Consider the following 135342-nt stretch of genomic DNA (forward strand, 5'->3'; position numbering starts at 1 on the left):
TGCCCCGATATTTTTTCCCGTGGGCATAAAACAAATTGTCATGATAACTCATCTGCAATAACCTGGAATTATTTTAATGCGGGACAGATATTTAAGAAAAATGCATCCCCTTTTCTTCAAGTTTAAAGAATGTTTTTTAAAAAATTGTTATTTTATACGGATATGAAGTTTTTAAAATTTTTTTAAAAGAAATGTAACAATATCATCTGATGAGGAAGAGAGTAACGAAACAAATAAGTCACAATCTCAGTCGATGTCGGCCCCAGCCACGCCAGCATCGGTACCAGAGTCCCCTAGTCATGCTGGGGACCAACCTGAATGCCCCGAATCTCCATTAATACTACGTACCTTTCATTGAAAAAGGAGAAAAAGCCAGGAAAAAAATGGGGAGGAGCTGTATGTTTTTGGTTTTTTTGGGTTTTTTTTTTTTTTTCTTTTTAATTTTCTATCTTTAATTTTTTTACCAAACCTTAATTTTTTGTAGAAGATTCAGATAATTTTAATTTCACTTTTAATACAATCTGTATCAGTTGTTTTCGAGTGTGTTAGGGGCTTATTGCCTGCAAAAAGACGTAAAATGTAGATTTTTTTTGCATTAAAAAGAAAATTTGAAAACAAAGTAGTTTTTTACTTCCATAAATATACTAAATCATATAACAGTATAAATTCTAAGAAGCAGAAAATGGTTCATTTAATTCAATAATTGGTAAATGAGTAACTTTTTGAAAAGTATTAAAGGACACCAAATATACAAGGCTTTTGAGAAAAAAACAAACCTTGAACATAAGAACCTTTTCAAATGTATATCATTTTCATATTTTAAAAATTATGCACCGGTATGTATTTTTTACATTGGAAATAAGTTGAATATAATTTTTTGTTTAGGAGGGTGCACCGGGTGAGTGTGGAAATCTCCATCACTACAGCTTAATTAAACGCCGGGACTGTACGGGTGGGCACATTCAGGGGGGCACCTGTAGAGCCTATACTTATCTCAAACTCTGGGCTTAACTTTTTTATTGAAGGTAATAAATGCATAATTTACATGCACAAGATGCTATGTCTTTTGTCAATTAATTGAGTTTTCTATCAAAATGGGTCTTTTATAATAGGCTGTAAAGTTTAAATGCAAGAACCAGTGTGTGTTTTCTTTTGTAATGTTTTTTTATGAATAAAAAAATCAATTCCTTTGCTATTCTCTTGAAGTTTATCTGTGAAATACCATTTAAATTTATATCCATCAGCGTGTTAACTATGTTACTCATATATGAAATTTTGTTGAAAATAGCTTGAAATAGGTTAAAATTTATTTTATATTCTTTCAATGTGAATTACATTAACCAGTAATTTCTTTGTTTTTTAGAATTCACTACATACTCCAGTTTATATTTGAAGTTTTTGTCTGTAACGTTATTCTAAATCAGTATTCATTTTTCACACATTAACATGTACATCTTCATAAATATAGTGGCATGATATTTCCATGTGAAGTTTTTGTATGGCAGGTGAAAAGGTGACTAACCATTGACTCTTAATCATTTTCAGGTGTTACTGGTACACACAGATTTCACATTTACCCACAAGAAATTCAGCAGTCTTTTCCAAGTTTGAAAGGCGAACTAATTTGATATTTTTTTTTTACAACACAAAGTTGTCAGTAAGAACAAGGGAAAAATTTAAAAGGGAAAGGTTGTAAACGCTGACCCAGTAAACCCCCCTGAACACTATTAGATCCTTTAGGAACAAAGGGGGGTTTTTACATGTTTGCCTAATTTTTTGCTTTTAAGTTTTTTAGCTCCATTTTTTCAACGAAAAAATACAGCTATTTTCATGACCGACTCAGCCACATCAGCATCCTAAATACGTTGAGTTTTTGCTTGTGGTCATAAACGTAAACTGAAACTTAATATGTGGATGCATCTTGATGAGTTTTTATTGGTCACACCCATTTTCATGTCAGAGGTTATGATCAGTGGTACCTGTGATAAATCAAAGCACAGAAGGCGCTGAATTTGTTTGGGTCTCAGAATGTCAGAAAGGTGAAGGTTGTGAGATTATAAACCAATTTGTTTTTGTATTAGTGCCACCAAAGCTTTCCAGTGTTTTAACTGTAGTAAATTGGCTATAAGACTAATTGCAACACTGATAGTCAATTCAATGTTTATTTGATTTAAAAAATGGGGAAAAAAATGAGTTGCCTCAACTGAGATTTGAACTTGAGCGAGCGTGCAAACCCCTCGGCCACGGTGAAATTATAAGTTAACGAGCTGAAGAAAACCCTATTATTCTAAATTAGGGTTTGTAACTCTTATTTTTTCCACGCTCAACACAGATGTAAATAATCATGGAGCTTACTGTAAGCATGTATATCTATAAAGAATGAAACAATATTAGAAATCTTCGACCATTCGGGAACTACTTTGCTTGAAAATGAATGCGCCTGTCATTTGACAATCTTTACGCATTTATCTCCCCTGATTTTTTTTCGGCGTTAGTGTACATATAAAGGGAAGTAACCGCTTCAAAAAAGTGGACTATAGGCATTTGCAATTAACAGCATTAGGCTCTGAAATTTCGCTACCATTATTTGTTTGGTCTGACGACCCAAACAAATAAAAAAAAACCCATAAAATTGGCCATTAATTAAATCAATGTACAATGTATAATAAAGTGTATATAACAAATTATGACAATTATAAATGCATATGGATAAATAAAGGAAACAAAATACAAGTTTTTTTTCCGTAGTTTATTTTATGTTGATATCATACAATGTATTTACGACATATAGAAGTCACAATACAAGTTTTATACACATCAGATACTCGGCATCAGATGATAACTATAGTGATGGACCAGTTACCCGTGGAAACAAGACTTGATTTCCAGAAGTATATGGAATTATTCAAGTCATGGGGGAAACAGGGAGATGAAGCATTCTTTATGGAACTCAGCAAGGAGGAGGCAGATGAGATATTTCGCCTGTCTGCTAGCACCCACAGGATACAACAGGGTGTGGCTACCTCAACCAAAGTCATGGATCATGGTTATAGTCAGGCAGAGGAAGATAGACAGAGTGACAGGTCACCGTCTCCAAAGATAGGCTTTGTTGGTCCTATTATCAAGTAAGATATTTGTTAGATTTTCATGGAACTTTGATATGATTTTGATTATATGATATTTTAAGGATATGTTTGATGTTATCATAATTTTAAAGATTCAGTAAAGTTTTTGATGGACAGTCAGATCTGTGAGCTAAGATTTAAATTTATATATTAACCCATTACTTTTGACCATTTTGTGAAAAATTGCTGTTTTCATTGAAAAGCCTCCTGTTACAAGTTCAAATTGGTATAAAACTATAAAAAAGACTTTAATACTGTTCAAACTTGGCACAAATGTTGACTGGACCATAGCCTTTGTAACGGTATACTCATTGTTAAATTTCCTGTTACCATGGCGATGATGGGACACCTCAAAATTGCCAAACATCACTATTCTGCGTTGATTTCAAAACTGACTTCAAAGTGCTGCAACTTCTCAATGGATTGAGATATAGTGAAAGGCTTTCCAGGGTCTGTTACACGTTACCTTAAGATTGACCTGAGGCCATTTTTAGCCTCTCTTAAATCCAAAATTTTCTTGGAGATTTCTTGGGGGTTTGCTTTCAACCTTCAAACTTCCAAGCAGAAGGGGCACATCCCCACTCTGACACTTCTTGAGGTATCTATTTGATATAGAATGGTGCCGAAAAAGTGATCACCTTTTTTAACACCATTTCTCAAACGAAAAAAGTGTTAGTGGTCTAAATAGGGCACTTTTTTTCACTATTTGAGGCCTCAAAGGGGGGGGGGTGAAAAGATGTCTAAATATGAAGTAATGGGTAAATACAATTTATACAGGAAACATGACATGACGGGCTTCTGTTTTATTTTTTGTCGAAGGAAAGTAAGAAATCACCACTGGACATAGACTCTAAGTCTTTTATATGATAGTGGAGTCCATCTTAATCAATGTTATGCTATAATGGAGACATTAAGGAATATGTGAATATGTTTAGGGAAACGGACAAAAAGCCTCCCGGACAAAAGCCCTCCCGTTAAAAAATACAGGCGGACAAAAGCCCTCCCGTGAAAATGACAGGGCGGACAAAACCCCTCCCGTGAAAATAACAGGGAAGACAAAAGCCCTCCCATGAAAATGACTGGCAGACAAAAGCCCTCCCGTGAAATTAACAAGGCGAACAAATGCCCTCCTGTAGCAAAAATGAATATGTATGTTGAATACCTGTGTTTTTTTTCATTGCACTAAACATATAAATCTTTTGTTTCAATTGGCTTTTTATGGTATGCCCTAGAACCACATTTTATTCCAAATATACCTTCCTGAAATGTTTAACGAGGTAACTTTTTACAGAAATTTGACTCATTAAAGGCTTTTAACTTTTATGTTAATAATTTTAATTATTTTTATCATTTATTATCAATAATATTACTTCACAGGGGAACCCTTCTTCTAGGGTGAATAAATAGACTTACAGATTTTGCACTAATTTTTTCAGATCCCGTCAGGAATGTGCTAAAGTCATACAAAACATTTTTTGCCAATGGAAAACAAAAATATTTATGATTACAATTTTAATTGTTGAGTGCATTGAAAAGAAAATTAAACTATTCAAAGTACATAATGTATTTACTGCGGGGGGGCTTTGTCCGCCCCTTTATTTTTACGGTGGGCTTTTTGTCCCCCAAGTCATTTTTACGGAGGGCTTTTCTCGCCTTGTTATCCCTCGCGAAAAGGGCGGGGATATAGAAATAGACCAGCCTTCCGTCCCACATTTTGTCCGGGGCATATCTCAAAAAATATTTTTAATTTTAAATTGAAAACTTAGATAGGTGGATAATCTCATTGAGGAGGAGTGCAGTGCACAAAAGATAACTTTACCCCGCAAATTTTTTTGTTTTTTCCCTTTGTTATTTTTCAAAAATTAATTTTGTTCAGAGATAAAATCAAAAAGCTTTTAGATTCAACTGAAACTTTTTAGGGGATAGATTCACCCGGAGGTGTTTTCAGTGCACAAGAATGATAACTTTCCTTTCATAATTTTTTTGTTATTCCCTTAGTTTTTTTTCATACTTAATTTTTCACCTGAGTGACACATAAAATCAAAAAATCTTGAGATGTCAACATGAAATTCTAGGGGGGATAGATTTATTGAAGAGGAATGCTGTGCACAAGAAAGTAACTCTTCCCATTATAAATTTTTTAGTTTTTTGCCCTTTGTTATTTTTAATATTTTTTCCGGAGCATTCTCAAAAGGTTTTATTATCAATTGAAAATTCATAGGTGGGAAACATATTTAGGAGGAGTGCAGTGCACAAATTGTAACCCAAATTGCATAAAATTTTTTAGTTTTTGCCCTTTGTTATTTTTTAAAACTTATTTTTGTCCAGGATAACTCAAAATGCTTATGAGATACAAAAAAAAATTTATAGGTGGATTTGGGTTTATTGAGGAGGAATGCTGTGCTCAAGAACGATAATCTTCCCATTATAATTTTTAGTTATTGCCTTTTTTTATTTTTCATACTTTTTGTCCGGGGCTTATCTCAAAAATGTTAGAGTTCAACTTGAAACTTCATAGGTGGATAGATCTCACTGAAGGAGTGCACACACAAAAATTAAAAACTCTACCCTGATAATTTTTTCAGTTATTCCCTTTGTTATTTTTCATGCTTAATTTTTTTTTTCCAGAGCATTTTTAAAAACCTTTGAATTCAACATGAAACTTCATAGGTGGATTAAGGTCTCATTAAAGGAGGATTTCAGAAAAACAAAATGACAACTCTCCCCCTGCATTTTTTTTTCAGTTTTTCCCCTTTTGGGTTATTTTTCTCCCTTTTTTTTTTGGGTCCAAAAGCATAACCTAAAAAAAACCCTTTTTGAGATAAAACCCTTAAAATTTTAAAAGGGGGGATAGATTTCTTTAAAGGGGGAAAGTGCAGCAACAAAGAATGAAAATTTTACCCTGAAAATTTTTTTTTCAGTTTTTTCCCCTTTGAAATTTTCAGCCATTGTATTCACATAAAAATTTAAAATTTCTGTAAACTTTTCAGCCATCAGTTTTCTTTTTACCAAAAACCTTTTAAAAAGGGAATTATTCTGCTTTACTACATATATATTTTTTCCAAGGGCCCAAACACATTCGCGGGGGGAGGGCCCATTTTGACAGGGGCTTTGTTATTTTTTTGAAGGGGGGGGCTTTTGTCCGGGGAAGGGCTTTTGTCCTCCCACTTAGGGTTTATTTAAAAACCAAGGATTAACAATAAAGAAAAATCCCAAGAGGGGTAAAAAAATTTTTTTAAAAATTCAGCCCTTTTAAAAAAGGGAAAATTTGGAAATTGTCAGTGACAAAGCAAAAAAATTTGGGAAAATGAACTTTTTCAGATTTTTATATACAAAAGTGAAAGCAAAGGGTTTAAATTTTGGGAATTTTTTTTGTACGGGTTTTTGGTCTTTGATTAAAGCCTGCAAGACATATTTTTGAAAATTTTATTTTTTGAAAAGTATTTGTGTTCATGTGTAACAGGGGGACATATAAAGTATTTGTTTTTATGTTTACAATGACATATAAAGTGTTTATGTTTACGGTTTAAAACATACCACCCCCTGCTAAGGGTGCATATCTATTAAAAATGAAGATTTTTATTGCCTCCAGGAAAGGAGAGTTCCTAATGACGTATCGTTGATTTTTCCTCAAAAATGATACTTAAAACCTTATATTTAAAAAAAAAAATTTTTTCCCCTATATAAACCATGTAATTCTTGTGCCCTTTTTGTTGATATTAAAGATAAGGTTCCCTTTTAAAATTAAAAAGAGAAAAAAATAAAATATTGATTTCAAAACAGTCAAAAAAATTTGGTTGTTGGGGGGCCGGGGGTTTAAATACATCGAAAAGGGAATCAAAAGCATTGCTGACCGTGTTTTTCAAATCCTGTCAGGGCAAGCCGTAGGTCCTTGAACAAGAAACTTTACATCATTACACACTTAGACGGGTTGATTCCGGGAACTGATTCGAGTGTTTCAAAAATCGTATAGCTTCCAAAAAAATTGAATATAATAAATTTATATAGACAAATATTTTTGGAAATTCGGGAGTCCTTTTATTTTTATTTGAGGTAAATTTTTAGGACTTTTGAGTCCTAGGGTTTTTCTTCAATGCGGTTCAAAATCTTGTGGGTTAAAAATTGGGTCATTCCCTTGAATCAAATTTATATTTTGGGGTTTTAAAACCATTTGAGATATGATAAAAAAAATGTTTTAAAAAATTAACATAAAAAAAAAACGTACTTGAAGTGTTATTTAATTGAGATGTTTTAACTTTTGAAATAAAGCAGAAATTTTGCTTTTAAAGAAAAAAATACGGCCATCAACAACCTGGGCCCCTCCCTAGTTTTTAAAGAATTTTATCTTTATTTTAGAAATAAAATTTTCTGGGTATTGTTTTTATCACACCCCCCTGCCATTTTTTGGGAGGGCATAAAAACCGTATAGCAGGGCCCCTTAAAATTTTTTTTTTAGGAATTTTGCTTAATAAACAGCTTTAAGGGGCCCCAAATTTAGTTTAACATAGGGCGTCAAAGAAATATGGTTTTTTTTCCTCAAAGACAATCCTTTTTTTTTTGGGTATGTGATAAATGGAATTTTTATTTTGTGTAATTTTAAAATACTGAAATTTTAAAAAATTTTAAAAAAAATTCGTTTAAACCCACACACATCCAATATCCATTATATGTTATAATCCAAAGAAAATTTTTTAAATAAAAATTTGGTTAGCGGATCATGTGTAAATTATTTTTCTTCTAAAAACGTTAACACAGCGATACGTGGCGCTCCCCTATAGATGAGATCCAAAAGTCACGTGAGAGTTTGACACTTATTTAAAAAAATTTCAAAAATTTAAATTTTTTTGATATAGTAAATACTGCTTAAATATTATTTCATATTTTTGGTATTTGTCTGGAAGTGGGATCAATTGTGCAATCATTTTTGGTTTTGAAAAGGGTGTATAACACACCTATTATCGAAGGTATAACAATTATCTGCCCCATCATGTAAAATACCCCCTGGATTTTCCCCTTATGAAGCATTAAATTACACTTGGGAACTGAATAAATTCTTCTATAGATAGTAAAAAAATAAAAAAAAATAACTAGAGGGTAGTGTTGCCTAGGGGTTAAGGATCGCCTTCAAGAAGGGGGTTTGAGCCCTTCTGGGGTAAACAAATATGATTCCGGGGTATGACAGTAGCACAATATAAAAAAAAAATGGAGAACTGCTTAAAATTTGCTCAATTTTCATGTAAATTGGAAAAAAAATTATATGCCCAAACAACATTTTTTAATAGCTAAGCACATTGAAATTTTTGGTTACAGCATGTTATCTTGTCTTGCTAAATTATATATTGAAATCTTTAAAATTCCTGTTCGGGAAAATTTTTAGAGAGCCTTGATAGATATATTCTATTTAAAAAAGTATGTGAATAAAAGACACACAGCTTTAAAAATGAATGTATATTAAAAAAATTTTTTTCAAAATGTTTTACTTTAAAAAAAGCACTTTTTTTTTTGGTATTTACAAATAAAAAAGACAACAATGAATAAAAGGGAAGCTATTTTGATTTATTCATTTTTCCTGAGTTTACGTAAAAAGGCATGCAGAGTGAAATTTGGAGTAATTAAAATTTTTTAAAAAACTTTTTGTTATCCTTAAAAAAACAGTAATGTTTTTTTTCTTATTGTTGGTAGTTGGTTAAAACTTGTTAAAAATTGGGTTTATCATTTTTGAAAAAAACCCCAAGTGTGAATTGTAGTGTAAAAGAAAGTGGAAGAAAAGTTAACATTTTGCCATTTGCATTTCATTTTAAAATTATAATTAACGCACTTTACTAAAAATTTTAAAAATTTTTTAATAATTTAAATTTGTTTTTTTTATTCTAAATATGTTAAAACTTGGTCAAAAAATTTAACATATTTAGATATTAAAAAAACCTTGACATATAATGCAATTAAATTGACGCAAAAAAAATAGGAATGAAATGTTTTTTAATTTGCTGTCACAAAAATTCAACATTACATGTACATATAGTTGTATGTTTTGTCATACTGAACAAACATTAATAACATTACATTTTTATCCACAGTGCCCACTGGTTTCTGGCCATTATCTGTTTCCCTGGTCTGGAGCAGCCAGTAGAAGTTCCCTACATTCCTAGACCAATGACCACACCTCTGATAGATCCCTCCAAGTGTCCCACACCTCCACAGCCAACTGATGATGGCGGAGAAGAAATGGATGCAGAAGAAAATGAGGTAAATTATCATATTCTTATCTCTTTATTCTTCCTCTGCTTGCTGGGGAGAGAGGGGATATTGATTTGCATTTGTCCTTACGTTTGTTCTGTCTGTAGACAGAAAGTATAGTAGGATGTAATGGTATCTTTGTCCTGGTTATATTTAGGCTACCAATATATAGACTGGCCAGTCTGTACATCTACATGCTGTAACATGTAAAAAGCTAGCTGAGTACGTTCAAACTCCCATCAGAGACGAAATTTTACATTCATTGCTCAGTACTGGTTGGTTCCAGGAACAGATTTGAGATTTTATCTACAAGCTTATAGCTTGCTTTCATACACAATTGAACTAAATTAAATTCTGTATAAAAAATAAGTTCTGATTTGGGGACAGTCCTTTAATCAAAGTTAATGACCGCTAGGATATTTGGGAATTTTGGAAAAAATATACCATGACCCCTTTTTTTTCAAGTTTAATTTTTTTGGAGCTTTTGTGAAAAGGGTGATTAATTTTATTTACATCTGTTCATTTCTAAAACAGCGGGAAAAGCCCCGTTTTGTAAAATGGCCTTTTACTATCAAAGTTTGTTAATTTCTGAATATGCTTTTTTCATTTACAGATTACAGTAATACTAATACATATACCTTTAAAAAAATTCCTTACTCATGAGTATTTAGATGATGTGATTAATTTTTTTTTTCAGGGCCCCTTTTCCTGACTTAACAAAAAAGCAATACAGAACAGAAAATCACCAAACTGATACAACAAATGGATCTCTGCAGTAGAAAAAACAGGAAAAGAAAAAAACTGAGTCACAGTCTGAATCAGTAACTGACGTGCAGGCTTGAGAATCAGTCTGAAAAATAATTTGAAAACACTGAGGAAAACACAGTCTAAAAGACTGAGTCTCAGACGGAAAATGCTGGGGCACAGTCGAAAATGCAGAACAAGTCTGAGGAAAGGGAAAAAAAGAACAGACTGGTTTGTACACCGGAGAAAAATCAGACATGGTCAGGGGGGAGTCTGGAATAACGGCAAACAAGATCTATGAAGACAATATTGAAGGTAGTTTTATATTTGTAGTGGAAAACTTCTCTTAATTATGTCGAGTTTGATGAAAATAATTTATTAAAAGTGATAGCTTTTAAAATATTTAAAACCTGGTTTTTTCCCCGAGGAACAAAACGGGGCTCTGTGATAGTGTGGGCCTTTTTCTCTCATGGCCCCTTTTTTTAGAAATATTTAAGGGTAAGTAGCTTTTCTCTTGTACAGAAATTGTATTAAATGGTTAGTTATCCCTTAAACTGGTTACAAAATGTAGGTGGGCCCACTGCCAAGATAAAAGGGAAAAAATTTTTGTTTAAAATAACCGTATAAACCAAACAAAAAATAAAAAAAAGATACTGTTTCTTTTTTTTTTATCAAACCCCTTAAAAGAATAAAAAACCATTTAGGAAATTGTTTATGTTGTATTAACCCCTTGTTAGTATATTACGATAATAAGATCAATTTGTTCATGCTTATTTAAAATAAAACTGGGTTGTAGGAGCTAAATTTTGTATTCAGTGCCACTTTGTTCTTGCTTCATGGGAAAAGCTACTGATTAAAAATTCTGGGGAAAGCCCCTTTCAAAAATTTTTGCCCCTTTTTTTCTTGAACTTAGTGAAACTATGAGATATCTTAATATTATTTTTAACAGTGTCAGTATTTCAATAAAAATTTTTTTGTTCATATGAGTGTGAAAATATTAATGTAATCTAATTGTAAGTAACATTAGAGCTGCACTTTAAAATCAACATATGAGAAAATACTTTTTTGAAATGTCACATCATATTTATTTAAAAACATAAATTCTGATTTTGAATAATATTAATGTCATTTTTGATACTACAATTTCTTGTAGAGTATACGAGGGAAACAGTTTCCCGAAGGGGAACCCATCCCGTCTGATGATAACTGGGGTCAAAAAAGGAAAAAAATTTTTTAAAAAAAGATTCAAATTCTCATTTTTCTCTGAATTTTGTATATAGGCTCATCCAACTTTGACAAGTTTTTTAAAATTAATTGTTATTTATAGGAGGGTTTGTTTGGGTTTTTTTTATGCCCCCGCAGATCTGCGATGCGGTGGCATATAGCGATTCACCTGTGTGTGTGGGGTTTTTTTTGTTGTGTGTTTTATAGATTATATAGTGAAATTAAAAAAATTTTTTGTGAAAACCACTAGTCCAATTTCAACCAAACTTGGCAGGATTGATCCTTGGGTGAAGGGCTTCCAATGTTGTTCAAAGAATTTCATTTCATGCATGCACCAAAAGGAATTATAAGAACAAATTTAAAAAATCTTCTTGTAAAGACCCAAAAGGCCTAGAGCTTAGATATTTTGCATAAGGCATTGTCTGGTAGACCCTGACCAAGATTGTTCAAATTATAGCCCTGGGGTTAAAATCAGCCCCAACCGGGGGCCATTGGTTTTCCTTATATGTATAGAGTAAAAACTTATGGTAAAAACTTTAAAAAAAATTCTTCTAGCAATTGACAAATGCTAGAGGTTAGATATTTTGCATGAAACATTGTGTAGTGAACCTCTACCAAGATTGTTCAAACTATAGCCCTGGGTTCAAAATTGCCCCCGCGCCAGGGGTCAATACATATAGTAAACAATCAAAAAATCTTATTGTCTGAAGGTACAAGGCTTAGAGCTTTAATATTTGTTAAATGATATCATCTATAGGTACTCTTCCAAAGTTGTTCAAATTTTGCCTCTAGTGTCAAAATTAGCCCCGTCCCAGGTTATATGTATATAGTAAAAACTTAAAAAATCATCTTCTCTAAATTTACAAAGGCTAGAGTTAAGATATTTTGCATGAAACATTGTGTAGTGAACCTCTAGCAAGATTGTACAAATTATAGCCCTGGGGTCAAAATTGGCCCCACCCCCAGGGGTCATTGATTTTCACTATGTACATATAGTAAAAAATTAAAAAATCTTCTTGTCTGAAGGTACAAGGCTTAGAGCTTTGATATTTGGTATATAATATCATCTATGGGTCCTCTACTAAAGTTGTTTTAATTATACCCCTAGTGTTAAAATTGCCCTGCCCCAGAGGCGATAGTTTTCCTTATATGTATAAAGTAAAAACTTGAAAAATCTTCTTCTCTGATGACAAAGGCTAGAGGTTAAATATATGGCATGAGACATTGCGAAGTGAACCTCTACCAAGATTGTTCAAATTATAGCTCTGGGGTCAAAATTGGCTCCGCCCAAGGGGTCATTGATTTTCATTATGTACATAATTTATAGTAAATAAATAAAAAATATTTTTGTCTCAAGGTACAAGGGATAGAGGTTTGATGTTTGCTATATAATATCATCTATAGGTCCTCTACCAAAGTTGTTCAAATTTTTCCCCTGGTGTTAAAATTGGCCCTGCCCGGGGGCAGTGATTCTCATTATGTACACATAGTAAAAACAGAAAATAAAACAAATGTTTTCTGAATGGGAGAAAGCTACAGCTTAGATATTTGACTTGAAATGTTGTTTGGTGGACCTGTATCAAGATTGTTTTGAATTAAACCCTTGGGTCAAAATTTTGCCCTGCCCAAGGGGGCAGTGACCTACTTTCTTGTCCTTTGATGCACAGCAATGAAATTTTGACCATGTGCACAGTTTTAGTTGTAAAATTGAACTTTGATATCAGGTGACCTAGATTTTGATGATGTGACCTACTTTCTTGTCCTTTGATGTACAGCTATGAAATTTGAACCATGTGCACAGATAAAGATGTAAAGTGAACTTTGATATCAGCTGATCTAGATTTTTACAAAGTGTTTTACTGTGTTGTCCTTTGATGTAGTCATGAAGTTAGACTGTGTGAAATAAGACCTTCACCACCAAATTCACTAGACTCAAGTGCATTGATATATTCCTACTCTGATCTTTTATTGGAATAACAATAGATTTAACCACTTATCTGATAATAAGAATTAGATAGGTCAGGGATCTATGCATTATGACAATCTTCAATTGTATAGAAAAAAAAATCTGTTCCTACACTACTATTTAGTGTTGTATTAATGCGGTGGCATAGCATTTTTCTCAAATGCAATCTTGTTTTTGTTTGTTTCTTTTTTGCAAAAACTATCATACTTGAGCAAACTGTATTAGGAAGCCTGGCCATTCTTCATCAAGTTAATTTATTTGAACAGTTTTGATTTTATTTCATAATTTGTAAAACTTGATTTGACTGTATTCATCCAGAGTATGTGCTCATTTTCTGGATATTTGATTAAGAACTTTCACATCCTTGTTAATTAGGAAATAGGTAAAATGTAGTTATTGATTTAAGTTAACTTGTCAGATTTAAACTGGAGATGGATCACTGTGGCCGAATGGTTAAGGTTGCCGACTCAAACCATTGACCCAGACCACTGTGATGTTAAATCCTACCAGAGAGTTGAAATTGGTTCATGTAGGGAAGCTTATTGGATGTATTTTATTCTACTTAGGGTGTCAGCTTGTGCCTGAAGTAATGCAGTGAGAGGCACTTATAAGGTCTTCCATCACCAGGAAAGCTGGAAAGTCACCATATGACCTTAAGTCAGTGTCATTGTGACTAAAAACTAACCGCAAGCAAAAACAATGTTTAATCTGATTCTTATAGAATATGACAAGGTTATTTGATTACTAATAAAATATTTTGATTATCATATATTGAATATTATGTATAATAAGTTTTCATCATTTTCAGACCATGTATACTGATATTTGACTCATTATCGGGTCCGTCTAGAAATAGGATAGTAACTGTGTTAAAGGAATATTTACAAGTAGAATGGGCAGTGAAAAAAGGTGGCTCAGAACTGAGTAAAGCATCAATAAAAGGTTGTGTTCCTAAGGTGCCACAGCAAACTAACTTTAGTGATTGTGGTGTCTACATGTTACAATATGTGGAAAGCTTTTTTGAGGTGAGTTACTTAGTATAGTTTAAACAGTAATAGACATCCAATCTTGTAATTACCTCTAAATTGGAAATGTTCAACCCCAAATGTATTGCTGAAAAACTGGGAGGTTTATAGAGAACTGAGTTCTTTATCATTCCACTTACAAGTGTTGAATTTTTGGACTGACATTTATTTAATATGATTCTTAGATTATGACACTAAACAAGAGCAAGTTGGCATCATTTGCATGCACCTTTTCACTCTAATGTGCAAATAAATGTTTTATTTCCATTCCAAAGTAAAAATGGAAATTGAAATTAAAATAGACTCTAATATTTAAGTAGCTGCGTAACAATGCTTGCACAGATAGGATTACAGAATGTTCATAACTGAATAATTTTTAAGTTTAAATCCTTTCTGGATATATAACTGTTCATCTTAACACCCTCCAGACAATGCAGTACTTGAAGACAATGATCTTAAAATTAAATCCTGGGTGATTAATATACTGCACTTTATGCTCATTTTGTGCAGTGTGGTATGAAAATATACTAAACATAAAAATGTTATTCCAAAACAAAGGTAGACTGATATTTTGTCCTTTTGCAGGATCCTATTCAAGACTTCTCCACTCCAATCCGAGGCTTAATGGATTGGTTCACAACAGAAAAAATTGAAGGAAAACGTGAAGAGTTAAGGGACCTTATCATTGACCTTAAGGAGAAATATGAGAGCAATACAGGTGGAAAAGAAAATAATACGTAGAGTATCTATATATGTAATAATTGGTTGTAAGTTATGAAAAATAGACAGCAGGGAAAGACATGTTAATGTGAGGCTTATCTCTCTTATCATCTGCGCTAGCAACTATACAGTCACGCTGATCATCTCATGACAGATTGGGCTGGTCTGATACAGGAGAGGGGGTGAAATAACCGCAGGGCAAATGGTCTTGTACAGCATTGGTTTATTGGAGGTGCTGAAATGGGGGAAAAGCATATTAGGAACAATGTTCATTGTCATCCTTCACATACAAAGAAAATTCAAGAAAATTGGGGCAAGTGTCTTTATGAAGGGGAGACATGCAGATGTTTGTGAAGGATGGAGCTTGAGGCTCAGAGAACCTTGACCTTATTCTGGTGGATTATGCGAGCAGAAATCGTGGAAACTGCCGAATTGTTCTGGTCAATTCTCGAAATGTCATCGGATGGTGAATCCTTCCAAAGTCCATTTCATGGTTATATATTTAGATTCATTTAACAATGCCCTTGTAGGGACATTAACTTCAAATGAAGGTATTTGGATATGAATTGCAGGATGAGAAGTGAAGTTCCATATAAGAGATTAACTGTTGTACAGATTTAAATGATGAACAATTAATGTGCTATCAGGCTCTTTTTGAGCTGAAAAAAAAACTGAATGGAGTCAGACCAATTATTATGAGATGCTGGTAAGCTAAAATGGAAGGATAACTAGGATGCGTTTGATTCAGATTTATTATTACTTATTCTCTGCTTTTAACTCCAGTGGCGTTTGTGATTATTTAAAGTTAAATATTATTGTTTGTTTTTCAATTGTTCAGTACATGCTGAAAAACACTATTCTCTTATAAGTAAATAATGAATAATTATATCAGGTGTTTTCTTATTGGTATTTAGAAAAACTATCACACTTGCAGCGCAGTTGGATATTGATTATTGACTAGTAAAATGTAAAATATGAAAAATACAATGCTAAGAAACTTTTTTTGTATCATAAGTTTGAATGTTGGTAAATTACCTATAAATTCTTGCTGTTATAAAAAAAATTTATTCTATTTACATTCCAAACAGTTTCTAGACATAAAACCCGCATTCAACAAACCAGTTCCTGAATAGACTTGGCCATTTCAACTTTGTCTACCTAAATAATCTTTATTATGTTTTGTAATCAAAATGTATCCATATATGTCAACATAGGTTACCACATTTCTTCTGTTTCCAGTGTTTATTGGTTATAAAATTAAGTTCAATATAAAAATGATTAAATTGGTGTGGACCTCATAAGATTTTAAAAACATTTACGCATTTTCCCAAGAAAATTAAGATGAAAGTTAGCGAAGTTGGTTTTAGTCAACAGAAGGCGTCTTGCGTCAAGACGGCCTGGACCTTCAGGCTCAGGCTGGCTTGGCTCTATATTGCGGCTGGTAAAGGCATACATCCACTCGTACAAGTTCGCTCCTGCAGGTCAAAGACTTAATAAAGTAATGAATCCTCAAATGAGTGTTTTATTTGAACAATCTGAATAAAATTGTAATGTAGAACAAAGCCACTGTGACCGTTATACTTTTTTGCCGATGGTATTTACACATTGAATATTTACGAAAAAATCATTTTATACATGTGTTTTTCTATCTTTAGCGGCAAGCAGTTTCTAGAAAACAAAATTGCATTTATATAATCTTATTTGCATATTAACATACACTGCATTGTAAAATCGGAACATTCAAAACACTGTTGCAAATGCGTTAACCCAAACATTGTTACAAATAATTTGGATAGGAATTGGTGAATATATTATCAGCCATTGTTTATATCTTATCAGAATTTTTTTGGTTGAAATTGCTAAGCTTTATAACATGAAACATTTTGAATTGCAGGGTTTATTTTGCTTAATGCTAGGTACTTTATTTATATCTTTCACAGCTACTATAAGGTATTACATATAACATAGTGCTGCGAGAATTAACACCAATTTTAAAAGGAAGACAGAGATTAAATGGACCTAAAATGATGAATTAATAATGATTTAAACTTAGTCTTGATTTAAATTGATAGTTGACTCCTTTATAAACTGTTGGCAAAAAGAGTAGACAGGAACTCAGTTCTACTCAACATCAAATATTTTCTCACGGACATTTATCCAGGTAGTTTGCCGTAATTTGTTCTAACCCTGAATATTGACTTTCTGGGTTATTCCTCCAAAACTGTTCAACAGTATACCCTTGTGTTGCTGTGGGTTTCAAACTTAAACAAATTTAGAAAAAAAATTAATGCACCCAACATATCGATTCTTGGAGATTTATGTGGCTTGAGAGTTTACATAAAACCAAGCTAAATGTATCTTTAAATGGACTTTTTCAATTGTGGACAAAACCATCATCTTTTAAAGGAAATTTTCAAATAACTGACTGGGTAGAAAATAGTGCAGACCATGATCAGATGGCATGGAGTGCTGGCTCATCTTGGTCTACAATGGTTGCTGGCTTAATTCGTTGCAGCAAGCGCGAATAGGATAATATACAGACAATATAAAACTTGTGACAGTGAATATTGATGCTGGTTAAGTTAATTGGTTGTCTAGGTGTGAGTTGATAACACTGCCAAAACTTAATTAAAATACATACTTGTCTCTTTGAATTATTTGATTAATGTTGAATTTTTCAACTTTATTAATACATCATTTTTTCACCATATTGATAAATTGTGTTCCTATTCCAAGATAAGCTTATGACATCATACTTAAATTTACAGACAGCCACTATGGCTCAGTTATTAGATATTGAGCTTCATAAAATGAAGTTATATTTGATGTTTTCTAAAACGCATAATAAAATTTACATGAGCAGTTCTTGAATGTATTTGTTACTATGGTATGTGATGTCTGAAACAGATTTGGTGCCCTGCTTTAATTTAGGAAACTAAAACAGACTTGGCACGCTGCTTTGATTTAGGAACAATTCAACAGTACACAGTACAGAGAGTTTTTTTGTGCTTTGTTCCAATTTAATCATGTAAAAAACAGTACTGTCTCCTGTTTTTCTAATACAGATTCTGAAAGGCTTATTAATTTGTGGTTATTACATTGATACCTGGAATAATAGGAAAGTGTCATTGGTTTAAAAAAAAAATAATTTTACTTACTAGCTTATGTAAATGAGCATAAAATAGGGATGTTTAAAATTTTGCCAAAATATTCAGTATTTTGTACTATTTTTATATAAAGGTAAATTAAACCGAAAGAGGGTGTTTTTTTATTCAGTTAATAAAAAGTATAATTATTTATCTCGGGATTTTATTGTTGTATGATTATGAAGGGCATTTAGATGTATTTGTATTGTAAGTAAAGTGGCTATATTTCTTGTTTTTCAGTATGAGGAAATAAGGAAAAATAGAATCTTTGTATGATTTTTTGATATTTATACTTTTTTAACATCATAAATGACAGTAGACAGTCAATTTAGTATCCCTTTTTTGGTGTGATTCACGAACATTTGGTGGTTCTACCCAAGTTGCCGGCTTGTGCATCAAGGAAATAATGTTCAGAGTGGCACGCCTTGAAGGTATTCCTCCACCAGTATGGCTGAAAAGTCGCCATATGATCCTTTACAGTGTTTAGTGCGACTATAAATCCTACAATTTTTTTTAATTTAAAAAAAAAAAATAAAACAAAAACTTATGAAACATATTTATACCAAGACCTAATAATTTTATGTGTATGAAGAATTTCCTTCTAGAAAGAATTTTCTGCTTTCAGTTTGGTTTAAAATTAAATATGATTTTTATTAGCTTACAACATTTAGATACTATTCTGTAAAGTTGCTAATGCTAAATTGAATCAGAAATCTAATCAGCTTGTGCTTTGATAATTTCAAGACATGGTATGAAAAAAAAATATCTTTGAGTGCTTAATAACAAAGAAAAAGTGCAAAATATATTAAAAAGTGCTGAAAATTTTGAATGGAATGGAATGCAAGATAACAGTTTTTACTGTACCATGTTTTTAAGATGAGTAACGAGATGGTATCTTAACATTCTGTACTGTATCATTTGTATTAAATGAAATTACATCACCATTGTGCTAAGCAGAGAAATGTGTTTAAATGTATGTATATATATAAATCTGTAATGATTTGTAAAGATATCTTCATATTATTATAATCAGAACACTCTTTTGCTTGTTAAAGAACTTTACTATCTCTCTTATTTACAGATAGGGGATGTAAAGCTTTTTGAAGAAGAATGTTTAAACACATGTGAGCCGAGTCATGACAAAACCAACATAATGGGTTTGCGACCAGCATGGATCCAGACCAGCCTGCGCATCAACGCAGTCTGATCAGGATCCATGCTGTTCGCTATCAGTTTCTCTACTTGTTATAGGGTTTGTAAGGACTCGAACAGCATGAAATCCTGATCAGACTGCGAGGCATGCCCCCCCCCCTCCCCACCCCCCCCCCTCCCCCCCCCCCCCCCCGCCCCCCCCCCCCCCACCCCCCCCCTCCCTCCCCCCCCCCTCCCCCCCCCCCCCCCCCCGCCCCCCCCCCCCCCCACCCTCCCCCCCCCCCCCCCCCCCCCCCCCCCCCCCCCCCCCCCCCCCCCCCCCCCCCAGGCTTGGTTCTGACATTCATGCTGGTCGCAAACCCATTATGTTGGTTTTGTCATGGCGCGGCTCATGTCATATTGTTTATACACATGAGTCATCATCATCCAAATGTGCTGTGAATTGTTGACTATTGTACATTGATCTAATGATAAAAATAAACTGTTATTCTCTTGAGCTGGCTTGTTCCTTCTTTTTTTTTTACATTCAAGTTGTAAAATATTGATACAATTTTATGATTTAATCATATTTGGAAAAATAATTGTTTTTGTTTTTTTCCATATGTACAACAAATATAAGAAATGTATGCACAAGGCCTCCAAAATTTCTTTCGTCATTTCATCTATCTGTAGAAAATATGGTTTTATGACAATTCCCATCACAAATTACTTATATGTAGTGAACAACTCTCTGTGGCAGTGGTTAAAGTTGCCAAATTCAAATCATTTATCCCTTATTGCTGTGGGTTCGAATCCCATCAACTTGAGGATTCTTTTATGTGAAGAAGCTATCCAGCTAACTTAAGGAAGGTTGGTGGTTCTACTTGGGTGGCTGCTCATGACTGAAATAAAGTGTCAAGGGGCTTCTTCCACCAGTATAGCTGGAATGTCATGGTCCATCAGTTAACATCATTTTATATCGAAATCGTCCCATATTCTTCTAAATGATGTTGCCTGTTTTCCATGTAATCTCAGTATGACAAAAAGCTGAATTAGACAATTAAAATTACTTCTAAAAACAAAACAAACCAGTAACTGTTTTGATTAAGATAATTTTATTCATTGGTTTTCAATAAGATAAATATATAAATGTCACATAATTTCTCTGTTCAAGAAGCCATTTTGGTCCCAAAATGTCCCATTTCATTTATCTTCAATTGTTACACCCCTCCTCCCTCAAGGCAAGCAAATGGCATCCTGGAAACAAAAATACAATTTTCAATTTATCCTTCCCATTACCAACATACATGTAAATTCCAAAAGTGAAGGTAAATATCAAAAAATCCACAAATAGATAAAAAAAAATTCCAACCACTTGATCAGTCCTGGCACATATATTTCTGCCGAGTAGTTTAAATTTTCTTCCACTTGTTCAAAAGATACAGACAAGACAGGAAAACTGCTAACAGACAGACATACAGACAGATGACCAGGTACATAATATATTCCAAAAAAATTTGGGCATATAATCATGAAAAATAATATTGGGGATAATTTGATCCTTGATCTTTTCTTAGTGAGCATGGGGCCTGATGCTCTGTGTCTGTTCTCACGACTGGTTTTGATATTAAGGGAAAAAACAAATCATATTTGAAACCTTTAACTTGGCCTGAAGCTAAATTCCTCACTGTTAACTTTACTATGGAGACTTCTCAGAAAGATATTCCTTTATTCTCTGATCTGCTTGGAGCTTCCTGTTTGATACCCAATTGTGAGCACACCTTAAATATAGTAGACAGTATGTGCAATTCAAAACAATATTAATACATGTGATAAAAGACCACTAAACAAGTGGAATAGAGTTTTATATTAATATCTGTGATTAGAGACTACTAAACCATGTATATTCAAAGTGGAACAGAGTTTTACAGGTGGTTTCCCAGAATGAAGATCGACATTAATTTCCAGTGGCAATGGATTTACTTGAAAGAGACAGAAGGCAAAAGTGTGTTATGGATCAGACAGACTATATGGATCAGTAAAAGCTCTGTGCACAGAATATATTGACAGACATTCTTGGAATACAAACAGTTCTGATAGACTTGGTGCCCCAGCTATTGATCAAGGACAAAATGAGTGAAGAATTTAATGGATTTTTTTTCTTTTTAATTTGGTAAATCCATATGATAAAAATTGTGAAATTGTGCAAGTTAACTGGGAATATATTATATTGACAATTTGTTTTTATGTTACAGAATAATTACAGGAACTCTTGGGACTAACCTTAAACATTTTTTAATAAAGTTTAAATTGTTTACAAATTTCATATACTCATCTGAAGGCGATCAATTTTAAAACTTGAATACCTGTTTAAATTTTGTACGTAATTCTTCAAGTTTACTCTGCAGTTCTGGATGTAGAGGATCTGATAGAGGGAAATTTCTTCAGGCTTGCTTTAATAAATTCTCTCTAATGTTTTAACAACTCTGAAACGTGAACATCTGTATTATTTAGGGATCTTTTGAATTAAATATTTACTGGGTAAATATTTTTTTTACCAAAAAAAAAAGTTGAAGAAAATGAAAAGATGTATAAAGAAATTCTTTTAAAAGAAACTTTTTCCTTGCCTGTATTTAATATTAACTTGCATTAAGCATCAATGGCTGTCTTATAAACTTATTAGATTCTTTGAAAGAAAAGGAGAAAAAATTTTACCCTTTTGGGTTTATATCCTGTTCATTTAGGTACAAAATGGTAGTTTAACCCTTTCCGTTGCTGAATAAATCTTAAATGGAATTGTCCATTTTTACAATCCGAACAAAACCCATTTCCTTCATTTTTAAGGTAACATTTTCAAAAAATGTCCTCAATTTAAGCAAAACAGTACAGACCATGATCAGGAAAGGGGAAAAGGAAATGTCTGCCTGATCCTGGGTCTGCCACATGGTTGAAAACGGGTAGATTCAAGTTTGTGGCTAACAGGGCTAAAAGTTACGGGCTTCCCAGTTTTTTAAAATTTGCTAAAAACTGAGTAGCTAACAGTAATTTAGTCTCTGCTGATTCTACATTGAGAGTGGCAGGCTTTGGATTGGCTGTAATGATACAGGGGGTTTGGGCCTTTTGATAATTATTTTAAGCTGACAAAGCAATTATAACGGTCCAACTCAAACCCCCTTGACAAGTCATACCTGGAACTTAAGCATAAAAATTAATTACTCCCAACATTATTTATTTTCAGGCTTCAAATATGATGAGAAAACATAAGTCCATGTTCCCCAAAAGTAGGGCTTAAAACCTATGAATCCCCGCATATTGAGAGGGCAAAAACCCCTTAAAAAATACGCCACCCACACCCACTAAGCAGAAATAATTGAACCATTTCTGCTAGAAATTTGATGGTAAAGTAACTGAAGGCTTGAAAAGAACAATATTTAATCAAAATATTTTGGTTTATTCAAACATTGCAAAATGTTTCATTATCAAGCAAATTAGGGAATTTTTATACCTGCAAAAAAAAGAAAAAGTCCAAATACCAAAATTTTAAAAAAATTTCTGACTTATTGTACATCTCGAAAAAAGGTAATTTTTTCACTTTTCTATTTTCCTTAAAAAGTCCATTCCCTGAGATGTTCTTATAAGAATCAGTACACTTTAAGTTTGAAAACAAATTTAGAAGTTATTAAAATTTCATATAAAGATATTTGAACTTAATGAAATAATTTACCTCCCTTGGTTTTAAGCATCTTGTTTACTTTGCAATTTCTTTCTAGCAGTGACCTTGCATAATCCCCCATAGGGAAACCAATCTGTTTTTGAAAACAACATTAACTAAATAATATAACAGCTTATTTGTTGAGGGATGATTTTATTAGTCCCTATCATGTCCGCTATGTTGAGGCCGCAAGCACAAAGGGGAGCAAGCGGATCAGTACCTATTTTATTTGTATACCACTTTCAAAAAGTTAGTTTTAAAAACAAAAATATTCGTTTGTCAATATTTACTTAAAGATTCCAAAAAATTGCATGTATAACTTAATACATGTTATTTTTTATTTAAATATCTTAAAATTTAATATGTAATCAGGGTTCCTCAATAAAACAAAAAATTAAAACAGAATAAAATTTGTCAAATACCATTTATTTATAAAAGCTAAAATGAATGTTTTAAAGATAAACAGCAAACACCTTAGTATTTTGGGCATATACCTCTGACCAATTGCAGCTCCTTTTTCCCAGCAAGTCTGTTTCCCTCTGTTTCCCCTGGGCTTTCTCCCAAACACTTTTACGCCTTGTTCAAAAATCCATAATTTTGCTTCTGTTTAAAAATTAATAGTTAACATAAAATCAGGGGGGAAATAATTTATACCATTAAACAGTGTACTGTAAATGCCCCGGAGCCCTCTGTTTTTTTTTTTAAAGGTACAAAAAAAGAAAGTTCATATCAAGAATAATTGAAAAGTATTTGAAGGGAATTTGGATAAAACCCCTTTAACAGTTGATAAGACTTTCAGAAAAATCAAGATTTTCAAAAACCATAACTTACCGTGCCTTTAACTTTTTATATTATCTTTCCCATTTAATTTTAAAGAATGCTTAACTTGTAAACTGTCATTGATATTTCTTCATTTGAAACATCACCAGGGTCATAACAGAACAAGATTGGAGGACAAAGGGAAATGTCAAAAAACCTTAACCTAACATTACTTTAGTTTTATTTTTAATTAACTCCCTTTGTGGTTTCTTAATAACAGGAATTACTCAGGAGAGAGTTTTCAAAACCAATACGTTAACCTGTCTTTATTTTTTTTTTAATTATTCTTTTCAAAAATGTTAAATAATGCTTGTCGAGGTATAACTCCAAAACTATCAATAATATCTCATTGTAACTTAACACAGTCAGAGAAGGTGAATTTTCAAAAAAATGTAACTCTGCATTACAAAAGTTACAGAATTATCTCCATTTATTAAGACTTAATAATGTTTATTTTTAGTATAATTCCTACATGTACATTATGAATAGTACTTCACACAGTGATAGACAACTTAGTGTCAGTGCAGGGTCTATGAATCATTACTCTAACTTACTTTGCTTTTTTTATTATTATTTCCCTTAGTGATAATTCAATACATATACTTGAGTATTACCCTTAAACTGCATGTGATACCTGATTGAAATAAAATTTCTTATGTAGTGATAAAGGCCAGGGAAAAAGTGTAGTGTTTTAAAGAACAATAACTCTAGATAACTTTTATTTTTTCACATATCTCCCTTTACTGATTGTATAATATATAGGGCAACCTTTAACAGCAGTGTTGAACAAGCATGTGTCTCAGGCATGTTGTTTTGATTATAAAAATTCTGAAAAGCATTGACAGAATAAACAAGACTTTGGCAGGTAAATGATGCAATAAATCAACTTCTACTTCTGTGGCAATTGAAAATAGTCCTTTAAGAACTATATACTGGCCATGCATTTGTGACATGCTAGAAAAGTGATAAATTACCAAGACTCCCAAGCTACTCAATCCACTAAGAATTCTCAGGACTACATTAACAATGTGATAAAAAATAATTCCTTACTTAGACTAAATGCCTGTTCAGTTACTACTTCTACGCAGTATTGAAGGCCTCAACATCTGTCACTGATCTGATGCTTCTTAGGCAATGTACATAGTGAGGAAACATGAGAGGTAACTAGTACTATTAGTATTAAAAAGATAAAAGCCATGTAGTCTGACTCACAACTGTCCTAACAGAAAAGAAAATCCAAATAATTGTACTGCACAACGAGATATTGCGTGTCTGGACAATATCTCACTTAAAAGCGAGATTCTGCACCAAAATATAAATATCTAAGAATTTAGCTTTGGCACGTCAAATTCTTCAATATATAGAGTCACCGTACCAGTGCTCAACCAGATTTTCACAAAATCACGTAAAAACTCTTTCAGAACAAAAAGTTTGCTGGGAAACTTATTTTTGGTTACAAAGGCTGGCCCTTTTTTAAACTCACAATAAGCTAAAGCTTTTTAAATTACACAGATCAGGATACAATTTACCACAGAGTTGTATTATAGGGGTTATAAAACCACTATATTTTTCAGGCAACCAAAAACCAGGTGCTCGACCAGGTGGTTTTACTCTATCAGAACTTTTATTTAAAAAACAGATTATGAATTTTTTATGTTCAACAATTCTATTACAAAAATATTTTGAAAAATTTATGTTTTAGTGTCTTAGATGTAAATATCAGAGTAGTAAATATGATACGAAGAAAATGCTATACATTGACAAATAAAGTGTTTATAAGAGTTTTGGAATTAACATATACTGGGGCGTTTTAAATTACTTATTCTCATATTTTTTTTACTAAAATCACTCTGTAAACATATTTTAGTGTGATACTTGGTGTAATGTACAAATGGTCTACGCTTTGAGTGGTGTGTTCTCGATTTGTTTCCTTACAGCCGCCATATCTGTTTACATGTTCATAGCCCCGGACTTTTATGGAGAGCAGGGTTTTGATAATTTTTTTCAGAACCTTTCCTATTGAAATCAATTGGAATCATAAGAGTAAAGGCAATTTAACAAAGTATTGTCCACATTTGCCCTAAATTACCATTATTTCAGTGTTTAAATAGTTTTTACTGCTACTTTTATTATAGAAATGTATTTTTGTACTGTTAAATATTGTCTGCAAAATGGCCAATCTTCTACCAAAAGTTGGAGTACTTGTACATGGTGTAGAGGTTACAGGTCAGGTACAAAAGGCACAAACAAATTCCCGGGTTTTTTTTCCACTTTTATGCATAAATCGTACACAAATAGAAGTATTGGTTGAGCACTGGGCTGGTCGAGCACAGGTACTGTGACTCTATATTTCGACTAAAAGACCCTTATGATCTGACTCGAACAAAAATATGACACTATATTATTAATTCATCAAATTATGTACAATGAGAAAATCCAATGTTTTGATGAAAACATTTTTAAAAAATTTGTGTCTTATCTATTACTTATGCCATAAATTCAATATTGATGTACAATATGTAGCTTAAGGTCTTCAGCGTACCCGTTTATATACTATGACATGACGTGAAATGCCGCATCAGATGAAAAACAAAAATGTTAAAGAGCGGCTTATAAAGTTTTGGAAGCCAGAACTATACAATATGTGAAATGGTCTGATATACTGTAGTGAAAATCATTTCAAGAATTTAGAAACATTTAAATGTAATAAAAATAAGTTGACATGGCACAGGTATTGCTACATAGAAAATACTTCTTATCGACTCTTACATTTCTTCAGACATTACAATATCATGAAATAAATCGCCATTTGATCCCATGATTAATTATTTCTTTCCCAGCTGTAAGTTGTAATTATCACGATACAGTTAATTACACGGCGGAAACGGTGTCGAAGTAAACACTAATTAACATAAATACGCTTACAAATTTTCTCAATTTTATTTACATTTCAATTGTCATGATCTAAAGTATCATGCCACCAGGAAGGAGAATACTATCTCGTATACAGACCAACCCTGCTTACCAAGGTGGTGCTCACAAGAGTCCCAATTCAGGGTAGGTAGTAAACCTGATAGGAAGCCGGTTGATATATTCGGATATTTATTTTTAAATTAGTTAACATTAAACAGGAAGTAAACACTGCCTGTTGATAACTTAATTGCCTGTAGGAAATTATATATTATTACCACGTTGTAGAGTTTGTTTTTATTCTTCAATTCTTTTTGAGAATAATTTAATCTTTATAAGTATTAACAATTTAACACTGAATTCAATTTAGTTCTTGCTTTCATAACTATTTGCCTCTTTTATTTTGACGTAGTGCGACACCCCTTGTATCCCTGTATCCCTTGTCATGTGGGGTGAAAAAGAATTGTGTTTTGTGCCATATATGCCCTGATATTGTGTCCTCAAGTATGTATCGTGTAGTTCAGATTTCTTGTTTGAGTAAGGTGTTGGTGTTCAACAAAAACAATGTTGTTTTGGATTTTGTACAAGTAGGTTACAGCACTGATGTTTTGTCACTGTTCAAGGCCTCTCACTCTAGTAAAAATCGAGAAAGAAATGTGAGATGTTTGTAACACATTCTCGGTGTAGTCAATTTAACACAAAAGATTTTACATATAGTTTATCGTGTAATTAGTTTAGCAAGTTTGTGTTTGTAGGCTGTATTGATTATTATTTCCAGTATGGCTCTGCTAAAATATCTGGTACAAAAAGGATTGCCGGATCCAAATGGTCCATTATCAGAAAGCTTGTCACGTCGTGAAATGAAGGATTGTAACACAATTGTTAAGAAATTAACCGGTGATTTAAACAGGTGCAATTTCGAATCTTGAAATGATAAACATAACAATAAATCATAAAATAAGAGGGGGAAATACGCTGTATATTCACCAAAGGAAATATGCCAGCAGAAATTAAATTTCATAAACGTTTTTGATGAAAAACGCAGAAAATAAATTTGCAAAAATTAATATACCCATTTTCAGTCCCAAAACGCAAGAATTTGCACCCGCAGAAATAACCAGTTATATCTAGCAGTTGATCTTTGGACTTGCTCTATCTTATAAATTAAGTACTTCTGCCAAGGATGCAAAACTATGGAGCAATATTCAACCTGAAGTCTAACATAGGTCTTATAATAATGCAGTTTCCTTTATCTTTTTATTTGGAGTTTTAACATTTCTTCTAATGAATCTGAGGGAGTTATTTGCTTTAGATGTAATATTGTTTATATGTTTGGTCCATGAAAGGTCTTGACTAATAGTGACTCTTAAGTATTTTGCTTCTTGAGTAGAGTTTAGTTGGATGTTATGGAAGGTATAAGGAAATATAACATGGTTTTTTTTCTTGTTATCCTTAGAACTTCACATTTATCAGGGTTGAACTCCATGGACCAGTCTTTTTCCCATGTTTCTAAAGGAGTACAGAATTTACAAAAAGACTTGTGTAATAGGCATTGTTCAATATGCAATATTTTCTGTCTCATTAACAGCAAACAGGTAAAATATAGAAACAAAAAAATATCAGGGCTATCATTCTTATAATTAGTTAATTGACATTCTGCCTTTTATCTTAAATGTTTAGTTTTGTTTTTTTTGTAGAAAAAGAGCATTGCATATTGAACAATGTCTATTACAAAAGTCTTTTCGTAAATTCCGTACTCCTTATCCCTGGGAAATAGTCTGCTTTGACTTGGGTTATCAAACTTTTGGTAAATGTTCCACCACACAGGTGCAGTGACATAAATTTATACTGCTTATTAATAATGACCTTGCACTGCATGTATGACATTTTTGTGTGCCAAATACAAAATTTGTACTGACGAGACAAACATTATAAAATGTTAAATCTTGACTCTTTTTATTTCTATATCCTATTGGATGGAAGGCAGGGTTATATTTGTCTGGTTGGTAAAATAAATATTCAAGATTTGGCTAACAAAGTTATATAAAAATATGGATATTATAAATGTATATAAGATAATGATATAACTTTGTTAAGTAAAATAATGATATTATAAATTTTCAGGCACTCTGATGATCGTGATAACAATATTGTACCCCTAGCAACCATGGCAGTGCTACCTAAGCATGCCCACATACCAGAGATTCCTGGAGATACAAATGTGTCATTTGAAGTGATGCTGTACATTTTTGGATTCATTGTGATGTGTCTACAGTATATTAATCTTTACAAAACTGTCTGGTGGCTTCCCCACTCACATGCTAACTATGCTCTTGTAAGTTGTCATTTTATTAATGTCAAAAACATAATTCACATTTATTGACAGAAAAAATCAAGATGTTCTGCACAATTGCATTGTTTTCATTTTATGTATTGCATTATTTTGGGTTTATACTTAATAATATATCAAATCTCTGGTAGTGTTCAGCCTTAGTATTTAGTTCATAAGACACCAGTAAATAATTATGATTTCAACACTTTTCAAATGTACATAATTGTGTTAATTAAATTGTCCATCTATTAACTCATTAATGCTGTAAATTACTAAATATCTTAACTTGTCCAAGCTCGATTAAGTTTTTCTGTATCTAGCAAAGAAAAAACAACAAAAAAAACAAAGAATACATTATGTACATCGTGTCATAAACAGTCTGTGAAATTAGGGTTTCAAAATTTTTGTCATTCGGGCAACCAATTCAAGAAAATTTGGTTGTCCGAAGTAAAAACTGGTTGTCCAAATATTTTCATCAGAACATCTCCCAGCAATTATTGATCAAATCTGCAAACTTATCTTCAGTAAGAAACAGTCATAAATATAAGCAAACTAATTTTATTTGATATCTTGCATTTTATCACTATTCGTTGACATTTTAATGAATACTTTTAGCCAATTTAACTTGTCCATCGGGCAAGTAAACTTCAAAAAATTAGTTGTCTGGGTCCAAAAAAGGGTTGTCTCGGACAGTAGGACAACTGCTAGTTTCGCAGACTGTATAAGACTTAATTTTTGATACATGTACTTGTATTTTACAGAATTTTTACTTGATTGACCCATACCTAGCAAGTTTTCTTTGTGTGCTTATGAGTAGAAGACTTATCTGGTGTTTCGTGCAAGAGGTAAATTGTCATCACATGTGAATTTTATTTATACACACTTAAAGGTCACTCAAATGCCTGTAAACTTTAATCTGCTGGAACTGAAAGTAATTAGCCTCTGTCACCAGTATAATGACAAGGCTCTATAATGCTGGCTGACCCACTGGCATAAATTGATAATAAACAGTTCAAAATATGGAATCTGGACTAGTCTTTTTAAGAGATTAAGCAGGGTAAGGATTAACATATCGTCACCATAGTGCAATAACTGATTTATTCCTATAAAATTTAGAACGACTTATTCCTTTACTGCAGTAAGGTGACAGATTATTATAATGATTTTGACATGCATCAGATTTGCAGCCATTTATTGATATTTTTAAGGCTACCAGTATTTCAAAGGCTTAATTTAAGCAACTAACACTATAGGGATGTTCACTCTTTATAGATATGCAGAGTGTAAATGATCTAAAAGTCATGGACAGCATTAGTATTTACCAGAATAGCATAGATTATCTACCAGAATCTAGTAGTATTTAAAATTTAGATCACTTTGATTTCTTTTTTCTTCAGTTTATTATAAAATTAAAAAAAGAATTTTAACAAAAAATTTGAGGCATAAAGCTTGCTGCGTTTCATTGACTCTTTATGAAACTATAGATAAATGTAAGGGTATCTTGATTTCTGTATTATGATATAAGAATGATATTTATATTGATGACTATTGCAGATTTATGGTTCTAAGACTGGTAAAGGATTTCTATACATGTTGATTCAGTTTTGTAAGATAGTCACTGTGACGTTTGCAGTTGTTTCCCTGTTATTCACTGGCTATCAGGTGCTAAGGAACCATTCTCTTCTATACTGCCTTTTTCTGTGCTGTCCGTAAGTATATTTGTGATATTTTATACCTAATTTAATAAGTTAAATACTTTCTATTGTTGCAATAATTTACTGTTACCCTCGTCTCAAGGTACATTGGCAAAATTGAATTATGAATTTTGTCTTAACTTGAATTTTGAATGTCCATTAATAGGGATTTTCATGTTTGATTAGTTTAAAGTCACATAACAATGTAATGGTCAAAGAACAACTTCCCAGCTTAACTTGTGGAGGGAGACCTCAGATCTGTGTGCTATTATGAATCATTTTAGACACAAGCCTACTTAGTAGAGCCACAGGTGTAACATAAATGCTAGCTGGATAGTTTCCCCACATGATAGAGTCGCATGTCTTGACACAATTCAAACTCATGGTGGAATGGGGGCAAGTAATGTAAAGTCAGCAACTTAAACCACTCAGCCAACGAGGATTTTATAGCTAAGCAACAAACAGGAATAATTTAAGTTACATTAAATGGATTATTGGATGAACATGTACATTCTGTGTTTGGAAAAAAAAATAAAGACCTACAATAGAAAGCATTTCTAGAAAGACTTGTTCATGCTTTTTATACAATATACACTTTTGATAACATTAAAAAAATTTATCCTTCTTATGATGCATGTTTAATATCATTTCTCAGTTTTGTGTTAAAGTATGTGTTTATTAGGAAAGTGAATATAAATTCTGTTTTGATTTGTTTTCAGTATTGTGACATATATATTCCTTTTTGGACCAACAGTTAAACCATTATATGTCAGATCATTGAATTGGCCATCCATCGTCACAGAAAAATCTACACCAAAACATAAATCAAATCTTGATAAAGGTAAAATTTAGTGCAAGTGGTTTCATTTTATGATTTATATTTCATTAAATGGTACCCTGATGCATCAGTGGTTATTTTGCAACTTTCCCATTTCTGTACAGGTGGGTCATGCTGCCTTGATACTTTGTGGGCTGCCTTACAGCACTTGTTTATAGAGAATTTATTTTTAGTTTGATTGTGTAGGAAGCTATAAGCCTATAGACACATTTTTGAATCTGTTCCTGGAACCAACCAGTACTGAGCAATGAGTGTAAAGTTAATTGCACAAGGAAACAACGACTTGCCCCTGACGGCACTGGTTTTCCTTGTTAATTTGTATCATCATTATTTTGAAAGAAAATAAATAAATTACAACAGAACTACTGATACATTATTAGATTTTAAGAACAGGGAACAATAATTCTTACCAAATGGACTTGTCCATCTTTCAATCTGGACAAACCTGTTTATCATTTTTAGGAAATATTTCAAAATAAGTACTGACTGAATAGTGAACAAGCTGATCTTGGCCTGTACTGGTCTCTAAGGCTCCCACGTTTACAATTTTTTGTAAACGTTTACACGACTGCTAAGAACCGAAACGATACCGTTTAAACGGTGGTACCTCTATGTACTATACACACCATGTATTTGAGTCGCCAAATGATGTCTTTCTTTCTATTTTTAATACATGTACAAATAAAGAATGTGCAAGGCTCATCACGATTGAGTCAGCACACATTTTTTGCATTGTAGCCCCATTTTTTACCAAAAATGTATCATGTCACGAGCAATTTTGCACGGTAATGCTGTGTGGAGGGTTGTAAACACCCATTTTACGTTTGTTTACTTTGGAATAAACCACTAGAATTGATAAAATCCATGATTACAGGCAATGATTAAGAAATTTTGTAAGACAATATGGTCATTTCAATTAAACGGTAAACAATATTGTAAACGTTTATGAATGAAAATCGAAACGAATCCGTTTAAACGTGTAATCGTGGGGGCCTTACTGGTCTCATGGGTAAATTCAGTTGCCACAGGCTGTCTTAGAGTTAGTCAACCTACCATAATTTAAGTTGGATTGTGAGAAAAAATAAATTTCTGAAAATCCAGATTTTTTTAGAAAAAAATTATAATTTCCGATTTTATCTCTTCAGATTTTGTTCTATTCCACAACTGTGTTCTCACACCTGATATTATCCGAGAGGAAGTGGAAGTCCTAAAAATAGATTTTAATAACCGTGTTAAACAGATACTATTTAATTCCATGCTGACAGCTTACTATATGACATTTGTACCGTTATGCTTCGCACAGGTATGTATTCTTTTTCATACATTATTTACATGTATATGTATACCATTTTTTTTATTTGAGTTCTTGTTAAAGGAAATTAAAATTAGTGCAGTTTATATCAAAGTTTTGTTTATATAAAAAAAATGCTCTGACAAAATCAGTAGCTGCTTTATTTCATTAAATTTTTAATGTTTTTTTTTCTTTCCTTTTTTAGTTATTTTAAAGCACATTTTAACATCAATATTTCAAATATGTTTAAACTTTTACACCTTAGTTTACTTAGTTTTATACAAAATGGTCATATTGTCACCTTTATTCTATATGAGCTACAACTAATTTGCATGAATTAAAATGTTGAATTATTTTATTTACTCATAAGGGTAAGAATTTTATAGAAACAAAGTTACTTCTTTTATCATCATCATCTATTTTTGAAGTATTTTGCTTTTTGAACTTAATACAAAAATTTCTTTGTGTTAATAACTAACACAGAACTGTTATTTTTTATCACTTGATGTCAGTTAAAGGTACAGTACCCTGTGGGATTTGCTTTTTATGTTTTTTTATTGGGATTACATTTTGTAATCTTTCTTTAAATATTATTAATCCTAGATTACTTTTTCATGAATTTAACCCTAGACTTCGCTTTCCTAAGAAATCAAAATCTTATTTAGTTTTATAACCACTGCCTTACGATTTATAATTGATGAAACTAACATGAGTGATACAAGATAAGTTTAACTGCATCTAATATCTGTTATTATAATTCAATTTCATCACCTTAATGGAGTAGTGTTGGCATAATGCTTCATATGCTATTTTAACCACCTAAGATCTCTTAACTTCACACATGACATTAGGATCACTGTCTATGACCCTTAACTCTGGCACAGATTTTTCTGACAAAATTATACTCTTTCCTGAACATGATTAATTCCCCTTTAATGCCTTGTAATATGAAAATTCTAAATTCTTGGTTAAGGTATTGCATACAATATCTCAATTCCTGACTATAAAGGTGTTTTATGCAAGTTCTAAATTTTTTGTTAGGATAAGTTTTATCTCAAAACCACAAAAGGTTTTAGTTAAAACTTTACACATGTCTTCAAGGTCATAATTGCAGGTCACTAATCAAGATTTAAATCTGGCATGCATTTTCAGTGGTAACTTCCACTATCCAAATTCAGAATTTCCAGCATGTTTGACAACTAAATACTGAGAATAGTAGAGCATGGCCACGCTGTCCTTCCTCCCGCTCATGTTAACAATAATTATTCTATGGTTCTCTGACTTGTCTTTGTCACATAATTACAAATGTATGGGAATTCAAGAGTGTTTCAATAAGCTTATAGCTTCCAACACAATCAAACTAAAATAAATTGGTATTAACTAAATGTATGGGAATGATGTTCAAGCCATAATTTGTTCATAAATTGAAATTTCTGTAATATATACATGTAATCATATTACAGAATGTGGCGCTATTATATATGTTACTTTCTATTATCTTTATATCTTGTACATGTCACATATGTATGGGTTAGTTAGTGTAGAACTTCAATATATAAACATATATTAACCCATGTAGACTAACTTATTTGCCTAAATGGTTACTAACATGATATTATAATCTTCCTAAATTTTCCAGAACAGAACATACATTGTACATTATGACAGCTTGATATAAAAGGGTGGTAACTCTTTCTTTATTTAATATGAGTTACAACCCTTTTGCACCAACCCTCGAATCTAATTTGTCATTATGTCAGTTTTTTTAGTGTGTTTTGTATTTCAACTATTTCTGAATTATTATTAGAGGTCTAAGTCTGTGTTTACTTGTGTTTAACCTGTAGAAATTCTTGCACAGTATGAAATACAATAAGGTATGACAATGTCTCAGTTTAGTCAAAACATAACTTATTTACCATAAGTACATCTAATCCTCATGGAATCACCCTCTTGTTGGCTAAATGGAACTGATCAGTACTGATAACTTATAAGGAAACATAGTTATGAGTCTGTTGCAGTTTAAACCCATGATCCCATGGATGAGAAGCAGACTGTTAGGCGACAACTGAGCACAGTTTCTGGCTCACTTAAATGCAAGAAATCAATAACTAGTCTGCTGATGGTGTTTGAATTTTCTTTCTTTTTCGTAATAGTGTAAATCAATATGTATTTCTATTTCATTATTCTTGAAAAATCTTCTGCATATTTCACTTTTTAAACATATTTATTTAAGCTCAATTGCGAAACAAGTTCTTGCAACTTATATTAATCACTTTCGAGTCCGCTTCCTGGAACCAACCAGTACTGGTGTCATATGAAGAAACATAGTCGTGACCCAATTAGGGCTCGAACCCATGATCTCTTGGTTGAGAGGCAGACACCTTAACCACTAGGCCACCGCTCCCCTTGTATATTTCACTGTGATAGTCATTATTACTTAAATGATTAATGCAGAAAAAGCTGTAAGATAGTTGTCAGTATTGGTTAGTATCGGTTGAGTAAGAAATATTGGCAAGGAACAAAGGATGTATAGCCTTACAGTTGTAATTATGCAATATTGGAGAAAAAAATACAATGTTCCCACCCACAAACGTTTTAAATTATGATATGTATATCCTTACAACAGAGTTGACTTTTGCCATGTGAATTTTGGCTAGTATGCACTATTTATTCTTACAGATTTCACTTAGCCCTGATTGGCAATGTTCGGTGCCTTGTTTGGACTCTCTCCTCAATCTCTCTCTCTCTCTCTCTGTTTTATTCTGCTCTCAATATATAAGTGTTTTTCTCTCTGCACAAGTCATGTTCACTCTCTGAAAGTTTTTCTCTGAACTTTTCCCACTTTGTCTCTGTTATTTCCATTATAACTGGATCAGATTAGGTTCTTTGACTTTTTTATATGCCCGAAAGAATTTCGGACATATTATGTTATACCCCCTGGCGTCCGTCCGTCTGTCTGTCCGTCCGTCCGTCCGTCTGTCCGTCCGTCCGTTAGCAATTTGGTTTCCGGAGCATAACTTAAGTTCCATTTGGCCCACAATATTCAAACTTCATAGGATGATTGTCCATATTGAGTAGAAGACCTCTATTGATTTTGGGGTCATAAGGTCAAAGGTCAAGGTCACTATGACCTTAAAACTGAAAACGTTAGCAATTTGGTTTCCGGAGCATAACTTAAGTTCCATTTGGCCCACAATATTCAAACTTCATAGGATGATTGTCCATATTGGGTAGAAGACCCCTATTGATTTTGGGGTCATAAGGTCAAAGGTCAAGGTCACTATGACCTTAAAACTGAAAAACAGTTTCCGGAGCATAACTTAAGTTCCATTTGGCCCACAGTGTTCAAACATCATAGGATGATTGTCCATATTTGTAGAAGACCCCTATTGATTTTGGGGTCACAAGGTCAAAGGTCAAGGTCACTATGACCTTAAAACTGAAAACAGTTTCCGGAGCATAACTTAAGTTCCATTTGTCCTACAGTGTTCAAACTTCATAGGATGATTGTCCATATTTGGTAGAAGACCCCTTTAGATTTTAGGGTCACAGGTCAAAGGTCAAGGTCACTATGACCTTAAAACTGAAAACAGTTTCCGGAGCATAACTTAAGTTCCATTTGGCACACAGTGTTCAAACTTCATAGGATGATTGACGATATTGGGAAGAAGACTCCTATTGATTTTGGGTTCACAAGGTCAAAGGTCAAGGTCACTATTACCTTAGAACTGAAAACAGTTTCCGGAGCATAACTTAAGTTCTATTTGGCCCACAGTGTTCAAACTTCATAGGATTATTGTCCATATTGGGTAGAAGACCCCTATTGATTTTGGGGTCACAAGGTCAAAGGTCAAGGTCACTATTACTTAGAAATTGAAAACAGTTTCTTTAGCATAACTTTAGTTCCATTTAGCCCACAATATTCAAACTTCATAGGATGATTGTCCATATTGGGTAGAAGACCCCTATTGATTTTGGGGTCACAAGGTCAAGGCCACTATTACCTTAAAACTGAAAACAGTTTTCGGAATATAACTTAAGTATCATTTGGCCTACTGTGTTTAAACTTCATAGTTTAAACTTCATAGTATGATTGTCCATATTGGGTTAAAGACCCCTCATGATTTTGGGGTCACAAGGTCAAAGGTCAAGGTCACTTTTACCTTAGAATTGAAAACAGTTTCTGGGACATAACTTAAAAGTTCCATTTGGACCACAATATTGAAACTGCAAAGGAGGATTGTAAGGAGGTAATACTTTATTTTAGTCCCATGTCTTACAAATGCTTCATCTTTACTAAAAAAAAACCACTTTCGGGCATATAATGCTCCGCCTAGCGGTGCTCTTGTTTACTATTATAGATCTCTATATTCGAGTGTCAGTGATTTCCTTTTAATCTTAATGTCTGTGAACTAGATAATACTTTGTCTTTTGTCTTATCATAAAGATTTTGATTTATATGAATTTCTTAATGTTTTGTGTGAAAATATTTTAGTCATTTGCACTTCAGTCCTCAGAATGTGAAATGTATTTACTTTTTTTGATCACTGTGTACTTAATATAAACTTATTATTTGTTATCAGGAAAAAGCTTATTCATCTTTAAATAATCTTTTATATTTTAATATTAAATGATAGTTTTAAATCTTCAGTGAAAGGGTATTCATTTGTAAAAGATTCATTACTTGTTTTAATGTTTATACAGTTGCATTGCTTACAAACTGAAATTAACAAGCATTTTGTGTAAACAGTTGTGTTTTTGTTTAAAAATTATGTATGTGAGCCTCTTAAATTTGGCGTTGTGTAAGAGTTCTTGTACACTTCCTCCATCAAACTAGTTTTTATGATGTATACAACTTAACAACTTAATTGTTAGTGGCAGGGTTCCCACTCTTAGATATTTTGAAAATTTAAGGACTTTTCCAGGACTTATCAAGGACCTTTTTTGATTTTTTAAGGACTTTTTAGAAGATTAAATTTCACGCTATTCAATTTTTTGTCCTATGAATATTTTCATGGTAATGTTTAAAACAACATTTAATAACACCAATATAATACATGTAGTTCATGACATAAATCTAACTCTATCTAAGAAATACATTCAGTGTCTATAAATAATGAAATGTACTTTGTGACAGCAACTGTTGCAGGGTGTCTGCAATTTTCATGTAATTTTGGTGTTTTTAATGCTTCCAAGGGATCACTTTTTTTACAAGATATTCATAGTACTTTAATAAGTAACCTCACATTTGACCTCAGTCCACTTAGGTGCATTGAATGGCAAAAGCATGTCTTACTGAAGGGTATATGAAAACTGCCTGCAGGTGTTTCTACATTAAAAATTTCACAACTTTCATGTTTAAATGTTGTACTCTGCTTAAGCCTGTGCTACGGGTTCTACAAAATATGGCGGCAGCACAAAATACCCAAACACACACAATTATAGCAATATTCATTTTGGTTTGTATACAATATAGATTTTAATGAGAAAATGAATTGATATTTACAAAATAATGTGACTTAGCCAACTATTACTTTCATTCATTCCATTGAAATTTTCAGTTCAGATGTTGTAAGAAAAAAAAGTGACATTTGCTTTTCTAACTGTTAGGTTCATTAATGAATAGACAAATGTACTTGCAAGATATGTGATTTGTTGTCTACATTTAAATTTGTAGGGTATAATTTTGTTGTAATTTCATATGTATGTTCATTCGTTTTATTTTTTTTATTTAATAGTTTTCATGGAGTATACTGTATTTGGGTATATTTTGGTTCAAAAATGTATATTTGGGTATGTTTGATTACATCTTAATGAAAGTGCATATTGTTTCATGATTAAAACAGCACTTTTTTTAGTATAACACATTCATTTTTAGTATATTTTGGCTAATATTTGGGTATTTCTTGCTACCCAAATATGGTGTGGCCAACTGGCTGTGCTCTGCCTTGACAATAGTTCATGTATGTAATACTTTTGTTTATTTTATATTGATTTACCTTTGGCTTTTAGCATGGTTGTGAGCAATAAGGTTAAACAAATTGCCCAAGGAAGCAACCAGACCTGTGAACTTTCATGTTTCTTAGCACGGGCCATTCAAGCAAACTTGTGGTCGATTTGTGACTGTCTAAATTCTTATAACATTTTCCAAACAAAACCGCCATAGTAACCAGAAAATAAATGTTAAATCTCATAAATGTCAAACTTGGCCTCCCAAAACACATGTAAATCGAAAAATAATCAACATTCAAGATGCGGAAGTCAATATACTGTGCTAAGACCGCCATTTTGGTTGTTTGATTTACCTCCCCTTTTCCAGACTAATTCCCGTACCTTCCCGGACTTTTTTATGTATCAACACTAATTCCCGGACTTTTCAAGGCCGGGAGCTCCTGTTTTCAAATTCACGGACATTTCCCGTTTTCCCGGACAGCGTGGGAACCCTGTAGTGGATACTGGTTTCGTCCTTTTTGCAAGTCTGTAGTCCGAAACATTGAAGACTAAAAGCAAAGATGTCTGAGAAGAGTATTGTTCATGACCTACCAGTATATACTGAAATGACCCTACAATAACTCATTACCTTTGCTTGAAACCATAAAAGTTGACTATATATATCTATATTTATAATACTGCATATTACATAATTTGTAATGTTGATTTTCATTGGATTATTAAGGTTTTTATATTTCCAAAATACAATCACTACAAATTTATGAGTGAAAATTTTTTCCACTAGAGAAGTAACTACGCTGTATTATAAATGTGTTATCAAGATGTTTGACGTTAAAAGGTTATATGGCCTGGTGTAAATGGTTGTATGGTATATAACCTGCTCCTTGTTGCTTGGTATATAATGACAATGTTTACTCTCAGCCATATATAACATGCCAAAAAATCTTTATATTATTAGTTAGAAAGATTTTTTGACAGGTTACTAGTATATGGCTCTATATGAAAGGTTGTTTGGAAAAATAACCGGAGCTGCTGGGCTTGGGTTATATTGCAAACAACTGTTTATATTATATGTTATTTTGGTTTTGGAGTAATATATGTGGATATATTACCTGTTAAGATTTTATATCACCCGAGCCGTTAGGCAAGGGTGATATTTTATCTTGGCAGGTAATATATCCACATATATCACTCCAAAACCAAAATAATAATGTTATTACCCTTCCCCTGCTGAGTTTAGACGATTTTTTAAAAAATCATTGCTGTTTCAAATGAAACGTCGAAATAAGATTCCCTTGAGGGTACCTCTTCGTCACAACATGACGTCACATAAATACATGACATATTTTTCCCGTACCTAACAAATGTAAACAAGAGAAAAGGAGTAGTCTATTGAACGCACTTTTTTGTAATTAATATCAAGCTTTCACAAGGTCATATTTGTTTTCGATACTGATGGTAATATGTATCATTACTCTACTTTGGTAAATATTTATCATTTGACAGTTAAAAAGTGCTTTTAAATCGGAATTTACACCGCGTAAAATCGAACCGTACGCGCATCACCTCAACGCATGTTATTTACAACGTTGGGTACCCAACGGGGAAATTTATTGTGTATATTACCCGTCTGGCTTGGTTATATCAATTTCTTTCGGGTGATCAATATCCAATCAAAAAGGCGGAAAAAATCTGGAAGGGTAATAAATGGCCATATAACCTGTCAAAAAATTTATAGTGAATTTATAATACAACAAGCATCTTTATTAGAGAAAAAATTTGAGATTTTTTACCTAAATTGACAGCAGCCGTGTATATAAAACTATATAAATGTCACTATTATCCAATGAAAAGCGACATTACAAACATTCAGTATTATAAACCTGAAAATATAAAGTGATATAAACCTTTGAATAATACAATATATATTATTATATATATCCCACCCTGGCAGCATATACAGAATAATTGTGAGACTTGCTGGGTAAGATATAATCAACATAACTGTAGTCTTCTTGTATTGTAGCTTTTTCACTTTTACATGTTGTTAAATTATTTAAAAGGAGCATGCCTTCAGATTTATGTAGCTTTTGTTGTCAAAAATGTATACCTTAGCAAATATTGGTAAGAAATAGTGTTTTTCCAGTTATACATTGAATTATTCTTTAATTTTACAAAATTGTTAAACAAACACTGTTTTTCCTCGGTGCATAAAAAATGTTAAATATTTTAATTTGTAAAAATAACCTACAAACTGTATAATATGTATGACATATTTGATCATATAAAAAAGGAAGAAAAGAAAATGAATGTTATAATTGGTATTTTTTCATTTAGATTTTAAAAAAATGGTCCAAGATGATAGAAAAAAGTGTAGTTTTGACAAAAAAAAATTATGTTCTGAAGGCATGTCTTTTTATGAGTGTTACACTATTTAAAATAGATTCAAGTTATAATAATTGTTGTTAATTAGTAACAGTGTAAAGGTTACGTCTTAGCCTTTGTTTATGTTAAGTTTAACTGTATAATTTCTTTGTTCTATATATTAGATGTTAATTATAACATGGCTATGGCACCAGGACATAAAGATCCTGGCCAGGCTATACATCCATGCCGTCTAACCAGCCGCTGTTATGTTGGTTTCCTAACTTAAGAATTTTAACTTAAGGAAAAATCAAAATTATGAATAGATTTAACAATTTTTTTGATGCAAAAATCGTTACACACGTCCATTGTAATTTATTAAAGCAAAATACTAGCACTGTACATATATATATGAAATCTTCAATTAAATATCTAAGTTAAAATGTTCAGATTGATTCAGTAGTGAATTTGTCTCCTTCTGTTAGCAGTCGGTAAATGGTCATACTTAAAATTGATGTCTCTTTGTGATTTTCAAAAATTGTAATTATAGTTCTCTTCATTTAATGTTGTACTACCTAAGTTTCTTCTCTTTTATTTGTCATATATAATTACAGAGTGCTCAACCCACATAGCATTTTGGTATGAATTACAAGCAAGGGAAATCCCTAAAATTATGTAAAATTTCATTCTATTATTGCACACAGAATTCTATCAAAGAATGTCAGAATACTAACACAGAAGAAGCAATATTTATTCATCTATTAAAGTGTAAAGTGTGCTGTTTGCTTAAAATCATCCTTTACCCTTATTTTAACAACATTGCTTTTTACTAGCAAAATATGTTAATTACATACAATTAAACACTTTTTGCTGGGAAAAGGGGCTTAATTAAAAAAAAATTAGGGAGACAATCTTTTTACTGATGTAATGTTTTTATTTATTTTATTCATTTAGAATATAATTATAACAATATCTACCAAAAATATAAATATGATATTTCTAATGTGTATGCAGTAATACCAAAATGTCAGGTGGGTTGACAACTTTGTAGTGTTTTAAATGTCAGGAAGATTGCAGATCTTACATTTCTTGTTTAAATTGTATTTCCTTAAACATAAATATACAAAGATCAAGTCTGTGAAAATACATATGAGCCGCATCACGACAAAACCAACGTAATGCGTTTGCGACCAGCATGGATCCAGACCAGCCTGCGCATCCGCGCAGTCTGATCAGGATCCATGCTGTTGGCTTACAAACCCTATTATAAGTAGAGAAACTGATAGCGAACAGCATGGATCCTGATCAGACTGCGCGGATGCTGGTCGCAAACCCATTATGTTGGTTTTGTCGTGACGCGGCTCATATTTTCTTGTTATTCTGTTGTAAATTTTAAGTTTTAGTAATATTTTCTGGTTCTTTCTTTCTAAATTCTTTGAATTTTTTTTCTACATTCAAATTGAAAACAATGAAAACTTACAAGTCATTCTTGAAACACTTCGTACAACATAATTCTTTATCCCTTATTAGTTATGTTCTATAAAAGTACATGTAATCAAAATTTGTGCATAATATAAAGTTCTGCTATGTCACATAATTATATATTTGTTGTTGTTTTTTAATCAGGTGTACATAACAGTGAACATTAAAATTTTACAAGTATTCATGTTATATTTTTGTTTGCTAGCTTGAGATATATTATAACTATATTGCCTCCCCATCATTAATTTAACATTTATTCTATACAGGTAGTTTGAATAATTATGAATCATTTTGTTTTTCAGAATACATTATTTTACGACAGCTGGTGGGTGGGGCAACATGTTTTTCTGACATGGTTGAGCGCATTTCTGATGCTGTGTGCACATTTTCTACCACCTAAATACTTGGATCTCATGCACAGGTGTGCACAACATCTCGGCAGATGGCAGAAAGTGGAAGGTCGACATGCTCATGTGCCATACAACGCGTAAAGTTTACATTATTATTTAGTTCAATGTATGCTTATTTTGGTCCATGAACATAATGTTAATTTAGTCTTTTGTCCTCAGACTGAACAACTGCAAGTCATTATGGAAGTCAAAATGACTTTAAATTTTCAAATGAGAAGCACGCTTATAACTTTTTAACTCCTATCATATTAAACAACTTAATGGACTTTGCTATCTTTTAACCTGGACAAGGCCATTCATCATTTTAAGGGAAATTTTCAAAATACATATTAACGGAATAGTGAATGGTGCAGACCAAAATCATCATGTGTTGGCAGTTTTTGGTCTGCATTGGTTAAATCTGTTGCCACAAACACACTGAAAGTTTATTAATCAACATCATTATGTATTTCAGGTGGTCAGAGTTACAGGTGTGGCCACAAGGTGCTCTAGTCAAACATGTACGTGGGCTGTTTAAAGCAGAGGGTATAAACGTTACCGCTGAGCCTGGCAATAGTATGCATGGCAGATTTTATGTAAGTAGTGCTTAAAATATTAGCATACACTTCTCAGTTGTGTTTTACATATTATTATAACATATTTATTTAAGCTTCATTGTTAAGGAAGCTTTCAAGACTACTTACTGGAACTAACCAGTGCAGGTGTCATATGAAACATGGTTGTAACTCAGTAGGGCTCATACCCAATATCCCTAGGTTAAGAGGGAGACATTTTGACCACTAGGCATTCAAAACTCTCTGAAAATATTTATGTCATAGATCCATGTATCAACCTCTCCCTTTCAGGTAAAAAATATTGAATATATGGATTCAAAATAAAATTTACATTCATTTATGTTTCACTTAAATTTTAAATCCTATTAATTAATCCCAGTGCAGATTCACTGATTGTGTTTTTTTTTCTTATAGAATTATTGAATTGCTCTAAAAGTTTGTAAACAGATATTTTTTTTTTAAGTCTTTCATATGAACTGTATATATATAATATTGATGAATTTAGATTTACTCATATAATCATAATACTTTAGACAGACTAAATGATCGAAAATATCATGTTTAAAATATTTTCTGTTTTGTTTTCAGTTTTTATTTCATCGACCGTTACGAGTGTTAAACTGGATGCTCGTGTTGACGTGGATGTTGGTTGGTTACCAGTTTTTCTGCCTGTTACAATGTAGCGAGTGGAACCACATTATCTGTATGTCTCTGGTCCTCTTCTGTAACTACTACACGTTGTTCAAGCTTCTACGAGACAGGATAATACTCTCTAAGACATACAAAGATGACGATAGTAATCAAAACTAACAAATTATATAAAGAATTTTTAATCATTTTTATGTGAGATCTAACCATCGTGCAAAGATATATATATTTATTTGTGATAGTAAAAAGTATTAAAAATATTGGAAATTAAAGTGTTTTGAATTTTTCTTCATAAAATCTAACATTTCTTTCCCAATTTGTTTGCAATGAAAAAATAAAAGCAGTAGCTTGTAATTTAATAACTTTGCTCATGAATGGTTGTTTTAAAAGCTGATAAGCTCTATGGTCCAAGATTAGCGATTTAAATCTGATTCATGATTCCATATTCTTGTCTTAATAAACTTTTTTTAAGTCATATTTTTTTGTTTTGTTTTGGGTTTTACGTCACATCGATACAGTATAGGTCATATCGCGACGTTCCAGCTTTACTGGTGGAGGAAGACCTCAGGTGCCCTTCCGTGCATTATTTCAGGCACGAACGGGTACCTGAGTAGAACCACCGACGTTCCGTAAGCTAGCTGGATAGCTTCCTCACATGAAGTATCCAAAGTTCCTGTCGGGATTCGAACCCACAGAGGTGAGGGGCAAGTGGTTTGAAGTTTTAAGTCATATAACCATATAGTGACTTTCTGTCTGATCTAAGCTGGTGGAGGAAGACCAGGGCTGCGTTACATAGAAAGTCCTAAGTCTGAAATCAATCTAGATCAAAACTGAGACAATATTACATTTCAAAGAAAATGTTCCAACTTATGACTCCTATGTTAATACTTTTTTTTCTGAATAGCTGGGCATTTACACATTGCAAATAAAAGGGTCTGTCATTGTATATCTTAACTTTTCACAGGAGAATGAATTTACATGTATTTATAGTCTACAAACAGTATTTGACTGAAGATAAAAAAAATGTTTATTTTAAATAAAGGTCCTAAAGTTGGTTTTATATCCTGGGCCTTTGGCTTAGCTTTCTGTGAAACGCAGCCCAGAGGTCCTGTACATGCATTATTTCAGACTCGATGGGGCACCATAGGAGATCTACCAACCTACATTAGGGTAGGTTGATAGCTTTCTCAAATAAAAGAATTATAACTGTCTACAGAAACAACAACACTGATAAATTTTTAAGGTTTACATTATCAAAAACACTCGAAAAAAAATAACATAAATACATTGATTTTTTAAAAATAAATTTAAAACTTGTTATCAGGATTGCAATTCTCTCAACATTTCAGAATCTTCACTGTCAAATAAATTAGTTATTTTTACTGGAGATCCATACAATGTCTGGGATGTGGTGTTTTCAATCTGCAATGAAATAGAGGAAATAGCATCAAATTTCTCCCAATGATTGTTTTTATAAGAAGTTACCATATTTTTTATAAAGTAATGTGTCAAAAATTCCCAGAATTGGTATCGATGAAGAGGCAAACTATACAATGTGTATGCCCACCATCCATCAAGTTTATAATAATGCACGAGTAAATTTTCATTAAAGTGTGACATTTATATTTTCTATATCAGTATAGTGTTGCTGCCAATTTATCAATTTTAGCAAAGTGAAAATATTGTTATTTCAATAAGCAGCGTTGGTTAAATATTTCTGGGCTTAAAAACCTGTCAACTTATAAAATACATATAACTGACTGTAAAGCTGTTATTACTCTTACAAACCAACCTTTATATCTACATAATCTCCTGCCTTTGGTTGTCTATTATTATTTCCATCTAAAATCTCGTTATCTGGGAAAATTACAGCTAGACCTGCATCATTCCTACCAAATAAAAAATTCTTGTCTTTCTTGCTAACCTATATTGTAAAATACAAACATAAAATCAACATGTAAATAGCTGCATCTTTTCATAATAAATATGACAATTTCTATTACCATAGCAACCAGACATTTGATCCATGGAAAAGGTGAGAGAAAAAATATAAATTTGTAAAATCTCCAAACGTCCCATTCATGTGAGATAAGTAGTTGGTTACCCATGAAGAAGTGGAAATTACTGGTTAGTTATCCAGGAAGGACAATTCGGTAGACATACTGCCAAGATATCATAAAAATGTGTAGGAAACTGGCAACAACAAAACCAATAATTCATCAATTAACTTAAAGTTTAAAAGATACCAGATAATCAAACAGACTGGCTTGCCACCAGATTTGGATAATGGACTGTTACTTTAATTGTAATAGAGGGCCAATGCCCATTATTCTATTGAATGGAAACAAAACATGTGCTCTGTTAAACCACCAGTAGGTGACTGTTAACAGTGCTCTTTCGAAATACAGATTATGTTACAGATGGAATAAAAAATTGATAATTTAACCGTATTATTTCACTCAGACATAGGCTTGTGAAACTTAATTTGTGTTTGTTGTAATCTTTATTCTAATGCCATTAGACCTTATCCTTCTGATTTTGTGTAATAAATGTACCTGGCTTTGAATTTGGAACAGTCCATTCAAAAATTAAGGGTTTTCAACATCAAAGTACAAAAACTGAGCTGATCTGCAGGCTGACCATGCTCTATACTGGTGGCAAAAACTATTCACTTTCGGTTCCAGCAGGTTAAAGGTTAACTTCAGACTACAGTGTAAATTATGAAAATTAAAACGTCCTCACAACTAAATGATTTTATGGTAGATATACTGACCCCTTCAACAAGGACAGTATGAACTTGTCCCACATATGTTTCAGTAAGTTTCCCTGCCACTTGTTTAAACACTTCTTTCATTTCTAAATGTCTTCTCTTCTTGTCATCTTCTGTCACATCATCTTTCAACTTGTGATAAGCATTTGTTTTCTGTAAATGGTGTTAAACTTGTAATGAAATAAACTTGTCATACATTTACATACCATGCTAGATTTAGAAAAATATACTTAAAAGTTGCCTTACTATATAAGCATATTTGTTTTCCCTCATGAATAAGTATATGAATATAATTTCAATACAACTGTACACATTCTTGATGTTATAACTGGAGAATATATTGTGTGGGGTATGGAAAAATCAATACAAAACGAAGGAATGAACTGTATGGGTTTCAACATTACTCTACCACAAAAATAACATTGCTGAATATTTTCAATACTGTTTTTGAAGATTCATTAAAATCAAATTGATAACTTTCATTAATTTACCTTCTTTGTGTGTTTTAGATTCAAATAAACCTTTTGGATGATTCACTCGCAATGATATTCATTTTTAGACAACTCCTGCTAACTCACTCACACAAATTTACAATGATTCAGTATATATTTTGACACAAAAATAGAGGCTCTATTTGAATTTATTGAAAGAGTTGAATAAAAGCATAATATTATTTTATTCAACATGTTCAATAAATTTAGAAATGAAGCTACACGAATATAATATTCTATTTATTCAAAGTAAGAACTGTTAAATGATAAAAAGAATCATTTTCCTAGAGATCTTACAGTGTAAAGCTAACATTCAGTGTGTCTTTACGCTATGTTTGTATAACGCAAATGACGTCACACTAAAGATATTTACAGCCATGCAATACTGTTTTTACAGAGTCGTAACAGTGGCATGAGTTTGTGACAAACAATGTGACATAGGAAATAGGAAGACAAGTTACCTGTCTCATACTGTAGGGAAAGCAGAACACCATACTGTATTTGACGTCTCTAATCAACTGTAATGTCTGTTGATGGGCTTCCTCAGTCTCTCCACAAAACCCACATATAAAATCACTAGTCAATGCCACACCTACAAAACCCACATATAAAATCACTGGTCAATGCCACACCTAAAAAACCCGCATATAAAATCACTAGTCAATGCCACACCTACAAAACCCGCATATAAAATCACTGGTCAATGCCACACCTACAAAACCCACATATAAAATCACTAGTCAATGCCACACCTACAAAACCCACATATAAAATCACTAGTCAATGCCACACCTACAAAACCCGCATATAAAATCACTAGTCAATGCCACACCTACAAAACCCACATATAAAATCACTAGTCAATGCCACACCTACAAAACCCACATAAAAAATCACTAGTCAATGCCACACCTACAAAACCCACATATAAAATCACTAGTCAATGCCACACCTACAAAACCCACATATAAAATCACTGGTCAATGAAACACCTAAAAAAACCACATATAAAATCACTAGTCAATGCCACACCTACAAAACCCGCATATAAAATCACTGGTCAATGCCACACCTACAAAACCCACATATAAAATCACTGGTCAATGAAACACCTAAAAAAACCACATATAAAATCACTAGTCAATGCCACACCTACAAAACCCGCATATAAAATCACTAGTCAATGCCACACCTACAAAACCCGCATATAAAATCACTGGTCAATGCCACACCTACAAAACCCGCATATAAAATCACTGGTCAATGCCACACCTACAAAACCCACATATAAAATCACTAGTCAATGCCACACCTACAAAACCCACATATAAAATCACTAGTCAATGCCACACCTACAAAACCCACATATAAAATCACTAGTCAATGCCACACCTACAAAACCCACATATAAAATCACTAGTCAATGCCACACCTACAAAACCTACATATAAAATTATTAGTCAATGGCTCAATGCCACACCTACAATCAAATTGTTTTAACCTTTACCATGCTTAATATCTTAAATGGACTTGTGGACAAAACCATTCATCATTTTTAGGTAAAATATCAAAATTATGTACCAATTGAATTGCGAACAGTGCTGACCATAAGCAGATAGCATGGATTAGCCAGCTTATCTTGGTCTGCACTGGGTGCATGGGTAGATTCTGTAACTATGAGCAAGCTAAAGTTGAATAAATTCTTTAATACTGCACATAAAGTCGCTTTTAATTGGATAATCGTGATGTTTATATAGTTTAATATACACGGCTGTTGTCGATTCATAAAGAAATCTTACTTTTTTCTCTAAAAAATGATGCTTGCTGTACTATAAATTTGTTATAAAGATTGTTGACAGGTTATATGGCTGTATATAAACGGCTGTTTGCAATATAACCCTCGCCTAGCGGCTCTGGTTATATTTACAAACAGCCATTTATATAGGACCATATAACCTGTCAACAATCTTTATAACTTATAATATATATGTAGACTCAATGATAAAATATTTTACATTGTTTCTATTAGGTAACTTACTTCACACAATATGTCAACAAAGATACTTGTGTATGAAAAGCCATCCAGGTGAAGTGAACATTTATATGGCTCTTTTATTCTAAATCAACCAAAACTCTATACATTCAGCATTTTCTGGTTCAATCTTCTGGTAAGGAGAAACTTCTCTGTGACAATTCATCTCAGACATTGAGTGTAATGGTCATTTGTCTCTCAGTGCTATTTATAAATCAATTGAAGATAGTACTTGTAACACAGTATTCAATGTTAAAGAAAATATCAACAAACCAGGTACAAGGTTTTGAACATGATCCACCAGTTGCCTATAAGCTTCCACTGTGTACCCTCTCCTCATTGCCTGTAATACTTCATTATTTCCACTCTGAGCAGGTAAATGTAACTGGTTACATATATTACCTCTCTCTTTTATCAACTGTAACACCTGAAAATATTTATTTTACATTAATATATAATGTTAGAAATAGGGCTTCATACTATATCAGCAGAGAATTTCTTTTGCTTCAAGACTTAAAATATATATTTTCTGTTTGGCAATATTGATGTTGATTAAAACAACATGTGCATCACTCACATGGGAAAATATAAGCTTATATTGTATGTATTGTTAAACACAGACACTTGGGGTTCGGAGTTCAAAATGCATTAAAATCCAAATAAATTGTATATTTGTCAATCCCAACAGATATACTTGTCATATGTATCAATAAAACTTAATTTAAACTGTTTTGAAAACATTTCAAGGTCTATAATAGATTTGAACACATTTTGAGCTCCCAAGAGTATGTATAATTAAGGTAAAACTTACCTCATCTGGGAAATCTTTTGGGTGTGCAGCAGTGAACCGGATTCTCATGTCCTTATCAATTTCTGACACCTTGTCCAGAAGGTCAGCAAACCTGCGACCTCCTGATTTAGGTTTGTATACAGTCTTAAAACCGTCCCGAAGAGTTGTGGCTTGCGACCGATCCGGTGCACCATAAAAACTTGATTCTGATATGTCCCGGTAACTGTTCACATTTTGACCCAAAAGTGTCACCTCCTTTACTCCCTGTATGATAAAATCAATATATGAAAATTTTGAAATAAAATACAAAAAACGATTAAGAATACTAGTATCTCCATTATTTACATTTACCTAGATGTCAGTTTTATATTCCTCTTCTATGAACATAAAAGTAATGACAGAAAAACTGGGTGTCTTTTCTTCTATAAAGGATACTTTTTTGTTTCTTCTGGATTTTACACAAATTTTTACACTTTTTTGGTAATATCACAGACATTGATCCACCTAACTGGATTTCCTGTATAACTAACCAGTAATTACTAATATCTCCACAACTGACTTACTACTAATCTCACATGATTTCTGAATCAGCGATCACAAACAAAGGACTATTAAAATTAGATTCAGTGTCAGATATCAACTGTCTTAAAGAAATTTTGTTTTGCCCAAAGATTGACCCAGCAACCCATAGAATACTAAACCAATGCTGTCCCTGTTCAGCTAAGTGCACAGACTTAGGAAGCATTATAAAACATCAAATTATAAAATATGATGTCAGTAAGTGACTAACCTGATCTGACAACATCCTGACCTCATCTAGTATAGAGTCTATGGGTCTACTTCTTTCTCGTCCTCGGGTAAACGGTACAATACAATAGGAACACATATTGTCACAACCTCTCATTATTGAGCTGAAAAATACAAATGAAAATGAATATACAATTTAAAAATCTTGTATCAGTCTAATGAAGATATATGTTAAATTACAGCATATTGCATGCATATAAACTGAAGACAAGTTTCACTTCCCAATTAATACATCATTATCATTTTAATACTCTGATACAAAAGTCAGTCTTAAAGTGCTAATTTTGTTCTTTACATCTTCAGGGAAATAATTTTTACCTTCTATGTACATGTACTAACCTTTAAATTGACTAAATAAAAGACTCTGAAATGCATTTCATACATATAAATATAATACAGGTGGATAGATCTACTCTAGTAAAGATGAAATTCTCAATTCTCAAAAGTAGATATCGAGTGCTTTATTTAGACAATGATGATTATGTTATGCAGGATAGGAATGTGTTAAATACAATGTACTTATAAATATGCTTTAACAATAATATATGCTGTATGGGGTAAATACTTTCACATATACTGTAACAGAGTAAATACTAACACATATGCTGTAACAGAGTAAATACACATATGCTGTAACAGAGTAAGTACTTACACATATGCTGAAACAGAGTGAATACTTACACATATGCTGTAACAGAGTAAGTACTTAAACATATGCTGAAACAGAGTAAATACTTACACATTATGCTGTAACAGAGTAAATACTTACACATATGCTGTATGGAGTAAATACTTACACATATGCTGTAACAGAGTAAATACTTACACATATGCTGTAACAGAGTAAATACTTATACATGAGCTGTAACAGAGTAAATACTTACAAATATGATGTAACAGTGTAAATACTTACACATATGCTGTAACTGAGTCCTCATTTAGCCTGACAGGCATCACATCAGCATAGGTTTCCTCCAGAGATAATAACACATTCACTGAAAATATATGATCAGTCATTCATAATCATTAGCATAAAACATATCAAATTTTATCCTGTCACTTGTATCAATTTCGGCCCGATAACAAGGTGCCGTATATTTTCACTTGATCACGTGGTATGCATGAATGGGCACCTCTTTGCCGGACTACTTTTCAAGATTTACAGGCCCTTCAAGTGGTATGAAAAAAACTGTCGTTAAATCTTCTGTGTGTAGAATAACAAATTTTGGAAACATCGATAAAACTTTGTTTGTTTATTTTAATCCACTCTATAATTTTTCAAGCGAAATAAAAATTATTAAAAGTGAAATAAATGTAAAACTTAACTCGTTTGCGACATTAAAATAGCGTACTTGATTTGATTGTTTTGCACATGCTGTTTGGCGCTACATTGTGACGTCACATAAACAATACTTTAAACGTCTGTACAGTGTTAACGACTGAATAAAAGATATTGGTGTTCGAATTCATTTTCTTAGTAAGACCATTTTTTTTCATTCTAGATAGTTTTCACAATAAAATTCGACAAAAAATTGTTTTAATTTATCACATTTTTCAAACAAAATGGCACCCTCAGTGTGAAATTACACAGGGAGATAATAAGAACGGCGAGTGCATTGTTGTATAATAATGCACGCTTCAGGCCTTCTTTCTTTATATAGAAACATTTCCAATAGTGTGATTAAAGGTAGTTTGCCTAATAAAATTCTTTAAAAAATAAAAACGGTGACAGGATAAATAGAATAATAGATTGGTGCCGTGGATGGAGAAAATTTATCTGGTTCTGCTCCGGAATTTATTGGGTTGCTTCGGCTCACCCAATAAATTCCTCCGCCTCGCCAGATAAACTTTCTCCATCCACGGCACCAACCTATCATTCTCTATATTTTTCATTGTATAATATACCCTTTTTTGTAGCCTTTACCATGCTAAATATATTAATTGGACTTGTCTATCTTTTAATATGCTAAATATATTAATTGGACTTGTCTATCTTTTAATATGCTAAATATATTAATTGGACTTGTCTATCTTTTAATATGGATTAAACCACTCATTACTTATTGGAAAATTGTTCAAAAAATGTACTGTATGAACAGTAAACAGTCCCCTCAATCAGCACATGTGACAGTAGTTCTTGGTCTGCACTGGACACATGAGTTGAATGTGTTGCTGCCAGCTGGCAAAGGGTTAAACACATTTCTTGTATAAACAACTAATCAATTTCACTTACAGCTTTAATGCTTGATTTTTAGATTTTATATTTAGAGTTTTGGAGTTTGTTTTCTTTAGGAAACTGTTAATATTGATATAATCAAGTCCTTACTTAAGACCTTATAACGATAAATCAAACATTCTCGAAGTATTACCTGCACTTTGTTTGTTGTTTGTGACAGCTAGTAATCTGGGCAAATCTCTGTAAGCATCAGGACCGCAGACAATATCTACCAGTTTCTCCTTCTCTAATATCTGTGTTTTCAACCTCTCCGCCATACAACCTGTTAGTATATGAGCCGCGTCACGACAAAACCAACATAATGGGTTTGCGACCAGCATGGACAACCTGCGCACCCAGTCTGCAGATCCTGCTTTCGCCAAATCCGGCGGCGCAGTCTTGCAAAACATGGGATGACCCATTTTGCTGTTTCGCTATTAGCCAACTTCTAATTTAAACACAAGTAGAGAAACTGAGTAAGGAGAAACAGCCATAGGAATCCATGTTCAGTAAGCTGGCGCGGTATTGAGTGTTTAGCATATTTATTGACAATACTTTTTGTATGTATAGAAGGTTCACAATAATATCTAGAATTTTCAGCAACAAATTATTCCCAAGAAAAATCCCTATATTTATTTCACTGATTTCATACGAAATGAGATTTAAAAGTTACTTTGACTGAATTTATTATAAGTGTTGCATATTAACTGAGTTTCTATTAAATTTCATGTTTGTCTAAATACAAAATAGTGTTTACCTATTTCATTTAAACAATTTACTATTAACTTATTTCGTATGATAACAGATAAGATAACATGTGTTTCCCTACAAATTTCAGCTAAATTCTAAAAGTTAATTCTGCCAAAAAAGTATGATAATTTCCCTCTAACCTTCACATACATGTATTTTTTTTTACAAATAAAGTACACAGAAAGTCTTTGAAAAGTGACAAATACACCTACAGCAGATAACTGACTGTTACAACATCACAAAGTCATGCAATCTTCTTTTAATAATATATTCAGTACACAATAAAAATTAAGCTCGCCAATTTGGTTGTAGCTGTTGGCAAAATAAAAAAAAATCCACATCCAATAAGTAGGTAGGCAGATGAAATAAGTAGTTCAAATGAAAATAAATAGAAAACAAAAGCTAACCAAGCATAAGCCCCATTGAGTCAGTGTTCGCAAACACTACCTGCATTACTGTGATTAGACTATAACCAAGTCCATTCCAAGCTCAGCCAAATGGCTTCACAGCTGTCATACAAGAACTAGGGACCTGGGCTCCTGTGTCAGACAGGGAAACACTCTCTGCCCTGTGTCTGGGGACTTTCCCTAGAGCTAATATTATAGAGAAACAAGTTCCCTGTAAGTAGCTCCAATTGCAAGTTGCCTAGCAGCACATACTTATAATCTAAATTATCCCTATTTATACTAGGATTTAATAATTTTACAAGTTGTAAAGTTAAATTTTTTGCATAATTATATTATTTATACTTATTTTCACTTTAATTGAATTACAATTAACTAAAAAATGAAGTATATCAGAAAACATTTCATTCCCAGAGCTCATTTTGACCAAAAAATAACATTTTGATATTTTGAATTACCTCCCTTTTATAAATTGTTAAACACTCGATTACATATATAAAATGATCCATTCAAATTTTAGATCATTGATCAATGCACTTTTAGTTTTAGATACATATTGTTAAAAAATATTATTGGTTTAAACTTTTTTATCTAACCAATTTTAATAGACCATTAATTTTTATCTTTTTCATAAAAATAAATACCTTTTTTCCCCTTTTTTTAGGCAGTTGAAGTTGAATTTATATGCATGGCATATATGCATAAACATATAACCATTATATCTTAATTGATAGGTGAAATATGCAAATAACATTATTCTCAAACAAAAAAGAATTTTAAAAAATGACTTTTCGTAAAATCATAAAATTATGGGAGCTTTTATTTTTTTTATTAAAACTTTATTTAACTGAAAATATTTTTGTTGGTGTAAATAATCCCTTCGGGATAAAAAAAGAATAATTTGGGGTATTTCAATTAATTCAATCAAATTCTTGCTGAAGTTGGAATTCCTCCATTACTGTAGCAGTTTTGAAATCAATTCTATTTTCTATAAAGTAGAGTTTCATAATAAAATATTGCTTATTTTGACATTGAAGCTGAAATAAGGTTAATAATATTTATACATTGTATAAAGATACATGTAACACTTTTTTCCATTTTGTTTTGCTACATGTCTAAATGATACAACTGAAACATCTCACATCAGTATTTTTTTAACTGGCACATAAACTTTTAACTGGCACATAAACAAAGTCTAAATAAAGGGAGGTAATAACATTTTATTTTCTTCATTTTGTGTTTGTTTTTATAGAAAGGTAAGTCAACACATGTTTACTTAGTATTAGATTGATCTTGATATATTAAATGGATAATATACTTTTTTTATATAAAGCTTGTTATCTTTCAATAATAATATTTTACCAAGAATTCCTATTTTCATCCTGACTCCACCTTTTTTTAAAGGTCCTCGTCTCTTCATCCCTGTTAGATGCTTCAGCTTCCTCCAGATTTTCTGTTCCGCCCCTTCCCTTATAGCACATGTCATGACCAAAACAACATCAGCCTGTATAGAATTAAAGAAAGAAAAAATATTTATTTTTTTTGTATTTCAAAATCCCTTCCCATGAAATTTTCTTTTTGGAATACATCAAATCTACTTTTGAATCTATCTTACTAATATGATTTACTGTAGCTCAAAAGGAAGAAGTTTGTCTCATATTTAATTGTGAAAATTAATGTACCCTTGGTTTTCATCGTACTATGTGCAATGCTTAATCTTGGAAAGTATTGAGTTGAAATCAGGTATTATTAAAAAAAAAATAATATCTGGAAATTAATATCTATTACACTTTTCTTAGGCTATTTTTTCACATATGTTCTGTAACTTCTTGATAAAAATAAGCAGAATATTTGACCTGAGTCATATCATTAGTTCTCTGGTAGCCTTTTTCTTGCAAGATAGACCAAGCAATTTCCATATCATTTGTGTTCATCTGACAACCATGTACATCAAAATACACTGAAATATTGAAACAACACATAATTATTGTAACATATAATTATTGTACATGTATTCCATAAAAAAAAAAGCTAATACAAGTTAAGCTAATTTTCTCCTATTCAACTCTTAACCTGCTGATTTTCTTTTATTTGTCATGGGATTGCCTAGCAATTTAAAGCAGTCCATTCAAAATTTAAAGGACTTGATTCTACTATCAAAATACAAAAAATTAAGCTACCAACAATATATGGCCCGTCAAAACGCACAAATTTGCAGACTGACCTGGCACTATACCGGTGGCAAAGACTAATCAACTTCTGTACAGTTTGAGAAATGAACTGAATAGCCTTTTATTTACTATTTATAATTTAAATAATATTCTAGCTATACATACATTTTTGAATATTTTTAAGACAACACATATTTTTAACAATTAAAAGCACTTGAATAATTTACAGAATATTTACATAACTGTAAACATTACCATTCCTCCCATTTCCAAGTAGGTCACTGTCATTCAGGTATGGAATATTAACATCATCAGTACAAACATTTTGCTTAGCTGGTGTATTAGTACTGTTAGCAATAAAATGCTCTAAGGATGGCCCTGTATATAAACAAATAAACAGTCTGAGAATGTAAATAATTTCTATACATTTTTAGAAAAGTTCATACTAGTGAGTGTACTTATTCTGAACTGATAATGGTCAAACCCATAATTTGACAATCTGTCAGTATGGCCTAAGTAGTCCTATAAAAATATGACGTCGCTTTGAGATATTTTTTGCTTCTGGGCAAAGCAACGTCATATCGAAATTGCTCAAAAACCCATAGCATGTTCCGCCAGAAAATCGGGCGGAACGAAAAACAATGAAGACAGCGTGTATTTACATAAGTTTTGACCTATTTATGAACAAAACTAAAAAATATAATCCTTTTGTCAAAATAATTAAACTGTCACATCCGAAAAATCATGATTAAATCCCCTCATGTATTTCAATTCTTTTTACAGCCGATAAACAAATGGCGGCCATAAAGTGCGCGAAATCTGATTGGCTAATTCAAATGCAAGCGTTTAACTGAGTCAGAATAATCTAACGGAATATTTTTTTTAACGAAATAATTGCCTATGCACCGTCAGTGTGTTCGAATATATTTTTCCGTTCAAAAATTTGGAATCAATCTGTAAAGCACCTTGCTTAACCAGCATGGCTGATAGACAAAAATAGATTGATGTTTTATTTCTATTTTAACATGATACAGTACATAATTTTGTAGGAGTATTTATGTGTAATGATGAGCAATCGAATAAATTGAAAGAAAAAGATAGCTTTTGATAACATTTGAAAGCAAACATAGATTTTATTTTATATGAGCTAGTTATGAGTCAATACACTATAACTAGCTTGACCACATAACTTACAAGCCTGTAACGCTAAATATGCTATGGCCTAAGTTGCTATTACATTGACATGAACCTATTACTGAAAACATTCAAATTTGTAAATTAATAGAATTCAAGAGATACAAATTTAAATCACAGAGCTTCAGTCATTATTTACTACCATGCAAAAAAAAACTAATGTAAAACAATTGTTATAATTTAATAAAAAAAATCAATTTTATTTTTAATGAACTGATTTTCATATTATGCTTTTCCACTAACCTTTCTGTAACTGCCTCACTTTATCCTCCTTACTTTTAACATCTGCAGGCACAGTTAGAGTTCTGAATTGCAAACATGTTGTTGTTTTTAAAACTCTTCCAAAATGTCTAACCACAGCACCACCTTTAACAAATGCTCTACCACACAACATTATGCCTGCAAAATAACAGTTACATTTTATGTTTTAACAGATCTTATGGCTTTACAAATGCCAATGCGTACAAAATAGACAATACATCAAGCAACTACAATAATAAAACTTGAATAAAACCTTTGAATAAGTTTTTATTCCCTCCATGCCCTCTTTAATTTATTGCCATATCTGTTGGCGTTAAACACAAAAGGGAAATAACTTTTGTAAATTAAAATTACCTATTATGTGCTGCAAACATCTAATTGCCGTCCGGTGCCGTGCCCATAAAACTTTAACCATAATTTATTTAGAATAATCATAAATTGTGCAAAATGACCCAAAGAGAAAAGCGTTGCAATGTTGTTTTTTTTCTTAATCCCACAAATCGGGCAAATAATAATACTTTACTTTACTGGAGTTGAGGTCGCAAGACGTCATCATCGTCTTCTATAACCCCCCCATGGTTTTGTACCCAGTTCTGATCCGGTATGGTGGTATACTGTGTTTCTCCCATGAATTTGTCCAACCTGTTTTTAAAGCTATTAAGTGAAGGAGCATTCACAACCACTTCTGGTAAATTGTTCCAGTCCGAGATAACCCGTAGAGAAAAGAAATGCTTTCTAATCTCAGTTCTACATGATTTCACTTTCTTATCGGTTTTAAATTTAATTCAGAGCATTCTTTTATTATCCATATTTTTTTACCATTTCACTTAGCTTTACTGCAGTACTTTATCTTTAATTGATTTTTTTTATGTTATTATAGGCCTTTTGACCTCATTGGAGCTCCTTTAATTAAGATATATGCATATGCATATTTTCAATAAATAGATAAATAAATAAATAAATAAATGAGTGAGTGAGCGAGCGAGCGAGCGAGCCAGTCAGTCAGTCAGTCAGTCAGTCAGTCAGTCAGTCAATCAATCAATCAATCAATCAATCAATCAATTGATTGACGGTCGACTAAATCAATAAATCAGTCAATCAATCAATCAATCAATCAATAAACTGATGTAGAATATACATTTTAAAAAAGTTCCAAAAAGTGCTACATGTGTAATGCTGATTGATGCTTACAGCACAGTTAAAACTCAGAATTCTGATCACACTTTCCAAGTATTGATCAAAGACCAACGGTGCAAGTAAAACAGATTCAAATCCTTTAAGCACATAAAACTTACAGGACAATGCGAATTACTTACTACACTGGTATATCTCTGTCAGTTCGTCTACTTGTTAGAATATTTAAAACATCTAAAACATTTAAGAAGCAACAGCAAAGTAAAATCGTGATCGTGATTGTGTTTAATATATGTATACAAACTGCTAGACAATGTTTCGTCGGAAGTAGCTTAATGTCATATTGGTTCAGAAATATGACGAATGCATAAATTATTAATGAAAAATTATTAAACTAAGCCGTGATAAAACAGAATGAATTTGCCACAAAACGACAATTATGCAATAACCAAAAAGATAACTTCACATATTTGTTTCGTTTTGGTACCCATTTCGTCAACTGTTTATCAGTAAACGTTGTTTTGCTTTTGCTGACGCCATGGTTAGCCAATACTACTGTTCATCAGAACGACAAAGCGTTATTGACAAAATAACAAGAACAACACCATGCAGTCCAGTCGCATTTGCCCTTTTGTTGTCTGTGTGGGATGGCAATATATATTGTAGCCAAATAAAAAAGATAGTTCATGTCGAATTTAATATGAAAGCAATGGGACTAACATTCTGCATACGTTAGATTAGATCTTTCAAGGAGACGTCTGTGGACGAGTGGTTAAGGCAGTTGACTTCAAACCACTTGCCTCTCACTGCTACATGTAGATTCGAGTCGCGCAAGCGTCTTTGGATTTTTTATGTGAGAAAGAAATCCAGCTAGCTGAAGGTACGTCGATGGTTCCACTCCTCCACCAAAATGCTGCCATATGACCTATACGTATACTGTGTTGGTGCGACGTAAAATCAAACAAAGAGGTGAACTTTTAAAATTCAAAGTGAACCCATTTAACTCGGAATGTATACTTTTAGTAAAGTAAGGCACATGTAATAAAAAGGTTATTAGCCCAACCGATATAACCAGTATATTCTCTGAAGCAAACCGATGTTAGTCTCGCATGAAGGGACACCCATGCAGCAGAAAATGAAATGTTGTGATGATATAATTATGTACGTGGAGGCAAAACGTTTCATGATTTTAGATCAGAAGAGGCATTCATTCAATATTAATCAATGACTTAATTGATATCTTTGACTGAGTGTGTCTGTGGTCGTAAATTTAAAGATAGCATAAGAATAAAGGGAGTGCAGTTTCAGGTGGGCTAAATAATTTACTTTTTTAATTATATGTTTCTTGCAAATGCATTCTTGAATAATAAATGAGGGTACTTACTGGTTATGATTATTTAAGATTTACTGCGTTTAGTTTCATGCATAACCACTAATGGATACACCTAATTACATAGTAACGACAGATGGACATTGAATTTCAGAAAACTGTTGTGGATGCTTGACAAAATATTTCAATTAATATATTTATTGCAGATCGAGAAGACCTGGACTTCATTAGTTGTTTTAACGACATAGAACCATATGTTTTAACGACATAGAACCTTATGTTTTAACGACATAGAACCTTATGTGTCTATTGAGTTGAATAATAAATAATTAGGACAAAGATAAAAGGACGGTATGACAGAAACTAAAGATTTTAAGACACTTTTTCAGGAGCTGGGAGAAGGAAGCTCTCTTCATGGACTCCCGAAAATCATATCATCCAGACAACTAGCTGTTAAATTGTTATGGAGCATTCTGCTATTAGGTATGTATGAAGGTTGATTTCTGCCAATCATGAATTGTCGCGACTGAAGGGGCGAGAACACGAAAGACCGACAGAACGAGATATATATACCGCGTCAACACGAAATAACGGGAAAATGGTAGCGCGGATACGAAATTTTTCATGCGTCAACGACACGATAGAATTGTGTTTCGACACCCCGTATTGTCGCCTTAAATTTGGCGGATTGTCGCTTTTAAAGGCGTTTTGTCGTTCTGTTCGTCGCACCGCGACAAATCAAAATAAAGAAATAGCAGAAATCAGCCACCATAAGCTAAGTATGTAACACTGGGCAAACAACTGTGTCAATAATATGTTACATTTATCAATTTTAAAACAATTCCATTCCAAATCTTAATTGGAAATTAATAAACTGGAGATATTTTTTATTTGCGTAAAGGTGCTCTGATTTGCCTTTAACGTGAAAATAAAACAACTGTTTAATTAATGTAGGAAATTTAATTGACAGAACATTTTGAAATAGAAAGAATATATTTTCTTTTAAATTTCAATATGTATTATGTAGTAAGAAAAGTTCATTTGTTGATTCTTTTCTCTCCAAAGACAAAAGCATTTACCAAGTGCTAACTTCTTTGAAATCTATGGAAACAAGATATTACGATTTTGTTGTTAAAGGAAAGAAAAATATACGACAATAAAACTGTCTTTTTATAATTGTTACCTCCCGTGAGTTCCGCCACATCCAAACATCAAACATCACTGTATTTAGCTGTTGCATTTTTGTAGTTGTTGTTTTTATTTGTGAAAAATTGTGATCTTTATTTTGAAGGGACAATGGCAATCTTTGCACTGCAGTTAAAAGGCTTATGGGAGGAATTTTACTCTTACCCGACAAAGACATCGGTTCATCTTAAGTTCGAGCCGCTTGAATTTCCGGCCATGACATTTTGCAACATGAATCCTGTGCGATTAAGTCAACTAGATAAGTTTGAAAGTATCCAAAACGCCTATCTCGAAAAAGATAAATTGAATGACGAGGAATGGGTTGATGATCATGATGACAGTTATGACTCTGAGATTTTTATTGACAAAGAATTCTTGGACGAATTCAACAGTACCATGGATACATTTGAAATATGGAAGATCAGGTTCCTGTCTGAGTTTGGAAAATTGGCGAGTAAAAACAGGTCACTGATTGGGCATCAGAACGAACACTTTATACACAGTGCCGTGTATTCCGGTGAGAAATACTCTCATTAAACATATTATTTATAATAAGTTTTAGGTATTCACTTTGTTGTTTTGGATGCATTAATCATTATGTCAGGAAAGGATTCCATTAAGGAATTTTAAGATTAAGCTACTTTTGCTAAAGCGTCCTTGCTTCAGCTTTTCTAAAAGTTAAATGTGTTATTTTAAGATTAATAGTTTCATATAATTGTCAAGTCAAACGAATTAAGGTGGAAAGATGCCGACGATAAAATACGTAAACACTAAGGAAACCCGTCAATACCTCTAATATACCGGTCCGCTCTCTTCAGATAAAGCGGACGAATAATTTAGAAACGAACGTCACAGGCGCGTGATATATAGCTATCGGGACGCTGTTTCGAAGATCTGATGGACTTTTCCAAGATAAAATTACCAAATAATTTAAGGTCTTAAATAATCATTTAAAAAGCATTGCCGATTGTGCATTTGTATTTTTCTTTTTAAATATATTGTTGTTTGCATGACTCTGACTTCGTGATTTATTGATCTTACAGGATTAAAATTACCAAATGATGCTTTCCACGAGATACATTCTCACGTTTATGGTAATTGTTTTACCTTGGATGAAGATTCATTCATCACCTACGGAACTGGTCACAAATACAGCCTCAAAATAATATTTAATATTGAAACGCACGAATATCTGAAAGCATTTACTTCTGCTTACGGCGTTCGTATGGTGTTCCATGAGAGAGGGACATTTCCTCTTCCAGACGACGAGGGATTATCCCTCAGTTCCCATTCAGAAACTCATATTGGACTCCGTATGTCAAGAATTTCTAGACTAGGTGGAAAGTACGGTAAATGTACAGATGGGCATGAATTCAAAAAGAAATACAAAGTTAAATACACTGTTCCACTTTGCCGTTCTATATGTGAAATTGAAACATTAAAATCAAGATGTATGTGTAAGCAGTTCTCTTACGTTGATTTTTTAAATCAAGGCGAAGACGTACGCGTGTGCAGTACTGACGACGACTTCAAATGCATACGAGAAGTAATTGATGATATACACTATGGGAATGAAAAGTGTGATTGTAGTTCAAGATGTGAGGAAAGATATTTCTCAAAGTCAACCTCAAGTCTACAGTGGCCACACGACGAATATCTTCAACAAGTTCTTCTGGACGACCTTTGCAATAAAAGAAACAGGACCGATTCGAGTGATCAAATATGTAATACCACTGACCAAAAGGAAGTCTCCTCAAATTTTCTTGCAGTGGTCATATACTTCGAGGACCTTGACTACGAAGTTATCACAGAAGAACCATTATATAACACGTTACGGTTTCTCTCCGACATAGGCGGCGCTATGGGGCTGTATATTGGGGCATCTGTACTGACGTATGTAGAACTTCTGCAGCTAGCTTTAGAAGTGTTCCTGCTGTGCAAAAAAAAGTTGACGAGAGTTGCTGATGACAAACGGATACCGACAGAAAATAAAACGGAACCATAAACTACATGTATATCATAACACCTTCATTTGTATTTGCCTGAACTGAATGATTCTGTTTGTTTTAGAAGCCGTATTGCCTGAATGTAAATATACACTTATATAAAAGCAAATGTGAAAAATATACCGTAGCTCTAGGAGGCATTGAACAAAAAAAGTAAGTAAGCGTAATTAGCGAGCCCATTCTATAGCTAGAATAAATTTGCAAAATATTAAATAAAACACCATTACAGGTATAGCGTCAGTTCTTTTTTCCAAAAGGCACTTAAAATCTCAATGTTTACATTTAAAAAATGAGAGTGTATCTTAATTATTACTTATAAAGTAGCCGTTCAAAGTAACACTCGTACACGATTATTGAAGAGGACCGCCGAACTATAAACATTTTGCAGACACAAAGGGCGACAAGGTAACAAACCGATTTGTGCAAATCATCTACATGGAACCTCTATTATAACTTCGTATCACCAAGCCATGCAGATGTTAATATTGAAATACTAAATAGAATATAGGGGATATATAGGACGACGTAAATAATGGTCTTTTTCCATGGGACATTTTGGACAACAGTATATATTTCAAAAGAAGCATAAGAAGAACTAAACAGGTAGAGAAATAATGATGAAAATGTTGTAGAGATAATATCTTGTAAATATTGTGTTGTTGTCATAGAAGGCAAACTGGATGAACTGACACTCCATAAGGCTTGTAAAAATAATATATTGATGTGTATTATCAACAAATGAGCCGTGCCATGACGAAACCAACATAGTGGGTTTGCGACCAGCATGGATCCAGACCAACCTGCGCCTCCGCGTAGTCTGATCAGGATCCATGCTGTTCGCTTACAAACGGTATAACAAGTAGAGAAACTGATAACGAACAGCATGGATCCTGATCAGACTGCGCGGAGGCGCAGGCTGGTCTGGATCAATGCTGGTCGCAAACCCATTATGTTGGTTTTGTCATGGCGCGGCTCAAATGTTTAGTGTCCGTGTTGAAATAAATATCTTAACGCGATTTGTAATTTACTGGCATAACTTATTCATTATGTGTTAATGTAGAAAAAGTATATACATTACCTGATAAGTGTCATCAAAGCAAGCTGAATATATGATATTCTTTTGAACAGATATCTATAGAAATCGTAACCATGCATGCATTTTCAGTAAGGATAATTAAGTTACACACAACTGTCCTGTTTATGGACGACCATATTCCTTGGCAATGTTTTTGATGTCACAGCCTATTTTTCATATACTCATTTGACACAAATGCTTTTATTTTTCTGCTGGCTCATTTTCGTGAGTCTTATCAATATCATACATGTATTTCTAATTGGCTTTCATATATTTAATGTGTGCTTACATAGTCGCTAATAATGGTCAGTCTATATTATCTCCCTTGTGTCATTGAGGCTGACGGCTTTAACTTGGCTACTGTACTGGATTTTTTTAATGGTAATAACCTATTATTCTGCAAGTTATTTCCATCCCCCCCCCCACAAATCACAGGTGGAGGTCTGAATGTTATAAGGCATTTTGACGTCAACTAATACTTCTGGATGAAAGAACTGTCCTTCCACCTGACCAAGTAAACATCTGCATGTACATATCCAGTATCTGCGGAAAACTAGTATATCCCTTTTGTGACGTTTTCTCCACGTGCGTTGCATGTTTTGGACCAGAACCAACGACGGAAAGTATACCTCAAAGAACACTGCATGCAAGGCCTTTACAAAAAAATGTTAGATATAAAGGAAAGATTGAATCTTAAGCTTTCTTCAAAATCTTTGAATTTCATGAAAATGTTTAAAATCTACACAGTGATTTGAGTTTATTATTTATTCGCTTTTGCATATTGGGCTATAGTGCAAATTTGTATCAGCGGAAACTTACGTTTATTACCGATGCTCAATTTGTAACCCAAATGGCGTTCGCCTATCATCCAATCCACCACTATGATTTACAGACATGTAGATATCCTACATCTGTGGAATCAAACATTACTGTAGTAATCCAACACAAGTAGAAATACAAAATTTATAGGCAGCACATATTACCATACTGCTGGACCTCTATTGTAAATTTGGACCTTTCACTTTTCAATCATTCATCATCTTGTTGGACATTACATTATTTCAAAATATTCTTTGCTGTACATATTTGAAGCCCTTATACAGAAAATAAAGTAGCAGAAGCTGATAACAAAAGTTCTTTTCTAAGAAGAAAATTCTAATCCCCATGATTAACAAAAAACAACTCAAATACAAAATATTAGCTTATTTACATTTTTTATTTTTCCCCCAATTCATTTTTTCATTCAAAACAACAAATTAATTTTTATATCAATGCCGTCAATAAAAATATATCAGGCAAACAATCAGCTGATATAGACAGAAGCTATAATCAATGAATATAAAACAGATACTATTATCATCAATGATATCTGAACTTCTTTTGTCATATGAACTTATCAATGCATTTGTATCAAAAGCTTACATATTTAAATATTTGTATCAAAAGCTTAGAGTATCTATTTCTTATAATTTAAAACAAATTTTGTCCAAAGAAATAGAAAAAAGTTATTATATACAAGATATTTCTATGTAAATATACTTTTGCACTATAACTGTTCAAGTAGGAATTTTGAGTTACAACCCTTTATAAACATGTTTTTTCTATTATTATTTTTTTTATTATAATACTTATATTGTGTTTCAACAGAAACCTTTGGTTCATTGTTTAAAATCTTTTAGACGTAGGTGTCATTAATACCAGACACAACCGGTTTTCAGTGTATATAACGTATAATATAACTTAAATAATGATCATAAAGGTATTTGTAAAAAGATGTTTTACAGAAAGATCAAAATGAGGCAGACAAAAGTAAAGCCAACAACTACACGCTAATGCCACCAGTCAAGAGCCATACCAGTTCAGTTTAACCAGAGCCTACTGTTGAACCTTAACCTGCTGACAATGAAAGATATAAGCTTAAAGCAAGGCTGGCCTGTAATTTTATGAGGTTCAATCAGGTGTTATATTGTTTAACTTTTGTACTTTGATATTGAGATCCCTTAAACATTGAATGGAATATTCCAATTTCAAAACACGACAAATCAATTACAAATATTTGGCAGGTTTATGGTTTGATTTCAATATTTTGCCACTGACTTCTCATGAACTAACAACGGGCAAAGTCCCTCGCATATGCAACAGCATTTCCCAAACCAACAGCAGTAAAAGATCATTACACAAAGCCAGGAGGATTAATCTTATCATTTTTAAATAAAATATAGTTTTCTTATTTAGCACTTTTAATCTTAAGTATACAATTCCAGTATGTATACATATAATGCCGATGAGAACACATGCACCATAAATTAAATATACCCGATTTAACTCTACATCAATTATTGTAAAATGTGTTGACTAATAACATAACAAAAACTTCATGTTTCCTACAAATCAATTTTTGCTTCACAGCCTACGGCCTTCGTGGTCTATTCCATCACATCAAGACTAAAAACTTGTTAAATGGCCGATAAACACCACTCAGACCAATATTATTTCTAAAACAAAATATTAATCTATCAGTCAGTATTGGTTTTAACAAGGTGTCCGTAAGACAGTGCTCTTGACTTTTTCTCAGTAAGCCTGACAGTATAAAAAGGTGCATAACTCTTTAAAAAGGTAACTCCCAGTCGTGGGACCTATGCCCATCATGTAAAATAATCACAGAGAAAAAGTATGTGAATTTTCAATCAGTAGCTTTGTTGATATCAACTTGCATGAAATTTTTTCTTAACCAAGTGTGATGCAGACACAGGGGTGAGTAAAATAGCCAATTCTTCGAATAATCAAAACTAAACTAGAAATGTGTGGATGCCCCCACACGCCACTGTTCTGTCAATCTTATGATTTTAGGTCAAATATTTTTTGGACTACATGTGCCACAAGTTGAAAACTAGAAATCAACAAAGGGCCATAATTCTGTTAAATATGGTCGCAGCAAAAATTCCTTCCTTTACTACCATCTTCACATAAAGGTTGTTCATCCCTGGAAGTTAAAGCAAAATCTGCCATCCGGTTTAAGAGGAGTTGCGTTCACAAAATTTCTACATAGTATATAGTGAAAAAATCAACAAAGGGCCATAATTCTGTTAAATTTGGTCGCAGCAAAAATTTCTTCCTTTACTACCATCTACACATTAAGGTTGTTCATCCCTTGAAGTTTAAGCAAAATCTGCCATCCGGTTTAAGAGGAGTTGCGTTCACAAAATTTCTACATAGTATATAGTGAAAAAATCAACAAAGGGCCATAATTCTGTTAAATTTGGTCGCAGCAAAAATTCCTTCCTTTACTACCATCTACACATTAAGGTCGTTCATCCCTGGAAGTTTAAGCAAAATCTGCCATCCGGTTTAAGAGGAGTTGCGTTCACAAGATTTCGTGACGTACGGACAGACGGACGGACAGACGTACGGACACTCGGACGGACAAGTGCAACGCTATATGCTCCCACTCTGTGGGGGCATAAAAATTGAAACAAAAATGGTTGAAATTTAATTATAAAATAAAAAAATTGAAACAAAAATGGTTGAAATTTAATTATAAAATAAAAAAATTGAAACAAAAATGGTTGAAATTTAATTATGAAATAAGTATTCAGAGAAGCAAGTTTAAGGAAGGAATCATCAACTATGGTTAAGTGCAATTAAAACATCTATCAAATACAAAAGCACCTCTTATGTTGAAACTGTGAAAACTTCAAAATGTTCTGATTTAGTAGAAAGAAAAAAAAATCACAACAGTTTCATCATTTAAATAGCATTTCATCATAAAGATTATTTCCACATGTATATATATCATCATCAACATTATTTTCATCAATAATCACCAATTAGTTCCACTGAATTATACAACTATAACATTATACCTCATCAATTGATATCTATGAGACTTTATTACGAATAATATATGATCTTTCAAGGTACAAGGCTATCCCAGGCCCAGCTTTTAATAAAGTTCTCAAAGACAAATATCTCAGATCAAATCTGAGACTTTTCTTAACTCAGTAACTGAGATTGAGATTTTCCCCAGTTTCAGAACATTCAAAACCGGGGCCAGATCACTAATGAAATCTTAGTTCCCAGTTCCTGGCTCAAGTTCTGCCTTATAATTAAGTGTCCTGAGGTGTTTGGGTACCAGCTGATCGTCTAACACCTGCGGTCTGTGTAGATGTGCTAACTCTGTTTGGACTAGAATACAATCTCCAGGGCACCTGTCCAAACAATCTCTGGAAATTACTTTCATTTCCTGACTCATCAAGACTGGCCTCAGAACCTTCTATGATTGCCTTGCCAGATACTATTTTCACACTGAAAATGAAAAAAAGAAGATAATTCAGAAGGAAATTACCACCAACAAAATCTTTGGCATCAAAAATTGCAGAAAAGTGCTTAACTTTCTCAAGCTTACAGAAAAGATTTAGAGAATATTCAAGTTTTTTTATACAGTGGAACCTGTCTAATCCGAACTCGTCCGGACCAGAAGAAAAGTTCGGATTAGAAAGGTTTCCGGATTAGAAAGGTTTGCGAATTAGAAGGTTTTTTACGTGTTTTTTTCATGTTATTTGCAAAATAGTTTAAGGAAAGAAAACGGGAATATATTTGAAATTGCAATTTAGATATGTTATTTTTGCAGTCTCTTATCGTTCATTTTAATACATCTGAATATAAAAATAAAGAAACAAAAATAAATAAATAAGCAACAATATTATGTCCTCTAGGGTAAGTTAACCTACGATGTTAAACAGGAGGCCGAGACATGATTAGATATTCGTACCAGCATTTGTCAGTTGTTGTTTACTCTTATCCGATTCAGCGACTATCCGAATTTACTGACAGTTTACATTAATTTTCATTACTAAATCACGTATCATTGAATCCAATACAAAGGATTAAAAGATATTTCTATTGCATTATATCAAAATATTTATAGAAGCTGACGAAAAACAATCAATTAAGCAATTATAGAAGATATCAAGGTAAGCTAAGTGTAATTTTCACACCTTCGCAGATCATACGTTTCACCCATTAATCAAGCGAAATAACACTTATCAGTTTGGTGTATGTTTACACCTGCAAGATGTGCGATAATTTGTTATTTTGAATAAAGGTGTGACATTTGGCAAAATCTGTTCGGATCCGAGAGGTAAATTTTAGAGTAAAATAAGAACAAAAATTGAAAAAATCGTCCGGAATTCGGAGTAGACAGGTTCCGGATCCGAAAGTTTTTTTACTATTAAAAATAGAACGGATAAAATCGGGACCGGACACTTCGTTCGGATTAGAAAGGATTCCGGATTAGAAGGGTTCGGATTAGCAAGGCTCCACTGTACATACATATTTTACTATCATCCTGTGGTATGAAAATAAATAATTTAAATTCTAGAATAAGTAAAGCTCTCCTAGTCACCCAAGCATGATGGTGGGCAAGTGTGCAAAGTTTCAAAGCCATATGTCAATGGACTTTGTAAATGTTTGAGGTGGTTCACAATCTTTTACGTAAATTCTAAGTCGAAATAGGGGCATAATTCTGTCAAAATGCTAGATAGAGTTACTTCCTCCTGTCTACAGGTTGGGGTCATGATGGTGAACAAGTGTGCAAAGTTTCAAAGCCATATGTCAATGGACTTTGTAAATGTTTGAGGTGGTACACAATCTTTTACGTAAATTCTAAGTCCAAAAAGAGGCATAATTCTGTCCAAATGCTTGATAGAGTTACTTCCTCCTGTCTACAGGTTGGGGTCATGATGGTGAACAAGTGTGCAAAGTTTCAAAGCCATATGTCAATGGACTTTGTAAATGTTTGAGGTGGTTCACAATCTTTTACGTAAATTCTAAGTCGAAATAGGGGCATAATTCTGTCAAAATGCTAGATAGAGTTACCTTTTCCTGTCTTCAGGTTGGGGTCATGATGGAGAACAAGTGTGCAAAGTTTCAAAGCCATATGTCAATGAACTTTGAAATATCCCTGGTGTTACAAAAATTTAATGTAAATTCTAAGTCGAAAAAGGGGCATAAATTCTGTCAAAATGCATGATAGAGTTACCTCCTCCTGTCTACAGGTTGGGTCATGATGGTGAACAAGTTTGCAGAGTTTTAAAGCCATATGTCAGTGGACTTTGAAAATATTTGAGGTGTTGCAAAAACTTTAACATAAGTGGTTACGCCAACACTCGGGTGACTAGGATAGCTCCACTTATTCTTATTGAATGGTCGAGCTAAAAAGGAAAGAAATTACTTTCTAAATTGACCGCAGCCATTTATACACACATCAAGATTATCCAATGAAAAGTGACTTTACAAAAGTGCAGTATTGTTAGTGGACATACCCTGGTCTACAAATATGGAGATCACCTCTGTTTGTACCGTATACCAGTCCCTGGCCAGGCAGTGGTAGCCAGCTTGCCGAGTTGCCACTGACGTGTGTACGAACCTCTGAACTACACAGATGATCTACATCCTTAACATGCTGTCAAAATAACATAAAAAAACTTAAAAACATATAGCAAAATAATGGTGCAAAAAGTTAACACTGTTTAACACATAAACCATGACCCAGTAGTGTAATAAAGCCATGTGATTCAAAGGATAATACACTAGTGTAATAACTTTTCAACGTGATGTTATTTGCATTATAAATGCATGCTAATTTTCCAGTTATCTATAATAAATTGTAAAATGCTTATTAAAGGAACTCCACTAAGGTCTAAAAGCCTAAAAACATGAAAATTGAAAATCATACATAGAACAACTGGGACACTTAAACCGTAAAAATATGACACAAATAATGAAGACATGGTATACAAATCGCAATAATTTTACAGTCCCATCTTGTCAAAAAACTCAGTGAAGTTCCTTTAAAGAAGCTAAGGTAAATTAAAATAACTTTTACTCATTATTATTTGGATAAGGGAAGTTTCCCACTTTAATGTTACTAACCAGTTATTTAAATAGCAATCTATATAAAAATATAAAATATTAAAATATATTTGATTTCTTAGTCCAAATATATTTCAAGACGTCACAATTAAAAACATTTGTATAATCTTATAATTGAAAAACTTTACAACATTTGTTTGCCTTGAAAATATCCATCCTTAATAATGGTACATAATTACAGAATGTAAATCTTATTTTCAGACCTTCATAGATTTTTCTCCAGCTTGCTTCTTTTCAAGTTTGTATATATGAGCAACCAGCTGAAAAAGAGCAGAGGATCATTTTAGTTATCTATGGCATGTATTATTCTTGCCCTTCCATGAACCAGATTTGTTGAGATAAGATTCAGGATTTTTCCCTGCCTTGAGAGTTAGCATTTAAGATATGGTATCTAATATCTAATATGCTAGATTTATCCTTTATTTGAACATTTTAAGATTTTTTTTCTAAGAAAACCCATTTATTACATGTGCTTAACCCTTTAACCATATTTACCTGTCTACAAATTTGGACCAGTTCATAAGAATTAAGGGATTTCAATATCAAAATACAAAAGTTGAGCTACCAACAGTATAGAGCCTGGTCAGACTGTATGGATGTGCAGGCTGACCTGGCTCTATACTGTTGGCAAAGGCTAGATACATTTAATTCCAGCAAGGGTAAGGGTTAAAATAGATGGATAAACATATTACCTGTTGGTTTGTGAAGACCCACGAGAGACGTCTAGCTGCCAGACATACCAGGATATAGCTATTGCTGGGTGATATACTCACAGACACCGCATTTGGACCTGTGAAAAAAAACCACAAAATTTCCTCAACAGATATACAAATAAGTAGCATACTGTTTCCTCGAGTTATTAAACAGTAAACTTCACTTACAATGGCACCACTTATAATAATAATGCTGCTGTGGTCCCGACTTCCGTTCTCAAATTGGGAGCCTCTAAGATATAATGATATCCAGATATAACTTTTAAGAATATAAACTTGGCAGTTCCTTGAATATCGTTGTAAGCGGAGTTTACTGTGAATCAGGAGACAGGAAAATAACAAAGTTCATTGTATATATAGCAAAAAATAGATTCAAATATGATATTCATTTATTGTGTACATGTTATCTATTTTTATACGCAAGTCCCTTTTTGCCATTTGAATGTTTGAATATCCTTCCCACTTGGGCTTTTGCCATCCTGTATTTATCAGAAAAATCTCTTGCATTTAAATAAAAAGCACCAGAAAATTTTGTCACAGAAACCATGCTTGGTATTAAGGTAAAGGTCACAAAATAAGTTGACACAAAACCTTTCAAGCATAAAAACTTTGGCCACAGAAAAATCAGGGTACCAATTATATCTCTATTATATTAGAATGTGGTTCAACCCAGCAAGGGACTGAACTCTCCACCTCCCACATATACTGCTAGGATACTGTTGCCATGGTTACCATCAATAAACAACAAAGTAATCCAAATATTGGTAAAGAAAAGTCAACTTACCAAACTGTTTGGTATAAAGGCACTGTCCCCTCGTTCCAGGTAACAGAGAGTACACTGCTAGAATGTTGTTGTCAGGGAAACCATGATGGTTGGGGACAAAGGTTGCTAACAATGTGTTATCTTGAGAGATGTTAGCACTGGCACTATTGTGTAGCTTACAGTGTGGAACAACAATGTTTATTTTACCTGAAATAAAATCAATCAATACATACAAAGTCATTCATCATACATGCAAATTCATTTATTATTTGAAGGAAAAATTTAAAATTGAATTAAGGGGAACAGTGGTGGCCAGGTGGTAGAGGTACCTACCTTTCAACCAATGAGATGTGGGTTCAAACCCTATGTTAGTTTCTAGAAGCATATTAAAGTGTGGTTAAAATAATCTATAAATTTTCTTAACAATTCAGCTAAAATAAATATTGTTAAAACTAAATTAAATAACTCTTCACACTAGGTAAATTCAAACAAATGGCCACACATTTACATTACAAACATATTGATGAAACTGTTTGAAGCACTACAAACACGCTTCACAAAAACCCACATTAAAATTGATAAAATATTAAATGATATTTAGTGTATTTTTGTGATTTTATTTAAAAAGAAGTAACTTTTTCTCCTGCTTAATTTCACCTGACATAAATGATTATACTTACTTTGACTTATATCAGGAATGATGCACTTCGAAAAATCCCAGTACTGTATTCTGTGTGTTTGACTGATGATATTGTTGGCAACTGCAGATTCTCCAGTTCCCATAAATGCACCTACAAAATAAGTCATAAACATTAAGGTCTACAATCAATATACATTTTTGTATAAACTCTTACATAGTTCAGAATGTCAGAAAACCTAAAAATCCTGAATTGTACATTAATTTCATTGATTTTATATAGAAATAATGCTTGTAGGAATGCAAAAACAATCCTGAACTTCAGGCAATTGGATGAAAACTTAGATCCATGCAATTAAATGAAGTAATTGAAACAAGAGGGCCATGATGGCCCTGAAGTCGCTCACCTGTATATAGGCCCCCAGAGCAGGGCCAGTTTAAACCCCAGGACTTTTATTTGAACAAACTTGGTAGACACCCATTAGAAGATGTTTTATGCTAAACATCTAAGGTCTAGCTCATTGAGTTTTTAAAAAAAAAAGATTTTTTAAGTTTTAACTATACTCATATAGTTAAAAGCAATGACACCCCTAGGGCGGCGCAAGTTTTGACCCCAGGGCTTTTATTTGAACAAACTTTGAAGACACTCACTAGAAGATGTTTCATGCTTAATATCTAAACTCTAGCTATTTGGGTTTTTTCAAAGAAGATTTTTAAGTTTTTGTTATACACATATAAGGAAAATCAATGTCCCTCGGGGCAGGGCAAATTTTGACCCTAGGGCTTTTATTTGAACAAACTTTGAAGACACTAACTGGAAGATGTTTCATGCTTAATATCTTAACTCTAGCTATTTGGGATTTTTCAAAGAAGATTTTTTAAGTTTTTGCTTTACATATATAAGGAAAATCAATGACCCACCGGGGCGGGCCAATTTTGACCCCAGGGTTTTATTTGAACAAACTTGATAGACACTCACTAGAAGATGTTTCATGCCAAATATCTAAGCTCTACCTCTTTGGGTTTTTCAAAAGAAGATTTTTTTTTAAAGTTTTTGCTTTACACATATAAGGAAAATCAATGACCCCCAGGGCAGGGCCAATTTTGACCCCAGGGCTCTTATTTTAACAAATTTAATAGACACCCATTAGAACATGTTTCATGCTAAATATCTTAGCTCTAGCCCTTTGGGTTCTTTAAAAGAAGATTTTATAAGTTTTTACTATATGCATATAGGGAAAATCAATGACCCCTTGGGGCGGGGCCAATTTTGACCCCAGGGCTTTTATTTGAACAAAAGTGATAGACACTCATTAGAAGATGTTTCATGCTGAATATCTTAGCTCTAGCTCTTTGGGTTATTTAAAAGAAGATTTTATAAGTTTTTACTATGTGCATATAGGGAAAATCAATGACCCCCTGGGGTCGGGCCAATTTTGACCCCAGGGCTTTTATTTGAACAAACTTGGTAGACACCCATTAGAAGATGTTTCATGCTAAATATCTTAGCTCTAGCTCTTTGGGTCCTTTAAAAGAAGATTTTTTAAGTTTTTACTATATGCATATAGGGAAAATCAATGACCCCCGGGGCAGGGCCAATTTTGACCCCAGGGCTTTTATTTGAACAAACTTGATAGGCATTCACTAGAAGATGTTTCATGCCAAATATCTAAGCTCTACCTCTTTGGGTTTTTTAAAAGAAGATATTTTAAGTTATTTCTATCGGTTGCCATGGCAACCAGATTTCTGTATGGAATTAAATTTCAATTTTTAAAGGTGACCACCAAAGGAACATTCCTGTGAAGTTTGGATGAAATTGGCTCAGCGGTTTATGAGATGTCATTTAAAGTAAAAGTTTATGGACGCCGGCCGGACGCCGGACGAAAAACAATCACAAAAGCTCACCCTGTCACTTTGTGACAGGTAAGCTAAAAAGAACATGGCTTACAATTATTGCAAAATGAATAGCCCATTGTAAAATTAAACTAAAGAAAATTGCCTTAGAATAAACAAAATTTTCCAGTTTTAGAAATGGCAAATATGAGTTTTATAATGTTAGAGCATGTTAGGGGCTTACATATAGAAAGTAGCACTGAATATAAAATTATTTGTCATAAAAGTAGCAAAATGTAAACAAGATAGTTATTTGATTTTCATACAAAATACTAAATCACTCTCTCTACTAATTGCTTAAAGACAACAGAAGCAAAATACCATTCAAGTAATTGGCCAATGAATAACTTTTTGGAACAAATTGTTCACAAAGCGAACAACAACAAAGATCCTACCAGCAATGGCTCGGTTAATTGCCGACTGTATCACATTATTTGGTCGGTTTATTGTGTCGTCGAGAATACTCGAGGAATAATGTGGGTGAAGGTAGTGTCGCTGTAATGTTCGCCAATTATGGGTATCACTTGGTGCCTCGTCTTCGCTAAAAAACATATTACATGAAAAATGCAATAATAAATTGAATGTATGCACCACTGCTTTATTTTTAAAATTGGTTAATTAAATAAGTAAGACTGATAAACCAATAAATGACATTATGTATTTGTCATAACAAATTATCCATGAAAAGTACTTTTTTATCAAAAACAAACTTCTTTGAAAATGTCTTGTTTGAAGACTTGAACAAGTTTATAGTTAACCCTCAACACACCAAATTTCTTAAATGGACTTGTCCATACTTCAAACTGGACAAACCATTCATCATTTTTAGGGAAAATTTGAAACTGAATTTGTACTGAATGAACAAACAGTGCAGACCATGATCAAACAGCACAGATTGGATGGCTGATCTTGGTCTGCACTGGTCACATGGATAGATTTAGTTGCTGCCACAAGGCAAAAGGATTATTAACTTTTGTCCAGCTTCGGCTTTGAAGAGCACTAACATCAAAATACAAAATGACTGCATATACTGAATACATCTTTTCTGTGAATATAAATTATGTACTCTATGATAATGCAAAAATAATAAATATTTACCTCTCTGAAACATTGCCAGCATACAGCCTCCTACGCCCCTGTGTATGTGACCGGAGAGAGGTTTCTAGTAGAGTAGGGGGTTGAGATACTGGTATATCCGAACCTGCTGAAATAGTAACTATAAATGTCTAAACTTTTATAACGACACATGCCATTGTGTATCTTATATATTTTCAGACGTGGCATCTCCATGGCAACATGGTTAAGGTAACCAACTTTAAATCACTTCCCAATAATTGCTGTGGGTACCAATCCCATCAGGGACTTAAGAATTTTTTATTTGATGGAACTATCGAGCTAGCTAACAGAAAGCTGGTGGCCCTACTCATAAATTTTATGATATCATAATTTTGTAGATTTTGATTTAAGTACATAACTTGATACAATCATTTAAAATTTCATGTTTTTAGGCTTTTTTTTACCGCATTGGAGCTCCTTTTAAACACCATTTAGTTTAACCATGTTTAACTTAAGATATACATATTTGAACATTATCAACCAAAGCTGGGACTGCAGAAAGAAGACAAAAATGCCTTTGGGTTTATTATGACATAATTCAGCAGTAATCGATATTCATCAATTTCAATAAGGTTCATAATCCTTAACAATATGCATGTGAATATAACAATATCTGTAAAACTTCAACATTATTTTATCAAGATTAGTACACTGACACAATCTGAACATAATCTAGCAAAATTCATTACCTTTCCTTTTATTTTGACTTGTATTTTTTATATCTTAATAACCTTTCTATGAATCTGATCTTTTTGGAGTGAACAGTTTATAAGTGAACAGAACATGAGAAACAGCCATACAGACCTTGAAAATGATCACAAAAGAAGAGGAAAATAGATTGATTGATACTTTAAAATTTCCTACCACTTAGATGGTCTGAATCAGCACCAAGTCCAGTAGCGCCAGGTAGAGACAGCGCATCAGTTGCTCCTATTCCAGCAAGGTCTCGAACTTCATGTTCATCATGAGGTCCTAAATTAGTAGCCGTCTCCGCTGGTAAGTGACCATCTAAGGTTTCATACCTACGTCTATCATGACGTAGCGATCTAATACTTTCACTAAAACTATCACGTAATGCATTAATACGTCTGTTTAAATCATTCATCTCTCGCTCGATCTGATCGGTCATTGACACAAAGCTATCCCTTAATCGCACATAATCGTGATTCCTTTGATCAACTCTTTGGCTAATAGAGCTCAATGCTTGATTATTATTCATGGATATATGTATAGAATTGTTATTGCTGTCCTGACTTCTGTGAACGATTTCCTCCCTTTGAGGAATATCTGGATGAACATTTCTATTTGTTGTGTAATTCTCATTTTGGTCAACCACTAATTCGACTTCATACTCCTGGGAATTTGACCTAGATCTCTGACCTTGTACACTACCTGACCTTGACCTTTGACTATGAGCACTATCTGACCTTCGACCTTGTGAACTGTCTGAATTTGACAAATGACCTTGTGCACTATCAACCGAACCTGCTGAAACGTTAAACTGTCTCAGACAAGAAGAATCTGTGTTCCGATCTAGACTTCCAGATGACCTCTGTGATGAGGATGATGTTGCTCGACGCTGGTGTTCTGGTATTGGTAAGAAATAAGCTCCAGACTGACGCAGATGAGAACTAAGCTCATTTTCAGTATCACTAGAAGCTTGATCACACTGAAGTGTAGCTGAGTCACGACCAGAGCTTTGAGATCTCATAGGTAAAGATTCAATAGTAGAAACTTCTTCAGGATGATATGCAGAACTTTCTGACACTGGGGGATTCATACCTCTGCTCTGAAGGTATGGCCCCATTAAAGATAGGTATCTGCCTCTGTTCTGCCAGTTGTAAGGTTGTGAACGAAACGAGGGTAGGTAATTACGTCCCCTTGATGAACTATTACCAGAATTTACACCAGCAGTTTGTGTTACAGTGCTCGAGTTGTGGAATATATTTTCAAATAAAGTAGAATGGCTGCTTGTACTAGCTACAATGGTTGGCACAATGATTACCACTGGGGGAACCAATTGGCTAGATACAGTCGTAATGTTTGCCTGTCTACTTGAAGGTACAGCACTACCACATTTAGGTAAAGACGCACTTGCATCATCATTAACAGAAGTACATAATGCTCTAAGATTAGCACCTGTAGTTGTTGTTGTTGTTGTACATGAATTAACACCTGTTTGGTCAGACTTGACTTTCAAACAGCCAGTGTTGCCACTCAGTGATGGAGCCCGAGTTACATTTTTGGCAGTATTGTTAGAAATTGAACACATATTTAAAGCAGTTTGATTCAAACTAGACAGGGACAAGTTCGATGATGGTTTTGTTCCGGGACAAGACCTCTGGGTACCTGTATCTGTATGGCTGCTCATAATTACAGTAACTTTTGGTATACCCGTGGTCTGTGTTAGAGTTACCTTTCCTTTACTACTAGCAGATGTTGTCTCTGTTGACAGTGGTATTGACAATTGCAGTCTTTCTCTAATACTAGGAAATACTTTACTTTCTGTTGATGTGATAGATGACGACGTTGGTGTAGCTTCGCTTGGTTTTTGTGACGGTCTTTGTAAAAATCGCGACAAAAGTGTAGTGGATGGGGCTGCCATTGAAACTAATATATCACTTTGAGTCCTAGCTATCGAGGTTTCGTTACATGATCTATTCTGGTTATTGATAATGGAATTATTGATAAGTGGTCTGTCTACATCATTAACAGCACTATTTATTTCAGTACTATCATTTGACTCTCCCCTCACAGATGATACTATATTTGTATGTCCAGAATTTGACCGAGGCCTTATATACTGGACTGTTACAGCTTCAAGTGGAATTTCTACTTCCTCCGTTATATCAATTGCTGGTAACAGATGCCTGCTCAAAGATGGTTCATTAGTTATTCTTCTTGAAGCTGCCACTCTTTGCCTATCAGTGTTACTGGTGAGTGGATTTAAGCCTGAAAATAGAAATGGATGGACATAAAAAGGGCACCAGGTAATTCATTTAAAATAATCCAGAGTCCAAATGTCAACTGCGCTCGTAATTTATATGATGCAAATTGACGTAACTCCATATGTTTAGTATGTAAGTGTAAGTAGTTTTGAATATATGTATATACTAGACACAATTTTTTTTTCCGTAATAGCATATTACCCTTCCAGATACAGAAAACTTAATATTTCAATTTATATATCAGTTCCAAGCCTTCTGGATTATACATACATCACATACATACGTCAAAGTCACATGAAAGACCTTTATTCACGAAGGTTAGCCCTTACCTTGCAGAATTTGTATATTTGTATAACAGACTTTCCTTAGAAATTTCAAACTGTCCATTATTGATTTTAGAGTTTAACTCTTTCAACATAAAAACACCAAAAGTCAACTGCATAGAGCTAAGTAAGACAGTACAGGTGTGTCTCTATACAAGTGGCATAAAAAAGTGATTATTGACATAAACTTCCAAAAAGGTTAACTTTCCTTACGATTAAGAACCATTGGTCACTTTGCAAACAGCGAAAGTCTTTTTTTAACACATTTCTCCAAGACTAATTATAGGTAATACTCTTCAGGAAGGGTAAGGCTATCCATATTGGATTAAGTGGTTGTTATACAAGTGGTAAGTATAAATAAACATTCAAAGATATTTTTGCAAAAGTTACTTAATGAATGCTCATTTTATACAATTTTTTTTTTTTATCAAACTGTAATTGTAATCACAGGAAAACTAATTACCTTCTGATGGGTTTTCAGCATCTTGGTTTATTGAGGACAGGAAAGGATCAAATGTTGGATTCAACAGGAGTTCTCTTTCTGATTCTGGCAAGCTGCCAAATACAGACTGCGTGCTTGGACGTAGATTACCAGAACTTTCATGTACACTTATTCTGGGAAAATCACTGCCCTGCCATCTTCTTCGGCGTCTTACAAATTCAGGACTTGGTTGGTAGCCAGCCGGTCTTAATGCATGGGCAATTTGACTGGCGTAGGACACAAAATTATTCCCACTACCTCTAACTGGCTGTCCTAGTACCGCGGGCTCATCGGTTCCTGGTAGAGGTGGTCTAGGTGGGGAACCAGGTGATAAAGGTCTTACTAAGCCCTCATTATGGAGGTCAGGCAGACCATCAAAACCTAAAATGCAATTTTCAAATCACCTTTCATACTCAATTCAAAAACTTAAGGTTTTTTCTAAAATTAATTATTATGTACTTTTTTTTTACGAAAGACTAAAAAAAATATTTGCCTAAAACAAATAGTTATAAACCATTTGACTAATTAGTCCTCTCTGAATAAATATGTACATAAGACTTAGGAACAAAATCTCAAGTTCCCTCATTAGTAAACAAGAACTGTCGGAGGACAGTAACGCTCGACTATTCGAAAATTTGTCACAAGGGTGTTTCATTGAGTATAATAATGCTTACCTATATGAATACATAAAATTGTCCGAAAAGGTACAAACTCTTCAAGTTTCAATACATTCCCTTCAGTAGTTATGGAGAGACAAGCTTACATGCAAAAACTTACCAAGAATTCATGAGTCGAAAAAGGGGCATAATTATGCAAAAAAAGCAAATCAAAGTTATGGGACTTGTGCCAATCATCTTAGATAATCACAGAGACCAAGTGTGTGAAGTTTCAATCCATTCCCTTCAGTAGTTATGGAGATACCAGCTTACATGCAAAAACTTAACCAAGAATTTCTAAGTCGAAAAAGGGGCATAATTATGTTAAAAAGCAAATCAGAGTTATGGGACTTGTGCCAATCATCTTAGATAATCACAGAGAACAAGTGTGTGAAGTTTCAATCCATTCCCTTCAGTAGTTATGGAGATACCAGCTTACATGCAAAAACTTAACCAAGAATTTCTAAGTCGAAAAAGGGGCATAATTATGTAAAAAAGCAAATCAGAGTTATGGGACTTGTGGCAATTATCTAAGATAATCACAGAGAACAAGTGTGTGAAGTTTCAATCCATTCCCTTCAGTAGTTATGGAGATACCAGCTTACATGCAAAAACTTAACCAAGAATTTCTAAGTCGAAAAAGGGGCATAATTATGTAAAAAAGCAAATCAGAGTTATGGGACTTGTGCCAATCATCTTAGATAATCACAGAGAACAAGTGTGTGAAGTTTCAATCAATTCCCTTCAGTAGTTATGGAGATAACAGCTTACATACAAAAACTTAACCAAGAATTTCTAAGTCGAAAAAGGGGCATAATTATGAAAAAAAGCAAATCAGAGTTATGGGACTTGTGCCAATCATCTTAGATAATCACAGAGAACAAGTGTGTGAAGTTTCAATCCATTCCCTTCAGTAGTTATGGAGATACCAGCTTACATACAAAAACTTAACCAAGAATTTCTAAGTCGAAAAAGGGGCATAATTATAAAAACTAGAACTATCACTAAATGTGATTAATACCCCCACATGACTGCTTCGGAAATGAGGATGTTACTAGTAACAGAATACCTTGTAAAAGAATTGAAATAAAGAGTTATGGTTGTTGGCAATTAAAGATATTTGTGGTTCTTGTATGTTGCATTTCCTTTCAATGTGGTTGGCCATTGACGAAGTTTAATTGAATTACTCTGCAATAAGTCCAGAAAGACAAAGAAAAGGAACAAAGGGCAAAAACTCTATGAAAACTGAAGATAGAGTTATAGTTCTTGTGCACTGCACTTCCTCTTTTTGTGCTTGAACATTGTATGAAGTTGTTTTGAATTCCAACCAGTAAGTTTTAAGTTATGCTCAGGACAAGGAAAAGTATCGAAGGGCAGTAACTCTGTATTTTGTCAAAATGGAGTTATGGCTCTTGTGCACTGTACTTCCTTTTAATGTCCTTCACGACTGTATGAAGTTGTACTGAATTCCAAACAGTAGTTTTCAAGTTATGCTCTGGACAAGGAAAAGTAACAAAGGGCAATAACTCTGTAATTAGTCAAGATGGAGTTATGGTTCTTGTGCACTGCACTTCCTCTCAATGTGCTTGACCATTGTATGAAGTTATATTGAATTCCAACCATTAGTCTTCAAGTTATGCTCCGGACAAAAAAGCAATGGAAAAGTAACAAAGGGCAATAACTCTGTAATTAGTCAAGCTGGAGTTATGGTTCTTGTGCACTGCACTTCCCCTTATTGTGGTTGACCATTGTATGAAGTTGTTTTGAATTCCAACCAGTAGTTTTCAAGTCATGCCCCGGACAAGGAAAATTAACAAAGGGCAGTAACTCTGTAATTAGTCAAGATGGAGTTATGGTTCTTGTGCACTGCACTTCCTCTCAATGTGCTTGACCATTGTATGAAGTTATATTGAATTCCAACCATTAGTCTTCAAGTTATGCTCCGGACAAAAAAGCAATGGAAAAGTAACAAAGGGCAATAACTCTGTAATTACTTAAAATAGAGTTATGGTTCTTGTGCACTGCACTTCCCCTTATTGTGTTTGACAATTGTGTGAAATTGTTTTAAATTCCAACCAGTAGTTTTCAAGTTATGCCCCGGACAAGGAAAAGTAACAAAGGGCAATAACTCTGTAATTAGTCAAGATAGAGTTATGTTTCTTGTGCACTGCACTTCCTCTCAATGTGCATGACCATTGTATGTAGTTATATTGAATTCCAAACATTAGTCTTCAAGTTATGCTCCGGACAAGGTAAATGCAACGGACAAAAAAAAAAGCAATGGAAAAGCAACAAAGGGCAATAACTCTGTAATTACTTTAGATAGAGTTATGGTTCTTATGCACTGCACTTCCCCTTATTGTGTTTGACAATTGTGTGAAGTTGTTTTGAATTCCAACCAGTAGTTTTCAAGTTATGCCCCGGACAAGGAAAAGTAACAAAGGGCAATAACTCTGTAATTAATCAAGATAGAGTTATGGTTCTTGTGCACTGCACTTCCTCTCAATGTGCTTGACCATTATGTGTAGTTATATTGAATTCCAAGCATTAGTCTTAAAGTTATGCTCCGGACAAGGAAAATGCAACGGACGTCTGGACCGACCGACCGACCGACCGACCGCCCGACCGACCAACCGACCGACCGACCGACCACCGAGTGACTCCTATATACCCCCCCAAACTTCGTTTTTGGGGGTATAAAAAGCAAATCAGAGTTATGGGACTTGTGCCAATCATCTTAGATAATCACAGAGAACAAGTGTGTGAAGTTTCAATCCATTCCCTTCAGTAGTTATGGAGATACCAGCTTACATACAAAAACTTAACCACAGGGACGCTGACGCCGACAAATGGGTGACTGCATTAGCTCGATTATTCTGCGAATAGTCGAGCTAAAAAGTAAGGAGACATATACAAGTACATACAAAGTCACTCATTGATAAAATTTCTGAAACAGAACAAAGCGTAAAACATTTAAAGTTAACATGATCAAGTGGCATACCTTGTCCTGTAGGAACATTCCTGTCCACCATACTTCCAATACCTGTTGCTATTGGTAACCCAATACCATCACCAGGTCCTAACTGTGTGAAAAGCCTATCTCGTCTGTAGTCCTGGTAGTAGTTTACAATGTTATTGTACACGGAGCTTAATCTTGATGGTTGACTTGTGGGTGGGGGCCGTTCCTCCCTGAAGTTAAAGTAGAATTTATTTGTTTGATTGGGTTTTACGTTACACCAACACAGTATAGGTCATACAGCCACTTTCAAGCTTTACTGGTGAAGGAAGACCTCAGGTGCCCTTCCCTGCATCATTTCAGGCACGAACGGGCACCTGAGTAGAACCACTGACATTCTGTATGCTAGCTGGATAGCTTCCTCACATGAAAGAATCCAAAGTCACTGGCAGGATTAGAACCCACAACAGTGAGGGGCAAGTGGTTTGAAGTCAACGACCTTAACCAGTCAGCCATGGACGCCCCAAAAAGTAGGAATTACATACAGGTACTGAGTAAGAGCTCACTAAGATATCCTTTATCACAAGCATTTTAAAAATGCATGGACAGGCATGTGAGGTCTTCCTCCACCATCAGAACTGGAAAGAAGCTGTATGACCTTGGTAGTGCAAATGTAGATTTTTTCCCCAGGATTTTGGGAACATGACCCATACCCATGGAATTGGGAATTTCAATAATGTTTTGTTAAAAATTGGGATAAAATACATGACCTAAATTTTGCAGTGATTAAATGAATGCAAAGAATCACTGTCAAGGATGGCATCTTCAAACATTCAAGCACCATAACAGTGAAGAAGCCCTAGTTTCAAAGATTTTATAATTTGTTATTCAATATTTTTATTCCGTAACTTTCAACTGGGAATTTTTTCATGTGGATTGGGAAAATCTTATTCTATTTTCAATTGGGATTATGACCAAATATTGGTTATTAAATAAGCCAAAAAAACCCAAAAAATCCCTGAAATGTGACGTATTAGAAAGTAAAACCCAACCCACAAACCATACAAAGATGCCATATTTTGTCCAGATTCTGAACACATATCTGGCTATCTGCATAAAGTCAAACTTTAATACTGGTACATGTAGTTAATTAAAAGAGAAACAACTAAACATGATCACTTGCCAAAGCAAATGTGTGAATAGTGTTTCTTCATTATGACATTTACTACATCTCCTAAGTTTTGAATGTGTGGCAAAATAATCGGAGAGTCTTTAATTTATTTTGAAAGCTTGAAAGGTACAATTAGACCTATTTTGTGATTTGAAAGTTCAAACACCTTGACTTTATTTTGAGAAAGTAAAATATATGAACCTATTTCTCCAGTTTTATTTTAAGACAGAAATTTAAGTCAACAGTTTAGGTTATATACATGTATCCAAGGTAAGATATTTTTTATATCTTCAACCAAATCACAAATAGAACTTACCCCATGTGAGACACACTGGACAACTGGTCTCTATGTACAGATGTATTGTTGGATATCCCTGTATAAAGGGTATGTCCAACACTGTCAAAATGTATCCATCTGTAACATAATACATATAATAACTTACTTTCGTGGACAGAATTACAATGTAGGCTAAATATATTTTTATCAACATGCCGATTTAAAAGTTTTTGGTCATATCTAGTGACTAGATTTCCGGGTAAACAAGAAATCAACTTCTCGGCAAATGAGCCACTACTAATTTACATGATTTCTAAATCAACATAGAGAGATAAATGACCATTTGACTCAATGTCTGAGTTCAACTGTCACAGAAAATTTCTGCCTCGCCAAAGGATCATACCAGCTGTCCCTGTATTACCCATCCCAGGCTCTTTGTATTGAACTCAGCAGGCTAACCTGTCAGGCTTAACATCTACAGCAAAGAGTATGGTAGAACAATTGCTGACTCATTGAAATAAATCAAAAACTTAATAATGAAAATCCTGATTTAGCATACAACACTGCCCTTACCTTTTAAGTATTTTCATGTTTCAATTAGGAAATAGTTTTAGTTTTACTATGAAATTAAGTAAATTAATTTTCTATAAATAATATGTAATATTATAAAATGTAACTTCTGAATTCAAAATTCAAAGAAGTGACATAAACATTTCAGTCTCCCAACTTTGCAAAAATAATCTAGAAATGTGTCATCATGCCACGGATGCCCGCACATGCAGCCGAAATTTCAGATGTTATAATATTTAGTTCCAAATTTGTTTGCACATATCATTGTTTTCATTTTAAGTTCAAAGCCCTTAAAACTTTTCAATGTTAACACAAACCATTTCCATACAATGTTCAAGGCACTGAAATTATTCAGTCTAAGCCAAAATAATGGCTACATACATTTCCACAAAAGTATGAGTGCTGAAACTGAAAGTTCAAAATTTTTCCAATATTCAAGAAAGATTAGTTTGTCCAAAATCATTGAACCACGACCAAATTCAAACTTAAACTGCTTATTCCTAAGATGTATCTATATTATATTCAAAGTGAAAGGGACATAACTCTGCCAAAAAAAATCATCGAACCATGACCAAATTCCAACTTGACCTGCCCATTCCTTTGACATATCCATATGTCAAATTTGAGTTGAATATGTAACACTGTTGGGTAGATAATGAACAGAAACTGAAAATTTCATATTAATTTCAAAGTGAAAGGGGCATTACTCTGCCAAAAATCATTGAACAATGAACAAATTCGAACTGGGCCTGGGCATTCCAAAAACATATCCATATGTCAAATTTGAGTTGAATGTGTTGTACCGTTGGGGAGATAATGAACAGAAACTGAAAATTTCATATTATTTTCAAAGTAAAAGGAGCATAACTCTGCCAAAAATCATCGAACCATGACCAAATTCAAACTTTACCTGTATTTTCTCATGACATATCCATATGTCAAATTTGAGTTGAAAATATTGTACCGTTGAGGAGATAATGAACGGAAACTGAAAATTTCATATTATTTTCAAAGTAAAAGGGGCATAACTCTGCCAAAAATCATCGAACCATGACCAAATTCAAACTTGGCCTGTATTTTCTAATGACAAATCCATATGGCAAATTTGAGTTGAATGTGTTGTACCGTTGTGGAGATAATGAACGGAAACTGAAAATTTCATATTATTTTCAAAGTAAAAGGGCCATAACTCTGCCAAAAATCATCGAACCATGACAGAATTCGAACTTGACCTGTATTTTCTTATGACATATCCATATGTCAAATTTGAGTTGAATGTGTTGTACCATTGGGGAGATAATGAACGGAAACTGAAAATTTCATACATGTATTATTTTCAAAGTAAAATGGGCATAACTCTACCAAAAATCATCGAACCATGACCAAATTCGAACTTGACCTGTATTTTCTCATGACATATCCATATGTCAAATTTGAGTTAAATGTGTTTTACCGTTGGGGAGATAATGAACGGAAACTGAAAATTTCATAATATTTTCAAAGTAAAAGGGCCATAACTCTGCCAAAAATCATCGAACCATGACCAAATTCAAACTTGACCTGTATTTTCTCATGACATATCCATATGTCAAATTTGAGTTGAATATGTGCAACCGTTACTAAGATAATGAACGGAAACTGATGATGACGGAATGACAGAATGACGGAATGACGGAAGAATGGAAAAGGGTAACACTATATGCCCCGGCCATTACATGGCGGGGGCATAAAAAAAATAAAAGAAAGTGCTTTGACATAATATCATGTATCGATAAATTTATATGTATATCATTATACCTGATTCTTTCATAATCATGGCTTGTACTACACTTGGCAAACGGTTCCGGTTTTGTCCAGTCCCAGAAGTAGATAGTGTTACCAGCAGCTATTACAAGAACCTGGTCAGTCGGATGAAAAGCCAGTGCAGCGACCACTGAATTATTTTCTGTGTCCCATACTTCACAACCATGACCCTGTTAAATGATAATAAGAACAGTGTTTGTTTGGAATCATGGAATGTTTATTTGATAACTAAAGTACTCAGGATTTGACCTAATCATCATCTTTAAGTTCAATTAATATATTGTAACTTGATATAAATTGTCATAAAGAATTCATAAATATAAACACTCATAAAGAATTCATAATAAGTGAATCAAGCTCTTTTAAAAAAAAATATCAGAGTGCATGTCAGTGTATTAACAAACTGTATATATGTAATTTGACAAGATATTCATAGTCATTAGCATAAAATAGTATAAAAAGGCATGAAGTTTCTGATTTTTTTTTTATTTCAGACAAGAATGTGGTTCAATATGTAAATTGTTCACCACAAACTAAGTGTACATAAATTCACAAGGAAGAGTGAAGTTCATAACAAGAGGGCCATGATGGCCCTGAGGTCGCTCACCTGAAATAGGCCACCCCCCACCCCCGGGCCAATTTTTACCCAAGGGCTTTTATTTGTTTATTTGAACAGACTTGGTAGACACCCATAAGAAGATATTTCATGCTAAACATCTAAGTTCTAGCTCATTGGGTTTTTTAAAAGAAGATTTTTAAAGTTTTTACTATACACATACAGTTAAAAACAATGACACCCCTGGGGCAGAGCCAGTTTTGACCCCAGGGCTTTTATTTGAACAAACTTGGTAGACACTCACTAGAAGATGTTTCATGCCAAATATCTAAGCTCTAGCTCTTAGGGTTGTTTAAAAGAAGATATTTAAAGATTTTTCTTTCGGTTGCCATGGCAACCAGAGTTCTGCATGGAATTAAATTCTTTGAACAATTTTTAAAGGTGACCACCAAAGGAACATTACATAAAGATGTTTCATACGTTATATCTAAACTCTAGCTATTTGGGTTTTTTCAAAGAAGATTTTTTAAGTTTTTACTATATGCATATTGGGAAAATCAATGACCCCCCGGGGTGGGGCCAATTTTGACCACAGGGCTTTAATTTGAACAAACTTGGTAGACACTCACTAGTTGATGTTTCATGCTTAATATCTTAGCTCTAGCTCTTTGGGTTCTTTAAAAGAAGATTTTTTAAGTTTTTACTATATGCATATAGGGAAAATCAATGACCCCCTCGGGCGGGGCCAACTTTGACCCCAGGGCTTTTATTTGAACAAACTTTGTAGACATTCACTAGAAGATGTTTCATGCTTAATATCTTAGCTCTAGCTCTTACGGTTCTTTAAAAGAAGATTTTTAAGTTTTTACTATATGCATATAGGGAAAATCAATGACCCCCGGGGCGGGGCCAATTTTGACCCCAGGGCTTTTATTTGTTCAAACTTGGTAGACACTCACTAGAAGATGTTTCATGCTAAATATCTTAGCTCTAGCTCTTTGGGTTCTTTAAAAGAAGATTTTTTAAGTTTTTACTATAATTTTGCATATAGGGAAAATCAATGACCCCCTGGGGCGGGGCCAATTTTGACCCCAGGTCTTTTATTTGAACAAACTTGGTAGACACTCACTAGAAGATGTTTCATGCCAAATATTTAAGCTCTAGCTCTTTGGGTTCTTTAAGAGAAGATTTTTTAAGTTTTTACAATATGCATATAGGGAAAATCAATGACCCCCTGGGGCGGGGTCAATTTTGACCCCAGGGCTTTCATTTGAACAAACTTTGTAGACATTCACTAGAAGATGTTTCATGCCAAATATCTAAGCTCTAGCTCTTATGGTTCTTTAAAAGAAGATTTTTTAAGTTTTTATTATATGCAAATAGGGAAAATCAATGACACCCTGGGGTGGGGCCAATTTTGACCACAGGGCTTTAATTTGAACAAACTTGGTAGACACTCACTAGAAGATGTTTCATGCTTAATATCTTAGCTCTAGCTCTTTGGGTTCTTTAAAAGAAGATTTTTTAAGTTTTTACTATATGCATATAGTAATGATATAGGGAAAATCAATGACCCCCCGGGGCGTGGCCAATTTTGACCCCATGTCTTTTATTTGAACAAACTTGGTAGACACTCACTAGAAGATGTTTCATGCCAAATATCTAAGCTCTAGCTCTTTGGGTTCTTTAAAAGAAGATTTTTTAAGTTTTTACTATATGCATATAGGGAAAATCAATGACCCCCTGGGGCGGGGCCAATTTTGACCCCAGGGCTTTTATTTGAACAAACTTGGTAGACACTCACTAGAAGATGTTCATGCCAAATATCTAAGCTCTAGCTCTTAGGGTTGTTTAAAAGAAGATATTTAAAGATTTTTCTTTCGGTTGCCATGGCAACCAGAGTTCTGCATGGAATTAAATTCTTTGAACAATTTTTAAAGGTGACCACCAAAGGAACATTCCTGTGAAGTTTGGATGAAATTGGCTCAGTGGTTTATGAGGAGATGTCATTTAAAGCAAAAGTTTATGGACGGACGCCGGACGGATGCCGGACGAAAAGCGATCACAAAAGCTCACCCTGTCACTTTGTGACAGGTGAGCTAAAAACACAGCATCGAGCCACACTGGCATGGAAAGCTTGGCTCAGACAGTATCGCCATTAAACAGGCAATATATCACCTACAATAACCATTTAATAGACAAATTTAGTTTATTCATTACAATTATTGTCAAAACCTGTTGTGGAATGGAACTAATCAATAAAGTACAAACTTACATAAAGGTCCCAAATCCTGACCTGACCACCTAAACATCCACTGGCTACAATATTACTGTAGGAGGGATGGTAAGCGAGGCTCCAAGGGGTTCGAGGATGTCCTCGTAATGTGTGGAGACACTTTCCTGTTGCGATATCTGTAACCCTGACAGAATGATCACCATGTGTTGATGCAACTTTTGTCCTACATATAAATTAATATAATATAAATCAAGGTAAATTAAGTACATATCTTGCATACATCAACTTACGTTTAAACTTTAAGAATCTTGAAAGTTTCCATCCTTCTTTCAGTGATTTTACTTTTCAGAAATTGCCAGTGCCTGTGGCTTTGCCACTGAGATAAAATAATTGCTAATTATCATTAAACAAGTTTCAGAAGTACTGTATATTTATAATCAATTTAGCAAAGACAATGTAGTTGTCATGTATGACTGGAATAAAGCCTGTGCATGTTATCAAATTTATTTCTGGCATTCACACATTGAAATTACAGTTGACAGTAACCAGTTACCTCCTTTTATACTCTCAAATAAATGTGTGAAGAGTAGACTCTTTCCATTTATTAGTTTTTGAGATGCTTTCTTGCACACAAAAACTTAAACAATGTGTGGTGGCAGATTGTTAATTGAGTTTGTATAATAGATCTCACTATTCTTTAAATAGCCGAGCTAAAAATCACTGCCAGAAACATAGCAACTTAATCAATTTTCAAATGAATCAAATGATTTATTCAATAAAAGTTCATCATTTTCAAGATATAATAAGATGGCTTTACATACCCATCTGGACTGAACTGCATAACAAAAGTGGCCCTACATTTCCCAGATATCTCAGCAGCCTGGAAAAAAACAATCATGTGTTTCGAACTACTACATGCATCATCAAAAATATACTGTACTTTGAATTAAACCTATATTAATATTTATGTTTTTTTAATGAAAAAGTATTCCTTCAGTTAACATGATTTTAGGCTTTTAGAATAATTGTTGCTGCCTTGCTTATACATGGTATATATTATAAATATAATTTATGTAAGGATGGAAATCAGTAATGAGTAATAGATTAATCAAAGATTACATGAGTGAACATTGTTATGACCCAGTCAGGTTTTAAACCCATGATCGAAGGTTGAAGACTCAGATTTTTTAACCACTAGTCAACCTCTGTTGCTGCCTTCATTGTTAATAATAATATATGTACAATGTATAGGTTTGTTAGGCAGTATACATGAAATTCAACTTCTCTGAACTTACACAGTTGACTGAATTAATATGGATTTGACAAACCCTTACCTACTTTATGGTTGCAATTATGTTTTCAAGGAGCAAGTATGATGCACTGATTTCACACAATAGTATGAATCATATGACAAATTGTTGCAGAATTACATGTAGTAAACTTAATGTACCACAGAATTTGAAAATTAGAAATATTTCAACCACTAGTCAAAACATTATCATACAAAAAGAAAGCTGCATTACAACAAATGTTAAAACAGTTAAACTTATTTCATACATATTCAATGTACATGTACCTTATTAACAAATGATTTCGAAAGTTTCATTTCCAGGAACTTTTCCATATTCCTCTGTGAACTCTTCTTCCTCCTGGACAACCCATATTGACGTTCCTGAATATAACTTGTTACATTCATTGTTCATGCATGCCTGAAATTCCATAAAAAGAGAAACATTTACTATTCAGTAGAAAATTGTTTGAGAAATAGGCTACATGTACTGTACATTAAAGGTTCCATATGACAACAACGACATTGCAGCAATCGAAAGGTGGCGCAGATAGCTCAGTTGGTTACACCAAAGATTATCACTCCTGAGGTTCCAAGTTTGATCCTGGGTTACACCCTTGAGATTTTTCAGAGACACTGTCAGTGTTTCCCACCTACCTAGAGGTGCACTGATAAGAAATCCAGGTAATCATCTCATGTATCAGTGATAAACAATTTGCATGTAAAAGAACCAAGGGATCTATTCAATAAGAGCTAGGGACTGGTTCCTGGATTCCCTTGTATCTCATAGCTGTCTCTAAATTCAATTCAATGTATACAATGCAGAGCAACAGATAAGGTGCATATTTGCATATTTACACAATTAATTTTCCAAATACACAATTGTCTTATTTTATATGCATATCAAAACCCATTAAAATAAGATACACAATTGGTGTAAAGATTCGTGTGTATTGTCATTTTCGTCATGTTGTCCGCTCGTAGTTTCAGACAATATTATATAAATGATTTATATGCATGCTATCAGAATATTCCCAAAGGTAATTCAGAGCTTACTATTTGACAGTCTCCGAAAGAAGATTTGAAACATACATGTAACAGTTCTAAATAAATAGAGGATATTGAATGAGTGTAGGTTTGATACTTAATTTATTAAAAAAAGTTGAATAAAATCATATTGTATCATAGTTTGGGGACCTTTTGTTGAAAATGTGTAAGAGTTAAATCGTATATATATACATGCACAGTGCGTTAACTGGAGAGCAGGTATTAGTTACCCGCACTCAAGAGCATGCCCATTGATTGGCTCATTTTTGCTGGGGTTTATTTATTGTGATGGCAGAAAAAGGGAAAGCAACAAAAATATCATATTCAGATGCTCGTTCATTGGTTACTTTTTTCTGGGGTTTCATATTGTGACAAAAGGGGACGTGTTTTTATGTTTGACTATGATACAAAAGAGGAAGAACATCAAAACACTTGGCAATCTGATAGCCCCCTCGTACAAATCAGGTAGCCTCGTGTTTCGATACTCTTTCTATTACTTATGCGAGCATCTGGCGAGCATAGCCATAATATTGTTTTATTCAACTTGTTCAATAAATTCTATATTGAATCTACACAAATATAATATTCTATTTATCACATATTCAAAAAGAGAACGGTTAACAATTAAACAAGACATTTTTCATTGACGCGCCTATAGTGTAACGCTAACATTAGCACGCCTTAACCCTAGGTTTATATATAGCACAAATGACATCAAGTCAAGTTTAATTATTACACTCCTGCGTCAGGGTTAATGTGATAATTAAAAATCCGCCAGAAAACAAAGTTGTTTAAAATTAAATATTCTGGACCATTTATGTGCGCTATTTTGGAATATAGACATAAAACTGGCACATTCAAGCCATATAGCTTAACACTAATAGTAATAAAACACATAATAAACTATGAAATTCATATTTTCATAATTGAATACCCGTATTCAATTGATCTTAAAATCATGGGTAACGGGTTTTAGAAATAGAATACCCAATTAAATCATAAATGGAGCCAATAGAGGCAATACCCATTATTCAATTCCACATGAAATGATGGAGCAATACCCAATTCACTTTCAAAGCTTTAATATCTGTTGCTCTGCAATGTATACCTGCTTAGTGTAATCATGAACAATTCTGAATCAGTATGATGTAGATCAATCATAATGCATATTCATAATATTTTAGAGCGGACTTCCTCTCCAAAACAGCAGATAGATATGAACTAATAATTATAAAATATAAGTTCAACAAAATACGATTTAAAAGGAGACAGCATCATAGACATCTTCCAATAAACTATTACTGAAAGATAAAAGGTTCATGAACTTTATTAAATGGCAATGTCCTCCTGTTTAACCGCCTGTATTAGAAAGGCAATGACATAATTAAATCTTTCTTTTAGTTCTACCTAAAGGAAACATCATCAAACCTTTTAAATAAACTTACGTAAATGAAATTCACAAACTATTAAGTAAAGTCCAGGTTCTTGGTCTTCTTTCGTAATTCAAAAGTTTTTCAAAAATCCTTTTGCCCTGTTATCCAAAAATTGTTTCCGACTTCTCGGCGGAGTTTTTACCAAAACACTAAATTCGAATATATTTCAACATAATGTCATAAAACTTAACTGCACTTCTTGGTCGCGTATGAATATGTTTTTTAAAAATTTTTAAATTGAGAATTTAAAATATTTTAAAATTTAATTTAATTTTAATTGTAAACTTCTGCCCCATCTCCAGAAAATTGGCTACTAAAAATCGAACACGAATATGCATGCTCGATTCGTACCGATAAGTGAAAAGACCTGTTCTATGAGCATGTTTTCTCGATGACTTTTATAAACCCTAATAAAAAAATTGTATTCATAACATTTTAAATGAAACCAATTTTCTTTTTAATTAATTATCATAACAATTATTGGTCTTCTGCGTAAATTTCTATCGATCGACGGTTGTAGATCTAAGGCCCCTTAGTATGCCCCCATTAAAGGATCTGGACAGTGTACACGGTTTAAATTGCATATATATATATTCTGACTTCTCCAAGTCTAAAATTGGAGACCGTCCCACACCGCTGAAAGTCAAAAACCTGAATTTATCCTATATTAAATGAGTTTCTATTACACTATGTTTTTATTATAAGTATTAGTGATTTTAGTATTTATTAGGCCATTCATGTCCCAGAAAGTTTTTTTTTTCAATTTCCTTTTTTCTTTCTTTTTTAGGTGACATGTTTTAGTTTTCAATAAGGTGCTTATTGGTCATATACCTGAACCATCGTTTGCTTCTGTTGATTTTTGGCCATTGGCAGTTTGTACAGTAATAGTAATTTGGTATTTTCTTTATGGAAGTTGCATGTTTTGTTGGAGTGTGATGATATAACAAACACGTGTATACAAGATGTAATTTATATGTATATGTATTTTGTTTACATTTTTCACTTGAATGACAACAAATAAATAAAATCACATTTACTGCTACTTTCGTTAACTTAGGTGATCAAAATCAAACAAGTTCTAAAACCATTTTTTAAAAACATATGTCTTTTATTTCTATCGAGGCATAATGTGCTTGAAAATTTTAAATATAATATATGAACCATAACCATATTGAATTTTGTAACTTGGAAATAATTATGGACATTTCACTGCGGCCAATGTATTAAGTTCTGTCCATTGATATAATGTGGGATTTTGATAAAATAGCGAAAGGCCAAAAAAAAAAAAACGGCAACATGCTGACCAGTCTGATTAAAACAGCTCTTAAATAACGCTACACATAAGGATCTGACCATCACCAATATATTGTAACCTTCTCGTGATTTTTCAAACAGCCAATCATCGTCGAGCTTTCACAATTTTTAAAGCTATGCATTTTCTAATTTTAACACTAGGAAAACCAATTCTGTGTACGTAATTCATGATTTCGAGAGTTTTCCATATAGCCTGCAGGTAAACTGGCAAAACAATCTAGCCCATTCAAAAGAGTCCATTATTTTAAGTTTACTCATTTCAAATTGCTTCAAACATTTTTTTAAACAAAAATCAACAATATGTTTTACTTCCACGGAAAATATAGAATAAGATATTTTGTTAGTTTTTTTCAGGGTCTTTCAAATAGAATGGTCTGGAAACAGATCAATTTTACGAAAAATGCTGTCTCGGTTGAGTCACTGCATGACTGGGTTATCTACCGACCGTGATATATGGCATAGCACACCACCATTCAAAAATCAAATTATAAGATAATGTTTCGTTAAATCAGTCAAAAAATTACTAAAAACTAACTCTGACTACACTATATTATCAGTTTTTACTTTAAAAGTAACGTATATACAATTTTAAAGATTTCCAATGAAATAAGAAATTTTTCGTTCCAGGTGTCAAGGTAATTAAATCGTATCATGTTAAAATATTATAATATTTCACGATGTTATTTGCAAATATTTGATGTTTAATTTGGTGCATTTTCAATTATTATCGACAAATATTCTGAACAAACAATCTATGTTTTTTAACAAAGATGGCTTTAAAAAACATCATTTCCTGAAATATTTATCCTTTTTTCAAAAGTTTAAAGATTTTTAAATAACATCATGTCGTTAAAATTTTCATTTTTGCTCTTGTATTTAATATTCGCCCTTTTCTTGAACACTTACATAATTTGCTTATAGCAAACTATACCGATTTCACGCCCGGCAAACTGTCGCTCCACTTCAAAATTGTGGTGTACGGTACAACGAGCGAACGGCATTTCCGAGATAGAGCGGTTAAACGGATAATTGTAAGTGTTGTTTATATTTTTATCTCGTTATTCATTTAAGTTGTATTTTTTCGAAAAACAGAAAATGTAATTCCGTGTAGGATTGATTTAGGCTTCCAATGATCTAAGCTGTTACAAAAAGAAAATTATATCAAGCCTGGGAGAACTTTTCCCCCTGACGAAGTGAACGACGATTCCTTAAATATCAAGCTTCCAACCATGAAAACGCTCTACACTTAGGATTTTTTTGAAAAAGTGTTTTACAAAAATATCAACCCGTAACAAGAGCTAGTATTTCGTGCAACATAAACTACTCTTGGTGGATTTATACCGAGACATGTTTAATTGTAGCGAGAAGGGTTTACATACGAGTTTCCAGACCATTCTATTTGAAAGACCCTGGTTTTTTAAAAAACCGGCTTGATTGCATTATGCTTGTAATCATATAAAACGTTATTTTTTTGTCGTTTCGATAGACGTAACGTATCTATTGATTATTTCAAAGAAAGTATAACAGCAAGAATTTATATCTACACGTAAATACGCTATTGTCGAAAAAGCAAAGCCCTAAAGGGACGTAATAACTCTTTTTATTGTTCGATGCTATTAAAATGGTCGACGGGAGATAATCCTGTTTCTTTCTGAACTGTTGTAACTTGAGGAAAGTATAATATTTTCGAAACTTTACCATTATTTCTTACAATGATTTCGTGCGCTATAACCTGACTGTTGATATTGTTGTAACAATCTAGTACAGCAATACTTAATTCATTTAATGGTAAGAATACGTTTTGCTTCCTCAAGCGACCATTCAAGCGAAGATAGACTTTATGCTTATAAGTGGCCCGCATGGGCCCGGGTACCAAAACTAATAAGATACGCGGAAGACGATTTAATGATATGTATACATCCGCAACATATCCACAAATACTCTTAAAATGATGATGATGATGATGATGATGATGATAGCGATGTTGATAGTATGATAAAAAATGATAGGAAGATGAGGATGATAATATGATGATGAAAATGATGAATGAATTTAAACCCCGCTAATTGTTATTCCTTGTAATTATGCATATATTGCAGAAACAACTGACTTATTCACATCTTGTCCAAAGAATCTCGCGGCATAAACTCGCGAAACACATATGACACAAATGTGTCGTCTGCAAAAATTCCTGTATTTATACTATTCAATTTTTATTCTGCTGTTACCCACATATCTCGCAGAAACAGACGAATCTTTCACATCTTGATCTAAAATTACATCTGAATAACTTAAACTCGCGTAACACACATGACTCAAATTGTCGTCTGCAAATTCCTGAAAGTGTACTATTGAAGTTTCACTCTGTTTTTATTAACATAACTTTCAGAAATAGACGTATCATTCACATTTTGATCTCACATAGCATTTAAATGACTTAACACATATGACACAAATGTGTCGTCTGCAAAATTGCTGCACCTGAAATAGTGCCATGCACTGTTCTTTCTTGTACCGTTAACTTACTATTCAGATACGACACAATCCCTATACGTTTGCCCTCAGACAGCATTATGTTAAGAATGCACATGGCTCGGGATGATCTTTACTTCTTTTCGATGTACGCTTGTGCGAAAAATGGCTTTTTCTTTACTTGTGCAACAAATGTCACTGACTATAGTAACGCACTGATGATTGAATGAATTGTATCATCTGAAAACTAATATTGTCAGCTTTCAGAACAAAATTCTGCAACCGGACACGGCCGATGTCGAATAATTCACGGGCCATTTCAATATCGTTTTTTTCAGTTTTGTACATAAATTGAAATTTTACATGAAATACGAGTACCTAATATAATGATGTTTCTGGTCGGGTGTGTTAAAATCCCGTCAGGAGATAGCCGTTGTTACCTTGAGAAAGAAACGTCAAACTCATCGCCAAGGACTGGTTGGTTCCAGGATCGATCGTATTTGAGAGTGTGTCTATAAGTTTATAGTTTCTAACACAGTCGAACTTATTTAAATTCTGTATGAAGTTTAAATGGAATGTTTCGAAATTCAAAACAGGTCAAATGCATTTCATAAACTCAGCAGGTTAAAAGTTAAACAATTTTAATGAGAACAGTGCTAAAACCGTCAGTTTCTAATCTCAGAGATTTCGGTCACGACAATGTTTCTTCACAATCATGTCACCAGTACTGGAAGCATCTCTGGATACCCACGGCCGAAGCATTAACATTGATTACATGTTGTGTAGCTTCTCAACCATGGGTATCGGACAATGACTTAAACAGTACATGTACTTCAAATAAGCAACACAATTCTTCCCAATTAAACTACTCACAATAGATTATATCTAAATCTATTTTATATGATAGGATATTTAGGAGTGTTTAAATAGACAGGACGCACTGTCCAGTGACAATGCTGTCTTACAACAAATCCAATGTTTGCGAGTATGGTCCTTACCATAATAGTCGTTCGGCATTGCTTTAGATCGCGGTTATGTGAACCGGTTGTAACTTATATAACGGAGAATCTCCGTATTTAAATATAAGTCTCCAACCACTTACGCCATTTTGGACGGATATATAAATGTAGATATGTTTCATATAAATGCCACAATAAAAACATTTTTGAATTACAATGAAACTCCTTTTTTTCCCTTTTTAGAGGAAAAAGCCATATTGATTTTTGAAATTTCTTTTTTAGAGGAAAAAACATATTTATTTTTAAAGTTTAAAATACCTTTAACCTTCGGATATTTTATGTGATCATATTTACATGGCGAAACCTTACTAATATGTTCTTGAACATTTATAAAATGCTCAGAATGGTTAATCGATTCAAAAAGAAGTAATGCCGTGAACACATATATAGCAGTTAATCACGTTCCTTCGCCGTATTTATCAGTTAAGCGCTGTGTGACGCATTACAATAAAATCATAGATGCATTTACGCTTGTAAAGTAGGCGAGTAATTCTTCTGTATTGGATGCTATTTATTTGTCTTAACGGAACTTTGTTTTTTTATTTTTCTATTTTTTTTGACAAAAGTTTTTTTGGTACAAATATCGATATGTTAAATTACAGTTCAGATGATAGTTTTGAAATATCAGCGGAAATTGCGGCGGTTCCCGAGTGGTGTAGAATTTATCTCGCAATTTACGTTATGTTGGTTTTCTTGACTGGTTTGCCGGGAAATATTTTGGTGATAATTGTGGAAACCAAAGAAAAAAATAAATCATCAACAGATTGGTTTGTGCTGGCTTTAGCTGTATGTGATATTGTAAGTTTGAGCGTCAACATCCCCGTTTTCTTTCTCGCCTTTACCTCATTATGGAGATACGTTGGCTCGACTATTGGATGTAAGCTTCATACTTATGTTCATTTTCTAACATACTTGGCATCTGCATTAATGTTTGCAGCAATAGGATTTGATAGGTATACAAAAATATGCCGTCCGCATTCTGTATATCTGACAACAGCACGAGCCAAACGTGCAAGTATCGCTATTGCAGTTATATCAGCTGTGCTGACGTTTCATCATTTATTCTTAAGTGGCCTTGACGCAGACGGACACTGCGTATTTCAAAAGTATAAACTTTCTTTTTCAAAATTTGAACAGATCATGGGCGGCTTAATCATTATTACCGTTTCTGCTTTTGTTTCTGTAACGTACATATTAGTGTATAGACGCATGCAAAGTCTACGGAAAAGGGTCTCCCCATTGATGGTTAATTCTACAAAGGATCACAAGTCTAACTCAAACAATAAATTTGAACTGCAAAATTCAACTACAAATAAAAAAATCACCGGACAGACATCGGCATCAACTTCAAAAAACACAGTGCCTTTGGAGACATTCAATAGAGTAGCTAAAATTGAGTCAATGAAAAGAGCTTCATGCACAGATAGAGTATGCTTGGAGACGAGGCAACTATTTGCGATATCTGAACAAGCTGGATCTTGTTCCAAAGCTTGCGGGAACCAGTATAAAACAGAAACGGAAAAACAAGGTGCACTCACATCTCGAATAGATAACAGACATTGTTGTCATGATAGACTGTCTAAACAAACTGACAATACAAGAAGTAAAAGTGTGCCAAGGCCAGCTAACAATACCCGAACAACGAAGCTTAAATCTACGACGAAAATCATGGCATTTGCAAGCATGTTTTATGTGATATGTACACTTTTGCCGTCTATAACGTCAGCAGTGTGGACCTGTATGGACAAGGACAGGAGTCAGATTTCAACAACAAGTGCATTGATGATTCAACTCCTGTATTGCATCAAATTGTCGGTGAATCCATATTTTTATGTCGCAATGAGCTCACGATTTCGGGCTAAGACATTAGAAATATTAAAAGTGACATAGTAATACTAATGTAGACCAATTGAAAGTATTTGTTTTCTGTAAGTTCTATAAACATTCATACTATAACCTTGCTATTATTAACGGCAATGCTCAAGTGTTTTTAGATTTACATAATTCTTTGTTAAAGTTAAAGCATGGTTTATATGACAATGGTTTATGTGCCTTCTGACATTAACTTCGAAAAATCTATATTTTTTTTGCTCAATCGTGTTAAACAGGCTATTAAATTCGTTAACTATTGTGATTTAGCTTTATTCTTATAAAGAACCGTCGGCGAGTTACAAGATTTAGCCATATTTTGTTATTATAAACTAAGCTATTTTCTTAAAATCACTTATGACACAAGAACTCATTACAAGATCTACACGGTATCTCTTTAATGTGCAGTGTATAACGTTCTGAAAACCACTCCAGAATGAAGACAACCTCGCTATTAAGACCAATTTGTTAAATAGCGAAATTTGCTGTTCTTTATCTTCATGGTAACATGATCCAAAATCAGACAATCTATCATGATGAGTGTTTATAGGGTATATTACTTCAACGATTGGATAAATAAAACAGTTCTTTAAGAATCGAATTTAAAGTTGATATAGCACAGGAATGGTATATTGGTGAACTTGGCACAGTCGTTTGGATTGCATGTTGTAACAATTTTTGCACAAGTTTAAGCTCTACAAAATGCTTTTTTTATTTGTATTTTTACATCAGAAAGAAAATGAATTATCATACAGAAGTAGGTGTTTTTACTGTCTATTAATCAATATAAAATATACCGGTAATAATGAATAACTTTATTTGTGTATTGCATAGTACAAATAGCATTAGTACAGTGTTCTAGAATTTCGTGCCGACTAATCTAAAGTTAAAGCGATGTGTGTACATATGAGCCGCGTCACGACAAAATCAACATAATGGGTTTGCGACCAGCATGGATCCAGACCAGCCTGCGCATCCGCGCAGTCTGATCAGGATCCATGCTGTTCGCTTACAAAACCTATTACAAGAAGAGAAACTGATAGCGAACAGCATGGATCCTGATCAGACTGCGCGGATGCGCAGGCTGGTCTGGATCCATGCTGGTCGCAAACCCATTATGTTGGTTTTGTCGTGACACGGCTCATATGTGCATTCCATTTAGTATATGGACGCACAAACTTGCTGGATTGGATTGAAAATATGAGTATATTAAAACCAATCCGTTATTACCAGCATTACGACGGAGTGTCTTAGTAATAAAGGAAAGTAATTAAATGTAGTAATACACCATTCGAAGAAAAATAATAAAAAAAAAATCGTGGAGGATAAATTAGCCACTTACATGATTTATATGGTATGATTATTTAGTTCATCTGTAACATAGAAATAACCCCCACCGTGGTCGAGGGGTTAGAGTCGATGACTTCTAATCCAGTTACCTCTCTGGCGTGGGTTCGATCCCCGGGAGATGCTTTGGTAGTTTAGCGCGGAGGAAGGTAGTCTAGTACTGGTGTAACTCTCCAGGAACGATGGTTTGGAAACTACCCGCCTATATGACTGAAATACTGTTGAAAAAGGCGTAAAATGAAACAAACAAACAAACAAACTGTAACATAGAAACACTGACTTTAACTGACGTCTGATTTTAAAAAACATTATCAGGCAAGGCTAAGAAAAAAAGAAAGGCTTCATGTTTTCCATGTCGAGCCTGATAAACTCTATAATATTAGACACTTGTTTGGTATTCTATTTATTATGTTTTTAAATTTTAATATGCGTTTCTTTCTTTAAATTTCAAATGAAACATAAAACTTGACAATTTAATAGCTCGAGTTTATGAAGCATGCAGTTATATGCTAAGGGTAATATCTATAAGAAATAGTCCCAAATGTTTTAGTCAAATGAAAGAGAGACTTTAATATTCAAACATCTATTTGATTCAAAGTTTATCAGTTTATATTTTCAAACAAGTAAGAGCTAAAAATATTCCATTATCTTCATTTTATTTCATTATGTATTGTCTGAGTTGTCCGATAAAGGTGCGGGTGGCTGATAAAGTTAAATTTATCAGGCTTATACTTTACTTACAGAAATCAATGTAATTAAATGATGAACAACAATAAGCTTAATTTATTTTATGAAGTTTACAGTTTTGTAAAAATTACCTGGATTGCATAAAACAATACGATGATGCATAGTCACTTCCCTTTGTATATAACAACTTGAATTCACCGTAATGTATATTTGCCAAGCAGGCGTGTATCATTGCTCTTTCATTTTCCAAGAAGTTCTGTGATTAAAATCCTGCATTTCCCCCGTTTCTTCAATGAGTGCTAGTAATTGTATTGGGCATTTGTTAGAATACAGCAGAATGTGTTGGCTAGTCTCGCAATACGATACCGGCAGGCTGACATGGAAAGGAACAGAATCCGGATGGCAAGCAGGAAGAGCTACAGCTGAATGTCAGCAAGGACCAGACATGCTCTCGCCTTTTCCTCCTCAGAAGAGTTTATCGTCGACGAGGGCAAGAAGAACGCCCTCAGACGCGGCAGCTCCAACTAAGATTTGGCCGATACTAGTTAACCCCCTTACATTATGCTTGTCGCTTGACAGGACACATTTTCAACGTTTTCTTTTTTCAAAAAAAAAATATATAAAGATATTTGTTTTAAATGATAAAAGTCTCAAATTTAGGACTTACTTTATTGAACAATTTAAATCACAAACATTCGAAATTGTTTTTTTTTTCTTTCTCTTTTCTAATCAATTGCTTTTAAAATAAAAAAAGACTGACATGTCATTATAAATTGTATTATATATCAATTATAAAGCAAACTCTTTTTTGTTGTTCAACGACGTAAATATATTCTAGTGTTTTTTTCTAAGTATTTTCAATTTAGTATGTTCTTAGAACATGCAAAACAACTTGCTTATCACATTTTTATCCGCATTTCTATTACAATACAAAACGTACGCTTACAATATTGTAACAAGGTATTATTTTAGAGTGATACAAGCTAGTAAGAAAAAAGAAAGACAAAAAGATAACCAGCTAGCATATATTTTAACAAAAGCAACATTGGTTATTTTGACTGTGATTGCCTTGAACAAAAAAAAAAAAAAAAAAAAAAAAAAAAAAAAAAAAGAAAAGAACAACAGAAAGAAATGAAATTATCAATTCTACATAAATCTTAATTTATCAAGGTCAAGTATGATGTTTTCATCCAAAAATCCCCGAAATCAAGGCATAGGACATTATTCATTATAATATATATTTTTAACATTGAGGTATTCATTATTTAAGATTGTCTGAACGTGTACATGTAAACCTGAAATTGACTTTACGGATATACGTTCTAAAATCGATATAATATCAATTTTTTTTATTTAGTGCCAAGAAAGAAGAAAACCGACCACAACTTGTTTTATTTCCAAAGTCTTTTCATAGCTTTTTATTTTAGCACAAATATTTTTTAACCAAGAAGTAATATAATTGTTTTATTTTAAGTATGTTTTCTATCCAAATTTGAGACAGGTTTCAAATTTCAGAAAGGGAAATTATTTACTTTTCAAATAAAATTTTCTTAATTTTCTTATTCCATCAATTCCTTTTTTATTTTTATACATTGATACTTTGAAACACTTTGAAACATCAATTTTTGGTATTCTTTTTTTAGAATTCAAACAGATTATATAAATACAATGTTAGATTTTATGATTTACAAGTTATCTCTCAACTATCGTTTTGTTTCGCACAACCAAGCTTAATAAGTAAAACATCCAAACCCATCTTCATTTAAACTATAATTTTAGTCAAATGAAAGAGAGACTTTAATATTCAAACATCTTTTTGATTCAAAGTTTATCAATTTATATTTTCAAACAAGTAAGAGCTAAAAATATTCCATTATCTTCATTTTATTTCATTATGTATTGTCTGAGTTGTCCGATAAAGGTGCGGGTGGCTGATAAAGTTAAATTTATCAGGCTTATACTTTACTTACAGAAATCAATGTAATTAAATAATGAACAACAATAAGCTTAATTTATTTTATGAAGTTTACAGTTTTGTAAAAATTACCTGGATTGCATAAAACAATACGATGATGCATAGTCACTTCCCTTTGTATATAACAACTTGAATTCACCGTAATGTATATTTGCCAAGCAGGCGTGTATCATTGCTCTTTCATTTTCCAAGAAGTTCTGTGATTAAAATCCTGCATTTCCCCCGTTTCTTCAATGAGTGCTAGTAATTGTATTGGGCATTTGTTTGAATACAGCAGAATGTGTTGGCTAGTCTCGCAATACGATACCGGCAGGCTGACATGGAAAGGAACAGAATCCGGATGGCAAGCAGGAAGAGCTACAGCTGAATGTCAGCAAGGACCAGACATGCTCTCGCCTTTTCCTCCTCAGAAGAGTCTATCGTCGACGAGGGCAAGAAGAACGCCCTCAGACGCGGCAGCTCCAACTAAGATTTGGCCGATATTAGTTAACCCCCTTACATTATGCTTGTCGCTTGACAGGACACATTTTCAACGTTTTCTTTTTTCAAAAAAAAAATATATAAAGATATTTGTTTTAAATGATAAAAGTCTCAAATTTAGGACTTACTTTATTGAACAATTTAAATCACAACATTCGAAATTGTTTTTTTTTCTTTCTCTTTTCTAATCAATTGCTTTTAAAATAAAAAAAGACTGACATGTCATTATAAATTGTATTATATATCAATTATAAAGCAAACTCTTTTTTGTTGTTCAACGACGTAAATATATTCTAGTGTTTTTTTCTAAGTATTTTCAATTTAGTATGTTCTTAGAACATGCAAAACAACTTGCTTATCACATTTTTATCCGCATTTCTATTACAATACAAAACGTACGCTTACAATATTGTAACAAGGTATTATTTTAGAGTGATACAAGCTAGTAAGAAAAAAGAAAGACAAAAAGATAACCAGCTAGCATATATTTTAACAAAAGCAACATTGGTTATTTTGACTGTGATTGCCTTGAACAAAAAAAAAAAGAGAAAAAAAAAAAAAAAAAAAAAAAAAAGAAAAGAACAACAGAAAGAAAGTAATTATCAAATCTACATAAATCTTAATTTATCAAGGTCAAGTATGATGTTTTCATCCAAAAATCCCCGAAATCAAGGCATAGGACATTATTCATTATAATATATATTTTTAACATTGAGGTATTCATTATTTAAGATTGTCTGAACGTGTACATGTAAACCTGAAATTGACTTTACGGATATACGTTCTAAAATCGATATAATATCAATTTTTTTTATTTAGTGCCAAGAAAGAAGAAAACCGACCACAACTTGTTTTATTTCCAAAGTCTTTTCATAGCTTTTTATTTTAGCACAAATATTTTTTAACCAAGAAGTAATATAATTGTTTTATTTTAAGTATGTTTTCTATCCAAATTTGAGACAGGTTTCAAATTTCAGAAAGGGAAATTATTTACTTTTCAAATAAAATTTTCTTAATTTTCTTATTCCATCAATTCCTTTTTTATTTTTATACATTGATACTTTGAAACACTTTGAAATATCAATTTTTGGTATTCTTTTTTAGAATTCAAACAGATTATATAAATACAATGTTAGATTTTATGATTTACAAGTTATCTCTCAACTATCGTTTTGTTTCGCACAACTAAGCTTAATAAGTAAAACATCCAAACCCATCTTCATTTAAACTATAATTTTATATTCAATTTCACTTCTTCCATGATGACATAATTTGATAACTTTAAAGAAACTTTGCCATCATTTCTATTTTTAGATTCAATATCTTGTCACGTGACTTGGCTCCATTTTTCCACGCGGTTGTCTGCTATTGTAGGGTAGTTATCGGCCTTTGTTTTGACATTCCTTTCAATAAAGCTTTTTAAACCTTTACACTTGATGTCATCTATGTTTCATTGAAGATATATCCGAACAAAACTTAAAAATTGTCAGTTTAATAAAATAGTAAAGTTTATCAGTTTATGTATGGCGTTGTTCTACTTATAAGCTCACCTTCGTCGAAGAAAACGTTGAGTTGTAATGATTGCTGTGTCGTTGTCGTTATTGTATTGATATTAAAAAAAATAAATAGTGTAGCAAAGTTCTAAAACACTTAAAAGGTATCAACGGAAATGTGAGAATCACCTTTAATGCGTCATTATTACCGGTTTTCTAGAAATCCTAAAACTGTAATCTAAACAACTAAACAACAGCCAAACCCAACCAACCAACCAACCAACCAACCAACAAACAAACCAACAAACTAACCAAACAAACAACCAAACAACAACAACATCAGCAACAAAATAAACAAGATTGTTAATATACCTAGCATTTCTAAAAAACAGTAAGAATGAAAGCAATCTTTCACTGTATAAACAAGGAGAGAATACCTTTATGTTTAATGAATACATGTATTGACTACTAATATGATGTCACTTTTCGTCCAAAATATATCGCAGGAATTTGCATCCCTCATTTCTTAGAGCAGACCGTTCCAACAACAACAACAACCACAAAAATCTCCAACAAGAGTAATTGAATATTACAATTAAGAGGTACATATTTTATGTATTTGTTTAATGGTTTTAATTCATACATATACTGTTAAGGTCTGGCGGAGGATTTTTCCAGCTGTACTAGGTGGAGGCTTTTTCCAGCTCTACTATGTAAATGGTTTTTCTAGTTGTTCTAGGCGAAGGCTTTTTCAAACTGTACTAGGCAGAGGCTTTTTTTAGCTGTACAAGGCGGAGACTTTTTCCAGTTGTACTAGGCAGAGGTTTTTCCAGCTTCATCTCTATACGGAATATCGATGATATTCAGACAGATGTTATTGAAGACAATCAGTTAGACGATCAAACAAACGCTGTCGATGATGGTGAAGCTGACGAAGACTTACCAGAATCTACCTACTCAAGCCCTGACCAAAGGCTGTGTCAAGAAGACATACTTACCTCACTGTCATCACCCAAAAATAGTAAATCGCAAGGTTTGTCACCACATGATCATAAACGAACCACTAGAGTCAGAAAGCAACCCAACTGGATGACTTCTGGAGACTTTGTAGTTTAATCGGCAATTAAATATTTCGTTGTCTCCTTCACTTATATATGTATAAACTTTTATTTTATGCTTTTCAGTGGATTACTGATTTATCCGTGAAAATTATATTTGGTAATTTCACAGTGAAAATTATCAAAATATAATTTCACTTTTTTCAATGACGAAACTACTTTTTTAAGATTTTCCCCATGTGGTACCTCAATTTTATTTTTGCTGACAATTCTGACAATGTCAGGCTGTTTATAGAAAAAGCAAAGCTGAAATTGATAAATACCTTAAACGTCAAAAGTAATAAAAAGAAGAAAACTTACTTCTATTCATCCAAATTCCAATCACCAAATTTCGTCTCTAAATTTTTTGTTTCATTTTTACAGTCTGAAAAATACATTCCTTCCACATGCAAACTGCTCTTGATGACATTTGGGCATATTAAAGTATCCTACGAGTAATAACTGCCGTATGCTTTATGAAAAATTGAAAAGCAATGACAGCTACAGCTCGTAGAACAAGTAAACCACCCAGCATTCCGAGCAAGTTCCAAGTCTTCCATTTTCATAGCTGCTTTTTTCATGTTTTCACATCTGTCAACACTTATTTTTTGTCTGTTTCAATCCTCAAATATGTTTTCTTTCTTTTAAAAAGGTGTATGACTAACAATTCAAATGATATCCCTCTGAATCAAACAACAATTATTTTCCTCCCGTGAAATACACAACTTTAAAAAATGGCTGCCGCTTACATTTAACAAAGCCAGGTCTAATATAAATTCGCAGTAAGCAACAGAAATATGGATGGATGGTTGGAATTTTCTCCTACACGAATTGTTTGTTTTTATTATTAAAACAAGCGATCATTCATATTTTTTAAACAAAATAAATAATATCACTGTCATTTAATGTTGATTGTCGGACTTATTTTTTAGCTCAAGACTTCTTGTTTTTAATGAGAAATTCGCACGAAATGAGGCTCTCAATGGGGTAACAGATTTTTAATATTTATGTTAATATTATGGAAATATCGTTTAAACTTGTTTTTTAGCATAAAATAAAAAGAAAATTTGTTTGTTTGTTGTGTAAGATGTAATTTTATTTCATCTCATGAACTTGAAAAACAGTATTCTCACTCGTGGCTACGCCACTCGTGAGAATACTGTTTTTAAAGCCCACTCGATGAAATAAAATTTCATCTTACACACAAACAAACAAATATCCTCTATACCTTACAATTTACAACATACCTGACTTTGTACTACTTACCATGAATGGTTATACAATATTTACAGGTGGAGACTTCTTCTAGCTGTACTAGGTGGAGACTTCTTCCAACTGTACTAGGCCGAGGTTTTTTCAAGCTGTACTTGGTGGAGACTTTTTCCAGCTGTACTTTGCGGAGGCTTTTTCCAGTTGTACTAGGCCGAGGTTTTTTGTAGCTGTACTTCGCGGAGGCTTTTCCAGCTGCACCAGGCAGAGACTTTTTCCAGCTGTACTTGGCGGAGGCTTTTTTCCAGCTGTACAAGGCGGAGTTTTTTTCCAGTTGTACTTGGGAAGAAGTCATCAGTAGCCCCTTTTTGTAGTTTTAAACACAAGCAGAAACTTGTGTAGAAACACCTTCTTTCATTTAAGTGAGTCATAAACCTTAGTGTATGTCTTTTGAAAACGGTTGTCTATAATCTAAACATGCATGGAAAAGCCACTTAATGGAAGGAAACATATAAAGGGTTTTCAAAATCTTCTTCGAAAATAATTTGTTTACCTATGTATGCCAGTACTTTTTAAATTTCAATCTTTAACATTTATTGGATGTTATTAAAGGCTCATTAAGCTCAGTAAATGCTTTCATCTTTATATCTCTTTTTTCTTTCTTTTTCCATTTGTTCTTTTATAATTTCCAAGAAGATAATACCTTACTGTCTCCTTCTTCTGTTTCTTTTTGGCAGTTAGTTCATAACTAAATTCATAGTAATTTAGTATTTGTATGGATGTCAAAATACTATTTTCCCTGCTTTTATGACATATTATTTTACATTAAGCGCTATTTTCCTCAGGTTATAACCATCTAACATTCTGTAAACCATTAATGAAACGTTTTGAAACTCATGCTTGAAATTTCTAAAGAAGTAAATATTTAGTCATTTCTGAGGCATAATGTGCCTTTAATGTATAAGAATATACTTTCTTCTAAAATGACTGCTAATGGTCAATCATCATAACAATGACGTTGATGTTACGATTGATATTTTGCAGCATTATACATGTATTATTTTAAGGTTTTTGATATCAGTTTCGACATAAAGTCAATATTTGTTTTATTAAATAACAGATTTTAGATAAAAGTAAAAGAAAGTAAAAAAAAAATGTCAACATTCATGGTAGTGGGTAATGGATCGTTCTAAAAGAATTATTATCTACTTTAGATACTAATGCGTACATTATGTGACATACATATTTCTCTGACTTAAATTGTTTAACGTCATAATTTATGCAGCGAAAACAAGATAGTAAGAAATGTACTCAGAAATAAATTGCAAATCGTATGTTTTCGTTATTCTCAGTCTGAGCAACGCTTTTCAATTCTGCTTCGTTTTTCACAATAAGAAAAATTATTCCGGAAGAACGGAGCAAGGTAATGAACTGAAATTTTGCACATAAGTTGTTGGTATAAAGCTTCATCAAATGGAGTAATAATCTTGAAAAATTATTTCAAGCACCGTCATGTCAAAAAACCTCAGTGGAGTTCCTTTAATTGCTGCATTATTGTGTACTCACGTGAAACCAGGGTAGTTCTCGAGAGTGGTTTAAAAAAGCTGCAATTAAAATAATGTATTTTATACAGTAACTTACAAATGAAATACTAAGAAATAGCGATCAAATAAAATGCGTATTTTCATTTTCACAGTAAAAAAAATATTTTTCGCTACAGCGAACTCACGGAATATTTATTATAACTTAAATATCCTCTTATTGAATTTTCATTAAGATCTATAATAATATAATATATAATATATAATATATAATTATGCGATGAGGTGCGTATTACCAAAAATGAAATAAACATTGATTAATTCTGGTTTTGTTCGTTTTAAGACATGGTAAAAAAGAAGCATATATACCTAGACGACTTCAGTGGGAATGTCTGCTACCTTGATGCAATAGCAGAATAACTCCTTCTAAATTCAATAGCAGTTAATGAGTTATTGCACTAATGTTACGATTATTGTATAATATGTATCCCCATACATTTACATGTGCACGCAACACGCACACTCCCTAAAACTTGATATGTTTATTTATTGCAACAGTGACTGATGTAAATTTTGAAATCCTATCTACCAATTATTGCAGCCTTAATCAGTAAATTATACACTATTTTCATGAATGTAAGACGAAGAGCAAATCAGAAAGACTTCATAATTTCTTAGAAAATTAAAAATTTCATATAAATTTGAAAAGTCATATATTTTTGAGAAATGAAACTGCGTCATTGTCTTGAATACATGAATTCTACAAAACGTCGCAGTAAAATACAATAACAACACGACAATAATGTGTTGTTGCGTAACCATAGATTATTCAAGTAACATAATAAAATATGAGAAATTATATAACGCTATAAATTTTACTTTTCATACAACAGTTTCTTACATCTAAATTATTAAAAACAGATGGATTAAGAACTTCTTTTCGTGTCATATGGTTTTATTTTATTCTTATTATTCTTTTTAGATCAAACGCTTTTAATGTCGCATGTTATTTTGTCGTTATTGTCAATTGTGCCATAACGCCCATCAAATGGTATATAGTGAGTGAATAGGTTAAAAAACAAAATCAATTGACATTTTGCCATAATTCCTTTCAAGTTTACAATTAAATTCGCATGAACGAAAAATAACTCATATGCTCCAGGGTTATTCTATAAATACCCATATGGAAAATTCTTGTAACGTTCAATTCATAAAAAAGAGTTAGTGGTGCAGTCTTAGGCAGACTTGTGTTTTATCCTAAACATGTTCTTATACCCACAGTTGCCAATCACCATTACAACATTCAATCTTTTAAAACATACAGACAATCCGGCTCAACTTGACAAATAAAAATGAACACTATGCCACTTTTGCCTGCCGGTAGCAACATATTCTATCCATGGCCTCAGTACAATTTAAGATCAACCATCATATCATTGCCGTCTGATCACGGTGTGCACATGTTGTTACCGACAGGCAAATATGTAATCATGATCGCTAGCCGCATGGGTTCAAACCCCGTCAGGGGCCTGGCGTTGTTTCCTTGAGCAAGAAACTTTACACTCATTGCTCAGTACTGGTTGGTTCCAGGAACGGATTCGAAAGTGTGTCTATTATCTTATAGCTTCCTACACAATCGAACTAAAATAAATTCTGTATAAACCAAATATGTAATCAGTATTTCTGAATTGATAAGTTCTTAGTTTACCTGCTTAAAAATAACAAATTCATACACATAAATGTTGTAATTGACATAAGACTTATTTTTTCCTACCAATTGATCTCTGAAACACCCGTGCCTTGTCTATATTTTTAAGTACTTTTTAATACGAAACACGTAGAACTAGGCCTCTATATTTTGAGCTTAGATATATATTTAAGTTTTGAGATCTTTTTTTTATTATTACATGTATTTAGTGATTCATGTATTATGTATACCATATAATTGCTAGAACATGTATTTTAAAAAACATGTATGTAGTGTAGCATATATTTAATATAACGTGTATTTGACATAACATGTATCTTAAATAACATGTATTTAATATAGCATGCATGTAGTTTTACAATCAAGTACAACATATCTTAAGTATAACATGTATTTAACATGTAACTGTATGTAGTCTAACATGTTTTTAAAATGACATGTATTTCATTTGACATGTATGACGTGTATGTAACATGTTTTTCATATAATATGTATTTAATGTAACATATGTATAGTGTAACATGTTTTTAATATAATATGTATCCAATATAACATGTATTCAGTGTAGCATGTATATAATATAACATGCATTCAACATAACATGCATGCAGTGTAAAAAGTATTGAATATATACATTTGTAATATGCATTTAATAATACATGCATGCATTGTAACATGTACTTGATATAACATGTATTGAATGTAACATGTATGTAGTGTAACATGTATTAAATATAACATGTATGCAGAGTAACATATATTTGATATAATATGAATTTAATATAACATGTTTTAAAATAGCATGTATTTAGTATAACATGTACATGTATTTATTATTACACTTATGTGGTATTACTATTAAGTATAACATGTATTTAGTATAACATGTATTTTTTTATACTAACATGTTTTAGTACGATTTTCTTCTAAGCTACATGTAAAATCATTGCTCGGGTTCCTGTCGACATGTTTAAACACAGAAGCCAGAGATTTACTTCCAACAGTAAATGGAAAATTATCCAAAAAATATAATATTTGCTCTCATTCGTGATTGGCATAATACCTTTTACAAAAGTACAAAAGTCTTTGATTGCATTTTTTCAAAGCATATGTTACAAGATGATATTCTAATACCTGAGAAAATCACGTATAAAACAAAGTAGATTGAATTCTTTAAGTTCAAGGGTTCGGTTTTTTTAATTACCTGTTAAAAATCTAGCTCGTAAGTTATAAAAGACATTATTCTCCAAGAAAACGAATAGTTATCCAGTTATCCAGTGTTTATTTATTATCAAGTGGGTTACCAAGTTAAATATACACATATATACATAAGTTGGATATCTTTATTTCTGAATCATGTTGTTACAGCAATATGATTTTATTATGTACATTATTTAAAAGCCAAGTAGTTGAAGTAAGAGTTTCACATATAGGCAAAATATAAAGAAGTAAAATAGTCCATATCCATAAATAGTCCATTTTCCATTTGTAAGAGATTTGATAGCTCTTTTAACTTCTTCCTGTGATGGTTCACTGATGTTTATGTCTAACATGTCTTCTTTATTGTTAATAACTGCGTCTGGGTGTGGTAGATCTTGGTTTAGAACTTTTTCAAAGTGTTTTCTTTTCCAACAAGCCAATTCTTTTTCGAGGTTAGATGCAAATTGTCCGTTCTGCTTACGTACTTGTGTGTCTGTGCTTGCAAACCCTGTACTCAATAATTTAAAGATATTCTATATAGCGTATCCGTGTCTTGCTTGAAGACTGCTTGTTCTGCTTCTTGTGCTAGTTTGTCAACATAATCTCTTTTATCTTTATGTACACTTGTATATCTTCTTCTGAGTATTTCTCTTTTAATTTTTCAATGATTCTAGCTGATTTTGTTGTTAGCATATATTGTTTGGTCTTGCGTCTCTTTTCAAACCAATTTCCAAATTCTTAATCATACCCATTCTTCTTTTATACTCCTTTTATTATGTAGTGTTTCTACACTTTCTCTTACAAGATGCTGTTGAAATTATCAATGGGTAGCTCTTGTTCATTTCTGAAAATTTCAAATCTGTTCTTCACTTCAATTTGGAATGATGTTCTTACTGCTGGGTCATTTAGCTGTTTTAAATCAACTTTTAACGTTTAACAAACTACGACTGTTATTTTGTATGAAATCTTGCAGACAAAAGTCTATCACTGTATGGTTTTCATCCCAGTAAGCATTTACTCATGTCTTTTGTTATAATCATACCAACTCCACATCTATGATGGTCATCAACTCTTCCTGAATAAAAATCTTATGTCCAAATGCAAGATTTTGGGTGCCACGTCCAGTCCATCTTGTTTCACTGACCGCAAGCATTTGAATATTGTAGTTGTCTCTTTTATGACTTGTGCTAACTTGCCTGTCTGATATAAAGTGCGGACGTTCGAGCATCCAATCCTTAAAACTTCTTTTGGGTTGAGTACATCCACCTTCTGTCTGGCAGCTTCCTTACGGATTTGATTGCCATAAGTCATGGGTTCAATTTCCTGAGTGGTTTCAGTCTCCTCCTATGTCATAATGTCCTCGGTCTCGGTTTCTGTAGCCTTGCATTATATACATGTCTGGGTTGCTTACCCGGAGCATAACCCTCTGGACTCGGAGGACCATTGCTTTTTATGCTACCGGAAGGGTGAGCATATATTCGTCGCTTTCACCGTTCGTCCGACTGACTTGCCTAATTTTAGAGTCATTGCCCTTTGTTTATTTTTACACTTTAAAATTTGTCCGGGACATAACTATAAAAATGAAACTTTGTAGATAGATTGATCTTACTTAGTAGAAGTGCACTGCAAAAAAGCATATCTCTGTCTTGCATAATTTTGGAGTTACTGCCCTTTGTACATTTTATACTTTGAACATTGTCCGGGACATAACTCTAAAACTATAAAATATATCAACATAAAATTTTGTACTTAGATATATCTCATTGCGTAGAAGTACAACGCAAAAGAACTATAACTCTGTGTTGCCTACTTTGAAGTCATTGCTCTTTGTTCATTCTTACACTTTGAACATTTTCCAGGACATAAGTCTTAAACTATAAGAGATATCAATATGAAACTTTGTAAGAATACATATCTCTCATTGGGTAGAAGTGCATTGCAAAAGAACCATAAGTCTGCCTTGCCTAAGTTTTGAATTATTTCCTTTTGTTCATTTTTACACTTTGAACTTTGTCCGGGACAGATTTCTAAAACCATAATTGGTGTCATTATGAAACGCATTAAAAAGAAGTGCAGTGTAAGAGAACCTTAACTCTGCATTGCTTAATTATGGAGTTATTGCCCGTCGTTCATTTTTAAAGTTTGAACATTGTTCAGGACATAGTTCTTAAATAATTATAATAGATATGAACAAGACACTTCTTAGGTAGATAGATCTCTTTGGGTAGATGTGCATTGCAAAAGAACCATTACTCTCCCTTGCCTTGTTTTGGAGTTATTGCCCTTTATTCATTTTTACACTATGAACTTGACACTACAAGATGTATACTTTCCTATCGAGGAGCATCACCCGGTTCAACCGACTCTTTCTGTATGGGTTGTCTTTCCCTTAGACGCTTAATTTACCGAGCTAACGTGATTATCTTGAATATCAATATACTAATATTGAACCATGAACATTGACATGCATTTCTGGTTACGAAAGACCGGTGGTGACATTTCACGTTCACGAATTCATGATTTAATTATTTCATAACTTTTAGAGTGAAATGTTGAATTTCTTAATCGCGAATTCGTAGATTCATGATTTTGCAATTTCATAATTTCACGATTTCTCCTAAAAACCTGAATAAATGAAATCGTGAAATAATGAAATCGTAAATTCATAAATTCACGATTTCATTTTTTAAGTGAATGAAAAAATGAAATCGTGAATTCGTGAATTCACGATTTCATTATTTCATTTATTCAGTTTTTTTTTAAAAAGAGAAATTGTGAAATTATGATTTCATTATTTCACAATTTTACTTTAAAAAATGAAATCGTGAATTCATGATTTCACGATTTCATTTATTTATTTATTTAGTTTTTTTTAAGAGAACCGTGAAATTATGAATTTACGAATTCACGATTTCAAAAGTCAATATTTCACTCTAAAAGTAATGAAATATTTAAATCTTGAAATCATGAATTCGAGAACGTGAAATGTCACATACCTGTCTTTCGTACAGATACGTAGTGGTGCATTCCTTATGATTAACTTCAATTTAAACAGATAACAGTCATGTAGAGGTCTGTGATTTAATAGGAAAACCTGCCTCTTTTGTAAATTATGGTATATTTCGGTGTATGTCTACCATGCACTGGTTCTTGTTTTAATGTGAAATGAGTGAAAATAGGTTTTAAACCTATAATGTTATATTTGAAAATGTGCATGACAAATGTCTTAACATGTTTGCACAGAGGAATCAATATAGGTTCATTGTTTAATTGTGCTCGAGCGGCAGTTTATTCGATATTTTATTCATTGAATATAGAAAAAAGTTAAATTTAAGAAATTTGATAGGATTGGAATTGTATAGGATCTATATTTCATAACATTTCAGTTGCACCGCTGAATGGAGGTGTAATTTAATCGTTGATTAAAGGACAATATTATCGTCAAGACTTGTTGAACGTAGTAAAATTATATTTATGGAGTAAATTTAGTATATATAATCCGATTTTTGATAATTCAGTTATTCAGATTATATAACGGAATTAATTTTATAAGAAATGGCATGCAATACATGTGGAGAAAACCGATTTGCTAATGCAGCACAACTTGATTGTCATAACAGAAAAAATCATGCGGAATTCTCATGCAGCTGCAATAAGAAATTTATGGACCAGCAAAGTTTGGAAAATCATAAGCGTGAACAGCTAAGGAATATGAAAGAGTTTTCATGTTCTAAATGTTGTCGATCTTTTAAAAGCGAGTTAAGCTTGTACCAACATAAAAGAAGCCTGAATCACTGGAGCTCAGGTGAAAGAGATGATGTCCAAAAACGACTGGGATGTGTCTATTGTGATGACAGATGCGGGCGAGTATTTAAGTCTTTCAGAGCGTATGAGGACCATAAAGGAGACATTCTTGCTAAACATGGATATTCAAGGAAAACATGCTTTGCTTGTAAAAACTCTTTTGGTAACGAAGACAGACTTAAACAGCACCAAAAGGATACTGGGCATAGTTCTAAAGCTAGCTCCAGAGTCAAAGAATACTTGGATATATTTTATAAGGACAACATAGCAATAGACAAAACTGAACGAAAAGCTGCAGTGGCAAAAGCTGAAGAAACTGTTAGAAAAATTATGGCTGTAGTAACAAAATCGGAAGACGGTGCAAAATACAACCCGAATTTAGAGAAGGCAGGAAGTTTTCCAACGAAGACCAAAATATCACACGCTGATGAGTTTGACACTATCGTAACATGCAAAACTATTCCTATGGATGTGAAAACGCGCGGTTATGTTTCTTTCAAATACCAGCAGGTAAATAAAAAGGTGAGACAAGTATAATCTTTTTATATCGACACTTTATTGATTTTATAGTATGACACAAAATATTGATAAATGCCTCTATCGGTATTTCTTTTTAATATTTCTTTGAGTGTTTGTTATAATTGGTTGTGATACAATTTACAAATTGATTTTTTATAATAGTTTGGAGACTTTACTATTGAAAACGCATCAGAGTTAAATCGTATACATTGTACCAATACATGCACAGTGCGTTAACTGGAGTGCAGGTATAAGTAACCCGCAATCACTGTCTATCTAGAGCATGATCGTTGATCGTCGAAATCAGAAAGTCTTGCGTTTCGGTGCTTTTTCTATTACTTAACAGACGTTGACTTTAAATGTAATGTAGGTTATCAATAATTATAAAAATATTATCATTAGATGTTTTGCTTTAAGGCAGGTAAGGCCAATAATATGAACATTGCAAGACAAATTGAAGCGGGACAAGACTGGCTTGAAATTCCAATGGGATATGCAGCTGTATATGTTTGGGAGGATACAGTTTACGCAGATCAGACCTACAATGGAATACTCCTTGCAAGAGAAATTAAAAGAGATTTTTATGAAAAAGTTAAAAAGGCAATAGAAAATTTAGGTTGGAAAAGTAAGAATATTTTAGCTTTATTAAGTAATATTTGATAAAACATAATCATATTTATTATAATTCTTTATTGTCCAAAGAAAGTAAGAAGTAGTTATTTATCACGCCCAAACAATTTTCCAAACACATTTTCAAAAAGTAAAGAGTATACAAATATCACGAAAAAAAAAATGAAACTAGACCGTCTGCTATGATGTTGCAGTATTGTAACCAGTAAAACGTAACATGAATATGTAACTGAAAACAAACCATTACGTTTACACAATTTTGAGTTTCTAGTCACTGCGGAGTACTTTTGACATATCCATGTTAAGTTTAACCGGAAATCTTAGGGATGTGTACGAAGTATTTCGTTGAATATAGATATTGATATTTCATCAGTTATACACATAAGTATTTTTACATATTTTGCTAACTAACTTACAACTAACAAATAACTATGTTTTATTTCACTTTTACTTGGAAGCAGATGTGGGCACGTTTTACATTAATTTTTTAAGTACTTACTTATTCGTTCAACAGAAAAATGTACCTTTATTGAAGTTAACAGCAATAACATGAAACGTAATTTCTTTCAGATGTTGTCATCCATAAAAATGCACACGGCCCCGCCATAACATTAACTATCAGAAGACCTGGTTTTCCATAATGTAAGTGAATTGCTCACCCGTCCTCCCATTAAAAAACCAGTAAAAGTTTTTCGTTGGGCCACGACCTCCCAAAATTCTTATGCTTTTCCAGCGGGTAATTTATTGAGGGTGCCAAATCAAAACAGGGCTTCAAAAACCCTTTTTCCCCCAAAGGAGATGATTTTGGGGTTTTTTCGTTTTCCCAAAAAGGGGGGAAAATAATTTTTTAATTTTTAAAAATGAGAGGGCAAAAAACCCAGCCCCGACAAAAAAAACAAAATTCCCCTTTAAAAAAAATGCCAAAAAAATAAAGCAAATTTTCCAAGGTCTGAAAAAGGGGCTCCAGTTGGGTTTTTTCGTACAATTTTTTAAAAAAAAAAAACAAGGGAAAAAATAAAAAAGGTTTAAACTCTTTAAAAAAAAATGGACATATCTTCATTTTCAAAACAAAAAGTATTTTTCCCCCAGGCCCAATTTAATTTTTAAAAAGTCTTTCCCGAGGGGATTGATCGTTTGTATTTTCTTATTCATAATTGGTTAAAAAAAAAAATTACTTCATTAAATTAAAATTTAAAAAAATTGAAAAACAAAAAAATAACGAAAAAATTTCAAAATTATAAATAAAAATTTAAAAATAGTTATTTTCTTTTAAAATACAATTTAAAAGGGGCGGGAAAAAAATTTGAAAAAAACACCCCACTTTTTTTTTTTAAAAAATTAAAAACCCGAAAGTTTCCTTAAAAAAAATTTCAGCACGCATTTAAATGGGCCCTCAAAAAAGAACATCCAGAAAACCGAGTATTTGGGCCCCGATTTCCCAAAATTCCCAAATTCCTTATATTGCAAACGATGACGAAAACAGGGGCCCCAGATAAAAAAAAAAAGCTTCCCCAATTTTTTTAAAAAAACCTCCCCCCCAAAAAAACCGAAAAAGGGAAGGATCCAAAAAAAACTTCGGGAACCAAATTTAAACAAAAATTTTCTGAATGAAAAGAAGGAAAAATTTTTACATATCTAATACAAAATTAGAAGGGTTTTTTTTGTGAATTAAAATTTTTCAAAAATTTTAAAAAATTTAAAAATTTTACCCAAAACTTGAATTCTTTAGTAATTTAAAAAAACCAAAAAAATGCGAAATGAACTGTGGGGAAATTTTTCCAAATACAAGGGAAAAAATTCCAAAAACAAAGTTTTTTGTCTCGTATTAAAAAAAGGGGTTACATTTAAAAAAACCCCGTAAAAAAACCCGAAAAAAGAAAAAACATTAAATACCCAGAAATTAACCCCTTAAATAATTAAATTTCCCGTTAACCCGAGGGTTTTTTATGGCCCCTTAGGGATTATTTGCCAGGAAAAATCGGGCCCCTTTTCGGAAATTTTTGAGGGTTCCCGGTATTTAAGAGGAAAATTTTGTTTTAAATAACTTTTAAAAAAAGGGAAAAAAAATTTTGGGCTTTTTAAAAATCGGCCGGTTTTAGGGGTTTCCAAAAATTTCCCCGAGGGTCCCGGGTTTTTAAATTTTAAATTTATTTTGCCCGAAAAAGAAAAATAATAACTTTCCCAAAAAAAGGGGGAAAATTTCAAAATAATGTCAAAATAAAAAAATAAATTTTTGACGTGGCAAAACCCGGCTTGTCTTAAAATTGTTTTCTGTTTAAAAATAAACAGGTGGGGCTTTTCCATTTTTGCCCCAAAAAAATGGTTAAAAAATTTCCCAAATAATTTTTGAAAAAAAAATTGGGGAATTGAAAAAAAATATTTCAATTTTGGATGTCATTTAAAACAGGGGAAAAGGGCCCGGATTTAAAAACCCAAAAAAAAGGGGAAATTTGGTTACTTGAATCAATCGCTAAAAATGGGTTTTGGTTTTTGGGGGAAAAAACCCACTTTACTTAAATTTTTTTAAAAGTTATTTTAAAAAAACCCCGGGAGCTAATCAAAAATCAAATTAACTGTTTTCTTAAAAAATTCCCCAAAATTTACCCTTTCTAACACTATGCCGGGAATTGTACAAAAAGATGAAAAAACCTTATCAATTGCTTATTACATGACCTTCATAAAATTTGCTGTGGGGAAGTTCATAAGTTTTAGGATTATATTGTATATCACCATTATCCCCGAAAACTTTTACTAGACCAAAATTTACTAATCCCGCGGGAAAAATCCCCTTAAGTTTTTGATAATTTTTTCCCATGAAGCTGATCCTTTTCAAGTGTAAAAAGCACCATATTATGCATGCTTAGTTCCAACTAATATATGAAAATATGAAGCTTTCTTTAGAAACTCCCGCCACATATACCAACCTACACGCTTAACTATGTGGGATTGAAGAGGATCAAATTCACAATGATAGGCTCTATCCGTATATCAAGAAAACCTGACTTACAGAGTTACATTCAAGGAACAATCAGCAATGACATTAACAAAAGAGCTGTATAACTGCATTTTACAAATTTATATTGTATCCTTTATCTTCGAACCATCTTCATTTTAAGTTAAAATCAAATTTATCCTTAGCAGTCGACTTCATCGTCTTTAGTTTGTTTGTTCGTCGCACCGACACATTATAAGTCATATGACGTATGTCAAGTTATACTGGTGGACGGAGACCTCAGGTGCACTTACGTGCATTAATTCAGGCACAAACCGGCACCTAACTTGGATAAAACTAGTTGGATAGCTTCCACACATTAAAGATTCTAAATTAAGCCCCTGTCAGGACCCACAGCGATGAGGGGCAAGTGGTTTGAAGTCAACAACCGTAACCACTCGGGCACGATTGCCCATTTCATCTTCTCCAATAAAACTCAGAATGCCACTTGTACTTTAAAAAGTTCCCTAGCATTCACAATTTCTCAAAATCAGTCCCGTATGTATAATTTATGCGCATTATCTTGGAACTATTTTATGTTTCTGATATTCAATATCCTAACTGACCATTGGATGAAAAAAACTGCAATATCAATAATCGCTTTTATTACCTAAAATTTACGTAGCAGTAAGCCGTTACCAGTTTTACTTCTGCCGAGTATCTTTTTTTTAAAGATATATATTACCACATAGAATGAATATTTATTGTAACAGCTGTTTGTGGAAAAATAACTGTTACAGCATAACTAACATAAATTGGTTTTAACGGTTTGGATTTACTGAACGTGTGTTCAAATATTGCATATTGTGAATATTTTGATGAAAAAAATGTTAATTTTCATATAGTACAATTCGTTAATTCATGCATTAAAAACGAATCTCAAATTTGTTGTATAAATCAATGCTGCAACGTTCATACAAACCCAACACCCGTTGGTGTTGCGTTATTTTTTATTGCAAAAATACACATTTGTACTGCTTTAGTGTTTGTGTCACAATGCTAGATTTTAGTTAAAGATACTACATATAATAAAACTAAACAAAACGTATAAATAGTTGTTCATATTTCTATCAAAGTTCCTGTATTATGTAATAACTATCTTTATTATATGATCTAAATATATCTGCAATCTCATTGGTCCAAACAGTAGTCAACAGAACTTTTTATAAAATCATATTTACTGGGTGTAGTATCATATTCACTGGCTGAATTGGATTTTCCCAGTCTAAAAATAGATTGAGACTCATATTCAATGATCATACACCGTAGACTGTTAAATACGCGTGTTACTTAAAAAATAATTGTTGCTTTTTGTTCTTTATGGCATATTTCTCGATTAAAATATCAATACATTACCATTTTACTTAAAGGCTACACCGCAATGTTGAGTATAAACTTGAATTACTTTTGTATGCGCAGCGTTTGCGAAGTCGATGCACGCCTAACACGTGCGTCTTTTTTCCCGCGCTACAACGAGCCAAAATTTGTACATGTATATAAGTTTGTACTTTTTGTGATTTTTTTTATTTCTTAGCCTATTCATATAATAAAACAATTATTGACTAGTGAGCCATTGAATATGATGTGATATTCACCGGCAGAAAGTCATATTGACCTCGGCTATCGCCTCGGTCAATATGTCATACATTTGTTTATAAACTCCCGCCACATCTACAAACCTACTAGCTTAAATATGTTGGATTCGAGAGGATAAAATTCACAATGATAGACTCCATCTGTATATGAAGCAAACATGACTTAAAGAGTTACATTCAGCAATGACATTAAAATAAGAGTTGTATAACTGCATTACAAATTTATATTGTATCCTTTATATTCGAACCAGCTTCATCTTAATTTAAAATCAAATTTACCCTTTGTAGTCGCCTTTATTGTCTTTAGTTTATTTGTTTGCTCGTCGCACCGACACATTATAGGTCATATGGCGTGTTTTCAGTTTTGCTAATGTAAGAAGACCTCACGTGCAATTACCGGAATTCATTCAGGCACGAGCCGAACCACCGACGTTCTGTAAACTAATTGGATACCTCCTCACATGAATGATTCTAAAGTCCCTGTCGGGACTCAAAGCGGTGAGTGGGCCAGTGGTTTGAAGTCAACGACCGTAACCACTCGGCCACGAACACTCACTTCATCGTCTTCGATAAAACACTCAAAGTGCCACTTGTACTTTAAAAAGTCCCTTAGCATTCACAATTTCTCAAATTCAGTCCTGTATGTATAATTAATGCGCCTAATCTGGGTACTCTTTTTATGTTGACAGTTTTTGATAATTATGCAAAATTGGAAGAAAAAAAAAACAACTGTAATATCAATAACATCTTTTATTACCTGAATTTACGTAGTAGTAAACAGTAACCAGTTTTATTTTTGCCGAGTATCTTTTTTTCTTTTGTTTGTTTATATTTTTCACATAGAATAACTCTATATTCTAACAGCTGTTTGTGTGGCAGCATAACTTAATTTATGTAATACAAATAAAACCACATTTGTTGTATAAATCACTGTTAATACGTTCATACATACCCAACACCCGTTAGTGTTGCGTTATTTTTATTGCATAAATTACACATTTGTACTGCTTAATTTAGTGTTTGTGTCATTATGCTAGATTTTAGTTTAAGGTAATACATGTAATAAAACTAAACACAACTAGTAAAAAGTTGTTCATATTTCTACGTATCAAAGTTTCTATAGTACGTAATGTGCGAGACCAAAATGAATAAAAATGTTAACTTTTGCTAATTACAAAATATTCATATTGCCGTATTTAAGCTAGTCCCTTTCTTCGTTTCCTTAAAGCGGCATGCCCAAAAATTCATGTTAATGTTTGTTAAATTTTTTAAAAAGTATTTATAAGTTATTTTTTCATTACATTTCACATCTATGAATATATAGTTTTACTTTTCTAAAACTTTTGGACCCTTTTTTCAAAATAGATTTTCTTGACATTGTTTGGCTCATCTGGAGGCAAGCAGCTTTAATTATAATATCACATTCAAACACAACCCCTATTGATATCAACAAATGCAAGGGACATCTTTATAATTGACGAATCAACGAATGTCACGTGGCGACTTTGCACACAGTTTGTGACAGAATATATTTATTCGATGTTTCGGCTGAATTCTGCAAAGAAATTACACAATTATATTGGTCAAGAACGGCGCTTTATCTTATATAATATTTTTATAGAATTTATCAACAGTTGTGGTTCCTCACAAACGCAATTTTTCGGTCCTTTTCGTCAGTCTTCGGATAAGGACCTCGAACAAAAGAATATACAGAACGGTTACGGTATTACAGTCCAACCTACGCCTAGAAACATAATGCTAGGTGTTGATGACTATATTTGTACCAATATTGCGAGTAAAATTCCATCAAAACAAAGTTAATTTACAGATATAAAAGTAAACATTACATTATTTATATACTTTTTATTATGGGTGTGGAAACCGAAAGTACAAATTGTCTACCTGTTGACATTCATTCGGATTTGGTTATATTGCATATCAGTTAGCATTTCTAAATTAACTATGATTGTCAGACATATGTTCAATCAAAACTGTACCGAAATAGACTTTATTTTCCTTTGGATGTTAAACATGTACATTCGTTATACATTATCAAAGATTACATCCTCTGTTTTTGTTTACATCTTAAACCATGTGGTAGAACTTCTTTCATTTCGAATTAGGTTCGAGGTTATTATGAATAATAGCCGAAGGTGTTCCGATTTGGTTCCATAATCTAATAGTCAATTCTTGAAAAGGTTGTTAGAAAAATGTCTCTGTTATTTAATGCACATGAATATTGCATGTAAACAGAATAAAATGTTCCGAAACAAAGTATTATTCTGCTTTTTAGTAGGATTTAATCAGTTAAGAAATGATTTTCTCCATGCACCACTGGCTTTTAAAGCATTTACTACCATATTCATTTCTTACAAGCATTTTGGAAGTATAATTTTTAAAAATTAAAAAAAAAATTGCATATAGCTTTATACGCGTTAAACAGAACACAACTAAATAAAGATAGAACATAGAGCAAGGACTTAATTCTCATTGTGACAGATTTTTGTGTCTAAATAAAATTTTCATCATAGATCGCCATTCTTTAATAATGAATATATCAAGACTATTCTTTGCAGGGAAGTCCACCGTTTTGAGGCGCTGGACAGGAACATGTAGTTACATCTCTATGATTTGTACACTCCATATAAGAACTATAAACATGATGGCAATCTTGTCTTGTCTCAACACACCATCCACCATTAACTGAAATACATGCTAATTTTAAACACAGGTGACTATAACTGGTACGGAAAGGCTAATAATTTCATAACTGATTATTTATTAAGATGTAACCGGCTTTGGATTTAAGTTTTATATTGTTCCTTGTATTTCCCTTTCATTAAGAAATTCAAATCATGATATAAGTTAACAAAGTTTCCAAGGGCATGGCCAGTAAAAGTGGGAACGCTTCTAATAACCGAACCTGGACAATTATGTCCTTGGCAGGTCGAGCTGCTGGTAGAAGGTCCAGCACAAGTACCAACAAAGTTAAAGCGTCGATGGCATGTCCTCGATCGTGTTCGAGTACCTAGCCCACAACTAGCAGAACAGCTACCCCATGGTGACCATTGGCTCCATACAATATGAGCTGAATCATAAACAAAAGTTAGGTATGTTTGAATATGATAACTTATTCAACGCTCTATGATCCTCTTGAATGTACAAATATGTAAGTAATCATATAAAATTATATTATTGTAGTTATGAGGTATATTTATTTACCTCCGGTAATCATTGACATTGAATATTTAATAAAATATGTAACAAACTTGGAAGGCAATTTATCGGGAGACATGAAAGTAGATCACTTTATTGTGTGGTACATAAACAACAGGGAAACAGTAAAATATCATCGTTAGCCGAGTGGAAATTTTTACGAGGGATGACAATTATTTAACTGTTTATACCCGCAATCATATAAATATGTTGTTTACTTTATTATCCCGAACATGATATGATTAAAAGTTACAAATTTAACATTAAATTCAACTCTTTTCCTTGTTGAAATTAAAAAAGATAATTTCCTTTTATTCTTTAAGTATATATGTATATTTATAATCACAAAACATACAAGGAGCTGGGTTTCATTTATAAGCCGAAGACATACCAATTTATAAGCGTCATGAGCTTTTTTACCCTCAATTTTTAACAATTTTCAACTATAAAAAATAACTCGAAATATTTTACCACAAACACCGCAGGACGATGGGCATCTATTTAATACTATTTGTTCTTTGCATGCGTCTGCACGAAGGCGACCAAATGTTGAACACAAAGCAGCGTCGGAGTCGGTACAAATACCTGAAGAAATTGGTGAAAGAGGAAACATCTGTCCTGCAGGAAGAATAATATATACATATTTAGAAATTGTTCATTCAAGCAACAACCACATTTCGTAAAATTTAGATATTATCGTAAAAGCTAAATATTCATTTAGAATTCTAGAGAGATTATGTCTAATTAAAGTCGTGTTATATTTTACCTTGTCTTCTTTTTGTTTTCGTTTAAAGTATTCAGGTACATGGAAACATATTAAAGACATCTATGTATTGATAGAGCCAATGCTATAAATTCTTATAAATATCAAAATATCATCACAACAACCTACCTACTGGATAATTGCTGCAAGCATTTATATTACAATGTTCAGTTTTGCAACACACTGAACATGATTTCTCATCAGCTCTCTTTCCCAAGATAGCAGCCATATTCACGGGTTGGGCACTGCAGTCCTAAACAATATAAATATGATATCTAATCAGTGTAAATCATAGTCAATTTATACGAGTACTCGTTACAAAAACTCAGTGAATTCGGTGACGACAACAAAAACATTATACCTTTTCTTTAACACATCCAAATCTGTACACAGCGTTGTGGAAAGTAAAAACTCTTTCTGAGAAGCAAACCTGAAACATAAACATAATATACATTTATGGATCAATGCAATACATGTGTCAACCTGTCCTTACATGATTTTTGAGAATTGACTTTATCTCAGTGTCTAGTAGTTGATAAAACTGTAATACATATATACTCAGTTGACGCAATAATCACTGCTGGTGTGACCTTAATAACGGCGAAGGGCTCTGAAAAGATGTTACTGCCTCCAGGAAGAGCTGCCTTTCAACTATTGTCTTCCTTAGTTCTACAATGCGAAGAATTTAATCCTGGGGAGAAGATCTCTACGACAACTGACAGCTTGAGAAGACCTCTGATCAGCGACGTATACACGCCTATTAAGCGGTGGCTCTTTCACATTTTGGTGATTTGTTTAAAAGAGTGACCTCGACACTTCCGTTATAGAGCCATCGGCCAAAGCAAAGCAGAAGAAGGTAAACATATGCTTCTTTTTCAAAAATCGAAGAATGCTAAACCACGTAGAACATTTTTCTCATCAGTTTGTATGCAGTTTTGATACGAAATACTCTAAAATGACGTTGCTGGAACTTTAACCAAATAATAACTTGTGTGTTTCCTTTCGCAAGGAGACACATCTTGAGTGATTTCTCTACTAAAAGTTAATACTGACCCACATTATCTTACATGTAACATTGTGCCTACCTCACCTTTGGCTCAACACAAAAAAGAGCTTGGTTAGAAATAAAATATTTACATTTATTCAAATGTGACCGAGCCATCGACATATTTTTAAAGTCGGATGTTTTTTATAAACTGTGTTTACCTTCTTCTGTTTTGGCCGATGGCTCTATAACGGAAGTGTCGAGGGCTCTCTTTTAAACAGATCACCAAAATGTGAAAAAGCCACCGTTTAGTAGGCGTGGTATAGAAGCGATTAAACTTAGTCCACCGTAGCGGCTCTACGACCAACAGACGCCGATAGTCTCGGACATATGACATAGCCGGTGCCCAGTATAAATAAACTTAAAAACACACACATGTTAGCATTTCACGTACAGTTACACATGTCAATAAACTGTAACCTTCTTTATCTCGAATACGCAGTCACAAGAATAAAGATGTGTGATTTAGGGAACCACTTTGTTTTCTGGTCATATTTTGAATGGCTTTCATCTTTCGTTACTTTGCAGAGATATAGCGTTTGTTTTGTTTAACATATTTGCATGAAATAACAAATTCTTTTTCTTATCAATATATTCACTAAACATTAAAATGTAATACTGACTGCTTACCTCATTAGAGTTACATTGAACGACTTTCTTGCACAGACTTGGTGAATCTACCGAATCACAGGCCAGACATCGTGGAGGTTTTGTTGAATTATCTTAAAAATGAAATCATTTTATTTTGTTAAATGAAAAAGTGTAATAGATAATGAATAAGACATGAAATAAGTAAATCAGAAACATGTTTTTACATATATACCTAAGAGCTGGCAGCTGTGCAAATTGCAGAGATTGTCACGGCATGTTTTTGCACAGAAAGAATATCCCAGTGAGTCATTCCTTCGTTGTGGCTTCTGTAAAAAGTAAAATTATGTTTCACCCGATTTGGTATTTGTTGAACCTCAACTTTCACAAGATATGACAAATACGTACGAATTAATCACAACGTGTGACAAATACGTATGAATACGTGACAAAGTTATTTAAATTTAGTATACTGTTGTTTAAACTAACCCACATTGCAAGAAGACCGGAGTCGCAACATTATCTAATAGTTGTAAACAAGTTAGTTAATTTTTGAAAATTGTAAACCCATTTTCGATTTTCGTTTCCAGCAAGTTGTATTATCTGCAATTAAAAAGGATCTTGTACATGTATGCTTAAATTTCGTATGGCCTATGAGGTTGTTGCAATATATTGTAAGTAATTGCAATGTGTAAAAAATTCGTTCCTATTTTCATACGTGTGACTTATTCGTATGTGCTAAATTTGAGAATTAACAAGGGTTTAACATAGCTTATGAATATATAAACTTAAATTACAAAAAAGAGTAATAAAAATTCAGCTTAAAAAAGACTGATGTTGTATTTCTAGAAGTAACGTTCACTTAAAAGTTTAGCGGTCAACAATATTTGTTACTAAAAGTAAAAAAAAACAATATTGCAGTACATGTATATTGTATTTATAATAATAATAAAAGACATTACAAGCTCCTTTGTGCATCCAGTTGTGTGTTTTACTTCTGATGTTAAAAATCCATCCGCTCGACCATAGCAGGCCTAATATAAATGTACGAAAATCAATTTTATTTTATCATTTTCGAAACATTTTACATGGCATTTGAATAGACTAGTATTATTTGCTAGCAAACTCATTTTCAAAAAAAGTTATTACTTAGAAATGCAAACATACATTTCAAAACACTGGAGAAACTTTTATGTGAAGCTTTTGACCATTTTTATTCCCTGAATAACATTTGAATATTACAAATATTTTGAAAAAAAAATGTTCAAGTTCATTTGACTCCGAATAAGGAACAGAAGGAAATACATAAAGAAAGACACCAGTTGCAGTTATTTTTGATAAATCTGCATTAGAATTGCAAGTTGTTCCTTATTCGACTTTGAAATTTCTTTCAAATATTTGCAGATGCTTTATGCAATGATTTTCATGATTGATCTTTGCAATTCTAATGCAGGTTTATCAAAAATAACTGCAACTGATGTCTTTCTTTACGTATTTTCTTTTGTTCCTTATTCGGAGTTGAATAAGGAATAAGGAACTGGTTCCCTATTCCTTATTCGACTTTAACATTTTCCCCCCAAAATACTAGTATTTGATGCAAATGCTTCATTTAATGATTTTAATGACTGTTCCTTGGAATTCTAATGCAGGTTTATCAAAATAACTGCAAGTTTGCAACTGTTGTCTCTATTGGCATATCTTCTTCTATTCCTTATTCGGATTTAAATAAGCAATAAGGAACTGGTTCCTTATTCCTTATTCGGCTTTTACACATTTTAAAAATAATATATGCAGAGGCTTTATGCAATTATTTTAATGAGGTATAAGGAACGGGTTTATTATTCCTTGTTCGACTTAAAATAGTGTTTAGAAATATATCGATGCAGATGATTTGGTCTATGATTTTGATGATTGATTTGTGCAATTTTCAACATATTAATGAAAGAAAGAACCGTTCTATTTTTCTGATCAATCATAATTTAAATTTATTTAAATACTAATTTTGCTCTTCCTTATTTAGATTTGAATAATGAATCAGGAACTAGTTCCCTAGTCCTTATTCGAAAAATAGATAAGAATTTGTTATTCTTTATTCGAAAAAGGAATAAGGAATAGGGAGCTAACTTTATATTCGTTCTGCTTTTTTGTCGTATGCAGGCTTGAAATTCATTTTGTATGACAGAAAGATACAGTGTCTCGGTCAGAAGTATGATAATTTGATGTTGCGCGGAAAAGTTGTGGTAAACGCCTTATCACCGTGAATGTTGTCACAAAATACCAATAAATGATCTCTTTTTCGGCACCGCCACTTATCCAAACGGTACATTAAGGGAGGGGGGATGGGACGTGAAAATTTTGGATTTGTGAGAGACTAAAAATGACCTCAGGTCGATCTTAAGGTAACGTGTAACTAACGCTTTTGCACAGACATAACAACATAACATTAATAAAGTATTAATTAAATTACCTCTCCGTCCGGACAAATAGTGGTGTTGAAACACTCCTCATTGCTTTTCAAATCACTGCATGAATAACACAACAAAGAATCGACCCCTGATAAAAAAAATGAAAACAACCTTTTAAATTCTCTTAGACTAGATATTATTCTTTGGATGGGTTTTACATCGCGCCAACACTGTTCAGGTCATATGGTGACTTTCCAGCTTGATTTGTGGAGGAAGAACTCGGGTACCCTCCGTGCATTATTTCAGGCACAAACCTGCATCTGAGTAGAAACACCAATTTTCTGTAAGCCTGTTGAATAGCTTCCACACAACTTATCGATAAGATTGATTGAAACATTTTGATTGTAAAAATCGAAACAAAACAATACGGTCATATGCGTCAGTGAAACGCTTTTAATTAATAAGAAACTAGTAGTATAACACAACTATACATGAGTTACTTACAATGCATAGAGCTGATAATGATTAATGTAGCCAGGAGCAATGAAACTGAAAAAGAACGTTTAATATTCCAATCGTATAATAGTAATACAACTGACCTTTCACTTTATTTGTGGAATGCAATAAAACAAAACAATAAAATAAATAACTAAATAGAAAATAAATAGATAAATAATAATGATGATGATAATAATAATGATTTTTTAAACGTACACCAAACTTTTTTTTATATTTATGCAAACTGTACATGAACATGTCATGTACGCTTCATTATTAAATTTGTGACATATTTGTCGTTGTCTGTTCAACAGATGCCTGTGTTACAGCCACACAATTAGCCATATTAGTGTAATAACTGTACAATATATACTGATTACTGACTTTATGTAATTACGTTACAGTATTCTCATATTTGCCTGAGAAACGAAGTTTTATGTTATAGTGGCTGATTTGGTACACTTTTGTGCGTCGCGTTGGTAAGACGAAAGTCCGACAACGCGCTGTTTTGCGCTTTGTCGTGTTTTCGCTAGCGCCAAGTAGACGCACAAAAGGATACTAAATCAGCCACCATATTATGTTGAAGCATGAATTTGGTTTGTATAATAATTTAAACTTATATCTAATGTCCAATGTTTACATATTGAACGAGAACGAGAATTACATAAATCAATGTAAAAACAAATAAATTAACAAATAGTTTTAAATGTACTTAACTATTCATGATGACACTTTTGGACCTTAATCGACGTTATCTTATTTAATTTTGTTACTGCTAACGTAAGCACTTCTTATCTTATCTTATTTCAAATGAGGACATCATAACAATTTAAAAATTAAAGGAGTGATTTAATCTTAATCCAATATAAATGATTTAGTCTCGTTTATAGATGGTTATTTACTGTTGTTTTACATGCCTGTTGTAGAGAACTGTTTAAGGTCATATGCTAAAGACCATGATATAACCTGAATCACTACGAATCATATCCATCATCATATACGAGTATGGTCATATAAGTTTTATACTCATCATACAAAAATATGATTTTGTGAAGTTTACGAAATAATATGGGACAATTGATGTTTTTTTTATGTTTGAAATTAAAGTGATCAACTTTACCCTGTAATGTATTAACATTTCTTGGTATAACAATATAAATAAAAACCTCATTGAATAAGTAATAAGCAGACAATGCCTTAAATAATAATGAAATAATATATAGATTATGCGGGAGAGGATTGTGGAAATAAAACGCTTCCAAGAAAAAAGAAGATATTTAATGCTATTGCTTTCGCCTAATTATATATGTATAACGATATATATGTTATAACTGTAGCTGATTTCTTCAGACATCGGATTACTTCGGACTGATTCAAAACGTAAATTTACCATGGGTAATTATGGTAATCATTTGCTGTTATTAGCTAGTTTCTCCTCCGTCTGTTTTTATTTACTAACTTAATGTTTATAATACATGTATATGTACAAATCAATTGTCTATGCAGTATGCGTATCATGTTTTAGTTCTTTTATAAATTTCTATGCTGTCATAAATTTTATCTTTATTTCCCTTTAATCAAGTGTCACTCGATACATAAGTATGGAACCATAAGCGCACAGATCCTTGATCCTTGAAGATCCTTGTTTCATAAGAACATATTTAGTGGTGTCCGACCTTGTTGATAATAAAGAAGCTGCATCGGTAATTTGATGAGTAAATAATGGATCATATTCTGTTAAATAATGTCATACGAAACTTGGTCAATTATTTTTGCATTATTTACAAACGAAAATCCAAGTTTATTTGAGAGTTTATATAGTTTTTGTTTATGGAAAATATAAATAAAAAGACCAATAAAAACTATTTACTCTTTAAATGTCTGATGCAGTCTTATTCAATGTATATGGTTATATTAAAAGGTTACAACAATCAAATAAAATGAATACTTTAGTTATAAGTCATAAGGCGACTTTAAAAGCTTTTAATGAGGACAATACCTTATATATATATATGCTCATCCGTGCATATTTTTAGACCTAACTGTAACCTGTGTTAAACCATAAGCCTTCTTAATGCTAGCTGGAAAAGTTTCCTGCATAAAATAATCATAATTTGCTAAAGGGACCAATCGGTCTTGCAGGTCCAGCATATATACAAAATTATGTAAAATAACGAGGTAAGTTTCAATGTATATGAAACTGTTCAAGTACATGTACATTTATCAATGATATGATATTTTGTATTGATTTGAATGGTATTTATAGTCTGATTTTATTGACCTGTTAATTATGAATACATTATAGCACTCATTTAGATATTCGATTCCACTTCGGTTCTGTCCATATAGATAACGAGAATTTATATGGAGTAAATGACTAATGTTTTGAAAAGTCACACTATCTAAATGTTTAGGATCTGGTCATATCAGCAAAAGAGTAGTCGGTTGAGTGATTACCTTATATGTTAGAGGTCTATGGTTCGACCCATATACTTATGCAATTGTTTTTAGACCCATTCTTTCTTTATTTTTGAGGTATGTTTTAATGCATAGGGCTGGCAAAATAGTTTAAACGGATATGGAACAACTTAGAAACTCTGATTTGTCTGTTTCGTATTTAATTTTATGGCATTGAAATGGCATTTATTGATTCTTAAACCATGCTATTTAAAAAGTGCGTATTATTTGCCAAAAATAAGTGCAAAACATAATAAGAAAAAAAAGGAGAAAACTTATAAAACCAATCATACTTTAAATAAAATTGATAATATTAATAAGAAAGAAAGAAAACAAAACATACAGTAGAATATGGTGGCTGATTTGGTTCCCTTGTCGCTGTGGGTTAGAATCCCGCCAGGGTCTTAAGATTAGTTCATGAGCTGCCTTACGGGACGTCGGTGAATTAACTCATGTCACCGTTTGTGCACGGATGGTGCACCAGAGGTCTTTCTCTACCAGCAAAGAACATTACTGTTTTGTTGTGATGTTTTAATGAATAAAACTAATTAAGACTTTGTATGTCCTAGTATGAAGCATAGGAAAAATAAAATGAGCCACGCCATGACAAACCAACATAATCGTTTGCTACCGATGGATCGATCAGACTCTGATGCGCAAGCTGGCTGGGTCCATGTGTC

The 135342-nt window shown here is 32.9% G+C and overlaps 6 protein-coding genes and 2 long non-coding RNA genes across 10 annotated transcripts; 4 read left to right on the top strand and 4 right to left on the bottom strand.

Moving 5' to 3' along the window:
• Window positions 1–20422: 20422 nt before the first annotated feature.
• On the bottom strand, window positions 20423–21758 carry LOC132740136 (uncharacterized). The gene is made up of 3 exons (XR_009627110.1): window positions 21685–21758; window positions 20976–21099; window positions 20423–20575 (listed from the first exon to the last, which is right to left on the bottom strand). It is a non-coding gene; the product is annotated as an uncharacterized LOC132740136 (long non-coding RNA).
• A 4941-nt stretch (window positions 21759–26699) lies between these two features.
• LOC132740140 (transmembrane protein 39A-like) lies at window positions 26700–44596 on the top strand. Of its 2 annotated transcripts, XM_060727989.1 has the most exons (10): window positions 26700–26906; window positions 28884–29094; window positions 29853–29936; window positions 30646–30800; window positions 31505–31626; window positions 32769–32926; window positions 40821–40850; window positions 43015–43199; window positions 43577–43697; window positions 44265–44596. In XM_060727989.1, the coding sequence occupies exons 1-10, from the start codon at window positions 26824–26826 to the stop codon at window positions 44484–44486; spliced, it is 1371 nt and encodes a 456-aa protein (XP_060583972.1). In that variant the 5' UTR covers window positions 26700–26823; the 3' UTR covers window positions 44487–44596. The 2 variants fall into 2 exon arrangements, with proteins under 2 accessions (XP_060583972.1, XP_060583973.1); XM_060727990.1 differs by lacking the exon at window positions 40821–40850 and having other exon boundaries at window positions 26701–26906.
• LOC132740141 (uncharacterized) lies at window positions 35802–36948 on the top strand. The gene is made up of 2 exons (XR_009627111.1): window positions 35802–36177; window positions 36323–36948. It is a non-coding gene; the product is annotated as an uncharacterized LOC132740141 (long non-coding RNA).
• A 959-nt stretch (window positions 44597–45555) lies between the features above and the next one.
• Window positions 45556–58559, bottom strand: LOC132740139 (mitochondrial tRNA methylthiotransferase CDK5RAP1-like). The gene is made up of 14 exons (XM_060727988.1): window positions 58463–58559; window positions 58192–58347; window positions 57010–57132; window positions 56440–56543; window positions 55946–56087; window positions 53584–53712; window positions 52128–52209; window positions 51198–51318; window positions 50429–50671; window positions 49891–50044; window positions 48047–48177; window positions 47098–47247; window positions 46117–46248; window positions 45556–45746 (listed from the first exon to the last, which is right to left on the bottom strand). The coding sequence occupies exons 2-14, from the start codon at window positions 58340–58342 to the stop codon at window positions 45645–45647; spliced, it is 1764 nt and encodes a 587-aa protein (XP_060583971.1). The 5' UTR covers window positions 58343–58347; window positions 58463–58559; the 3' UTR covers window positions 45556–45644.
• A 3312-nt stretch (window positions 58560–61871) lies between these two features.
• LOC132740143 (amiloride-sensitive sodium channel subunit alpha-like) lies at window positions 61872–64310 on the top strand. Its single transcript, XM_060727993.1, has 2 exons — window positions 61872–62375; window positions 62902–64310. The coding sequence occupies exons 1-2, from the start codon at window positions 61970–61972 to the stop codon at window positions 63861–63863; spliced, it is 1368 nt and encodes a 455-aa protein (XP_060583976.1). The 5' UTR covers window positions 61872–61969; the 3' UTR covers window positions 63864–64310.
• Window positions 64311–67751: 3441 nt separating this feature from the next.
• LOC132740142 (activating molecule in BECN1-regulated autophagy protein 1A-like) lies at window positions 67752–94806 on the bottom strand. Of its 2 annotated transcripts, none has more exons than XM_060727992.1 (17): window positions 94752–94806; window positions 92548–92680; window positions 91793–91851; window positions 91011–91194; window positions 88174–88349; window positions 85846–85944; window positions 84404–84591; window positions 80729–81127; window positions 77859–79946; window positions 76977–77079; window positions 76274–76419; window positions 74029–74139; window positions 73370–73555; window positions 72565–72662; window positions 72076–72132; window positions 71263–71402; window positions 67752–69244 (listed from the first exon to the last, which is right to left on the bottom strand). In XM_060727992.1, exons 2-17 carry the CDS (start codon window positions 92665–92667, stop codon window positions 69046–69048), a joined length of 4353 nt encoding a protein of 1450 aa, XP_060583975.1. In that variant the 5' UTR covers window positions 92668–92680; window positions 94752–94806; the 3' UTR covers window positions 67752–69045. The 2 variants fall into 2 exon arrangements, with proteins under 2 accessions (XP_060583975.1, XP_060583974.1); XM_060727991.1 differs by having other exon boundaries at window positions 76977–77082.
• A 22754-nt stretch (window positions 94807–117560) lies between these two features.
• LOC132740137 (uncharacterized) lies at window positions 117561–119232 on the top strand. Its single transcript, XM_060727985.1, has 2 exons — window positions 117561–118476; window positions 118891–119232. Exons 1-2 carry the CDS (start codon window positions 117706–117708, stop codon window positions 119131–119133), a joined length of 1014 nt encoding a protein of 337 aa, XP_060583968.1. The 5' UTR covers window positions 117561–117705; the 3' UTR covers window positions 119134–119232.
• Window positions 119233–126213: 6981 nt separating this feature from the next.
• On the bottom strand, window positions 126214–132996 carry LOC132740138 (A disintegrin and metalloproteinase with thrombospondin motifs adt-1-like). Its single transcript, XM_060727986.1, has 11 exons — window positions 132923–132996; window positions 132212–132256; window positions 131770–131855; window positions 130265–130336; window positions 129538–129631; window positions 129345–129436; window positions 128031–128099; window positions 127799–127922; window positions 127378–127524; window positions 126614–126778; window positions 126214–126393 (listed from the first exon to the last, which is right to left on the bottom strand). The coding sequence occupies exons 1-11, from the start codon at window positions 132927–132929 to the stop codon at window positions 126254–126256; spliced, it is 1041 nt and encodes a 346-aa protein (XP_060583969.1). The 5' UTR covers window positions 132930–132996; the 3' UTR covers window positions 126214–126253.
• Between the last annotated feature and the right edge of the window lie 2346 nt (window positions 132997–135342).

The sequence above is a fragment of the Ruditapes philippinarum genome, unplaced genomic scaffold, assembly GCF_026571515.1.
Source record: "Ruditapes philippinarum isolate M1 unplaced genomic scaffold, ASM2657151v2 ctg4782_1_1_1_1, whole genome shotgun sequence".
NCBI lineage: Eukaryota > Metazoa > Mollusca > Bivalvia > Venerida > Veneridae > Ruditapes > Ruditapes philippinarum.

What these genes read in the sequence shown, in the direction of transcription:
- LOC132740143 (XM_060727993.1), top strand. Translation starts at nt 61,970, where the DNA reads ATGGCAATCTTTGCACTGCAGTTAAAAGGCTTATGGGAGGAATTTTAC. An exon ending in ACACAGTGCCGTGTATTCCG is followed by an intron (nt 62,376 to 62,901) that starts GTGAGAAATACT and finishes TTGATCTTACAG; the next exon opens with GATTAAAATTACCAAATGAT.
- LOC132740139 (XM_060727988.1), bottom strand. Translation starts at nt 58,342, where the DNA reads ATGTTGTGTGGTAGAGCATTTGTTAAAGGTGGTGCTGTGGTTAGACAT. An exon ending in AGTGAGGCAGTTACAGAAAG is followed by an intron (nt 57,133 to 58,191) that starts GTTAGTGGAAAA and finishes GTTTATATACAG; the next exon opens with GGCCATCCTTAGAGCATTTT. An exon ending in GACTCAGTTACAGCATATGT is followed by an intron (nt 51,319 to 52,127) that starts GTAAGTATTTAC and finishes TGTATTTTTCAG; the next exon opens with CTCAATAATGAGAGGTTGTG.
- LOC132740138 (XM_060727986.1), bottom strand. An exon ending in CATTATCAGCTCTATGCATT is followed by an intron (nt 131,856 to 132,211) that starts GTAAGTAACTCA and finishes TTTTTTTATCAG; the next exon opens with GGGTCGATTCTTTGTTGTGT. An exon ending in CCAAGGACATAATTGTCCAG is followed by an intron (nt 126,394 to 126,613) that starts GTTCGGTTATTA and finishes CATGTATTTCAG; the next exon opens with TTAATGGTGGATGGTGTGTT.
- LOC132740137 (XM_060727985.1), top strand. Translation starts at nt 117,706, where the DNA reads ATGGCATGCAATACATGTGGAGAAAACCGATTTGCTAATGCAGCACAA. An exon ending in ACCAGCAGGTAAATAAAAAG is followed by an intron (nt 118,477 to 118,890) that starts GTGAGACAAGTA and finishes TTTTGCTTTAAG; the next exon opens with GCAGGTAAGGCCAATAATAT.
- LOC132740142 (XM_060727991.1), bottom strand. Translation starts at nt 92,667, where the DNA reads ATGAATGTAACAAGTTATATTCAGGAACGTCAATATGGGTTGTCCAGG. An exon ending in TGCTGAAAACCCATCAGAAG is followed by an intron (nt 79,947 to 80,728) that starts GTAATTAGTTTT and finishes TTCTATTTTCAG; the next exon opens with GCTTAAATCCACTCACCAGT. An exon ending in CCTTTATACCAAACAGTTTG is followed by an intron (nt 72,663 to 73,369) that starts GTAAGTTGACTT and finishes TTTTTTTCACAG; the next exon opens with GTCCAAATGCGGTGTCTGTG.
- LOC132740140 (XM_060727989.1), top strand. Translation starts at nt 26,824, where the DNA reads ATGCCACCAGGAAGGAGAATACTATCTCGTATACAGACCAACCCTGCT. An exon ending in TAAATCAAATCTTGATAAAG is followed by an intron (nt 31,627 to 32,768) that starts GTAAAATTTAGT and finishes TTATCTCTTCAG; the next exon opens with ATTTTGTTCTATTCCACAAC. An exon ending in GCTCATGTGCCATACAACGC is followed by an intron (nt 43,200 to 43,576) that starts GTAAAGTTTACA and finishes TATGTATTTCAG; the next exon opens with GTGGTCAGAGTTACAGGTGT.